This window comes from Drosophila guanche, unplaced genomic scaffold (genome assembly GCF_900245975.1).
Source record: "Drosophila guanche unplaced genomic scaffold, DGUA_6, whole genome shotgun sequence".
In the NCBI taxonomy this organism is placed as follows: domain Eukaryota; kingdom Metazoa; phylum Arthropoda; class Insecta; order Diptera; family Drosophilidae; genus Drosophila; species Drosophila guanche.
Genome location: NW_022995744.1, coordinates 9,445,929 through 9,578,736, shown reverse-complemented (window position 1 = coordinate 9,578,736; position 132,808 = coordinate 9,445,929). Strand labels below are relative to the sequence as shown.

Below are 132,808 nucleotides of genomic sequence, written 5' to 3'. Positions count from 1 at the left end.
GCACCTGAGGTGCCTGCTGCTGTTGCTGCTGTTGCTGTTGCTGTTGCTGCTGTTGCTGGGTGATCACGATGTGGTGCTGCTGCTGCTGCTGCTGTTGTTGTTGTTGCTGCTGTTGCTGCTGCTGTTGCAACTGTTGCTGCTGGCTGGCCAGCTGATTGGCATGCTGCAGCGCGGCAGTGGTTGCCTCCGTCACCACTGGCTGGAGCATGCTGGTGCCGTTCTCGCGCCGCACATGGCTGTTCAGCTCGGCCTTGACACGGCGCGCTATGTGGCTGCGTGTGTGCTTGCGCAGGTGATCCTTGCGATAGAAGCCCTTGCCGCACTCCTGGCACTGGTGCCGCTTCTCGCCCGAGTGGATGACAAAGTGCAGACTCAGTTGCTCCTTGCGCTTGAAGGCTTTCAGGCAGACGGTGCAGATGTAGGGCCGCTCTGGATTGTGCGATTGCTTGTGGCGCGTGAGGTGATCCTTGCGCTTCAGCGACGCCTGGCACACATCGCACACGTAACGCTTCTCCAGGTTGTGCCCCACCAGATGCACCTCGAGCAGCTCCGGCTCCGGATAGGCCACATGACACTCGGGACACATGTACAGCGGGCTGCCGTCCAGCGCTGTGCCAAGTCGTATCTCGCCCGGACGCAGCTTGGGCTTGCGGTCCTTGTTTCGCTTTTTGCGTTTCTTTTTCTTGGTGCCGCTGCTGGTGGTGGCAACGACGCCTGTCGCCGTCGAAGTGGAAGCCACTGCCGCCTGCGTTTGCGCCTGTGCCTGCACCTGCAACGTCGCCTGCTGCTGCTGCATCGTCAGCTGATCCTGCTGAGGTATGCTAATGGTTGTGGTGCCAATGGTATTGATGCCTATGGCTGGTCCCGTTTGCACCTGCAGCACCTACAGAAGAGCCAACGGATTATGGATGGATGTATTATGCCTAAGCTCATGTCCACTCACCACATTCTGCTGGTTCTCCTTCTTGATCGTCTCCGCGGAGTACTTGAGGAAGTGATGCAGCGACAGGGGCAGCGTGTTGGCCGGAAGATGAGAGAGGTAATCGGCGACGGTGGTGCCCGGCGTAAGCGTTTGCCAGGAGGTGTTTTGGAGCACTAAAATTGGAGATGATTTGCATTAGATTGGACACAAAGATTGCCTTCGAGACTCACCTTGCTGCTGCAGAATGGCATTGCACAGATCCTGTGTGAGTTCCTGCGGCGCCGCAACCTGTTGCTGCTGCATCTGCTGTTGTTGTTGCTGCTGCTGCTGTGCCTGGCTGGAGGTGCCTGCCTGCAGCGCATCGGCGGACCCACTCGTTGCCGTCGCACTGGCATACGCCACTGTGGCATACTGCGGCTGCTGCTGTTGCTGTTGCTGCTGCGCTGTGGACACCAGATGCCCATTGTACTTGTCGCCCTGCATGCCCTCCTCCTGTCCGCTGCGAAACTTGCTGCTGACCGCGCCTGCGCCGCCACTCTGCCCCGCCGACATGGACGGCTGGCTGAAGTGCGTCATGCCCACTGTGGTGGCGGACTGTTGCTGCTGGTAGCGTGTGCTCCCGCCGCCGGCATCCTGCTGCTGCTGTTGCTGCGGATTATTGGTGGCCGTCACCGTCACATCAGCCACGGCGGCGGTTAGTGAGGAGACGAGGGGCGCCGTGCTGGTTGTGAACTGCGGCAGACCGGGGATATTGCCGGGAAAGTTGTTCCCAAAGGGTGTGAAGTTCATATTTCACTCGTTGCTCAGCTCTCTGCTGATCGCTCAGGGGGGTATACGTGGGAGATTGGATGTTTATGTCTTGGAAAACCGGGAAACTGCAAAGAGAAATTTGTTAGTAAAGATTGTGGCGAAGCGTTACTAGATTAAGGTGTGATTTGGGTACATATTTATTGCATATAGCAAGGGATCGTATAGGTCTCTGTACAACATTGAATCAGTTGAGAGGATTGCAGCAGAGAGTATTCTGGCAGCTTCCGAAATTATTAGCGATATTATACTCCACTGAAAGCTCTAAGAAAAATATGCAAAGATTTACTAATTCGATGGATATAATGACTGAGAATTATAGATATGGTATAAACGATTGATCTCCCTCCCAATAGAATATAAGATATGAATATTAATTTATTTTCTAAAGCATTCGCTAATAATACTATTATTTATCTAATTCAAAGATTTTTACTCTGAACGAATTCTCCTTCTCTCCCGAAATGGCAAACGACAGGAGTACCATTTAAGCTTAGCTGAAAATTCGCATGAAAAGTGAAAACAGCGCTGTTCACACACCCCCCACTGCCACACACACAGAGACGTCTAAACATGTGGCAGGACCAAGACCGTGAGAAGCGTCGCGACGATACAAAAAAAAAGAGCGCCAATCCTGCGCGCTACATCGGAAAGAGAAAAATGAGAGGGCCACAACAATGGACAAGGGGAAGGAGTGGATGGGAAGGGAATATTGATAGTTGGTGGAGGCAGCGGGTCAGAGGGCAGAGGGTTTAGGCGGAGGCACAGCCACAGCCATGACGAGTTAGTGTGTCGCTACATGAAGATTAGGTTAGGGCTGATCCGTGTTTGTTAATGTTTAACGAATTTGTGAATCGACTCAGATTAGAGGATACCGCGGAGCTCCTTTGGCATCCGCCTGTAGGGGAATCCTTGAAGTCGAATGTGTGAGTCAGGCAGCAGTCAATGAAATGGCTCCCCCGTATCGATTTTCTCCAAGTACGCAAATTAGTGCCGTGTTTAATTGAGTAACGGTACCCACACGCACTTACATACCGACACAGCTCCGTGCCGGAGCACGCCGCCGAAGTCATGTTTAAATAATTTTTCGGTAAGTTATTTGTGCCCCACAGAGGACTTTCACTTGGTAACGCGGCATTTTTCCCGTTTTCCATCTCCGAGATGGAGAACGCACGCGAACGAACCCGTGACACAATAAAGAGAGGTCCGTCCGTCCACCGACACACGGACAAAGGAAGAGCCGCAGCTGCAACCGCAGCTGCATCCGCAGTCGATGCAAACGTCGACCGCAGCCGATCGGCTGTCTGGCTGCTACGGCACAGCGAAACTGCAGCCAATTGCAGTGTTCCGTTATGGCAGTGCGGTGTTTTTTGTTTTCGCAGCATGTCGCCCCGTTCGCCCACAAAAACACACGCCCCTCAAGGGAATCCATGATTCAGTGTGGCTACGGCAGTGTGGTGGGGAGGCGCGGCAAAAAATATGTATTGGAGGAGCCGGCTGGATGCCACTACTATACACGTACCTCGTCTATGTGGCGCACACATGCACAGCACATGCACCATGCACGGACATGGACTCCCACTCCGTCTCTGGCTGCCGCATCCACGACTGGCCACCTATCGGCGTGTGGCGCAAGTTCACTACTGATGACCCGACCCGACCCGACGACATGCCCAGCCATGCCATGCCATGCCGTTTGTACGCTTCAAGTTATACTGCCCGGCCGCCCCCAGGGTAAGCCCACAAAAGCGCTCCTCGTGCACAGCACGAGACAGAACCTTCGGCACTTGCCATATGATTGTGTTAGTTTGTCTAACTTTGTTGACGAGGCTGTGTGTGAAAGAGAAAGAGTGAGGAGTGGGGGTTGGTGGGTGGGTGAGTGACAGAAACGAGAAGAGACAGCGAGAATAGCGCCAGAGAGAAAAAGAAAACAACTAGCGCGCTCTTTCATAGTACGAATCCAAGCTTTGCACATGCAAGGTAAGGTACCGTTCTCTCACTCTCTTTTGGTTGTACGCCAGGCAGCTGTCGCGACGGCAGCACACACAAACACAAACTTATTGTGAGAAAGCTTTTTGCAAGTGCCTCACCTTACATTGGTACATCTAGCTAATAACCGTTTTATTTGCAATTTGTTCTACCTGCGTCGACTTGCATACAAAAATGGATATGCATGGACATGCACGATCAGAGTAAAGAGAAGAGGTTTATAATGTACAGCAATATAAGAAGTGGCGTTTGGAAAGTGGCTTCACATATTCTTCGATAATCTTCTGAATATGCTTATCTTTCCCATGCATTGATTCATGCATTGCTGTTATATCAGTTATGGTACGGTTAAATTGTTCCAAACAACGCGTTCCCCGCAGTGACACCATGCGCTTTCTCTGTCTATTTCTGGCTTCATGCCTCTGCAGCGTGGTTGCTGCTCAGAGGGGTAACTACTGTGACTCAAGCTCGGATACAGTGAATGCTTTATCCATTGTCTTACTTTTCCCAGATGACCAATACGATGTTGTGGGTGTCTCCTGCGGACGCGACGAAGTCGTCAGCTGCATGCTTGTCCAGTGCACAGCAGGCAGCTTCTGTCCGGCGGCACAGTACTGCTACGATCCGAAATGCGTTTGCCGTCGGGGCTATCGGCGGGTGCGCGGTGCTTGTCAGCCCAAGCACAAGACCCATCAGCTGGCTAGCGATACCCGCAACGCGGCCTTGCTGCAAACACATTTCCGAGAGAATTTTCACTTTTAATTAAAAAAGTTAAGATTATATCTTGAAATATTTCCATCACTCCACACATGTAGCGCCAAAAGCATGACTCCACCATTTCCCCCATTAGTCCATGAAATGTGTGTGCCCTCCATTCACAGGACTCGCACTCGTGTAAGTGGGGGAGTCTCTGTATGTGTGTCTGCCCCTCAGATTTGCATTTGCCGGAGTACTCGAGCAGAACATCTGCGGCCTGGGGTCGGTGCTGGAGCAGGGGGCGGAGGCAGTAAGCACAGCTGCAACCAAAACAAAGATGCTGCACCCCTGACACTGACACTGAAAGCCGCACCCAAGGCCAATCAACGAAACCAGGCCACGCACACGAATTCCGGCACGGGCACGGCGTTGCATGGGTTGACTGCAATGGGGAGGATGACGCAGCGATGACGATACTCCCGGCCAAAGGCCTACCCACTGCAGGAGGCTGGCCACCCCACCCACACACCCATCCAGCGGCAGTCCAAGCAGAGGTAACTGCACTCTGGCCGAGCAAACACACACACACACACCGACACTTGGTCGGGAGAGGTGACGGCGGCAGTGCACTGCAGCTTTCCCGACTCTCCTCTCCCATGCGCATGTGGTGGTGGCCGGGTGCCACCTTGCCGGCATTCAGCCATTGCATCATCGTCGTCGTCGTCGTCGTCGTCGTCGTGGTCGTGGTCGTGGTCGAAACGAACATGCAGCAGCAAGTCACCCGCGCCGCATTCTGCTGGTCAACCCGCCAACAATCTCACTGGCCCCCGCCGCATTCGAATGTGTTACAAGTGGTGGAGTGCACCATGGTCGAGAATGGCATTTTGAGGTGCAACATTTCTGTGGCTACAGTGACTTTTTCTAGCCAGGAATACCCATATTTTAGGGTTCTATTTAAGGGTCAAACTTATTTTTTTAATGCACTTTTCCACACTTCGAAACGCATTCCACTGTGCAGCAACGACGTCATTGTCATTGGCAGGTCGAGTGGGCCGTGTAGTGCCGAGCCTGGACTACCCCTTTTTGGGGGGCGCTTTGGCAAAGACGAACTGTGAGGCTGAGTGCAAGTCGCGCCCGCCGTTTGGCTCCTACCCGGGAGAGCCGCAGACTGTGTGTGCGCTGTGAAAGTGAAAGTCGGAGGCAATCGGAGGCGAGGCATCCATCGCCAAAATGCCATATTCGTGGCCGTGGCCGTGGTCGTGGTCGTGCCCGTGGCCGTGGCCATGACCCGTCTGTGCAGCGATTTTCGGGGCCGACGCACGCACGTACACAAGTTTCGGGATAAATTCGGAAACGCGGTCACAGGATGTCGATGACGTTGTCGGTGCTAAATCCACATTTCGATGCAAGTACATTAAAGGCTGATTTATTGCCTGACTGTTTACGCGCCTTGCCAGTCTCATTTAAAATGTGAGACAAGTTTACGAGTATTTGCAGTAACGTTGGGTCAGGCTCATGGCCAGCAAAGAGGTTTGATAAATAATCAAATAAATATCAATAAATATTCTAAATAATAGATAACTTGCTCTGTCAGTGGTTAATTTTCAATATAAGTATCTTTTATTGTGTGGAATTAACTAAGGAACTAAGGAACTAAAGACTAAAAGCAGAAGCATAAATACCAAAACCAAAACAAAAATTGAATACACAAGTTCAAGAAATGAGAGAAAACTTTAAATATAACTTCAGTTATTTGAATTCAGTTCAGGAAAACTCAGGGACAAGAAAGGTTTGTTTTTATGCAACGATTAATATGTAAACATTTACATTTACTAATATTTTTGCCAGAGACTATTCAACGACAAATTCTAACAATTTTCCCTTGCAATGAAAATTCAATGAATGATAATCCCCAAATGCTTTTTGGGGCGTCAAGCTTTGTACTTTGATTTTACTTCTGCTTCGTTCTATGCCTCGATTCAATTGCCAGCACCTTAAAGAGCTCACAAAACATACTCACAGGACTCTATTGCTGTGCACCACACCACTCCGTGCACATGTCAGGCCTCCATGGCTGGGCTAAAGAATCCGAAGACACGTTTCAGCTCGTAGAGAGCGTATTTTTCCGCGTGAAAGTAAAAACGCGACGCAATCTGAAGGCGGGCAGACAGGACCACAGATAAAGTGAACACAGACACACAAGTGCAGTGTGTGGATGCCGCACACGATTTGGTTTGGGTGGCCGATGCCGGACGGATGGGAAATTGTTCGACTCGATGACGTAGTGTTGCCGCTGACGCTGAAACGTAAACTGATTGAAAGTGCGTTCGTCTGTGTCGTCCAGAGCGGGAGCCGGTCTCCAGCCACAGCCTCTGTTGATGGCCCTGGCGCCTAAAACTGTGCAGAGTTTTCTGATGACTGTGGATGGTAGGGATGGGGCCGAAGCCCAATACGATACCTATACCGATGCCGATACAGAGCCCGATGTCTGCTAACAGTTTGGACAAACGTTTGCCGGCGGCAGACAATTATTTACTCTTTAAATTGCCGACAAAGCGGCATCCCCCTACAGACACACACACACACACACACACACACATAGAGGGATGCACGCACTATGGCGTCGAACTCCTCGCTTTCGCTTTTGTGTTTGTCCTCTCGCTGGCTTAGTGCTCCCTTCGGCTTACGGTTCGGCTCCACACACTCGGCCGGACTCTCTTGTGCTCTTTGTAGCCGGCGCTTGCTCTCCATTGCTATCGCTCTCTCTCTCTCTCTCACTCGCTCTCTCTAGATCTGCTTTGTGCCGTTAGTTAATTTGAGCGCGCGCCGGCAGGTATGCAACAGTTTTTTCAACAGCACTTTTACAAGCAATTTTTCCCTGCATCAAAACTAACGTAAATCATTAAAGTATATAAAAGCGCTCTATACACATGCATACATACATATGTATGTATTCTTTATGTACAGCCTATTCTCTATGTAAAACTTATTTGAACATTGCAGCGGCTATCTATTCGTGGACGTTGTGCGGAAACTCGCTTTTTATGTGCAATTTAATTTTGCATGCCTATTAAATTTGAAAATTCAATTAAGTTTGCTCAAAGTTCGAATTCCCTGACAAGGAAAACGGACTATAAAATGCAGGTTTGATGGCCTTCGAAATTTGCATAATAATTATGATCAGGCGGTGCCCTCAAAGGGAAATATTTATTCTGGCTTTTCTAGAAACATTAAATATGTAAAATTAATTATTTGAAGGCTTTGTTACTAACATTAAATATGCAGAAATACCTATACCATTTATTCTAGTGTATTTTAGAATATTTATTGGGCGTGTATTTATTTTTGCTTTGCTATTCCTTGCTCGAACTTCCCTTTATGGTGCAAATAATGCGCTGAAATATTGAAGAATAAACCGCTTAAAATCATTGAATATTTCTCTGTTAAGAAGCACTAAAAACTGCCGAAAGCTTGGGTTATTTTTTCCACGTTTGTTAATTCCCCAACACCCCAACTTAATGTTCTCTTACAGCCATTTAAATGCCTCCAAAATTGCACTTCTCCTTTGCTAACTTTAAGTTTGTTAGAGCGACAAAATGCACTTCAATTGGCAGCAGAAATCGATATTCGTGTGTAAAGAAAAAACAGAACACGAAACGTAACGAAACGAAACGAAAACTAGAAACCGTCTCTGGTCCTTTGCTCTGAGGGCATCCTTGCACATGTACACGATGGGGGTACACACATACAATGCGGATTTGTGCCAACTACAAAAATGGACCAACTGAAGTGCAACCCGATAGTAACTAAATCTAAACAACAACGACGAGCCCACAGCACTAGCTGTAGCTGTTGCCGTAGCTCTGTGGCAGTGGCAAGGTCACACCGAGGCACGGCAACGGCAACGGCAACGGCACCACACCTTCCCCTTGCCACTAAACATATGTATGGGGTACCGAAAAACTAACCAAAAACTAAAAGTGAAACGCAGTGGAGTGGGCGGCACACCAGCTACCATCTACCAGATAGAATCCTCCTGGCTGCTGGCAGGCAGAGGAGTGCTCTGCCGAGCGCCGAAATTCATTCATAAAATTTCTAAAACGCGCTAAAATCTAAAATTCTAAACAAACCACTCGGCACAGTCGCCACAGACCGGACGAGAGTCCGGAGAGGGCAGGCTTCTGAGGAGGATATGTCTGGTGGTTGGGGGGTTCCCTGTTTGTGTGTGTGTGTGTGTGTCACGCGAAAAAAGCACCCACAAATTGCGGTGTTGCCTGGCTGCATAGATGGATGGATAGATGCATAGATGGATGTGCCTGCGCCTGTGCCTGTGGCTGGTTGGGTGGAATGAACTTTACTTCTGAGTTTTAGGCTGGAGTGCAGCAGTGGTGCGAGTCCTGTGAAAGTGTGTTACTTGTGCAGCAGCAAAGTATGCTACACGAAACTACACAAAATGCAGACCTTTTGCACGCAACTGTACACGCAAACGGCTGCCATTTTGTTATTATTTTTAGCACAACGACAGGCAGGCGGGCGGGCAGGGCAAATCAAACTAAAAAAGCCTGCCACATAGGCTGAATAAAATATGTACATAACACAATTTATGTGCACAATTTATACATATTAAAAAAGCCCCTTACATAAGGCCACACACACACACACACACACAAACCTGCATAAATGTAAGCACATATGTAAATATGTATTTATGTATGTAATTATGTATGCGTATGTAGAAGTTTTGTAGTATCCTAAGGCCTATCGAACATCCATTGGGCTGTTCACCGCCTGCACACTCGAGTCTCTCTCTCTCTCACTCTCCCTGTCTCTCTGTCTCTGTGTGTGTGTGTGTGCTTGCAACACTGCAGCTGTGTGCTTGTGCAACAACACCTAACTCCAGGCTGAAGTGCAACAAACTCTACACAAAAAGGCCGCCCAACAAAATGCAATCAAATGGCAAAAATTTTGCCAGACTGCAGGCGACAACAACTACAACAAAATGTTGTTGCAACAACTGCAGCAGCTACAGCAGTCTGCCACAGTGCGGTGCAATGCATTGGGGCTGGCGCTGGGGCTGCCCTGATGGAATGATGATAGAGGGATGAAATCTGCTGGGGCAGGGGCCTGTCCAGACACAGCAAAAACAAAATGCATGTGAAACATTTTAGTTGCATTTTCTATAGATCTGTGTGTGTGTGTGTGTGTGGCATGCATGTGTGTGCATAATCCATGCATATACAAAATACAACCCTTAGCAGCTCTGACTAACAGCTCAAAAAAACATCCCATCCACATGTGTGTGCGTGTGTTTGGGTGTGCATAAAATAAATTTCATTTAAATTAAAATAAATAAAACTGGACACCCCCAGTCGTGCCACAAAAACAAGAACTTAGACAAAGCGCAGACACATCCATAATAGACGCCACAGAGCAGTCCAGTCCAGCAAAATCCTCTCGATCCAGACAGCAGTTCGCAACTGTCTGAACGTGTGGTCTGTGGATGGTTCTGTGGCTGTGCCACTGACAATGACAGAGAATGGGGGCAAGAAAAAGGCTTTCATTAGGCCCGACTGCAGTCTATGCATTTGAATTGATTGCCAGTCAGTCAGTCATCTTCGTTGCCTTTCATTTCGCCAGCACAAATTGCATTAATCTGCGGCTACATATGGCTAAATGTGCGACGCCCGTAATTTGATTCAATTGAATTCCGACTTCTTGTCGGAATTGATCAAATTTTACTAAGCAAATGGAGCGCTAGGTAGCTGCGCGTTGAGTTTGATTTATGTAATTGAATGCTTAACTATAAAATGCTAAAATTAATGAAATTATTTATAAATATAAATTATTTTTCCATTTTTTAGCTGCTTTATGCTCTCCCTGTTTGGAATCCTCATTTAATTTTCTCAATTTTACACTCTTAGGTTTTCGGTTTCTTCAACTAAATATTTCAAAGTATTTCCCTACCCATAGCTCTATATTTATTACCTATCCCAAGAGCAAATACAAATCCTTCTTCTGCCCCACTTTACATTGCTTAAGCATTCATTTCTCTTTCCTTTTGTTGAACTACAACTTCACATAATTAATTTACAATTCCTTTTAGATACACCCCCACAAATATGACTCCCTCACCTATGCATGGCCCAAAAGATAAGCCTGTCTATTTTAATCAGTCGCTGATACCAAATGGTGGGAACTGACGCATGCCACAAGCACAGGCTCGTAGCCCTGTGGCCACAAAGCCAGAGGCCCAATTGGGGTCCATGGCAGGGTGGGTGGGTGTGTTGTGTTGTGTTGTGTAGACGAAGACGGAGGCAGGCATTAACCAAACGGTGGCTAAATGGAATACGTCCTCGACCTAGTTCAATGTCAATGTCATTGTGCCACATTATCGCTGGCGACGTCGTCGTCCTTTGGGCTGGCTTGGCCTTGGCTGGAGGGAAACGAGCGCACGAGTCGAGGCCACGGCCACGGCCACGAACATGGCCAAAGTGGCACACGGCAGGCAGCACATCCTCTCACCAGTCGTCCGTGCCGCCACCCTGTGGCAAAAACGAGACACAACAGAAACAGCCACGATGCTGCAACGATGCACGGCCCCGGGAACATGAGTAGGAGCAGGAGAAGCAGAGCCAGAGCCAGTGCCAGAAACACCAGCAGGAACCAGCAAACAGCAACAGCAACAGGAGCTGGAGCTGGAGCTGGGGCAGGAGCAGGCGGTGGCGACAATATCCTTGCACTTGTGCAGGCCGCGAGGCCGACACAGGGGCTGAATCTCTGTGGCTGGCGTCTGGTCTGGGTGCATGGGTTGGAGGGACACTGTGGCACCCACAGTCACACCGCTAAGCCTGGCAACCAATCCGTCGCCAGCAAACGGCCCTGCCCCATCGCTGTTCCCTGCTGCAATTGTTGGGTGCAAGACCTCTCACCTCAACCCCTCGACACGCTACACCAGCTCACCATCTCTCTGCCGCGTGGGTTGCACTCGAAGCTGCAAGTACCGAACGTCCCCCCGCTCTCCACTATTCAAACTCCAGCTTCAACCCCAAGCTTTGCCCTCTGCTCTCTGTCGTATTTATATATTCTATACTCTCCTTCGTGTACAACTCTCTCTCAATATCTCCCTCTCTCTCTCTTTGTGTTTGAAAGCTCCCTCCTGTTCTCTTAGCTTTTAGCAGAGCTGCCAGATCGCTCAAAATTCACAGACAACTGTTAACTGCTTTGGTGATTTGAAAGGGAATCCAAGAGAAAATTGTAAACAGTCTTGAATGTTTAAACAATTGCTATGCATTGCGAATATTTCCATGCCTGTCCCACTTTTGGGTGATTTGGCTAAGATTCTACCACCCATGAAGTTCTCACGTTGCGACAGGCCCAGATCCGTCTGATGTTTGAGCTGTCTAAATATTGTCTAAGCACAGTCGCTGCCGCTGTTTATATCTCCACGCCAAGGCATAATGAAACAACAAAGTTATAGTTATAGAAATGGAATTTTCACCGTTACTCACATGCACGCATGTTTGCAGAGTAAATACAAATATTCAGGTAGTTGTTACTTCGATCATGGCACACGCTCATGTGGACAGAGGGACAACGGGGGACAGCAAATAATACCACTTTGGTATCGAGTTTGTTTGTCTGCTATGCCTGCTATGTGTATTTATAAAAGTCTAGACGATGGAGGAAGTAAGTTCCAATGAAGAGAAACTCCCACCTGGCTGTTTTTCGCTAAAGAGAGAATGTGAAGCTTGTAATTATTACAGCAAGTCTTTCTCTGTGCATATATTACATAGCTAAAAGAATGTCAAAGTAAACCGCAACTGGAGCACAGTAAAAATAAATATTAATAACTTGCGGGACTTCAACGGGCATGTTATAATGATTTGCCATGAAGCGCAGAACCGGCTTTAAACCGTTTACCTAATTCCGAACGTTGGCATCTGATGTCATTCGTCAAAGAAAACAAACAACGACTGCCCAAAAAGGCCACAGCATCTCCATAAGGTACATGCGACATGGATCTCCACGAATGAGGTCATTGGGTCACAATGCAAAGAACTCCTTAACTTAACTCTTAATACGTCTATGTGTACTTGAATGTATGTGTAATCCTAAACGCACCAGCAACAAAACACGTCTCCGCACTTGGGTCGCGTGCTTTGTACGGTTCCCAGACCTGTTCGATACCTCCGTCTTTTAACAGTACAAGTAAAGTGCTGTGGTGCCAGGTAAACGTACTCATTGCTTGAGGGTATATTGAGTCGGGAATATGTATGTTAAATATTTAACAATATTGCCTACACATCCACCGAAAATAAACAAACTCACCTGTCATATTAAGTACAATTATCTTTACGAGTATTTAAAGCACTTTTCTTCTCATTATTGGCGCGACGTTTGTATGCATTTCGTTTCGAGGGTATCTTTCAGTTGGTATGTCTGCTTCAGCATTCTTTTACTTCTTTTGCAGTTCCTGTTCGGCGACATTCGCCGCACACAAACAAAGAGCGCGCGCGTCAAGGGAGAGAGAGCAGCAGAGAGAGAGATTGCGATTGCGAGAGCTGGATCTATTGGCATGCATTTGCTGGCTTGGCTGGCAAAACAAGAAATGGGCTAAGAATCACAACAGACACAGCAGCCGTACGGGGATCGGACCGCATTCCAGAGCTGGAGCTAACTGCGCAGTCGAAGAGCAAAAGAGTGGAGCCCCAGCTGCGGTCGTGAGGCCTTTTCATTGTCAGTCCGCGTCGAGATCTTCAGCGGGCAAGTTGGAAAAAATTTTAGCAAGAGAGCCAAAATACACGAGTCAAAGCATCCCTGATCGCTCGCGTGTGTGTGTGTGAATGTGTTTGCGTGTGGGAATATTTTATAGTGAACTTTCTTCCGCTGCAGCCCCCAGCCGAAAACAAAAAATATGTAAATGAGAGAAAAGGGACCAGACAAAAACAACAACAAGTGGCCGAAAGAAAGTGCGAAAGCGGCTGCAAACCGGTTTTTGCTGTGTGGCAAACGTGGCAGTGGCCCAGCAGCTGAGCAGCAAAGGAGGAAGATATGAACAAACAAAACACAATTAACACGGATTATCTCACGTGTGGTAATCGACAGCGATAATTGTACGTGTAAAAAGGGAAAGTGACAGACAGACAGTTCGTACGCAAACCAGAGAGCGGTGCGGGATTCGTTCTCTCACGCCACGGAATAATATAAATACCAGCCATGTACAGCAACAACAACGGGGCCAGTGGCAACGTGCAGCAGCGCCGCAAGCCCACGACACGCTCCAGATCAAAGCAGCAGCTGCAGCAATGCACCAGCGAAAACGTAATCGAAAAAAATCAAACAAACGGAGCACAAAACGAAAGACTTCACTTTCGCGGAAGCAGCAAAGACGTGGCGCTGTCGACGCCGCTGCTGCCGCGCAGCCGTTCAACAACCTCAGCCATCAACACACCTTCCCCACTGTGCTGTAACGGTGGTTTGTCTATACTCAACTGCTGCCGCGACGTCAACTGCCACCTGAATGCACCTTTGCGCGGCAGCGTGGATTCGTCTCACAGTCGGCGCTCCGAGAGCCGGCAATCGTCGCTAGCAGCGACGCCGACGCCAACACCAAAACAAGCTTCACCTTCGCCTACTACCTCCGAGCGCTCTCGATCTTGTTCTCGGTCCCGCTCCCGTTCGTGCTCTTGCGACGGCCGTCTTGTAGATTGCCATAAACACAACGCTGCAGCAGCAACTGCAGCTGCATCCACACCGCAGTTTACCGTTAACCTGAGCATCGATCTCTTCAGTTGGGCTCTCTTTCTGCTGGCGTTCTGCACGCGTTTCTACAAACTGGCAACGCCACCCCACATTGTGTGAGTATGAAACAAGAGAGGAACCATGTGTGGAACTTTTCTAAGCTCTCTCTCCACAGATTCGATGAGTTGCATTATGGAAAGTACATCGCCCACTACATGCGCAACATTTTCTTCTTCGACCAGCACCCACCTCTTGGAAAACAGCTGATCGCTGGCCTTGCTAGCTTCGCCGGATACGATGGAAATTACACATTCACACGGATAGGGGCAGCGTACGCGCCGGACGTGCCCATCTTTTGGCTTCGCTTTATACCCGCGCTGTGTGGCAGTCTGCTGGCACCCGCCGTTTACCGACTACTGCTGGAGGCCAGACTCCATCGCTGGGCAGCCGCTCTGGGCGGCCTTCTCGTCGTGCTGGACAACTCCCTGCTGACCCAATCGCGTTTTGTGCTCATGGAATCGATGCTGCTGCTGGCCAGCACGCTCGGAATTGCCTGCCTGCTGCGCTTCCAGCGCTCTCGCTTGGGCAGCCTTCAGTGGCTGTGCAGTGGATCGGCGGCCGGTGTGCTGCTGGCTTGTGCGGGCTCCGTCAAGTATATTGGCTTCCTGGCCCTGGCTCTGGCCGGGTACCTGCTCTGTCGCCATCTGTGGCAACTGCTGTACGACGCGAGCCTGACGAGTGAGTAATCCCAGCCAGACACTGTCTGATTTTGTTTATAATGAAACGATTTCCTTCCCCCACAGATCGCCAACTCTGGATGCACGCTCTGAGTCGACTGCTGCTCTTCGCGGGCATTCCCTTGGCCGTTTATGTCGGAGTCTTCTATGTCCACTTCCGCACGCTGCACCGGGCAGGGCCTCATGATAGCATTATGACCAGCGCCTTTCAGGCATCGCTGGAGGGCGGCCTGGCCTCAATCACCAGTGGCCAGCCTCTGGCTGTGGTCCACGGTTCGCAGATAACGCTGCGGCACACCCACGGACGCACCTGTTGGCTGCACTCCCATGCGGCAGTCTACCCGGTGAGGTACAAGGACAAACGAGGCTCCTCGCACCAGCAGCAGGTCACTTGCTACTCCTTCAAGGACGTGAACAACTGGTGGATCGTGAAGCGACCGCAGCGGGATGACCTCGTGGTGGGTGATCAGCCAGACGTTATACAACACGGCGATGTCATCCAGCTGGTGCATGGAATCACCAGCCGCGCATTGAACTCGCACGACGTGGCTGCTCCAATGACGCCACAGTGCCAGGAGGTAAGCTGCTACATTGACTACGAGATCAAGATGGCCGGCGAGCTGCTGTGGCGCGTGGAGATACTCAATCGGCACTCCGAGGGTGACAGCTGGCATGCCATCAAATCGGAGATTCGTCTCGTACACGAATCCACGGGCGCTGCGTTAAAGTTCAGCGGCCGACAGCTGCCAGACTGGGGCTTCAATCAGCACGAGGTGGTGGCCGATCGGGATCAGGTGCACGAGGATTCCATTTGGAATGTGGAGGAGCATCGCTACACGAAGAGTGAGTGCAGGATTTTGTGATTAATGAACTGTGTTTTGAACCCCTTTTGTTTGCTCCTTCAGCTCAGGATCAGCGTGAACGAGAGCGACAGCTGCTCTCCGCCGAAATGATACCCACGAGGCGCACCAAGCTCTCGTTCTGGGCCAAACTTTGGGAGCTGCAAACGAAGATGTTCTGGCACGGCAAGCATGTGCAGGCGCACATGTACAGCTCGCTGCCGCACGAGTGGCCGCTGATGGACAAGGGCATTGCCTACTGGCTGGACGCGCAATCCAGCGCACAGATTTATCTCCTCGGCAACGTGCTCATTTGGTACACGGCCAGCGGCGGGATACTGGTCTATGCCGCCCTACTGGCCTTCTATGCGGTGCGTCGCAGGCGTCTCTGCTTTGATGTCTCGCAGTACGAGTGGCAGCGTTTTCTCACGGCTGGCGACACCTTCTTTGTGGGTTATCTCATGCACTACTTGCCTTACTTCTTTGTGGATCACACGCTCTTTCTGCACAACTATCTGCCGGCGTTTGTGTTCAAGCTGCTGCTGCTGTGCTTTGTCGTGGAGCATGTGGACTATCTGTTGCGGCGACACTGCACGGGTCGCGCGGTGCATCTCGTGCGCATCTATCGTTTGGCGCTGCTGCTCTGGCTGCTTGCCGTTTGCAGTGTCTTTGCCACATTCTTGCCGCTCAGCTACGGAGCGAGAAAGATGACCATAGAGGAGGTTCGGCGTCTGCGCTGGAAGGACACCTGGGACTTTATACTGCAAAAGAACTATGCGCTGAACTGACACGTGAAACAGAGACTGCAGTTGCAATAGGGAGAGGGAGAGCCCCCAACCCCCGGTTCCATGTACCATAAGAGACTTAAGGACGTAGCTAAAAGTTTAATTAGTGCTAAGTTAACTTCCAATTAAAAGCAATATTTATTTATTTAAAACCCAGATCAAAGTGTGCTCAATGTCAAATTGGAAGAATTAGTTTCAGAAATTTGAAGTTTTCGCAGGGAAACACACACACAGGCCAGACTATGGCAAACATTGGACACTTTGTAGACAGGAATGCGGATGTGCGTGCCGCAGGACTCGCCTCGTTTAGGGCTCCAGAACACATCGAAGACTGCTTTGTCTTCCGCCACCCAGAGGAGCAGGCCGAAGCGCTTATACGCGCGGAATGCCAGCGACTGCTGGTCAAGCCCAGTGGCCCACGTACCCCAAGTATACCCAGCACTAGCGTGGGAGATCTGCTCAGCACGGAGCTCCAGAAGTCACGCTTTATGGCCTTCAAGGAAAAGTTCTCCGAGGACATGTACTTTAAGAAAGCCAAACTAGGGAAGATAGCGCCCGCGCACTCCAAGCCGGACACGGTGACGAATGAGAGTCGCAGCTTTGGGCGCCCTTCCAGCAAGCCAGAGCCGCTGTACGAGATTGTAATGCCAGCAAAGCCAGCGGAGCAGGTGAATCGAGAGTTTGGGGAATTCCACGAGCAGCACATCATCAGCCACAATCATTACTGGCCCTCGGAGAAGATCAATCGCAAGTGGGTAACGATCTACACTCACCGAGAATAATCTCTAAATATTTCTGTTTTTTTCTAGATACGAAAAACCCTTTGATCCGCAGCACACCTTTGGCCAAAGGACCACCTTCGATGGCATTGGTTTTATGGTGCAACGTTGCTTGAAGCAAAACCAAGGCGACGATCATCATGTGGTGATTGTGCGCAAGCCACAAATGGACTTTATAGATCGCACCTACGGCCCATTGGGTTTGAAGTACAAAAAGTGAGCATCAGGTCGCTCTCGGAACTCCAAAACTAAACATAAATCCCCCTCTCCTTAGATACCCCTATGACGTGCCCGATATGATGCATGGCCTGCGGCGACAAACGCCCAAATGTGATGTCAAAATGCTGCTGGAGAACACCACGCCACACACGAGCAACGACAAGTTGGTGAATGCCTTCAGCCACCTCAACATCTTGCGGCAGGCGCTGCAGCGCCGGCCCAACTTTCACATGTTTGATTTGCTCTCATTGCTGGAGAAGAAGGACAAGGAGCGCACGGGCTATCTGCCGCTGGAGCAGATCATTGACATTATGCACAAGCTGCATATACGCGTGGACTCGCAGCAGCTACGCGTAGCCTTGGGGCACTTGCAACTGCTGCGCGACGAGGGCTGTGCCACGGAGCGGATTAGCTATGAGGAATTTTGTCGCCTCATCTCCATCCAGGTGCCATTGCCAGCAACGGGCAATGTTTCAGCGTTGCCCGAGAATAGCTACAATCAGGAGACGACCTATCGCCTGCTCTGTGCGGATCTGAAGAAGACGCCCAACACGGATCGCGTCGCACGCAAACACAACCTGACGCCCGAGCAGCAGGACGCCGTGAATACGCGTGTCCAGGAGCTCATATATCCCGATTTTTCCATGAAGTCGGGCCTGGGGCCCAGCGATTTTAAGCGTCTGCGAAGCAAGGAGCAGCTGGAGACGATATTCAAGGATATTGTGTCCAAGGAGGAGTTTGGACGCATTTGGGCGCAGCTGTTGGTCGATTATGCGGAGCAGCAGCAGATGTTCTCGGTTGTGCAGTTCAACACGCGAATTGTGATAGATGAGGAATCAGAAGATTAGATTCGAAATTAAATGCTGAATGAATATAATTATTAACGAGGTTTTAGTCAGGGCTTACACCTTTGCTTCTCTTTATTTATTAGCAGAAACTGTTCCCTTGGGCAAGCTTCCCAACAGCAACACAGCTGTTCTGAGAGCATTGAGAACCATTGCCTCTCCTTGTCTGCAGCTTGTAGCTTTGTAGCCTAAAGCTCTCTCTCAATTCACCTGTCTCCCTCTCTCTCTCTACCCAAGCAGCTTGCTGGTCTCTAACTACCGTTTCCTTTTTGATCTTCCTACGCTCGCTCTCTCAAACACTAGCACCAACACAGCTATGAGACAAAAGTGGACAATAACAAACGGTAAAGTGCAAAGAAGACAGCGCAAGTAATTTCGTAGTGAATAAACAAGAATAAACTGAAGCAATATTAGGATCGAGTCTCACTTTTATTTATCTAAATTCCAGATTCCTTTTTGCGTCCGAAAACTTTCCATGATCATTCCGATAAATCCAAATCGGCATTGAGCGGTAAGCGCGGGCTACAGCAATGGCAATGTGTAGCTCTATAGTAGGGTCCGCTATGCCGCTTAGAGGTTAATCCCACCGTACTAAAAGCCTCCAAGCTATTGCCCCGCACCTCATCCTTGGTCTTGGCCCATTCTTCGGCTATTTGATAAAGATATTCGTACTTTTGCTGTATGGTCAGAAGATTGCTCTTGCCGGGTCCCTCGTAGAATTGACTTGGCGTAAAGCTACTGAAGTCAATCAAAGCCAAAAGCTGGGCTACATATGCGCCCGTTATCTCCTGATCCACCAATGGGCACCCCGATTCGCTGCTCGCGTCGGAGCAGACAGCGTTGGAGGCAGCGATCCCCAAACCATTGTGCTTGAGATAAGTTTCAATGAGAATAAAACGATCCGACTCCAGCAGCTTGATGGCGATGGTTTTGATGTAATTCTTGAAAACTTCCGTATTGAAATCGAGCACCACGGACTGGTTGAAGGGTTCGCGCAGGAAGAGCTCCACTTTCGAGACCACGCGCTCCGTTATCGATTTATTGTTGAGTGTGTGGGCACACTGGAAGAGCAGCATTAGGTCGCCCATGCCCAAATGGCCCCTGCGATTTGTCATCTCGTTCACACAATCCTCCTTGATGGACTCCACCATAAACTTGTTGCCAAAGTCGCACAATTTGATGAGCGTGTCGGTGCCGTAGAGCTCCAGTTTCTTCGACTCGTAGCCGTACACATAGTCCCGAAACTTTTCAAATATATCCGGCTCCACGTCCTTCAGTGTGACCTCCCCCGTGCTGGACTCCTTAAAGTCCCCATAGAGCATACGATCGAAGACCTCCGAGGCGCAGCAAAAGATCAATTTGTGGCAGAGAAACACGCGGCACTCGGTGGGTGATTGGATAATGAAGCTGCAGTCTGTGTGGCGATTGGACAGGCCCAAAGCCTCGAGGGAGCGCCGCAACCTGCAGGGAGGGGCAATGCCGAACCTGACATTAATTCAGCTCAGTATTAGGCCCCAATGATGTCTGTCTTAAACCTCACTCACCACGAATTCATCTTCTCCATTATGCTAATTATTTTGTTTACTTCAAATTTGTTTTTTACTATTGCTTGGCCATGTGGCGACTGCTGCTGTTTGGTTTTTCTGTGGAATATTGAAAGGCTGAAGGGAAAATGAAAGCATTTATGATTGAGAAAAGTATAAGCTACTGGTTTGACAGTGTGGAAAGCGAATCCTGTCACGGAGAAGGCCTGGGCACATCCACGTGCAAAATTGCCAGGCGGCCCAAGTCAACCAGCGAAGGCGCGGCTCAAAGAGAGAGCCACAGAAGAGAGTCGCAGCTCAAAGAGAGAGCAGAGAAGGTGCCGCCGCTCGATCACAGGTGTCGCCACCTTGTCAGGGAAATGAGCAACAATCGCCTCAGCAATCTCTGCAAAAGTAATCAAAATTTCAATCCCACATTCTTCGTCCTGCCACCATGCAGTCGTCGTGGGGTCTACACTTTCTAGCGCTGCTGTGCATCATCTGTCTGTATGCCAGATTGGCGCACAGCCTGCACAATCCGCTGATGCGCGAAAGTAAGCTCTGGGACTGCAGCTCCTAGATTTCTATAGCCTGAACCTCTTCTATTTAAAGCTTGCGGATTGGGAGAGGAGCTCGTCTGCGATGTGCAGTTCATCATTTGCTGGGAGTACAAGTGCAAGTGCATTGAGAATCACGATTATCTCGGGCCAGGACTGGGCTGCCTGTTCGAGGAATTTTCATAGCCTTCAGCCTAAAGTCTGCTCCTCCTGCAGGCTGCAGGCTGCAGCTGTGGGTTGATTGAATATCGATGAATTAATAAACAAACGATCGACTGTTTACATGCTAAACACAGACTAATTTATTTACACACGCGCAGGCGGCAGATCCGGCCCGTTCCGGCAACTATTTAGAATTGTCCATAAAGTCCTTGGCCTCATTGATCTTGGCCGCCAGATACGGTGAGCCGCCACGATCCGGATGATTTAGCAGCATTATCTTTTTATGCGCATCCTTAATCTGCAAGTGGCAAGTGCATATATGAGAGAGATTCCTTGCCACAGCACGTGCGAGCCAGCCTTACCTTCAGCTTGGAGGCACTCGGATTGACGCCCAGTATGAGCGCCGCCTCGCGCTTGTTCATCTTGGGATCAAAGCCGCCCTTGTAGTACTTCGAAGCAGCCATGCTCTCCGCATCAAACTTGGGTAAGTTCTTCAGTGCCTCATTGAATGCGGTGGTCATTTGGGGCATGCGCCGCAGCATGTGCTTGCCCGCAAAGCCCACTGCAGCCACACCGAGTCCCGCCAGAATGATGGAGCTCGCCTTGACATCAGATTTGTGGGTAGTCATGGTGCGGACGAAAAGTTGTATGTTATTAATTGTTTTATTCGATTAAAATGATTTAATTTTTACCATTTTTATGTAATTTGAACAGCTGTGAGTATTAGTGTGACCGCATGTGCCGCAGAGTGGGCAGTCGATAGGAAAAGTGCATGTTTTGGCTGCGTTTGCACAAGGAAGTATCTGCAGAAGCTATTTAAGTACATGGTCAACTTTTGTTACAGCAAGTGGTGAATTTATAAACAAATACGGCAAAAATTGACAAACCGCGCGCTCATCGCACAAAGAAATTGCTGGTTGGTATCTACTGAATGTATGGTTTGCTTTTAGTATTTAACACAAGGGCTGCAGGTCAACCGTTGCGGAACAGTTGAGCCACCCGAACGCCTAACTCCCTGCAACTCCTACTTCGATTGCATTTAGAAAGTGTTTATTAATTGTTTTGCAAAAGCGTCACCTGGTTGGTGGCCAGGTAAACTGCGCAGCGTGTATCGAATACCTGCGCGAATAGGCGAACGCGGCTATCGATTGCTATCGTGCACCCCCCTCCCACCGTGACAGCTATCCGCTATCGGGCTCAACAAAGTGCACAAACAAGACGAAACGAAGAAGAAGCGAGAAAATTTCTGATGTGCAAAGTTTCAAAAAACGGAATCGTATATTGATTTACAAAAGGAAAAGTGTCAATTGGTCCGATCGGGCGATAGATATATAATCTGTTGGCGGTGGTGTGCGTGTCCGGTGTGTTCGCGTGCGTGTGTGTGTGAGGAGTGTGCGTGTGCGTCCAGCTGGGAAAACGACATAATTTGTGGCAAAGTCAGGAGCAGCAGCAGCAACCGTCAAGCTGGAGCGAATTCCGGAATATCTGCGCGACACGGTCGACTGGTTGATGGGGTGAGTAGTAGTAGTCACATTTGATAGCAGGGTGGGTGAATCGTCTCCCCTATACCTCCCTCCCACCTGCGTGCACCACCTGCCGATCCACCACCATCCGGATCGTTGCAGTGCCAGTGGGTGAGCTGCATCCACAGTCGGACGGGTTGGTGGAGAGGTTTGGTGCGCTACGGTTACGACGATGTCGCTACCATTCGCCGTCTCTTATGTCCTCTGCTCGCGTCGCGTCGCCTCACCAGTTGGCCCCTCGCCAATTGGCCTCGTTTCGCGTCTCTGCCGTCACATGAAATTTCTTTTTTCGTCGCTGCCTTTTGTGGCCGCTGGGCTGACTGCCTTTCGTTTCGGCCCAGGCAGGGTGCTGCCTCTGCCTTTGTCTCCAACTCCTGCAGGAGCTGCAGTTGTGTTTTTGTGCCAACAAAAGAAAAAAAAATCAATGTACAAGCATTATCGATTTCTCAACTGTGACCGAGTAATGTAATCGTTGTACACCTTGTGCCTATGCGTACCATGTGTATTTGTGTGTGTGTGTGTGTGATCAGTCTGCTCCTCTGTCTGCTCCACACACATACACATGAACAACCGCAAGCACAAGCACATCCGTGTCCGTGTCCGTGTCCGTGTCCGAGTCCCAGGCGCAAGGCCATCGCTGCGCTTTGATTGCGTTTATTTGTGTGTTCGTCTTCATCTTCTGCTTCGCTCAGCAAATACCCGCTATGCCATAAAGAACGGGGGTGTATTCGCACATGCGTGATTTATGTAACAGAAACAAAATAAAGGGCTCTAAAAATAATTATATGTAGGTAAAAATAATACAAAATAATAAAATCATAATAATAATTAATAGTTGCTTGTCTCGCCTCTGATTTACGTTTATTTCGACTGGATATTTGTTAGTTCCTCGCACCTACAGGGTATCTTTTAGTCGACCCCCTTGGATTTTTGTTCTTGTTACTTGTTGTTTATGCTTCTACGCAGAGAAAAACGAAATCAGAGTGGAGAGCAGAACGTTGCAGACGGAGCCTATAGATAAGGGCCAGGTTTAATGAACTAACTAATTTCATTGCCATACTCGGAAACGGTTCACATAAGCGTGCAAAATATATGCACGAATAATCGGTTGACAGAAGAAGTATATAAGAAATCCAAGCCGTTTGATATAGAAACAGAAAGTACATTTGTAATCGATTGGCGTATAAAAGCTGTCCAAGCTCCACCCATTTACTTGGTCTGTTTGTGCATTGTGGAAACATAGCAGTCCATCTAGTGTTAGTCAGAAGCTGTTCAAAAGAAGAGACACATGGAAAAGCTCTCCGAACAACAGACGCCCTTAAAAGAGATTCCCCATCAATTACCTGACATTAAAGGAAGCTTCCCATGTTTGCCCATAGAATTATGTCACAAATTCTTAAACCTTAAGTCATTTTGGTAACATTTCCCTGCCCTGCGGTCATTTGATTCACATTCAAAGCTAACTCTACAGCTCCCTGGCAACATTAGTAACCGGAATGTCTGATAGAACACAATTAAAGAGAACAGACACTCTACGAAAGGGTTGCCATGGGAACAGAATTCGATCCCCTGTACCTGCGGCATACAAAGAAGGAATTAGCTCGGCAAACTCCCAGCCCACTTTTGGTGGTAGCAACCACCCTTTAAGGGTAGATCTCCAGGTACACAAGGAAACTTATTCCAAGGAAACTCAAGGGCTAGTTTTGGGTTGGAAGATGGTTTCCAGCGAGCCAAACAAAGGCAATGTCTGGGCTAACAAATTGATTTAAATATAAAATAAATAGGATTTTAATGATATTTGGGGAAGTTTTAAGGGAAATTTCTATAAGACATAACTTTGGGATTAGTTGAGGGAATTAAATCAAGTTTAATCCCATTAAAGTTCCTCGAAGTAGCGTTCATCTGTATCTGAAATGTCTCTACGTATTCGGTAATTAGTGCAATTTGATGGATTTACACGGCTAAATACCCTTTAACCCGGATTACCAAAGGAAACAGCACCATGTTGGCTCATTTGGTGAGCCAGCAATGGGTGCCAAAACATCCAATTAAGCACAATTTAGTGATTAGACACAGACGGACAGAAAGTGAGCTTCGGTGTCGGAAAATGGCGGAAATCGAGTTGATTGGAAAAGCATTCAGGAGGATAGCGGCGACAAATTAAGTTCACACCAATCCACTGACAACTTGATAACGTGGGTTGTGTTCCTTCCGTTAGTTACATCTTTACATAGCAAATACATACGTATGTACATCTACATGGGGGCAGGGGAAACCTTTTGTGGATGCTCTGACAGCATCCAAATTGGCAAAGGAAACGGATGGGGCAGGGGAGCAGCTAAAGCAAACGATGTGTGCGAGAGGAGAGTAACAAAGAACAAACAAATTGTGTCACATGTCACACCCCACATACCAAAAAACAACAAAACTGGGATGGGGGGAAAAGCCACACATCCAGCAGAGGGTACAAATATCTACACGTTACACGATGGATGAGAGGTGGTTAGGATTGTACGAGTATGTCCGGAAGGAAGCGGTTTGAGTGGACGTCATCGCCCTCCAATGGAGCAGCACCAGCAGCCAGCAGCCAGCAGCCAGCAGCCAGCAGCAGGGTTTTTTCATTAGAGCACAGGAAAAACAATTAAAAATGTGGCAAAGAGTGTGGGTGAGAGCAGGAAAAGCCATCGATTTTTGTGCCGAGGAGAGCTCGAGATTTTGCCGGCTAGCAATTAAGAAAAATATGTGCCTAAAGAGCAGTTTTAATATTGATTTTGGTGGGAATTATAATTAATTTCTTAGTGGGAATTATTAAATATTAATTAGGTTTCCCTAAGGAATATTTTGATGCCTTTTTGAGCTCACAGAAATTAGTTTGCAAGGCGATAAATGATGGTTTAATCATTTTTATACTTGAACAAACTATTTTTTAGAGGTTTTGGACACCTTTTGAAGGAGCTTCTAAAGATGTGTTCAAATATTTTCGGACTTTTCTGGGTGCATTCCTTTCATAGCTTTGGCAAAGTCTACCCAAAGGGTATCAAAAGTTTGTCTTACATTTCTGTGTAGCAATATCTGCAGATATTCGCAATCACACCTACAGGTACATCATTAGCTACCCTCTGCAGTGGCCTGCCTGCCGGCATGTGCAGCGTCGTGGCAGCCTTGAGGCGCACTTAGCAGAACTCTAATTGAATTAGGCGGCAACGGGTGCAAGTGTAGGGGCAGTGGCTGAATGGGGCATAAATACAATAATGCGAGTGGCAGGGGGCAGCAACAGAAACAAAGTGACAGTTGGCCATTTTTTGTTGTGCTTCATTGATTGACAGACCCCGGCCTGGGGCCGAGTCGAGTCGCTGGCTAAGAACCCGCCGGGAGGAGGCGCAAATCACTAGACCAAATCAATTTTTGCAGAGCAAAAGGTCCAAAGGGGATTGTGTGTATATTTAGCTACGGACTGGTGCCATATGATGTGTGTGCCACATGCCCCGGGTCCGTGCACTCAGTTGCAGTCGAGCGCTGAGCGCGGCCAGTTCCCCAGTACCAGTTCCCAGTTCCCGCGGTCATGAACTGGGCCATCTCGAACCTAACGGGCGGCAACCGCGTCAGCCGTGCCATTCTCGTGCGCTACTCCTCGGTGCCGCTGGCAGATGCTGGCGATGGTTCCTCCACTGGGCCCCAAACTCCCACGGCCTCCACGCCGCGTGCATCCGCGTCGCACACCTCGCTGTCCTCCACGTTTGCCGCCACATTCCTGCACTCCTCGTCTCGCCATGTGCCCGGACGCGCTGTGCCGCGACACAATGCCAACGGCAACGGCGGCAAGGCGAATTCCAATGCTCCAGCAGGCGCTGCTGGCGCAGCTGGAGGAGCTGGTGGCGCTGGCCCTGCCACACAGCTGTCGCTGCCCATGGATGTCGAGGAGACGGTCACCTGTTTCTGTCGGTAAGATCAGACGTAAGAGGCGGTCGGATTTTTATTGAACAATTCCTGAAAAGGGGAAAGGGTTGGGGAAAAGGAAAAGTGGAAGTTCAATGAGGTTTTAATTCCGAACGTTATTGTCAAGGGGAAGCAAAATAATGAACCACAGAAATCCTTCTTACTCGAGAAAAGATCAACTCGAACCATCGAACGGTTTGCCATTCCGCTAAAAGCTTGAGTGATTCACAAAGAACAAAACAGATAAAAAAACAGTCATCATAACGGAAAAATGTAACAGATGTGTAATAAAATTAAATTTGTAAATATATCTGTTATTATTAAACAAATATTATGCCAATCGTGGAATGGTTAAGTGCCTAACAATCACGCACAAAAAACTAAGAGGTATTCGCTTAGTCGACCTTCAGCCTTCTGCTCACATTATTGGTTTTTGTCCAAAGCAAGCTTCAAAGAGGAACAGGGACAGGGACAAAGTAATTTGCAAAGTCAAACATGTGTGTGGTTGGGTTGCTTTTACTCTCACCCTCTCTCTTTCTCACTGTCTCTCTCGATTTCCTACGCTCCCTCTCTGGGCACATGTGTGCATGTGCGTGCGTGTGTGTGTTGTGTGTTTGGTCGCAGTTCAGAAAAACAGCTGATTTTCTCTGCCTATCATTGTTTTTGTTTTCGCTATTGGAAGTTTCCCCTCTCCCTCGGCAGACACTTCTTGTAAATTATTAAAATTCGCTTCTGCTGCGCAGTTTTTCTTTCGTTTTCTTTGCGTTTTGTAGGGTTTCCATGTGGCGAATAGACATGCATACATAAATAAACGGTGGTTGGATTGGGGGTCACTGCTGCTGATTCACGACTTTGTTTTGTTGTTGTTCCCCCTTCCTCATTTTGACACGCCCCCTGCAGGCGGCATGGCGACACATAAATCACACAGCGACTGCTCTGAGACGCATATGCATAAATCTGTATACGCACATACACACACACCTAAATGAGTGCTTGTGTGCATTTATGTGGCGCTACTTTTTGTTGTTTGTGTTTTTTGCGCACTTCCTAAATTCGACAGGCACCTCTGACGTCATCTGCAATGCGCATGACCCACAGCAGAGGTGGCAGCATAGCAGCGCGCAGTAAGCACAGTAACTGTAAGTAGTAATGACAGCAGCAGGAACAACAACAGCAACATCTTCATACGCTTGTTGGGTGTTGTGTGTGTGTGTGTGTGTGTGGAGATGGGGTGGCGTGACCGACTAAACGAAACTCCCGTCTGCTTTCCTCCTTCCACCAGCAAATAAAACTAGAAAAACGAATAAAAAGAGCAGCAGAAAAATAAAATAAACAGCAGCCGCTGCGGCAGCGACAGCATCAGCTACGGCAATAAAAACAAGAAAGAAAGGTTAAATGTGTGGGGGATAGAATATTTAGATACCCTTGTCGACAGATTGAAAGAAGAATACCCGATAGAGAGACGAAAAGAGGCGTTATCTCAATACTGTATGCATAATTGAAAGGGTTAAGCCTACCCCATTCTCTGTTTTGCAAAGCTCATATGAAAATCATGCCACTCTATTTGCTTAGGGTATAGCATCAACATAAACATCAGCTACGGCAATAAAAACAACTTAGAAAGAGAAAGGAAGGCGCGAACATAGAGGATAGAGAGTGAAGCCAAGAGAGCAATATCGCTGTACAGCATTTTCTTTGCATACTTCTGCCGTTTATTCCGTTTGATTGTTGTTTTTGTCTGCTACAACAGGAACAGATCGCGTTCTCTCGCTCTCTCTTTGTGCCTGTCTCTCGTTAGCAGCTCTTTCACTTTGTAATTAATTTGTGTGCGGTGATCGTTGGTGGGGTGGGGGGAGAAGGTGAGAAAATATGGAGTGCCAGTGGTAGAGGGAGGCAGCACGATAAGTAATCGTAAATCAAAGATAACAGAGATCGATAAACAACAATTACAATCAAAAGCTGCTTTCTGTGTGGGCCACCTGTGCTTGCTTTATCAAAACACCTGCATAAATCAAAACAGTAATAAAGAAATCGAGTAAAAATAGTAAACTTAAATGTGGTATTAACCGCCTGGACTATTTCCATACAATCTCAATCCACTAGGAAGGATAACTAAAGGTCACGGAATCAAATCATACAAACATGTTCCTTGCCAGAATAATCAATACATGTCCGTGGGTTCTGATATTTCTTTTTTTTGATTAGCTGTCAGCCCTGACAGTTGGCGCATCGAAAGGTTTCGGAGTGTAAGAAAGAACTAGAACAAGGATAAAGTCCTCGTTACTCTCAATTTTTTCAAAAGAACTTTCCAGCAACTGTGTATGAAAATGGCGCAGAATATGACCCACGATAGTCGTTTCAAAGAATACTCTAGATTTTATTTGTAGCCTCACTGGGGGACCATGTCCGTTGCCTTTTCCTTTCGTGTGTCCATCTTCGCACAAGCTCCTCCTCTCTGCTTGAGCATGGGGGGAGGGCAGAGGCTAGAGAACGTGTGCAACGCAGCTTTAACAGTCGTTGGTTGCTGCCACATGTAATGGGCTCAAAGCAATTCGAATAATTCCGCTAGAAAGCAGCCGAGCGTTGCGTTTGCTGCACAACCAGACGCAGGCTCCATCATGCAGCGCGTTCCATTAGCCGCTCTGTGTGTGTGTGTGTGTGTGTGTGTGTGACTGTGCTCTGTCGGTGGTGCTGCAACTGAACTTGCCGCACTGCGTCGCGGGCGGTCACAGGTGCTGTGCTGGCTGGCTGCCTCGACTTTATCTGCTTCTCACCTTACGCTCCTTCTTCTCTCTCTCTCTCCCTCTGCCACTGTCTCTTTCTGGCCGACAGCTGCGTTGTGGCCGTGTTCCTGTTTTCTTGAACCTTATTTGCTGTGAATGACGATGCGTTTACGCCATCAAATGATTCCTCGATTCCATGAAAATGCAGTTCCTGTGTTGTTCTTTCTGTTATTTTCTTCTCTCTCCTTTTTGATTTTTTACTCTGTTTGCTCCGCATGAATGGTGGAGAACCCAAAAGAGCGTGATAATTGTACCTCAGGGAGACGACAGGGAATGGGATGGGATGGAATATCATGCGGGTATTTGGGGTAAGCATCCCATTGATAAGAATTAAAGGTCTCACCTCTTGGGGGTTAATTAATTGCTGCTTATTTTCTGGCTCTAACCATTTTTCTAACTCTTTTCTTGCAGGTGAGTAAAATCATTTATTCTTCGGAAATCAATTAAAAGCCAAACAAACTAAAGGTAACTCCATTCCCATATTTATTAAAATTAAATCCCCCACTCCTTTTTCACTCCCCCCTGTCCTTTGGCTAAAAACGTAGTAGATTTCACTGCTATTTGCGCAGTGTGCTGCCCGCTCTTTGTCGTCTGGCAACGCTGTGCGCTGTCAGCTGCTGAGCATCACACACACAGCTGATTCAGCGTGAGAGAGAGAGAGAGCAGAAAACACTGCGAAAGAGCGGTAGCCACAGACACCGACAGAGAGAGAGCGAGAGAGAGACCTGTCAAACAAGTGGTCGTCAAACCATACGCACACAGAAACGTTCACACTTATTTGTATGCAAACACACACAAGTTGTGCTCTCTCTCTCTCTCTCTCGCTCCCTCTCACACCAACCATCATCGTCATCTCTGCTGTGTGCTCTGCTTTCGTTGCCAGCCAGCTTCTGTCTGGTGCTAGTGTGTGTGTGTGTGTGAGCCAGCAGCAGCAGAGCAGTGAAAGACAAACGGCGGACTCAGCGGGCCTCATTGGGGCCTGGCTCTCATTGTAAAAATTTCATTTGGCGTGGTCGGTTCGGTTCGATTCCGGTCAGTAAGAGCAGCAGCAGCAACAACGGGTCGTAGGTCGTCGTTCGTCGTCTCCTCGCGTCTTTTGACATTGCTTTGGAGGCGCCGCCGTCGCTCGATATTCGTGGCGCAGCAGCAGCATCGAGTCAATCCACTCTCTTGTTCTTTGTGAAATGCTATGCAAAAGTGCAAATACAATCAAACGCAAACGCAAAATCAAATGCAATTCAATTGCGCGAACGAATCCTGAAAAGAAGGCACAAAGTAAGCAAAAGGCGCTCGTGTAAGAGTTGTGGTGTGTGTGTGTGTGTGTACTGTGTGTGTGTGTGCCTCTCATGGCACTCGTATGAAACTGTGTCATTCCACTGCCAAACGGCATACAAGTTTTTCCTCGCCAAACACAAAGCGTTTTAGCCAGAGCTCTTCTGCAACTATTGCTGTGGTTGTTGTTGTATGTAGTTGCTGCTGCTGCTGCCACGGTTTGTTGCTTCACTGATTACGCGCAATGCAACAGCAGCAGCAGCAGCAGCAGTGGTGGCAGGCGGCAGCCCCCGAGTTCAGTTGCAAAACCGGCGAAGCGCGACTGTTGCCAATGCAGCGCCTAGAATTGGCACACCAACAACAGAGAGAGAAGCAGCTAGCAGCTAGTAACAACTGTTACGGTACATTCACGAGTGCTGCCAACGATCCAAACCGAACCGAACCACCACCACTAGGTTTTTTTTTTCCATATTGTTTTAACCACTTCCTTTGCCGCAGCGGCAGGAACTTCCTTCCTGAGAGGCTTCCTGTCTGGGCCATCCCCCAACCCGCCATCGGCCATTCCACTGCATTGTCAGGTGTCTGCCCCCTGCCCCCCTCTGCTGGTTACTGCAGTTGTCAACCCCGTTAACGCAGGGGGAACACACACACTCACACTTGACGAGTGCTTCGGTGGTGTTTGCCCGTCCGCCCGCATGCTATTTTTTTCACACATCCTACCTACCGCATTCCCCCACAGCTTATTCCGTTCGCGTTGGGGCATTTATCGATTTTTGTGTGGTTTGGTCATGCTAAAAGTTTTGCTTTTTGCAACTTACTTGGGAATTTCCAAAGGGCACAAAAATCTACGGGAAATATCCAGTTCTAGGGAAAAGTGTATGCGAAGTATTCCAATGGAAACGCCAATTTGGCTTGGCAACTTATTGATTTGGCTTACAACAGATTATGAAATAGTTTACAGCAGGCAGCAGGGAGAACTTCATTAGAGGTAATAGAAATCAAGCTTAAGTCGCATTGCAAAAGGTCTTGGGACCCTAAAGCGTCTTTTAAAATCAGTCTAAATATTGTATATTAATTAAATAAACACACTTTCCCATTCAAAATTTATGTGTGTTTGCCTGGCAATAAACAGTTTAATCAATGAGCATCTCTCTTCCACGTTTTCGTATGCCCCAAAAGGATATTCACAGTTATCTGAAAAGTGGGTTATCTTTGATTTAAACTGTGTAAGCTGTTGGGTTTCATCTCTCTCTCTCTTCGATTGATGAGCGCCCCGTTTGCCATGAACCGTTATATAGCTTATACACAGCCTCATGCATGTCTACATGTAGTGGCACTTATCTATGTATAGCATGTCACCTCGCGCATTGCATGTGCATCTTGCATCTTGCTCTCTCATGGTGCTGCTGCTGCTGCTGCTGCTGCTCTCCACGGCTCACGTCACCATCAGCGTCAGCGTTCAGCGTAAACCGGAGCGGAGGCAGAGGCAGAGGCAGCAACAGCCACCAAAGCAAGGTTTCCTGCTCTCAACAGCCGCAGTTGATGTTGTGAAACTCGTTTTACAGACATTGTTGTTGCTTCTCCTGCTCTCTGTCTCTCCCTCTTTATCTCTTTGATGCTCATAATTCTACAGCTTTTCTATGGCTGGGGGGGTGGGTGTCAGGTAGTGAGTGACTTTGCCCGTTTTCGGTTTCGGTTTCTTTTTCTACACTCTGCTTTTGCACTCTTTTGCAGCTTTTGCCAAATGCTCGTTTGACCTTTAACTGTGCTTTGGTTCCCCCTGCCGCAAGCCCTTGTAATATTTGGCAACAATTAAGCCCTAAGGCTGCTCCATTCAAAACGCGAGCAATGCCAATTCCAATACTCCGCCAAATGCAACACTCGGCGACGCGTTGCTAGCGTCACTTCATAAATTGTTTGCTTTAATTGGCCGCTCAGCCGCGTGTGTGTGTGTGTGTGAGAACAAGAACTGTGACGGCAACCGAAGATGGAAAAGGCAGAAATGGAGACAAAGAGAGAAGCCCATCGAATGGCTTCGGCTTCAATGCGAGTTGAAGGTTAAGTGGCGACACGGAAATCGAGTGGTTTTTATTATTATTTCGAAATAGAGTTGTAGTTTGTGGCTTACCATTGTTATTATTTATTATTTATATTATAGTTTGCCATAAATCGCACTCGTGACTCTCGCATTTTTGCCCAAACCAAACCAAAGCAAAGCAAAGCATTTTCCCTTTTCGATGATATTCATTCCCGTGTTTTATAAATAAACTTTGAACGATTTTGCTGCCGCACGAAAAGTGTCAATGTCAGCTGTTTTGTGTTGGGGAAAAAGCAAAAGGCAAACACACAAAATCGAAGACCTGTGCTAAATTTATTATACAGCTGTCGGCCATCCATGCCTTCACTTTCTGCTTTCTTCTGCTGCAAAAATGTATCCCAAAATAGATCCCATATTTTGTAGTCTACATCTGCAAAATGTTTTCCGTCAGCGCTGCCTCTTTGCACCTCTAATTGCACGCAGCAAGCAGTCGAGAAATAAAATGCTGCAAAGATCTAATCGTCGCACATGTTCGCAGGCTTCTGAAATAATTGTTTTTGGCTGTCACAGAAATACATGCACGGGGCACAGAGAGCCGAGCCTGTGGCTAAAGATTTATTCATGTTGCAATCTGCTGGTTTTTTCCATACACACTCGAGAGTTGATTGTTGCACGCGTAGGCATCACTCGAAATGTTGCTTTTGTTTTTATTTTTGCTCCCTCCCATCATTGATTTCCTTATGGCAACTACATTTTGTGCATTTTTGATTACTGAATGTACACATTTGATGGGTTTATCAGTCGTAAAATGTATGTAATGTATGCCGCCTCCCTGCTGATCTCTACCAGATTGCGTGTGCCTCCCCCAGCACCCTGCCTCTGCCTCTGCCTCTGCCTCTGCCTCTCGTAATTATGCGGTTGTGCCCCCGATGCGCTGCTCTTTGCGGCGGCATCTTCAACCAGCACCAACTAGAAGGCAGCAGAGGCCCCCCTGGTAACTGGTTAGTGAAAATTGCCTTGGTTTTTTTTCCTACATTTTTCCACAACTCCCACAGCAAGCAGCGTCCACTTTTCCTATAATTTTAGTGCTGCCAGCATCCATCTATCTCCGGGTTTTCCCTCGTGTTGTTTTTCATTTTCGTTCATCAAATTGACTTTGCGAAAATTACTATAATTTTGGTGGGAAATTTTATGGGTCAAAATGTTGACAATGCGCCTCAGGGGAGAAGTGGAGTGGAGAAGTGAAGAAGTGGAGAAGTGGGCTAAACAGGCAGACGAGACGCCGCTGACCGCAGCGCATATTGTTTATAATTTTTTTGTTGCTCTTTTTTACTAATTTGCTTAATTAACGCGCCAGTAGCAGAGACTCTGTGTGTGTTTTTTACACGATTTAATTGGGTCTACGAGTATTTTATTTTATTGTTTCTCTTCTCTTCCCTTTTTTTTTTTTTTTTTTTTTTTTTTTTTTTTTTTTTTTTTTTTTTTTTTTTTTTTTTTTTTTTTTTTTTTTTTTTTTTTTTTTTTTTTTTTTTGGTAATTTCTGGCCGCGAGTGTCTTCTTTACTTTTATTTGATTTCATTTCATTTGTTGTCTTTTTTGCCTTTCTTATTTCTCTCACGTTTTGGGCTCTACATAAGTTTATGGCGGACGGGGGCCTGAGAGCTGAGCGCCGTCGTGAATGGAGTTGAGTCGAGGGAATGGATTGGAGTAGTGAGAGAGAGAGACAAGTACACCGTGGAGTATAGAGAGGTGGAGGCAGATTGGATTGGAGTGGAGCAATAGCCAGACGAACGGACAGACAAACGGACAGACAGACATTCCCATTAATGCTGGAAACGTGATGTGCGGCGTTTTGTGTAACTCGCCGTGAGAACATCGCGAGCTCTGCAATCGCTCAGGTTTCGCTTCGGTTTAGATGACAGCCACACAGCCCCACAGCCCCACAGTGGATGGTGGATTGAAATGTTCAAGAGCTCACACAGCACGTAGATCTGCTCCCCACAGATCGATCCATGGATTGGCTTTCCGCTTTGTTGTCGTTTTCTGTTGTCTCTCTTTTGGATGCAACTCCCCATTTGCATATTGTACTCGATTCCATTTCAGTCAATTGTGCGCGGCCTTCGGAGTGTGAAAATTGCTGCAATCGAAACGTTTTACATAGGCTCCAGCCGATCTATCATCTGGTCGGGTTCAAGCCCTTGGCAACACACGCACACGGGAGGCTTGGCTAATTGCTAGAGCAAGAGCCAGAGCAGACAGCTGTAGATTTGTAGTCAATCATGGGCTCTGATTTAATAACCAAAAGGGGGAACTATCGAGTCACCTTCAAATGTGTTAATTTAAAGCGCACATTTAACATTAGCTACAGCCAAAAAGTAGATCATTTGGGAATCAATTTCATGTGGAAATAAGTTTCAGTAATGGATAATCGCAGAACTGTGAAGGAGAAGAGTTCCGCCAAATCAATTTCCATTTCTACTCGCCACTCGTCGTACTCCAACGAGTCTCTCTCTCTCTCCCCCCTGAGTATTGTGGAAACCGCAAAGAGCTAATTGCTTATGCACAACGCATAACCTTGCCCACTCCATGACACTTCTGGCTCTGGCTCTGGCTCTTCTCTTCCCTTTCTAGTCGCAGAGAAGAAGCGTTCAAGCGTCGAAAGGGGTTTGGGGATAGGGCAGAGCTGGAGAAAGCTTTCAAGTGAGAATTAATTGAAAATTCACAGTAACGACAGCTGCTCTGCGGATAAACACGGAAAAGTCAGCCAGCCAGCAGCTGGCTGGAAGCAAAGGAAGAGAAAAAGAAAACAAAACATTCAAATAAATATAATTATTTTTGCTTTATTTTTCTGTTGTTTCCTTTTCTTGTGCTTTTGGGCTAGACTGCTGCGGCGGCTTTGCTTTTATTTTTCTTATATTTCAGATTTCCGCATGCTTTGTCAACCGTGGCAGCGGCACGAACTTTCATTTTACACACAAAAAATATTCTCAAAGCGTGTGGCGGGCGGGCGGCAACCAATTTCATCCAACATCCAACATTGCAGCCAGAGGTGGCTTTAGTTCTGCGAAGTGTTCTTCATGGTTGCCAGAGTGACTTAATTCTGTAATGCGCAAATTAAGCCGAGTCTTGGTTAGAAAGTTTTTACCCCCCGTTGGAAGTGTTTTATGATCTCAGCACACTTTCAATTTTGCCAGCCAGCCCACTCCCACCTCAAACCCACTCTGTTGTGAAAGTTACAAAATGTCAGAAAATCTGGGATTTTTTCTTTTACTTTTTCCGCAGTGTCAGAGATTGCTTTCAGCCTGGAACTGGCCACTGAATCATTGAATCACAACATCAGGCTCGGGCACGTTGTGTTGAGGAACAGATAAGCTTCATGCTTGGCGTAATATGGCTTATGGCATGTGCCGGGAAAATTCTGTTGCATATGCAAAAGCCAAAACCCATGTGTCATCTCTTTGCCCCAGAGATATTGTAATCTCTCTTCTCTGTGTGGCTTACGCAGTGGCTTACTGGGACGTTTGGACATTCAAAACAGAAGCTTCCGGCCGTGGCCTTTTATCAGGCTTTATGCTGGAATTTTGCGCTAGATTTTGCTTTAAGGAATGTTTAAATACTCAGCTGTGATTTGGCTTGATCTTTGCTTTACTTTCCTCAACTTTCCCATCATTTCTGATGGGATTTTCTTTTGATATTGGAAATTTGTTTCCATTTATTTGGTGCTCTTCCGTTTCCCTTCACTTGTAAAACCAATCCATTACAGGCCACACTATCGTGGGCACTACTCTGGTTTGTGTTTTGTGGGTATTTGGGTGAAGGTTATGCCTCTTCCCTCCTGGCTGCACTCCTCCCTCCTCATCGCAGCATCATCTTCTTGGACTCTGTCTCCCCGCCCGCCTTCTTCTTGTCCCTTCCCCTTAATGATGTGTTTTAATTTTGCTTTGTCGTGTCGTTTCGCTGGTTTTTTTTTCTGCCTGTGCTTGGAGATTGCGTAAGCATTTGAGTGACGCCGCCTTTTACTTTCTTTTACTTTGTAGCTTTTATTTTTGTAGCAAGCAAAGGAACGGCAGAGCATAGCATTTCTTGTGTGCCGCCCTTAACTTGGCCTTAACGTGGCCAACAAAAAGCAAATCACAAATCTCTGCAAAAAGTGCAAACACAAATAGAGATGAGGAAACTTTTAATTAATTTCTGTGTAGTAAATCTAATTAACATATAAGCGGATTTGGCCATAGGCTTTGCACCCATCCCCCCACCCCATAGCACGCGCCTACTCACTCATCTCTCTCCCGCTCCCGCTCTCCCTCTCTCGCACTTTGCATTTTGTTTTTGCTGCTCACGCGATCATTTGCCAGCAGCAGCAAAAAGCACATTTCGTATGTAAAATATATATAAAACGTAAATAATAAATACGAGGCAGCAAAAGGCACATGGCACCAGCCACTGGCCTGCACTGTGGTACACATTTACGACTGAGATTAGTAATGGGATTCAGCAGAACGATTACCAACAGAATTTATTACAAAACTTGTTCAGCAACATACGGATGGTGGACTGTGCGGCGGGGGGTGGAGATTACTCTGCGGATTAGCGCTTTCGTCAAACTTGTGGGCGCATCTTTTGGTAGAACCAATCTGTTATTTATAGCCAGAGATTTCGTTGGTTTATGACACAGTTTTGTGTGATGGAAATTACATGTTCCATTTGAACAGATTTTCAAAGCAGTTTTCGATATTATTTGAGCAATTTTGAGTAGTTTGAATTGTGTTTGTGAAGGTTTTTGCATTTTTAAATGCCTTTCTCTTATGGGAAACTCTTAGAACAATTAATAAATCTTGCATAAATCTGTTGGAAGCTATTTAAAATAAGGTAAAAACAGGCCTAAAAGTTGTTAATAAAATTCCTTACAGAAATTCGCATTAAATTTTAAATTATTTTTTAGTTTTTCTAATAAATTTGTTGCTCAATGTGCAAAAACTGCTATGAATGTAAATCTATGAATTAATTTATGAATATATGAATGAAAATCCATGAATTCTTCATTTAATTTTCATGTTTGCATTGCAAATTCCTTCCAAACTCTGCCGCCAAAATGCCTCTCCTTTCATCTGCAATTCTCTCGCTTTTTTCAAAACCCGCCCCACTGTGCCATTCTTTGGGTGTTTCTTTTTTGCTCGTTTTTGTCGCTGGGCGCAATTTTGAAGCCAATGAATGACACACACACACACACGCGAAACAACAAGAAAAGCTAAAAACGAAAGACCCCGCAAAAGGGAATTCGCAGAAACAAAGTTGAAAGTTCGCTAAATGCCCAAAATTCACAATGTTTTATTTTAGTTTAGAAGAAAGTTTTTCGAGCTTGAATAAAATTTAAATGTGCGCAAAACTAAGTTGAACGCAGCAACAAAAACAACAAAAAGCAGCAGCAGCAAAAGAAGAAGAGACAAAAATCAAAGCAAAGTGGGAAAAGTGACAGTGAACGAATGATGTTGAGAGCGCCCACACAGCACATCGTGGAACTCGGCTTCGGAACGAAAACACCAACAACAACAGAGAGAGGAACAGCAGCAGCAGCAGCAGCCAGCGGAAAGCAGCAGCAGCAGCAGCATCGCAGCAAGACTTCATTGTTGCAAAAGCTGCGACAGCAGCAGCAAAAGCTTCAGCGGCAGCTGACAACGGCACACGGAGAGGCGGAAGCAGAGGTCGAGGCAGAATATTATTTCCAGCAGCAGCAGCGGCAGCGGCAACAACAACAAGCGCCATCGCCACATTCGAGCGACAAGTGTCTTTTGTTGCTGGCAGCGAGCATTGCTGGCGGTGAGGCGGAGACGACATTGCCACTCAAGACCAAGAAGAAAAAGGAGTCCTGCAGCTATAATCTAGCAGCGGCACTGAGGCGCCACAAGAAGCCAAAGACAGCGACAGCAACAATAGTGGCAACAACAACAACAACAACAGCAGTCGGAGCAGCAGCAGCAGCTTCAGCGGCCAACTCCACAGACGACGACGACAGTTGTCGCAGCATTAGCAGTGGCAGCAGCCTCTCAAATAGTTGCATTAACCATCACAACAGCACGCCTTCTAGAGACACAACCGGCAATAACAACAACTACCTAAGTAATTATAATTGCAAAATCAACGAACAACAGCAGCAGCAGCAGCAGCTGCTAATTAACAGCAGCAGCAGCAGCAGCAGTGGCCCCACAACGATCATGTCACCCACATCGCAGGCGCCCACCCGAACCTCCTCCCTCTTCGACTCCTGTCATCGCAAGATACGGCTCATAGGCGGCGGCCCAGTGGCCTTTCTCGGCGGTCTCGTTGCGTAAGTTTTGAATCGAAAAAAAAATACGCACTAAATAATATAAGTATGAAGAGGCAGTTTTTGGTGGTTTTTAGTGCCTCAAGAGCTATTACTGTGATTTTGTGGCAAATTTCAAACCTTAACAGCTGCTGAACTGCTGCCAAATTGCTGCTAAACTTGGAAAAAGGTTCCAAAAATGCTCAGAAGCAGTGAAATTGCAAGTCAAAAGTTGACTTCTTCCCAGCTCTTAAAGAAGTCTCCTAACAAGAATAATTTCTAGTTGGAATTGTGAGTTTACTTCGAGGAGTTGGAATGATGCATAAATCTTAAGATAATCATTAACTTTTTGTACTGATAAATCCCACAATTGCAATCTTTATATTCTCATTTAAGTCACAAAGAAATTCCCCTACCTTCGGCAATCAAAAAGCGTTTCAAAAGTGCACAAAGGAACTCAAATTTGAAGCTAAAGTTAAACCCAAACTCAACCTATAAAGAACAATTCTGAGTTTACTTTCATTATCCGTAACTCTGTGCCCCCTTTATCATCACAACTAATGTTATTTACACTTGAAAAAACAACAAAATCTATTAGCAAACAGCTTAGCTGAGCCATTTACTTGTGGGTTTTCGTTTCTTTGCCAACAAAGAACTTGTTTGTAGCTCTCCAGATCAGACCTTGGTAGCTGTTAAACAGCTGAAGAAAATTAAACAATTACAAAGCACTGAGGAACAGAAGTTGTTCCTATGATCTTTTAAAGAACTATTTAGCTTTATTTGTAGTGCCAGCCATTAGGCAGTCAAGAGTAAGCCCAAACTGAGATCAAATTCTAGAATTGCACAAAAGTCTAATAATAATAATAATGAGTCTGTCTGTCACAGTCAAAGGTCAAAGCGAAAGACTTTAAAAAATAAAAGAAAGAATGTTTGGCATTAATTCACTCACTTGGGTTGGGTGGAGGGTGTCGTGGAGGAGGCTTTTGTTTTTAGTTTTTTGACCAACAAAAATCACTTCTGTGGCAGCGAATTCAAGGTTTGTGCGGCAATTAAAATATCACAAAAGAAACACACAAGATGGTCGAGAAAGAAAAGGCAACAGAAACCGAAAAACTGAAACAAAGGCAAAGGCAAAGGCACAAAGTGTGTAAATTGATGCATAACTCAGGCCTAAATGCGTTTTGGAGGTCACACCTCGGCGATAACAGCGGACAGATCAGATCAGACAGGCAGGCAGTGTCAGAGCAGCAGGAGGAGAACTTCCTTATTTGCTTGTGGTCCAAATTTAACCTCAATTCATCAGCATTCCCGTAGCTCAGCTATATTTATATTATGATTTGGCTGCAGAGTTAAATGAACTCTCGAATTAGTGGCAGAAGCAAGCGTTTGACACTCAGCCCGAGTCACAGAGTGCGCTGAACTGATAATTAGTTAGGAAACCAAATATTGACTTGCATGAACATGCATAAACACCAGACGAAGATGAAGGCAAGCCCAGGGGAGAGTACAGACAGAGAATAGTAAGTAAAGAGCGTGGCTAAAGGCTGTGCTCTGCCCTTACGACAACTGGGATACCCCTTTGTGGCTTAAAGTTTGGCAATTGCAGTGCCTAAATGCAGCTGGCAATACTGGCTGCAACGGGAAGCGATATCTAAAGTGATTGTTGCGATTTGTAGTGCATATTTTGGTAGCTAAATAAGTCATAAATCAGCTAATATCGCTGATAGATTGCCAGCTGACGAGTACCTGCCATGGCAATCGGCTGCGGGGTACAGCCCACAGGCACGTCTCCAAGTGCTGCTGCCTGTGAGTAACACACAACTTGTTCTGTTCTGTGCTGTGCTGTTTGGGGGTCGCCTTTGTGCGGGGTGCCAGTGCCACTCGAAGCAATGACTAACAGTACGAAGCGAAGTAGAGGAAACCCAACCGCCACGCAAGAGGCATTTGTTATGCAGAAGGAAGAGTCTCAGCCACAGCAGCGAGCATTATAAAATGTTGAAGAAGATAAACCTGTCGGGCAAACACATACAAACACACACCCAATGAGTGTCAATGGCACACCAAGAAGCTATCCAAAAGCTACCCAAAACTCCAATAAAAAAACTCAGCCACACGTTGTGGGAAATTTGCATAATAATGTTGAAAAGTTTTTTGGTATTGTCTGCATTTGTTTTGGTTTGTAAACAAATCACAAAAATGAACAAAAGTAAAACCCCATCAGGAGGTGGAGAGATCTTCTTTATAAATGAAGTAATATTGTGTGGGGAATTGGAAACTTTTTGTGTGGTGCCAACTGTACCTTTTGGGGAGAGCTAATTGAACGCCCTCAGCCATGACAGACGCACACAAAGAGCTCCTCTCAATTGGCATCGTTAACACGTTAACGAATTGGCAACACATCGAAAGTTTGGCTAAAGGTGTAAGCGATATGCTAATCATTGGTCAGCCAGTCAACATAACGGAGTTTGGGCACACTGAAACGAGAATTTAATCGATATTTCGCTTACTGGAAACCTTTTTATGGGCATATTGTTTTATTTCGTTGAGCAAATTATGTTGGGCTGTCCAGCCACTCCTTAAACCACCCTGTGGACCTCACTGTTGCAGCTTATAGCTGGGTACAGTTGTGCTCAGTACAGTGTAACACATGTTACTTGCACTTTTTGTCTGCCTCCATTGTTAATCTTTGCTGCTGCCGCCGCCTTCCTTCAGCTTCAGCTGTTGCGTTGCCCTTTTTTTGTGTGTCCATCCATCCACGCTGCCTCGTTGGGTTTCTCGCTCCACATGTTCGACTTTGGGCCTTATCATATGGGGTCTCCAGTGTGTACATCGTTACCGTTTTCTGTTTCTGTTTCTGTTTCTGCTTCAGCTGGTAGCTAACGTTTTAATTTCCTGTTCCAATTTTGTTTTTGCCGGACTTTTATGGATCTCCATTTCTCTCTCTCTCTCTCTCTCTACCACTTTTTCCTGCTGCTGCGGCTGCTGCTGGCTTACGAGGCAGTCAATTTTTAGCCAGAGATTTTGCTCTGATTCATGTTAGATATGGCAACGCCATAAAAATATATTCCATGCCCATCCATTAAGCATTTTGAGGTCTAATCATCTGGCCAATAACCTGCAGCGCCAGCTGTCACAGCTGTTTCGGTGGTGATGGAGGAGCCTTGGGCGCTCTCATATTCAAAATGGGAACAGGTGCGCTCAGGCGACCCCTGGCCCATGGCCCATGGCCCATGGCCCATGGCCCCAGCGTTCATTGACACTCCAACTCCAACTCCAATTCCACTCCAGTGTCTGCACGCACTGGACCACTTAATGACTGAAGAACAGCTGTTCGAGGTACAATACACCACACAAAGCGTTTCCAGATTACGCTCAAATTAGTGAAGCCAGAAGGCGTATCAAGGGTATTCCATTCCATTCCATTCCATTCCCCCCGCGAGAGAGTTCATTACGCTTCCTTTGCCCGCTGACTGATGGCCAGCAGAGTCAGCGATGGAGAACCGAGTAATTAGCCAAGAATGAGACCTCAAGAATAAGAATTAGCTAAGTACCCCCTCTGATTATCTTGCTGGAAAAGCAAACAGAAATGCAAGAAGAAATTATGGCATAGCTAAGGGGAAACAAAAGGGAACAAAAGTGAAGGCATGTTAGAGATCAGGGAAAAGTGGGTTCTATCTTTTATTTTGATTCCTGGAATAGGAAATTCCCTTCTCAGACTTACATTGAGCTAGCAAATATTTTATAGCTCTTCTATCTTTAGTGTTCTATAGTTCTGAAACGCACTGTACTCACACCTACTGCAGTGGAAGCTACACACACACACACACACACACTCCTTCCTGTCTGCTTGTGTTTCCCACCATCTAACGGGACTTGCGAATTGAGAGCAAAGCCTCAGAGAGAGAGAGCGAGAGCGAGCTTTAAAGATCTTCAAACGGCAGCAATTAAATATGGAAAAAAAAAGAGAGAAACAATTGCCGGTGCCCAATTGGCTTCTTGAGGCGACGACCCACGAACTCCCTCCCCCCGGTCAGGTCACCAGACCTGAATTGTGCAACGGTTAGTGGAACGTTAGATGTTGCTTATGTTGTGGCTCGTAATTATTTGTCCATTAGGCCAGACGCTCTTAAGATTTGGAACACGACTCCCCTTAGCGCTTGGCAATGCCAAAAAACAGCAGAGGTCAGCGGAAAATTTCTATTCCAAGAACCTCAAGTGATGTCAAAAATAGACACAAAAAAAGTTGACAATGGGCGAAGATGACTTGAAACGATTTCCCGACCATAATTCCCCCCCCCCCCCCCCCCCCCCCCCCCCCCCAATCCCCTCGAAGCCCACACACACCAACCGCCCAAACACAAAAAGGAGAGACAACACCCCACACCCAACAAACAAAAAACAAAAGAAGAATAATGTTTTACCTTGAGTTGTGGTCTAAAGTTCCGGCTGCGACTCATTTGCGGAGCTTTCATCGGAGCTCGCTCGCGCTCCCTCTCCCCACTCTCTTTCTCTGTCATCGTCTGCCCGCTTTTTAATCCATTTAGCTGCATGTTATGGCCCATCATCATCCGCCATCTATCTACCTGTCTTTCAGTATCTCTTTCTCCCTCCTTTAAATACTTTCCATTATTATTATTATTTCTGGCTCTTTTTGTTTGTGTTACCTTCTCATCAGCGAAACATTAATGTCAGTTGTCGTCACCCGGCAATGACTCACCCCCCACTCACACTCGCTCACACAAGCAGACCCGAACCAGCTGCTGTCGTCAGCTGTGAGACAGACTGGGAGAGAGAGAGCAACCCAAGCTCTCTCGCTCTCGCAGCGGGCGATGTGATTCTCGTTTTTGTATGCTGCCCGTGTGCCCGCCCCACCACCAAATGGGCCAAACGGTACTTTGCAATTTATGGCCAAAGCTTTGTCTTGGCTCAGCGGCAGAGTCAGAGTCAGAGTCAGAGAGAGGGACAGCGACAATATTGGGAACTGTTCACATTTTGGGCAAGAAGCTGATTCATATCGCGGGGCTTTTTGGCCATTCTCTCAAGTCCCCAATAAGCTACATCCTCCTCAGCCAAGCAGCTGTCCATCCATCCAGCCAGCCAGCCAGCCATCCATCCAACCATTCATTCACATCCGCCATTGACAACAACAACAACAACAACAACAGAAAAGTTAATTAAAATGTATATTTTCTAAGCCATGCTAAGCTGTGGCCAACAGCGCTGAAAGCGGCCCGAGCTCTTAAGACACGACCACAACGGCAACCGCAAAGTTTAAGAATCTCATTTTGGATTAAGGAAACTGAGTTTTCCCTCTCTCTCTCTCTTTCTCTGCAGATGAATTCGAATAAGTGAAAAATGTCTAAAAGCGGATAATATTTCAATTAAAAAGTATACAAGTTTTGAGGGGAACATTTTTGATAAATCTTTGCCAGAAAAATTACTTTCTAAGTGAAAAAAAGCTACAATCTATCACTGTTTTGAGTTGTTCCTATCAGTTCCTAAAATATTATAATCTCTAATAGAGTTCTTTATCTTTCGTGCTTTTCGTGCCTTTGTAACCTGTCCGAGCACGCACGAAATGAAGTTTTGCAGTGCCCCCATCTCTAGTCGCTTGATGTGTCAGTAGGTTTTTGTCTTTGTGACTTGATTAATGCGTAATTTTGTATTGTTAATTGTGACACACATTTACATACTCACGATGGATGCCCGCTAGGGAGCCGCTCCCACAGCCTGCTGCTCCCCTCTCGCTCTCTCTCTCTCTCTCTCTCTGTCTCTCTGCGTAAATGGAGCGTGGCTTTGATAGATTATTGCGTTTGCCATGAGTTGTTCTGCTCCCATTGTCCCCCCATTTCCTATCAGCAGCCCCTCCTTCAATGCAAAAATCAATAAAGTGCCGCAGTTAAACAATTTTTTCTAGAGATAATTATGTACTTGGCACAGGCTCAGCACAGCTCGAAAACGGTTTTTTTTATTGTGAAAAAAACAATTGAAAGCGACTGACTTCCTGCTGCTAAATGTATTTATTATATTTCCTGTTTTTATTTTTTAATGGATACCCAAAGAAGAAAGACAAAGAAATGTTGAAAAGATTCTTGTATAAAATATTTCTGCTAAAGAAAGAATATTAATCAGGATTTAAATTGAAGAATTTGATCTGGCACTGGCAATTATTCAGTTCCTTACATTATAAACCCCAAGATCATAACGTGGTACAGTCGCCGCTGCCCTTGTTTGGATTTTTCAAAGCGTCTAAATTTGGTTTTCTGTTTGTCCGATTAATTGAATAAATTTCGAGTCATTTGCCGTTTTGTGATTGTTTTTATTAATTTATGGCTGCAAAATTTCTGACACCTTCATCAAGATGCCGCATGTGGCACGTAAAAGCATGTGCGCACGCGAGAGGGAGAGAAAGAGAAAGAGAAAGAGAGAGATGGACCTCAACATCATGACGATGATGATGATCAGCGAGCGAGCGAGGCTAATTGAAGGCAGAGCAGCAACAACTGAACATAACAGCACAGAACAGAAACAACAGGCAGAAAACAACACGGAACAAAATGAATATTAATTGTTTTAAATAATTTTGAACTTGGCAAAGGCAAAAGGCAAACCGTAAGCAGCACAATCCCCCTGACAAACAGACAATTTGACGAACGCTTTTGTCCCCGTGCGCTGCGCTGCTCCTCCCCTGCAGGCAGATGCCTCTCTGGTCCATCTTGAATATTTCAGTATTTGCCCAGCCGACGCAGCTGTTTATTGTCGCACACACTGCTTTTTGTATGATTTGAAAGGGTATGCAATTTAGTGAGGGAAAAAAGTACACCCACAAGACATCCCTGCAAAGGCAGCTTTATTGAAATTCGAACACAACTTTCTTGCTTCATTGCTAAAATCGATCTAAAGGGTATTCTCTAGTCGCCTTCGTTCTCCTTCCGTCTGCATAAGGTCTTTCGCTGTGGCCTGTCTCTGCAGCCCATCCATCGACAGCAGTTGGACATTTGTCTGCGTCATTCGGCTTTCGTGGCGGCAGGAAGAGCAGCAGAGAACCCGACAGAAAGCCTCGGCAGAGAAGCGACCGACCGACGCGACGCGTGTTTGCATAACAGAATTTATGGCAAGGAGGGAAGCAGCGGAGCGCCGGCAGAAGCTTCATATTTGCGCAATGCACATGAAAGCTCAAATGCAAACTGCCGTTACCGATTTCATTTCATTTCACTTCATTCAGAGTGCAATGCAGTGCGGGATAAACGTAGAGAGCTAGAGGGAGCCAGGTAGCTAGGGTAGAAGAGAGCGAGCTTGGGGGCACACACAGCTGATTTTGCTCGGGTGGCTGGCTGGCTTGTTGTTCTCTCGCCTTCTAGCACACACATACACACAAGCGCACGCTCGCTAGCTCCCTCACTCGCACACACTGCCAGCCAGGCCCCAAAGCCCGCTGCGCTGCGGCAAAGGTGCGCGTGCGGTCGCGACAGACAGACAGTCTTCCGATTCTGCTGCCGACGGCGGGCCGCGTACGCACGCAAAAAAAAAATAAAGAAAACAAGAGAAACAAAACGGAGATTAATGAAAACAACAAAATATTCACAATAAAAGAAACGCATAAAATAAATAACGGTACGGCTACGCGCGCTCGACTCGTTTCTGGTGTGCGAAAATTGAACGAAATAAATGAAAATCAATTGAAAAGAAACAACAAAACAACAAGAAATGAATTCCAAACTGAACCGAACTGCCTAACTCACCCCCCCGCCAAGTGACCACCAAAAATGACACAACAACAACAACAAAAACAACGGGTGCCCCACTGTCATCAGCATCGACAACGGCAATCAGCGCCAGCGTCAGCATCTCCGCAGCGAGCGAGCGAGTGTCAGCGTTGAGCGTTTCAATGGACTTGAAAAACGCGTTCGACACTCGATTAACCGGCCGATGCCCGCCCCCTCGTAACCTTCAAAAGTTTGTCATGCAACTCGGACAGGCCCCCCCTCTCGCGCCCTCAAGGCATCTGTGCATTGATTTTCGTGTAACAGTTCCTTTTGTGAGCTTTTTGTGGGGATCGCTTACAAAGGGTGAATGCAGTCTAAAAGCTCTTTCCAGTATCAAATAATCGAAGCTCCCATTATTTCGATGATTGATAATGGCAAAAGCCAATTTGTTTGCCTCTTTTCATGCTTTTGCTTTCCAGCACGCTGATAAGGCAGAGCCTTCCCTCTCTCTCTCTCTCTTTCTCTCTCTGTGTTGCTCTTCGCTGATTGCTATCACGTTCTGTGTTTTCTGTGGAACTTACAATGATTTCCCAACCTTTGATTTCTTTGCCATGTTTGTTGCACTTGTGCCTTGGGTTGACTCACGAATTGACATCGATCAAAAGAGGGCAGCGACTGGCTGTTTCGATGCGTTAGTTTTTCGTGCCCGTAATTGCCATTAATTAAGCGAGCTTTCTGGCGTTCGTTCGTTTGATTTGCCATGATAATTTATACGCACTGGGGAGCACGCGTAGAATAAGGGAAATTACTCAACTTTTACGCGTCTGTCTGGCCTGTCTGCCCTGTCTGCCTGTTTAAATAATCATCCAAGAGTGCGGATTGCGAAATTGCGGTGCGAATGTCAAACCAGCTGGATAAATGCATCGACATGACGTAATTCACCCTCACCCCTCAGTTGAGTGGCCTCCAGCCGCCTTCGCGCTAGCATTTATGATCGAAACCGGTTCACCGTTCGGGTGGGGGTTATATATCAAAACCCTTCCCCCAGTTTTCCCCAGTGTTCCCCCAGTTATTGATACTGATGTTTCCTCCCACACAAAAGTGTGTATCCTAAGCGGAAATAAATGAAATCTAAGCCATCAGAGGATGGCTGTGGTCGAGATATTTTATGCTGAAAGATAAATCAAAGCGAATCCAAGACATTCAATAAACTAGTTGCTCAAAGTAGTCCTTATATGGCCATGGCTTATGCCAGTTCTAGACTTCAGACCTAAACACATCTGCCACAACTTCGGGCTGCAGCTTCTTGGCTCACTTTGGTCCACGCTTTTGGCCTGATTTTAGCTCATTTGCTGCCATCACACAGAGCTCTTTGCTGTGGCCATTATGCTGTTAGCATTATGCTGTCACGCTTTCAATGAGTCAATGCTTGGCTTGGCTTGGCTTGGCTTGGCTTGGCCCTTCATCTGACACACAAAGAGCTCGCTGGCCATTACATCATCCAAAACAGCAGCCCATCAACATTAATTCTGTGCTGTGTTGTGGCCTGATCAGGTTCTCGCTTTGGTTCCAGCCTATATCTTATCGTACCTGTGCTCTTTTATGGCTATTCACTTATCATTGTAATGCTCTCTCCCGCTCTCCCTCTATGGCAATTTCCACACCTTTGGACACTTACAACGTGCGTCGCAGTTTAGTTTCAACAGCAATTACCCGCCCACATGCACACACACACACCAGCAGACACATAAATAGACGCCCAGAGACGACTGATAGCGTTTATGGGAAAAGGGGGTCCAGGGGGAGGGAGGGACAGCATTTTCCATTGTCTTGTGCCTCTTGTTTCTTCTTCTGGGCGTAGTTTAGTCATTTTCGGTTCGGTTTTCCTGCTGAATTTCATCATCCAAAACAGACCCCAAGCTTTAGTACTACTCATTCCAGTCATAAATCGAAATATCAGCATTTATGCCAGATGTCATTGTGCAGAGTTTTATGCCCAAACGTTGTCCGAGATCAGGCACATCAAAAGCCTTTTAATTGATAGATCAATATCGCGCTGATTGGTTTTTTTGTTTGGTGCGGAAGTAAAGGGCTGCTTGCACTTATCTGAAGTGATATGCCCATGGGCATGGGCATGGGGGAAGCGACATGTGTGCTCATGGCCATGTCCCAGCCCAACCGTAGGTGTCTCGAGCCGTTGCATATGCCCCCTGTGTGTCTGCCATATGTTCCGTTTCATTTCCATTTACTTTGCTGCCATAATAAATGTATCATTGAGACAGGTCCCACCCCCCTCCTGCTGACCATTTATTGGATTATTGGAAATACTTTCTTGGACTCTTTTTTTTCCATAAGCCTAATTGATTCCCAGAGCAATTCTCTCTCCTCCTGGCACGCTCCTGTCCGGGCCAATGATGTGTTCAAGTTTCCAATTTATTTTATATGCACGGCCCAGGGGGTGCAAATATTTCTGCCTTCGATTCGGGTTTGCGCTTTTAGCGGAATTTAGTTTTAGTTTTAGTTTCAGTTTTGGGTCTTCGCTTGAAGCGTCGCGACGTTTGGCGACCTGAAATGCGAACCAAGAACCTGACGTGCAAATATATTTGCGGACTGCTCTGTGACCACAAAACGAGGTGCGTGGCGCGGGTTGGACAATAATCAAATTACTTTATGTGACTGTCCGTGTGACTGTCCGTGTGTGTGTGTGTGTTTTTGTGGTGAAATTCTCTTATCGTGCGGGGTAATGGTAAATGGCAGCCACGATCGATGAGGAGAGGCGCTCATAAAAATGTCACTCGATGAGTGCCCCGAGCCAGAGCCTGTCGCACGTGTTGCCTGGAGCTTTTTCTTCAGCGGAGACGCACGACTACTGCTAATTTCCTTATCGAATCGATAAAACACACTGACAGAAAACACACTCTAAAAGTTCAACGGAAGGCCTTAGCTTTGGCATGCACTTTCTAGAGGCTTCCCTTGCGATCTTCCAGTATTTCCCTGCGAGCCAACCTTCAAGCTAAGCTTTCCCCATGCACATCTGGCAACCTCGCAGCCAATCTTGGTGTGGCATCCTTAACTCTGTGGCACTTATTGGGTAACCTATTGCCCCCAAGTGGCGCCACCATCAGGTGTCCGTGGAGTATTCAAATTCCAAACCTAAATGACAATGCGGGGCACCAAGCATTTTCATTATCTACAGACAGATAGGGAGTGGTAGAGGGGGGGTAGTTGGCAGGGTGGAGGTTGGATAAGCTGCGACGGCAACTGGGAAGTTGCCTGCTCGTTGGTGGGTGTGGGGGTGCCCATGCCTGGCTGCCTCACAGCTGGAAAATTGGAAAAACAAATGCGCAGAAATGCCATAGCCATTACACACAGCCAGGGGCACAAAAATAGTGACTGGCAGAGCAATAATAAAGGAGAAACAAAGTCAAAAGCAGGAAAAATCAAACTTCTAGCGCTTACAAATGTTCGAATCTACCTGCCCAAAGTCTCGTAATTATTTTGTCCTATTTGGTTGACCTCTGCTGTACATGGATATGTGCTTTGCTCAGCATTTTGTAGCTTTATCAGCACGCTCCGCTGGCTCGCCGCGCTTTTTGTGCTTGGTCTGTGAGGAAGGGCGGACGCTCGCCGGTGGGGGGGTTTGTGTCGTAGGCATAATTATAATCACAAGTGGGTTTATTTTTTAAGTGCCCAAAAACCAACTCCACTCTGCTGATAAACAAATGTGTGTTCTGGCTCTCCGCCATTCATGGCACCGCGCTACGCACTTTTCTTTTTGGTTCTTTCCCTTTTGTATAAACAAATGAAAAAGTAGAACAGAAATTGTTGATTCCTTTTTGATAGGATTTACGAGCACATAAATTTGTTTGTTGGCAGTTTTTTTGGAACTTAAAATTCAGATCAAATGAGCTTCGAGGCATTTGGAATAGTTTAAGTTAATTTTTAACTCAGAATTGCTGCAGTCTTCCCTTTGATATATTTGCTATTCCCCTCAAATAATAAATAATATTATTTTTCTTTTAATATTTGCACAAAAAATCATGAACGAAGTGGCAAGCGACTGATCCTCAGTCGTTGCCTCGCTCCACTTTATTTATTTATTAATGAATTCATTTACAAACTTTAACAAATTTAACAAACTCCAAAAATAACTTAACTAAAACAAATTCAAAATCATTGTCCGTGCACAGTCAGGGGTTGGATCATGTGAGAAGATCGGTTCAGGATCAGTGTCAGGATCGTCTCTGGCTCTTACATCTGCCAGCTGGGCTGTCCGCACACGCACTGGCGAATCCTGCGCTCCAGGTTGCGCACATTGTTGATCAGCTCCTGGCAGAGATTCTCCCTTTCGGGGCATCCCTTGCAGGCTGGACCACCCGGACCGCAGGAGCCGCATGAAGGCTTCTTGGTGGTGGTGGTGGGCCTGGTGGTGGTCCTTCTGGTGGTCCTTCTGGTGGTTCTGCGAGTTGTCCTCTTGGTGGTTGTTGTTGTTGGCTTGCAAGTGGTTGTTGTTGTTGTTGTCGTGCAAGGTGTTGTGGTTGTTGTTGTTGGCCTGCAAGTGGTTGTTGTCGTGCATGGTGTTGTTGTCGTTGTTGTTGGCCTGCAAGTGGTTGTTGTTGGCCTGCAAGTGGTTGTTGTTGGCCTGCAAGTGGTTGTTGTTGTACCTGGGCATCCACACGCCGATCCTGTGGCCAGATCAGCCAAGCTGATGAGCAGGATGCTCGCTGTAAAGTGCAACGAAAATTGATTTAAATTCAAAGTCCAGCTCCGACACTACCCACCAATGGCGCATGCAATGGTGGTCTTCATGTTGGTTTCTGTCTCGTAACTGGGATTAACTTCTGCTCAAACTGTGAAGCCACAAACTGATGCCTTTCTTGGGGCAGCCTTGGGCTTTTATAGGCCACCCATCCGCCGACCAGCCTGGCTACACGTATTATTTCAGTGTCGTTTACACAGCAACTTGATAAAAATGGATCAAAAACCATTTGTCTGTAGAGCAAATAAACCCGAACTGCGGCCTGATCGAGGGCTAAGAATAGCGAAACGTGCCAACATTGGGGCACTGCGTGGGACGCGTGTGCGCCCAAGTTCAAGGTTGCTTCGGGGCCATGCAATAGTGGCAGCCTTCCTTTACTAGGCACAGCTGCAGGCTGGCAACGCTGGGGAGTGCTGCCAGTGTGCGGAAAGTGCAGGGAGGGCTGCCACATTGGCAATCTTCACTCACAATTGTTCTCGATCCTCGAACTACTTTAAATGCTGCGGCAAAAATCATAGAACTAAAATGTGTACACAATTCTGCAGCATGATTCATTGCCTTGGGTCTCTGCTTAGTAGCTAATTTTCAAGGCACATTTGAATCTGCTCTGAGGTCCATTTCGAGACATGTTTATCGCCTCTAAGAACGACCGAACTTGCCCCTGCGATTGCTCTGCCGCTTGCCAGCGACAAACACAACTCTCTCGCGAGAGACATTTGAAACGCGTCACTTGGGGCACACGATCGGTGCGGTTTGGTTGGGTTGGGAGTCGTGGAAACTTTTGCTTAGTGTTTTCCCCCCTGTGCAGGAGGCAGGATGATGACCAAAGCAATGTAACCAAACCAAAAAATGAAAGAAACTTTAAGCTCAAAGGTGCCAACAACACAACGAAAAGCGGGTGTAACATTCGAGTCCATAACGGAAACAAAATCAAAGCTAAAAAGTGGTGCTGCCAGTGCCAGTGCCAGTGGCAGTGCAGCAGCAACGGTCCCACCGCCACCGCCCTCATCCTATGTGATTAAATGTTTATTGAAAACGGCGCGTTTTATGTGGCAAGTGACGACAATACCCGCTAAAATTGGTGATACAATAGGCACACTGTATCGCTATGCACAGGACTCTGTTGATACATTTCTATGCGTAGCTGGGTGAGAATTCGGCCCCCAAAAATATATGATAATAATTCTCCCAGCAAAAGTGTGGCCCAAAACTAATTGAAATTCTCGTCTTTTTTGCGTCTTTGCAGCAAGGCTCGTCGCAAGGAACGCGATGGCGATCAAAATTCAACAGACACCAAATTGTATTTGGAGGAGAGTGTCCTAGAACGTAAATTACCTGAAGCTGATCTCAAAGCCTTGGTGGATCTGCCCGCCGGCTTGGACTACAACGAATGGTTGGCGTCACACAGTAAGTAGCAGTCCAAACAGCCCCCCCTGTTTCAAGTATTCATCATTCATTATTCATCATTCGCGTTGTTCTCTGGCCCGAAGTTTGCGCTTTTTACTCACGTGATTTTTACACTAACAAAGGGGCTAAACTCTGAGCAGCTAAGACACGGTTTAGGCTTTGTTTTAAGTGTTAAATTATAGCTCCAAAATTCAAATTTTAAATGCATTAAAGAAAGGCTTAAACAAGGCATTTTTTAGCTCATTTTGCTCACTTTATCTTGCCCCCAAAAAGAGCATTTCGAAATCGTTTCAAGCTTGCAATCTTTTGTGGTTCTCTGTTTGTTTTTGTTTACGAATTGCCTTTGATTTATTCACGTCTACCAAGGCAGCTATTGTTGCGCCCCAGCTTTATCGTGTGATTTATAAATGAGTTTTAACGAGTCCCACAGGCAGCGGCAGAGTCCCACAGCTGCGTCAGCTGATTTTGCTAGCCTAATCGCAATTTCGCAGCGGCCTTGGCCGCGGCAGTGAGCAGCGTTAGAACCCGAACGTCTAACGATCGATGCGCTGTGGATTAGCCAAGCCAATGAACCCGCCGAGCAGTCTGAACGATAGCGGAGATCTGGATGAGATATAGAAAAGATTTAGGTCTCTGTTTTCCATGGTTAAACATGCTTTTGGTGCTCCCTCAGCTGTGGTTCCCTTTCGAGACAGTTTCCCATCACAGCACCACGCACCAAAAGCTGCCCTAGACCCTACTGAAACCCTCTTTATCTTTCTTTATGCATACATAATGAAGTATCATCATCTAATCTGTTATCCCCCTGGCCGTCCTGCTGTGAGTCACATATTAATTAACTCGCCCAGACCGCCGCCCGCCGCCCGCCGCCCGCTGCTTTATTTGTGTTTGCATTTGCCTCTTGCCATTGAACGGGGCGAGAATCGATATCTGAGAAATTACATCATCCTGTAAGTAATCTTCTGCCGCTGCTGCTATACAAATTACACGGCTCTTTGTTGCCAGCAAAGTGAGGCGACTAATTGGCTATGTGTCAGCAGAATTGTAGCTGCCATAAAGCAACCCAAAGGCGGCAGCAACACCCACACTCAGCCATCGATTGCTGCCATTGCTGCCCGGAGTCGATGCTCGATTCATTCATATAATGAATACTCGCTGAAGCCTCTTGCTGCTCTTGCGGCCAAAACCATTTCTAATCCCACAAATCTCTAATCCAATGGCCACACTCTCCATCTCCTTGCAGCTCTGGCTCTCTTTGAGCATGTGAATTTGGTTTATGGAACTATCAGTGAATTTTGTACACAATCCGGTTGCGCAGACATGACTGGACCAGGCAACAGGTAAGCTCTGACACACTCCTTTAATGGCCAAACGAATTGTAATAAATCTTCCTTGCAGAACGTACTTATGGTTCGATGAGAAGGGCAAGAAGACGCGCGTGGCGGCGCCTCAGTACATCGACTATGTGATGACATTCACACAGAAGACGGTCAGCGATGAGTCGATATTCCCAACCAAATATGCGAACGAGTTCCCTGGGTCGTTCGAGTCGATAGCGCGGAAGATCCTACGCTTGCAATTCCATGTGATAGCGCATCTGTATGCGGCGCATTTCCGAGAAATTGCGCTGCTCGGCTTGCACACCCATCTAAATTTGACGTTTGCGCACCTCACCGCCCTGCATCGGCGCTTCAACTTGATCGACGAGAAGGAGACGGATGTGCTGCGCGACCTGGAGGTGGCCCTACGCCTCACCGACGACAGCGGCGGCCAGGATACGTCGTCATCGTCGGTGCACGAGCACTCCTCCTCCTCGTCCTCGCCGCCGGTCGTTGCTGCCGCAGCCAGCGCAGGCTGCGATCAGCCGCAGCACAACAATAGCAGCAGCACCAGCAACAGCACCTCGTCCGCGGAGGCGCTGCATGTCAATTCACAAAGCAACAGCAACAGCAACAGCCACACCACAAACGCCTCGGCGTCAGCCTCTCTCATCGATGGGGATGCGGCGGCGCCGCCCATTTGCACCCAGCCGGAGGCCGGTGCGGGCTGCAAGCCAGCCGGCAGCAGTGGCCTACTCGGCGGCATACTGGGCGACCTGACCAGCGGCGAATTTGGTGATACAACGCGGTACTGCACCTCGGCGGTTCCTCAGGCAGCGACGTCAGAGGACGGTGCCGTCTCCTCAGCGGCCCTGAACAATGGCGCGGGCGCATTACATTTAAACTTTAGCAACAATAATAACAATAACCACAATCTGAACCATCACCTACACCACCATCACCACCACCAGCATCATCACCAGCATCATCACGGCCATCACGGCCATGGGCATCATCAGGCGCCGGCATCCGGCCTCATACAGTGCAATGCGGTGGGTGCCGGTGGTGGCAATGTGGCGGCGGCGGTGGCGGCGGCTAGTGGCGGGCAAGGAGCTGCAACGTCTGCAGCATCCTCAACGGCATGAAAGGAGCAGCCACAAAACAACAACAACAAAAAACATTAGAAATATTAGAGTTACGCAAAAATGTTATTTAATGTTACTTCTATGATCCTAAAGTTGAAAATATTGTAAAAATAATAAACAAACAAAAAAAACAGAAAACAAACGAAAACGAAAAGCAAAAGCAAAGGCATAGAAAGAGCCACAAAATAAGCAAAGAAAGAGCCACAAAAATATGCTAAAGAGAGAGAGAGATAAATATTGTGAGACATTATTTAGTAGTTGCATAAGTTTCTCGGGTAGCACGTTGAACTAGATTATGTACCAAACCATAAATGTATAGAGTGCTGCAAGCAAAAGCAAAAGCAAAAGCAAATTAGTGTTTAGACAGTTTGTCGCTTCTGCTTACTGGATAGTACTTTTAGAACCGTCAGCCAAACCACATCGTGTCACAAACAAAAACAAGAGTAAAACAGCCACAAAAAGTTCTATGAAAAATGTATACAAAAGCCAGCTGGAAGAGCAAGGATTTTACCAGGATAAGGGGACAAGCGTGTGTATTGAAATTTTAACATAGTCCACGTCCCCACAGCAATTTAAGCCAATGTTTTAGAATGTGTTGGAATTTGTTCTTGTTTGTGCAATCTGTGCATTGTGTGATAGAGTATTCTCGGCATTGCTCTAACTGTGCGGCTGTTTGGGAGCGGGCATAAAATATACAAAAATAAGCACGTACCTCTCGTAACTCTAAACATGCATTCCGAGCCGCAGAGTATGCACCAAAGTTGACACCTTCACCGACTGCGGCGCGGCCGCCTAAAAGTATGCACGAAATATTTTAACCAAAGAACAGCAAAGAGCTGTGTCGATTCCCAAACCCATTAAGAACGAAAAACGATTACGATTAGCATTTTTAGCAGCCAAAAAGAAAACAAAACAAATGTTAGGCGTGGTACACCTCTCCCCATGTAGATAACAAATTCCACAAACAAAAATCTCAAACAACTGTCCACTAAAATGAACACAAGAGAACACAAGAGAACACACCAAGCACTCGCAGTTGAGCAAAATGATCTGCAGGAGTGTTGAGCTATCAATAGTGCACCGAAAGGTGCAAGCAGCAGCTGCAACAAAGACAAAAAACAAACGAATGCAAAAGCTATGAGAAGCATTGAAGAGAGATAATAAAATATGTAAACTGTTATGTTCAATTTAGGCGAATTGTTTTATTGCTAAAACAAATACTTTCCGATACCCTGGAAGATTCATTCATCGTTCTATAACTGAAGTCAAGCAATAGTCCATGGACTGAAGATCGACTCTTTCGTTTGCAATCGAATTTTCTCCAATGAAAAACAAATTATGAAATATTTTGCAACAGTATGAAATGATTGGAAGGCGGCGACCAAAGTCCGCATTCCGCACGGGTTTAATATCGTTAAAAAGTCAATTAAAAACAACAGGAATGGATGAAGGTATAACAATTGTGGGACAGAAGCGTAGTCCAAGTTGAGCAACGCAGGCATCGATCACAACAGGGAGTTGGCTGAAGGATGATTTACTTCCTGCGCTCAATGTTGTGTTGATCAACACAGGGACTCTTGGTTGTGGGCTTCTTGGTGGTTCAAAATCGTGGTCCAGTTCGAGCAGTCAGAGTTCGCATAATCACAACAGGGTTTCGGAGGCTGAAAGTTGATCCACTTTACATCAACCAATCCTTTTGTCCGCACACGCACTGGCGAATCCTGCGCTCCAGGTTGCGCACATTGTTGATCAGCTCCTGGCAGAGATTCTCCCTTTCGGGGCATCCCTTGCAGGCTGGACCACCCGGACCGCATATGCTGCATGTAGGCTTCTTGGTGGTGGTGGTGGGCCTGGTGGTGGTCCTTCTGGTGGTCCTTCTGGTGGTTCTGCGAGTTGTCCTCTTGGTGGTTGTTGTTGTTGGCTTGCAAGTGGTTGTCGTCGTTGTTGTCGTGCAGGGTGTTGTGGTTGTTGTTGTTGGCCTGCAAGTGGTTGTTGTCCTGCGAGTGGTTCTTCTTGTTGTTGTCCGGCAGGTGGTTGTTGTCGGACAGGTGGTTGTTGTCCGGCAGGTGGTTGTTGTTGTACCTGGGCATCCACAATCCGATCCAGTGGCCAAATCGGCCAAGCTGATGAGCAGGATGCTCGCTGCAAATGTTGAAATGTGAAGAGGATAAAGAATAAAGGATACAAATGGATTATTAACCGATCCTTTGTCGGGTCTCTGCGCTACTTACCGATGATGGCAATGGTCAGCTTCATGTTTTTACGTGTTAATTGACTCGTTCAGGTGAGGAGATGCCACAGACTGATGCCTTTCTTGGTGCAGGCTTCCCTTTTTATGGGCCCATTTAGGGCTAGACATGGATCCATGTGCCAAAAATGGACGAAACATTTGTCGAAATGCAAATATAAACTTGAACGATAATTATAGAAAAATATGTTACAGCTCCACAAAGTTCTGGAACAGCAGAAGGCCGAAAGTAACTGAAAGTCAATAATTTATTAATAAATGTGGATGTGAATGTCCATGGTAAATGGTAACTGGTGTATGGTACATGGTCCATGGCATAACAGATCAAATATTCATGTCCTGCCATCTTCACAGCTTTCATCGAATCGCCTTTGCCCCAACTAAGCTTGGATATTTAGTATAAAGATGGAGCTGATTCATAGGAATTATATTTATGGGTATGTACATTTTTCATTTATTTGTATCTTGACTCAATTCATTCCATTCGCGGGCCTCTAATTTGATTTACAAGTGCTAAGGGTCTAAGGGCTAGCTGCTAGTTGCTAGGGTTGCGTCTCTGTCCGCTGTCCGCTGTCCGCTGTCCGCTCCCGCCGGCCTGTGCTTGTGTGCCGCCAGTTGTGCCCGCGAGAGGACGCTGCAGTTGCAGCTGATACAATGGTAGTGGGTGTGCCGCAGCGCATAGCTGCAAGCCGGCGCGTTGCATGCCTCATTGCTGGTGAACTTGCGAAAGCCCGCAGAGCGCACATAGTCCAGCCGCTGATGCAGTCGTCGATGGGCCACCACCTTGTTGGAGTCCGTGCAGACGTACTCGCACTTGCGGCAGTGAAAGTGGGAAGTTTTCCTCAAGGCTGCGGCCCCCGGGGATGCTGCAAGTGGGTTAAGGGGGGGTGGTTTAGTGGGGCATCAGTTAGGGAACGCGTTGGACTCTAACCTCTGCGCTGCTCTTCGGAGTAGCCTGCGGCATAGCTGCAACTGGCCACGCCGCATCGCATATTGGCTCGAAATTGCTGAAAATCATCGCCCATCAGCGTGTCCATGCGGTCGTGCCGCGCCGTGTGCTGCACGAAGCGTGTCTTGTCGCAGAAACTGTAGTGGCAGTCCCGTCGGTTGCAGTGGAAGTGCGACTGGTGGTTCCTATAGCCACACCGCTCGAAGCCGCAATCCTCGTTGAAGCGAAACTTCAGGTAGCCGCTGGGTATGTCGTGATCCCGCGTGCGTTTTGTGGCTGGACGAGGCGGCGTTACGGTTACCGTTACTGGTGGCGCCTCCGCTGTGGCACTGACTGCCGCTGCTGCACTCGCAGCCGCCGCATTGATCAGCATCAGCTTTTGTTGTGCGGCATTCTCCAGCAGCAGGCGCATGTCCAGCGCTGGCAACGGCTGACTGGCAGCGGCCAAAAAGCTGGGCAGCAGCACCTGCCGTTGGTAAAGGTCAATCAGCTGCTTGAACTGCAGCAGATTCAAGTTCAAACCCGCAGCTGCAGCCGCAGCCGCAGCCGCTGCCGGCTGCACGTGGCGCATGCTCAGATCTTCGGGCTGGTCCAGCTCCAAGTCGGGCTCCCGCCGGCTGCTCCTCTCCGCCGCTTCGGGCTGGTGTGCGGCGCAGGCATTCTCCGGATAGAAAGTGCCTGCCGCGCGAACAACTGGAAGGAGCGAGGGGCACAACAATTAGCTGGGCTTTGTGCCAAGCCACTGACGAGTTTGACTCACCCGAGACCCGGTACGGGTTGGATGTTGCTGTCTCTAGGGAGTGTGCAAGTGGCTGCAAGGATAACGCAAAAAATATCGCTTAGGGACCATGGAAACTATCGATAAATCTATCAATATCCTACCTGTGCTGTAGCTTCCTGGGGGCCGAGTGCTTGAACCTGAGCGTGACTTCGTGTGCTCGTCTCCTCGTGTTGTGTGCTGGCCCAGACGCGACTCCGCTTGCGGCTACGACTGGGGCTGAGATCTGTGGCTGCGCTCTCTGCCATTGAGGCGCCACTCGGCGCGGCAGTTGGAGCAGCCGCGTGCTCGCTTCTCTCCAACTTGAAGCTGGTAAAGATGGCCTGTGGGCAATGCTGCGCCTGTTGAACGCAAAAGCAAACCTCTAAAGGGTTGTCCAATCAGCAAATTCCCCAGCCCATAAATGTGGCATTATTCCCCTCATATTTTTCGGTGTTTTCCGTTCTGTGATTTTGGATTTATGACAAACCGCGCAGCCAGTTTATTGTTTCCGAAATTACTGTTAATGTTTGTCGCTGGCCCAAAATGTCACTATTTGAATTTTGTTCACGCATCAAATCAATAATAAAGCGAAACAGAGATAGAAGCAAAGCAAAAGGCAACAACCAGGGAACACAGAAAACGAACTATGGGATACCCTACCCTACCAGTTTGATAGATAACCGAGAGAGCCTGAGCAAAAAGCCTGAGCCTTCAAAGCGCTACAGAAATGTTGCGAAAGTGCTGATTGGGAAGCAAGATTGAGGTATTCCCCGCAGCTGGAAGTGATGATTGCAGGAGAAGAGTGGAATATGTCTATAGATTGTATATGGGAACTTCCAGCAGAACTCTTTCGTGTGTATAGAGTGCATGGGCTGTGTGTGTGTTGGCTCGCCACAATAATTACACCGAAAAAACCATTGAGAGACAATGAAACGAGTTTGCCACCAGGCCGAGGTATACGCACACCTTATTCGTTTTGTGTGTGGGGAATTATTATTATTACAATTATGATTATTATGGAGATTGAACGGACTGGGCTCAAGTGTTCCGTCTAGGCCCTTGCACATGCACAGATTCCCCCCCACATTCCGAATGCACCGATTTGGGTCAGGCACTATGATACGTGGATACGCGGCAGACGGGGTTTTATTTCCCCAAAAGAATGCCGCAAATGGCAATGGACAAAAAATACTTATTCAAATGTGATTGTTTATCCACACCGAGCACAGAGCACCGAGCACAGAGCACAGAGAGACAACCAATGAATGTGTGTGTGTGTGTGTGTGTACCTGGGAGGGTATGGGACTGTGGACGCGTGGGCTGTGGTGCGTGTGTGCCTCGGCCCAGCGATCGACAACAGCAACAGCAGCAAAAATGTAGAAATTATAAAAATGACAGTTAAAAGCACAAAACGTTCGACGTTCGACGCTTAAATGCGGAAACACTCGTTGTCAATATTAATATGACGAATATGGCAAAAAGCAAATGCCGCATTAGGGCTCCGCGGGGAGGCCAACTAAATTCCAAGCTGCAGCTTGAACCAGACACACCAAAAAGGAGTCTCAAGTGGGTCAAAATCCCTGCCCAAATGCCCGCCCAAATCTACTTACGCTCTTGTAGACCTCCACAAAACGATTCTTGGGCGGACGTCCGCGTTTGCGATTGAAGAAGCCATCGATGGAGGTAATTTGTGTGGCCTGATTGGGCTGTGGCTGTGGCTGTGGCTGTGGCTGAGACTGGGCGCTGGCGGCATCCACATCCCCTCCAGCTGCTGCTGCTCCGGACTCCATGGGCAGCTGGCAGAAATGATACAAAAAGTAGATTTTGCATTTATGAAACGTTTACGAGGGTGAATCAGTGAATCATTCAGCCACACTCAGCAGAAATCAAAGAAATGGCAATGGGTAAGGGGCCTTTGAACCCGATCGCAGGTCAGGTTTCGGCGCCAGGCCCCTCGCGGCGGAGATCGAGTGACCAGCGACTGACGTTTCCCGGAACACTTTGCATATGGATCGATATTTATTATGCGGCAAGCCAAATTCCACAACAGAGAGAGAGAGAGAGATCTGTGGCAGCGGATTAATGGCGAAAAATCCTGCTGCAATGCCAATGATGGGTGGTCCCCACCAATTAGGCAGCGATTGTCTGTTGTCTGTTGTCTGTTGTCGATTGGCTGCTTGCCGCTCCCTGTGTGCCACAGATAGACATCTACAATGGGGCCACACGGGGTAAGCGATTCCTTGCCTCCATATCCATATGGATTCCCATTCAATGGCACTCATTAGTCGCGGCACAAGAATGCCCTTGCAGATTCTTGCAGATTAAATGACAGTTTGAAGGCAAACAGCAACTTTATCTCGATCAAACATAAACACAAACACACAGATAGCGGACCCAGAGGGGACACACACACACAGTTCAGGCAGCTCTTTGATCTCCAACACCCACCAATTATTTGCGCACTCGGCCCGCCCTCTGCTGGGGTGTCCTGACAAATCAGTTCTATGGGCGACACGCAAACGCAGCGGCAAAGGGCAACTCCAACGAAGCGAAATTGAACCAGAATCAAAGCTAACCGAAGCCGAACCGAACCGAACCGAACCGAAGCGCAGCCGAAGACGCGTCTATCGTCGCCAAGAAACGCTGAACGAGTGGCGGCCAAGCCAAGCCAGAGCCGAGCTCAAGGCGGCAACGAAGGCGCCCGCCGCTTCAATGAGTCACGAGAGCCGAACTCGAAATGAAGAACGATTCGCAGTTGCACAGAGGAGCGCTTCGTATTAGATGCGACCAAAAGTGGCGGCCAAAGATGCAGGCAAACATTGCAAATATTGATTGAAATTTTAATAAGTTTTCTCGAGCAACTCCAAGGTATACCCTTGCCAGCTATTAAACTCTGTTTATTTCTGCTAAAAACTATTAAAACATTTGCATTAAAATGTTGAACAAATAATTGCTAAAAGAACATCAATAGGAGATATCTTCCTTTACAGCTGTAAAAACTGTTGAACGTTTTGGTACTTGGGAGCTTCGAATTTTAAGCTGAATTTTGGCTGGAAATGATAAAGGGGAACCCTTTTTCGTTCAAGTTAATATTTGCATTTCGACAAATGGTACGTCCATTTTTAGCACATGGATCCATGTCTGGCCCTAAATGGGCCCATAAAAAGGGAAGCCTGCACCAAGAAAGGCATCAGTCTGTGGCATCTCCTCACCTGAACGAGTCAATTAACACGAGAACATGAAGCTGACCATTGCCATCATCGGTAAGTAGCGCAGAGACCCGACAAAGGATCGGTTAATAATCCATTTGTATCCTTTATTCTTTATCCTCTTCACATTTCTACATTTGCAGCGAGCATCCTGCTCATCAGCTTGGCCGATTTGGCCACTGGTTCGGATTGTGGATGCCCAGGTACAACAACAACCACCTGCCGGACAACAACCACCTGTCCGACAACAACAACCACTTGCAGGCCAACAACAACCACATGCAGGCCAACAACAACCACATGCAGGCCAACAACAACAACAACCACTTGCAGGCCAACAACAACAACCACAACACCTTGCACGACAACAACAACAACAACCACTTGCAAGCCAACAACAAGAAGCACCACTAGGCCCACCAGGCCCACCAGGCCCACCAGGCCCACTAGGCCCACCAGGCCCACTAGGCCCACTAGGCCCACCAGGCCCACCAGGCCCACAAGGCCCACCAGGCCCACCAGGCCCACCAGGCCCACCAGGCCCACCACCACCACCAAGAAGCCTACATGCAGCGTATGCGGTCCGGGTGGTTCTGCCTGCAATGGATGCCCCGAAAGGGAGCATCTCTGCCAGGAGCTGATCAACAATGTGCGCAACATTGAGCGCAGGATTCGCCAGTGCGTGTGCGGAGAAAAGAATTGGATGCTGTAAGCTGGAAATTCCTTCAACCCACTCCCACTCCTACTACCCGTTGTGATCCGATCCCTGCCTGCTCGTCCTGGACAACGATTTTGACCCACTTAGAAGCACACCAAGCGTCCCTCAGGCTAGCGCCCTGTTGTGATCGATCCCTGCGTTGCTCACCGTGGACTATGCTTCTGACCCACAATTGTTATACCTTCATCCATTCCTGTTGTTTTAATTGACTTTTTATAGATAATAAACCCGTGCGGAATGCTGACTTTGGTCGCCTTCCAATCATTTCATACTGTTGCAAAATATTTGATAATATTTCCATTCCTAATTGAACGAATTCCTGACGCATCGGTAGTCGGAATTTGGAATATAATCGTAGATGTAGTCTCCTCCACTCATTCCCTCTGTGTTCTAGTGTTAACTCACGTCTAAAATTGTCATTTGTCACTCGATATTTATAGGTAGAAACATGGGAAAGTAAGTAAGTATATGCTGATGGGGCTAAAAATACAATTATTAAAGCCTCGGAAACTGTTTCAACTTGCAGATCCTAAGTTATGGTTATCTTCAAAGTCCAGGCGTAGTCCAAGCCCCGCTTATCCAAGTGGTTCTTGGGCGGAAACTTCACGTGCAGCTTGTTGCGGTTCGAGCTCCACTGCGAATGGAAATGATGATTATTGGAAGAAAACTCTCGGGAGAGATCAGCCTCAGTCATACCTGAACTTCAGTGTTGTCCATGCCCAGCATTGAGACTTTCGTCGTCTGTTTGGTCAGCACCTCGCCGTCGGTGCCAAAGTCGAGGCCAGTCAAGTGCACATTGCGGCTGATGGTGACCTCCTTGCCCAGCGGGTGGATGTCCAGCTCGTTGGTGTCATACGGATAGTCCAGCACAAAGGCGTAGATGGTGATGCTGCCACTGGACTCCTCAGGCTGTCCACGTGTGTACCACACATTTGGCGTCTCGGTGTCATTCTGATAGAGCCAGGGCACGCTGCCATAGACACCCTCGCCATTGAGCTTCAGCCAGCGGCCCAAGTCGTGCAGGCGCTCCTCAAAGATGGGCTGAATGGTGCCATACTTGGTGGGACCCACGTTGATCAGAACATTGCCGTTGCAGCTCACAGTGGTGACGATTTCTGAAACAATAGAAACATCAGCTACGATCAGGTATGATCAGCTTTTACGTACCCTTTATGAGCTCCTTGGAGCTCATGAAATTGGACAAACTAACATCGAAGCGTTGCCCCCAGCTGCTGCGCTCCAGCGTGAAGGCATTCTCCCACTTGTGCGACTGCAACACGCCCGGATTGAAGCGATCCGCGCAGTTGTAAAAGTCGCCGTGCGAGCAGGCTGTGCCCATGCCCCAGCGATCGTTGGTCACGACCGTGTCCCGCACGGGACTGTCGTTGTAGAGCCAGGCAATAAACTCCTCGGATTTCCAGTACTTGGCGGGTGCCTCCCAGTCCCCGTCCGACCAAATGATCTCCGGCAGATACTCCTGCACCAGCTCCAGCTGCTCCGGACGCACCTTCTGATCCACGTAGCTGTGCTGCATGAGAAGATGCAACTTGTCGTCGATCCACAGGCGATTGAACCACTCAAAGAGGGAGTAGTAAAGGCCAAACTTAAGATCGGAAACGCTGCGAACGGCTGCGGCAAGTTCCTCTGGAAGGGTACAAAGAGAACTTAGGCCGTGCCTCCAGCGCTGTGCCATGAATCAGATTACTCACTGACTATATCCCGCTTGGGTCCCACATCCATGGAGTTCCAGCTGAAGCTGTGCTTGGAGGGCCACAAGGCGAAGCCATCGTGATGCTTGCTGGTGAGTACAACATATCTGAGGGGAGGGGAAACTTGAACAGTCTGCTGGGCATCGATGAGCCACCTACCTGGCTCCACTATCTCTGAACAGCAACGCCCATTGTGTGGCATTGAAAAGCTCCGCTGTAAAGTCATCCGCAAATTCCTGATAAGTAAAGTCCGGCTTGTAGTTCCGCTGCATGAATTGTACGTACTCCGGTGTGCGCAAATCTGAAATAAACACTCAGCGAATCCAGCACTTGCCAGCTGTGTGTGTGTGTTTGTGTTTACTCACTCTTCCAATTATGCCAGAACCATTCGGAGCCAAAGCTCGGCACTGAGTATACGCCGTAGTGTAGAAATATGCCCACCTTCGCCTCATCGTACCAACGGGGCAGCGGCCTCTTGTCCAGACTGGCCCAATTCGGCTCGTAGCGGGTGCGCGGTGCCATGCCCTGTGCCATCAGCCCTAGGCCCGCGAGCAGCAGCCATAAGGGAAATCGAAATCCACATCCCATTTCTTCAATTAAGTCACTGGATACGGTACGGTTCTGGCTGTGCTTTGCCTCTGCCCCTGCCTCTGCCTTTGCTCTCCTCTGCTGTGCTCTGATTTTCTCTGCTTTGCTTTGCCTTTGCTCTGCTCTGATCTTCTCTGCTTTGCTTTGCTCTGCTCTGGCTCGCTGCACGCTCGCAGCACAACTGTGCCGAGCGCCGCTCGTATGCGCCGCTTATAGCGGAGCTCGAAGCCGAAGCTGCTAGCAGAGGCCGAAGCTGAAGCCCGGCTTCCAGTGTGAGAGGCTGGAATGCAATTGCCGGCGCTTCTCGTGCATGTCTGTGCGTGCATGACTTTGACTCTGCCTGCGTGTGTGTTCGTGTGTGTGTGTTTGTGTGCGTGGCCTGTGTAAACACAGCCGTAGATTTCCGGAGCACAGCCAAAATGTTGATAAGAGATTTCTGGCCGGACTGGGTACTCGTTTCATTTATCAGCTTTTCTAATGTGTAAACAGGTTTGGCAGTCTTCCGACGCCTGCTAATTATACACTGCCAGATTAGGGTTTAGTCGAATTGTTGGGTTGTTTGTGAAGCACAAAAGAATTCCTCATCCAATGTGCCAACATTGTACTGTTATACACTTATAACTGTTATATCCATTTTGTTGTTTACATTTACTTAATGCCACCAGCTGTTCCAGTACTTGTGGAATGGTAACATATTTTTCTATAATTACAACAACCTAAAATATCGTACAAAGTGGAGTTCAAGTTAATGTAAAGGCACTAGGACTTAGCTATAAAAAGGGTAAGCCTGCACCAAGAAAGACATCAGTCTGTGGCATCTCCACACCTGAACGAGTCAATTGCAGGAAAACATGAAGCTGACCATTGCCATCATCGGTAAGTAGCGCAAATACCCGGTTCTCCATCTCCATCTCCATCTCCACGCATCCTTCATCCTTTATCCTTTCCACATACCCACAATCGCAGCGAGCATCCTGCTCATCAGCTTGGCCGATTTGGCCACTGGATCGGCTTGTGGATGCACAGATCCAACAACAACAACCACCTGCCCGACAACAACCCCATGTCCGACCACAACCCCCTGTTCGACAACAACACCAAGAACCACTTGCAGGACAACAACCACTTGCCCGACCACAACCACATGCTCGACAACGACCCCATGCCCGACCACAACCACATGCTCGACCACAACCCCATGCCCGACAACAACAACGACAGCCCCATGCTCAACAACAACACCAAAACCTTGCACGTCAACAACCACTTGCCAGCCAATAACAACAACAACAACAACCACTCGCTCGACAACAACCAAAGCACCCACCACCTGCAGTACAACCAAAAAGCCCTGCAATACCACCAAGAAGCCTCCATGCAATACCACCAAAAAGCCCACTAAGCAAACCACCAAGAAGCCTCCTTGCAATACAACCAAAAAGCCCTGCAATACCACCAAGAAGCCGAAAACCACCAAGAAGCCAATAACCACCAAGAAGCCTCGTTGCAATACTACCAAAAAGCCCACTACCAGAACCACCAAAAGGCCCTCTTGCAATACTACCAAAAAGCCCACTACCAGAACCACCAAAAGGCCCTCTTGCAATACTACCAAAAAGCCCACTACCAGAACCACCAAAAGGCCCTCTTGCAATACTACCAAAAAGACCACTACCAGAACCACCAAAAGGCCCTCTCGCAAAACCACCAAAAGGCCCTCTCGCAAAACCACCAAGAAGCCGACCACTAAGAAGCCCACGACCAAGAGTCGCTGCGTGTGCGGTTAACCAACACTGTGGGCTCGGTTAATCAACACTGTGGGCAGCAATGAGCGCACGATCTGTGCGTGTGGAGAAAAGGATTGCCTGTTGCAAGATAGAGCATCTTTTGGCTTCTCAATCCCTGACATTATTGGAGCTCTGCCTGCTCACCCTGGACCATGATTTCGATCCAATTGTTATGTTTTTATTTATTCATAATAAACCCGTGCGGAATGCTGACTTTGGTCGTCTTCCAATCATTCCATTCTGTTTGCAAAAATGTTCGCAGTTGTAATCTACAAAGAAACATTACCTATAGTTAGATCAGTTTCTAAGAAAGAAATAATGGAAAAGTGGATCTTTATATGAAATCTAGGAGTGTTGAGAAGTGATGCAAATATTATTCCTATAATACCCAGAGGACGAAATCGTGTGCCCAACCAATATGCAAACAGAATTACAGAATTTTTTGTCACATTTAAAAAATTTATTTATTTTTTTATTGATTTTTTGATGTTTTTTATTCAACTTTTACACAGAGAAAAAATTAGATTTGCAATTTTTGCATTTGTTTTTTGTTTTGTTTTGTTTTGTTTAATTTGATTAATTAAAATTTGTTAAGTTGCTAGAATTTGTTAAGCGCTACTAAAATTTAAATTTGTTTGTTTGTTTTGTTTTTTTTTTTGTATCATCATTACATACATTCATAGTCATATAGGTAGTATATGGTATATATAATATATATCAATATTGTTTTGTCCATGGACCTGCCTGCCTGCCTACACACACTCGTATCATAATGGAAACGGTTAAACGATTACTTAGTCACATAGCTAAAAGGGTGTACAACATAGACTGGCATTAACTGGGACGCTAAACAACACTCTTCCTTTCTTCTATTTTGCAGGGCAGCATACCAATATTCCAATCCAAAAACGAGACGATACCAATAAATGAAACTGAAATCTCCGCTCAGATTACACATGGTGGGATAATCGTTTGAGTAGAACTTCCTATCGAGAGGCGCGGATGCAATTGGAATGCAATTTTAAAATATAAATTTATGTGGTATGTATTTTATTTGTTGTTTGTTTTTTATATGCAGATCTGTCTGATGGTCGGGAGTGTGTGGATGCGGAAGCGCGTCGCTTAATTGATTTGTAATTTGATTCTTGAATTCTTTAATTGGTTCCCTTGAACAACACACATACAGATACGCACATTGATAATATACATACAATAGTAATGGTAATCGTAATATTTGTTTGCTTAGTCGCTAACTCTGTAGTCCGTAATAGAATATGTAAAAATTCTACAATATATAGCCATAAATCTATTGTATATAGAATATTTACTTTCTCTTGCTTATGCGCTTGATACTTGTCACGATTTCGCCTTTCTGTTTACTTTTTGTTTCAATGCATCTCTTGTTATCTTTCTTCGTTCAGTTATCATTATTGTTTACAAAATACTTTGAGGAGCACTGGACGTGTCTAAGATTCTTCCTGCCATCTGCCTTACACTTTATCCATGAGAACGAAACGAAAACCATCTCTCCATCTACGTTAAAAATCCAAGAGGGAAACCCTAGCTGGTTCCCTAATTCCGTAACAACATCAAAAGCGTACTACAAAGCCAACTCAAAGAAGGTTTCAGGTATGTCATATATATGTACTTCGGGAGCTCTACACTACAACTTAAAGGTGTGTCCTACAATATCTCTGCGTGTGGGGGGGGGGGGGCTCTAATACTCGTGATCGAAAAAAAGAACAATTGAATAATATTTTGCATATTTCGTGTAGCTTTTGCTTTTTGTTTTGTTTCTGTTTGTAAGTTACATTTATTTAAGTTTACTTGTTATTATTTAATAGATCACATTCATGGTTCTATTTCTTCACTTGCTCTATTTATGTTCACATTTAATTCGTAATACAGTACATATATCGATTGGTTTTCTCTCTTTTTTTGTTTTGTTTTGTTTATCATTTACTTGTTATTGCTGCTACGGTGGCCCTATTTACATAACACTAGACATATATCTACTTTTGTGTACGAGTGTGTGTGTCTGTCTGTCTCTGATGCTCGAAGGGGAATTATTGATTGGGTTTGGATACTTGAGTCTGAGATGGCTAAAACACATGTTAGCATTTGTAAAGCAACGATTTGTAATACCTAAATGTTACGTATGAGTTCTACACCGCTTGTTATCGAGATCTTTGTGGGATTGATTGATTTGATTGATTGATAATTATTGATGGATTTGATGATTTACTTTTAAGCTACTCGTAAATTCTTTTTGTTTTTTTTGTTTACCTTGCGTGCGTGTGTTTTTGTGGGGGTATGAGTAAAAACTACAATTTAATTTGTCGAATACTTGGGAATCTGCTTAGATTTCGTGCAACCACTTCCCGATGTTCTCTTGTTCAGATATTATCGATTACCAATTACAGTTGGATTCTGTTCCGATTTTTTTCACTTTGTTTTCTTCGTTATTCTACGCTAAAAATTATTTTAAAATTTATTAACACAGATGACTTTATATTTTTCCGAAAGTTTGCCTCTTCCTTTTCCACTTTAGTTACCCATTTTTTTTGTCAATCATTTTTTTAGTTTTTTCTTTAATTTTTTATAAATAATTTCACTGCTCTCCGATCATTTGTAATCCAAAAAACAATTCGTTTTGCCAACTATCTAGCCGAAAGTTATCCACACATGTATATAGGTTAATATCTGGGTTGTTTTGGAACCGATATTGATCGCCTCATTGTTGTGTTGCGTTGCAATTGGTTTTTATTAACTAAACTCCGGATAAACACACAGCTACGCACATTGAATGAATTTTTCTGCTGGATTTTCGACATTGCTTGTTTTTAATATTAAAATCTTAAAAACTAGAAACACATCGAATATTAGAAATATTTTATCTTCCATATATATATATATATATATATATATATAGATATATGCAGCTACCCTCTATGGGGCTGCTGCGATCTCTGTAGCAAAGTTTGAAACTTTGCGCGCAAACATAATTATTTATAGTATTGATTAAAATAATAATACAAAGATTAATCGTAATTGGTGGAAATATTGTTTGAGAATTCCAGTTGGTTCTATTGTTGGTTTGGATTTTACTCTCTCTATCCATCCAGCAGCTGGTTTTGCTTTTGGGCGTCACCAATGGGATGGATATTTCTTTTACTCTTTTTTTAATACTCTCCAAACTATGATTTTCCGAATCTCTAGTTGGTTTTTCTTTCTGTGGGTGTACGTGTTTGGGTCTATGTTTTTTTTAATGTTCGTGTGTTTTGTATGCGTTTTCTTTTTCAATATTCATAATTATTATATAATATCACATCAACTTTGTTTTTTTTTTTCATTTGTTATTATGCATGACCTCCTTGCGGCCCCTCGCCGTGGAGCTCTACTGCTTATTGTTTTCCTCTCATGCCGGTTTATAAAGATCTTTTGTTTGCCAGTGTCTGCGATGATGATGGTATGCACATCCGTACACTAATAAATACTCTATGATCCCGTCTGCGTGTGGGGTTACATTTTGCCCTTCTGCTCACAACGGGTCCCCGACAACCGCTCACTGAGTGAAGTTATTTTACTCTCTGACAGTTTACATCTCTTTTTTACAATATTTTGAATATTATTCTTATGGTTTTTTGTGTGCCGCCCGTCCGTCCATGCGGCCGTTCCTCCTCTTTTTATAATTTTTCGATTTATATTTTCCAAAAAGTACCTTTTTTTTAAGCCAAAAGTCAGTCCAATAAGAGTTTTGAGTTGCCTGCAACTGCAGTTGATTTGTTTTTGTTTGTTTGTTGGGTTTTCTTCCTCTAGAGGAGGTTTTTTCAAAATAATTGTTGGTTAGAGTTGAGTTTTGTTTTTGTTTTGTTGATTTGTTGCTTGCAGGATTGGTTGATTGGTTGATAGTTGTGGTCCAAAGTTGTTGCCTCTACGGTTAAACGTTTCCTGACTAATCAGGATGAAGATCTTTGATGGAACGCCTTCCATGCGCGTTCCTGTGCACCCCAAGCAAACAGGGACGTGGACGCGAGTGTGGACGGGGGTCAGTGCTGCTGCTACTTCGGCTTTTCGGCTTTTCGGCTGCTGTTACTGTTTTTCGGAGGGATTGAGTATTGAGTAGCGCCTCTGTGTCCACACATCCACACCCACGTCCCCGCCCATGTGCCTGCGGCTGCCTCACTCCGATGAGTATAGCTTGTTCTTGGTCAGTGTGAAATCGGGACTGATGTTGATGGTGTTGCTACGTGTGAGATTTCTGCGGAACAAGAAAATGTCACAGATTAACAGGGTTTCTCCCTTGGTGGTTACTTGACTCTACTTACTTGAGAAACTGTGGCAGCTTCGAGGTCCAGCCGCTATTGTCCTGCTTCAGTGTCAAGTACAGCTCGAAGATTGACACAGTGTCTGGGTCCACTTTGAACGAGGCAATGCGCCTGTGTGGGTAGAAGAGAATCATTAGCAAAGCTTCAAAGGGGTTAAGCCATCTCTCCACACTCACCTGACTTTGTTCGGCTCGCTCTCAAACTCAATGAAGAGCGTGCAGGCGCGCTCGCCACATGGCTCCCGGTCCGACATGCGAATAATCTCGGCGGCAATGCGCTCCGTGAGATCAGCGGGCAGGTTCACCTCGGTGCAGGCCAGGTGGCGCTGCTTGGCGTCACGCAGCTGGAACTGCAGCTCCTGCGACAGGTCCCGCACGGCGCTGGCGCTCACGTCGTCCATGTTGTCGGCGGCCCCAAAGCGAGCCCCTGCCGTCGATTGCAGTGGCGAAGCCGGCATGGGGCTGGGCCCAGGTCCGTGGCCATGTCCCGGATGGTGGGCGGTGCTGGCCAGCACGTTGGTCATGTAGGCGTGGTGGTAGGCAGCAGAGCTGCCATTGACCACGTCGAAGCTGGCGGCCACCGCGGACTGCTTCCCAGAGCCGGCCACTGGGGGTGCCATCGGCACCGTCGGCCGCGTGTTGAGTGCCTGCTGCTGTCGCATGTGCAGCACGGAAGCGGGATGCCCGTCCACAACGTCTGCGTCCAGTGCGGCGTCGACGTCTGCCGCGTGCTCCTCCTCCTCCAGCTGATGCGACGCGGTGGATGCAACGCCCGAACTCGGCCAGTCTGCAACGGAAAGGGGAGAAGAGAGAGCGGGGTTCAGATTACTGATTCGTTGTTCATCGACCGGCGAAAGGGCAAGAGAAAATGCAAAAAGGAGAATTTACAAAGAGGAAGAAGAGGAGAATACAAAAAAAAATCAGCTGATGTCTTGAGGTTCGAGACCCACACGGATTTTCACTCGTATTTCCACTCAAGGCACTGCGCAGACTCCACTCGAATTACTTCCACGGAGCGCTGGAGCGCGGGGCAGCACGAAATCACCTGGCAACAACAGCTGGAAATCAGCCGTTTGCTGTGCACTCTCTGTCGCTTATGCTGCCTTCGCTGCTTCTTCCGCCTGCTTCTCTGCGTTTCCAGCTGACGACTGTCCCCCTTTTCGCCTCTCTCGCAGTCAGCAGATTTTGCCATTCCGCTTTCTGCTTTCCTCATCTCCCCCTTGAACATTATATGACGTCTTCCTCATTTTGCCTTTACTTTACTGCACAGTATTTTTTGTTATTTCTTATGCTTTGTTTTATTACACCACCAGTGACAGAGTACAGTGGGACAAACAAGCGAGAGACACGCACTTTGAAATTTGCTTATGTATTACTGTTTCTTCGGATAATGGTAGAGCACCGTCACTTATGCCGAATTCCCGTTTCATCCCATTGTCTTTCGTTTAATGTGTGTACTTATGTATGCGTGTATAAAAAGCAGTTACATTGCCTCTCCACATTGTTTGTGTTCGTAGGTGTGTGCAAGTACAAATTAACTGCTTTGCCTCGACGTCTCGTCGAGCGTCTTGTAATTAGCGCGGAAACTCTTTAAAGAGCCACGCCGTGCCACCCCCCGCCGACATAAACCATTGTACACAATCATTGCAGCGTCGCTGCTGTTGAATGGACAATTTGCTCTCTCGTTAGCTTCGTATCTCTCTCACCCCATCCACGCTCAGGTTCTCTCCCCACTGTCTGTCTCTATCACACTGCACACTGCATGGCATGGCAGAGCAGAGCATACATAAATACCACATACACCCGCGTAATTAAGAAATTAACGGCACATGTTTGCGGCTCTCCATGTGTCCACATGTGTGCGACGTTCCCATTCTCTCTCTCTCTCTCTCTCTCTGTCTTGCTGTTCCTCATTCACAGCACAGCGTGTGTTATTGGATTTTGTCAATTGAGCGCTGTCTCCTCCGTCCCTGTCGTCGCACAAGAGAGAGAGGGGAAAAGGGTTATTTTCGTGCAAAGTCAGGAAAGCGAAAGCCAAAAGGAACGGGAATGAAACAGAGACAAGCGACCACCAATACACATTTAATTGCAAAGTACTCATCCGAGACCAAGCCGCATATTTAGTTGGCACCTCTCTCTCTCTCACTCTCTCCAAAGCTAGACATACATTCGGTGTTTGTGACTGTGGGGTGGGAGAGTGCGATCTGGAAGAGAATCACCTTTGATTGCCAGAGCCGGTAAATGGAAAAGAGAGTGAGTGCGAAAGCGACAGGTACAGCTACTTAGCGTCATCTTACGCTCAGTTCGCGTCTCCCGTCGAAGAAAAGTGTTGCTTTTTGCTTTCGCTGATCGTTAATATCGTTTACGGGTACAGAAAACACGCTAATCGGTGATTTAATTGGTGGCATATGAACATATCCGCTGACCCCACATCTTTACGCGTTTGTGTACATGTTAGTTTGTGAATCAATAAACGAGTTTATAAATTATTCATTAAAACCAATTTTGGAAGTCATTCGCCCCTGATTGGAATCTTGGCAAGGGCTACGAATCAATGTTCCACACAAACAACACACCCAAATAGCAAAACGTACGTACACTAGCAAAAACAGATATTCGTACGTACATTAGTGTGCGTGCATGTAAAATAGTGGATGGTGGAGAACATTTTAAATCAAATTCGGTAATTAAACTCTGTTTCTCTTTGCAGATTCAACAATTGGAGTGCAAATATTGATATTATGGGTATGCAAATACATATTTAAATTGATTTTATTTTATTTAAATACCTGGGAATATTCGTTGCTATCGAGGGTGTACGAATAATTATGGCACCCACTGTACACACACAACCTTTTTCGAGTGCCCCAAAATCCCTCACACAGAGAGGCAGAGAATGGCCATATCGGTGGTGGGCATAACTAATGTTTATTCAAAGAAATTAAGTAATTAATTAAACAACATTATTGCCACACACACACACACACACGCACGTACAGATGATGGAGTCTTCTCCCCAGAGCCATCCATGGTGCTCCACCATTTGACTAGGACATGAATATGCATGGCCATGGCGGTGGCACAAGTGTGAGAGATCTGGCTCTGACTCTCGGATGTCCTTCGAAATAAAATTGCATGCGCTCAGTCAGTCATGAAATTAAATTGACTGCAAATACAGCGGGCGGGAGGCAGGAAGGGGATTCCAGCCGGAGGGAGCGAGAGAGTCAGCCAGCCAGCCAGCCAGCCAGCATGCACATACACATAACTGTGAATGCTCTGCTGTGTGTGAGTGTGTGTGACATGTTGTTGCATATCGTCGTTGACGTTGCCACAGAGAGTTCTTGTGCTCGCCTTTGGCTGATTTTACATTTTCCACACAGACAGACAGGAGGGACGGGGTGGACCGCACCGTCTAATTTGCACAACTCTTTTCTTTTGCCGCTTGCCTTGGCAAAGTTTAAAGTGACAGGATTAACAGGATGTTGCATAATCCGACCGTCAGACACATGAACAGGATATGCCTGCATGGCCCAGACAGGAACAGGAACATGACAGGACGGAGCACGGCGTTCTTTCACGACACACACACAAAAAATGCATAATGCAAATTACACTTTGGCAACCCTCCGAAAAAAGCTTTCACAGGATTTACATACGAACATGGGAAAATATGTACATACACGGGTTGTCCAAAAAGTGCTTAAACCGCCGGAAAATATTCATTCTGTTCGGCGTTTTTTTCAACAGCGGTAAAATAATATTCCGTCACAATGTGAAATGAAATACTTTTTGAAACTGTGATGACAATCTTTGCTAAGAGCAGATAAAGTTTAAAAAATAAGAGAAAACTGCCAAATTGATTGAAAAATCATTCGATTCAAATAATTTGAAAAGCAAGTCTAAATTTGTAGATTCTTCTCCCAAATGCGGAACACTGGAATCAAGAGCCACTTCAGTTTATATTTTTTACATTTTACTACCCAATCACAGGGTCAGAGAACTACCTCGGCGAATGGACCTAATCAAATCAGAATATCACTCGAAGAAGCATTCCAATGCGAAGCACAAGGCAAATCCATCAAAATTTTCCATTTGTTGAGAAAAACACTTCACTTGAATAAATGTATCTTATAATCCCTGGAAAATTTGCTGCAAAAACATCAAATGAAATGTTTCCTTCCCGTACAGCCGTAAAATTAATTGAATCAAAAAATGGCCCATAAACATGAAAAATAAAAACGTTCGTGGCCCATTAAAAAAGTATCCGAAATGGGGCCTACTTCTTTTTATTCTCTAAAGAAACTGGCCCCGCCGAATGTATGGATACAGCGGCGGCTCACAAAGTCGTATACACTGACCTCAAGTTGCCCAGTTAATGCTTTTCGAATATTTAAATTAACCAAGTTTTTTTGCTTGCTTTTTTTTTTGATTAAGCAAACATCACATTTTTTATTGTAATTGATTTTTTTGTTGTTGCCTGATTAGACTCTGGCCACCGATTAACTTAATAGCGGAATAATAGAAATTATTTTCTCTGGCAACTATTTTTAACCGCATCGCATACAAATGCCTTTCAGCCCAAAACTGTGTTTTAACAAACGCTCGGCTGCTGCTGCTGCTGTTGCTGTTCCCAACGTTTGTTTGTTCAAGCCCCAACAATGGGAATAAATTATCAGTTTGTCGACAGTTTCTACGCGATTTAGTCGCTCATTTAAAAAGTTACTAGAATGAAACCTGCCATTTATTTTCCCTTAGAATTATTTGAATTATAGCCGTTGGTATTTTCTTTGTGGGATCTACACAAGCAATTGAAACACATTCGAACACACAAAACGAACAGAACTTAAATTTAAAAAAACTTGTCGAAAAAACAACCAAGAATGTGCGCTTTTCTTTAGCTAAATTTTTGTAACACTTTTCACTTTGTCTTGGTTACTCACCTTTGATTTTGTTAACACCGAATTTTCCCTGAATGTGATTTTGTACTGAGAGCACTTCCATCTTCATAGAATCGCCGTTTGGTCTGCTGCAACCGCGCTTAACCGTTGCCGCTCTTGCTGCTCGAGTGCCTGGTGTGTGCTCTTGTTGTGTGGCTGTGTGTGTACACACTACTGTGGGTTGTGTGTGGCTTGTGTGTGTTCTTCTAGAAATGCACTTTAATCACAAAAAACTTTGATTTGATTTGAAGTCCTCCGCAAAAGAGGAATTTCACGGTGCCACGGGCTATATGCGGATTATACGAATTCGGAATCGGATTTTCACTTGACTGCCCGGCGTCTCGTTTGTCGCGCCGCTCAACAAACAATTGGAAAAAGTATCAACAACTAAATTTGTTATTCTAGTTAAACGTTTAAATTTAATACATTCTAAAAGTCAACGGAAATTGCCGCCCCGTCCCGCTGCCTCTCTCTCTCTCTCTCTCTCACACTCTCGCTCTGTCTCTGCCTTCGTCGTTCTTTTTCATTCACGCACAGCACATGGTTCGTTCTGTTCTTTTTCTGATTCTTGTCGGAGTTGTAGTTGTTGCTCGGTTAGGTGCTACATATGGCTTGTGTGTGTGGGGGTGCTGCATCCGTGTGCTTGCCCGTTGGATGTGGTGCGTGTGGCGGCCGTTGGAGCTCTGTTTTTAGCTTTTGCCGTTTCTCTGCCTTTTGCTGCTTCTTTCTGTGCTTGTGCCTGTTCTGTTCTGTTTCTCTGCTGCCTGCCTGCTGCTCGCTACAGGGAGAGACTTTCCGGCTAGCTGTGCTCTGTGCTGCTGCTGCTCCACTCAAAACGCGCGGCGGTTCTCTCACGGCTCAGCTGTGTGTGCTGTGATTCTGCTGCCGCTGAGGAGAGCTTGGGACAACGACGGCGACGACGGGCAACTTCTGTGGCGTGGCGTGGCGTGGCGGAGCGGAGCAGTTTTCCAATTTTCCAAAGCTACTCCGGCCGGCGGTGTGTGCTCTGGCTTTTATAGGAATTTTCCGCGTCTGGCAGCGCAGTTGGCGTCGCTGTCGCGTCGTGCGACTGAGTGGCTTTTTCCCTTGACAGTGAACCAGTCCGGCAGCTCTTGAGCATTTATTTCTCTCCAGCTGTGAGCAAACATATGTTGGTGTCAGCTGTTGTGGCTCAGCACGGCAGAGGAAGAGAAAGAGAGAGAGCGCAAGCGAGTCAAACTCAAACTACTCTTGAGTGTGCGAGAAGTACTCAAGAGCGCATTTAAGAGAGTCATAAATGAAGGCGCTCAAGAGAAATTTCACTTGTGACTCTTGAGTGTTTTTTTTTTACAGCAACTGAGTTTGAGTGGCCATTCGGAGTGCAATGCATTTCACTCGGGGCAGAGAGAATTTTGTTCAACCACATCTAGGGATCTGTTATTTTTGTTAGAATTTTGCATATGCTGTTTTTTTTTGGCTAACAAAATAATCAGCATTAGGTTTATATCTGTTAAAAGATCTGCCCGCCACGATTGACACAACCATTGTATTGATTTACGATCCAAATCAAAACCCGTTCACCCGCGTGGGTGTGGGGCCAGAAAACGGAAGAAAACGAATGAAAATGTTTTGCCGACACAGAACCCTGTCACTGTTTTAACAATTCATCTTAATAGAAATAAAAAATGGCGCCGCTAGCGTTGGACAGAGTCCGACACTGGGCACCCCAACCCCAAGCACGACTCCCCTGCCGAGACACTGCTCCCCAGCCTAACCACTTCTCCCCTGCCTTCCGTTCTTCTAGCTTCTGCCTATTTGTCACTGGTTCGTTTTGTGACGTTGCTGCCGCTGCTGCTGCAGTCGGCGTCGTCGCCAGCGGATCAGCATCAGCAGCACCGAAGCTTTCTCTTCGTATTTCCTTGCTTAGAAGTTCGGAGTCGTTGGGTATATTGGGTGCTGTGGAATCTGCAATTTTAGAGCAAAAATTAATACGAATTCCCGTTTAAGGGGTATCCAATAGTCGCTATGCGTAGACTTTTCTCGCAAGTTTCTGTTTGCTTTTTCTTTTGCCGGTCAGCGTTGTGTGTGTGGGCGGGGGGGACTTACACATGTCAGTTAATGCTGAAAAAATGTTTACACAACACAATTGCCCTACTGGGGGGGATGGAGGCTGGTCATGGGACTAGGGCTGGACTAGGGCTGGACTGGGCGTGTGCCCAGCAGGGGTGTGCAGCAGCGATGCCAAAAACTTTTAAAGGCCAGTTTTCCATCAACTTCAGTGGAGTTTTTTGTGCAGTCCGTCGCCGTTGTCGAACAGGATAAAAGTCAGTGGCGTACAATTAATCAAATGCATGATTTATATTCCTTCCAGCCATTCAAGTCTAACCTAAATACGTCCCGCTGGGGCCGGATCCTGTCAAATGAGATGTTTTGGGTTGGAGAACTTGCTAGGAACTGCGCAAAAGTTACAGTTAGGCCGCGGGAAGTGCCAGAAGTGGGGAGAGAGAACACCAAAATAGTGTAGTATGTTGTCGAATATTTTAGGAAGCTTTGAAATGTTTTAAAGAAAAAATAAAATAATTTCCGCGCTTAGGCACAACCGGGTGTGCCCCTCCCCTATTGGGAGTATAATTATTGCCATATGCCCACGGTCACACTGGTCGGCATTTGCAGTTGTCAAAAACCAGCTGTTCGGCTGTCAAAGTGGAGAAAAAACAGCTGTTCGGCTGCCAAAGTGAAAGAAAAGGTGAGCAGTGAACAAATTGTGAGCAATAAGCACCATAAAAACCTCGAAAAAAGAGTACCAAGTGCAACATTACAAACATGCAACGAAAGATGCCTCAAGTGAGTAGAAAATAATCATAAAAGGAAACCAAAACTTCACCCAAAAGTTCTTGCGGCAGAACCCGATACATCAGAGGAAAGGAATAATTCCGATCAGGGTGTTCGCCAGCGATTCCTCATCTTCAGCCAGCGATGCGGACAGCAGCTCGGGTGGTTCCCGCTCAGGTAAGTCAGAAATGGAAGTTGTACGTGAGCCGCTTGCTTATGATAACTTTTCAATTTTAGGCTCAAGCTCTGATGAGGATGAATCGCCCAATGAGGAGGCAATAGTGTAAGGAATTGTGCAGACACTTTTGGGCATTTGTCAGAGAATTTATTTGCACTCTTTCTTTAGCATTGAAGACTCCTCGGAGGGGTCATCGGAGGTGTCATCGGAGATGTCCTCGGAGATGTCATCGCCCGTTTATGAGTACAACAGCGGACCATTGCCCTCGATGCCGCTGTACGATGAGGAAACAAATGAGTTTAAACCTCCCACTGATCAGCACATCAGAGAGATGTCCGAGACGATTGCAGAAACTGATTTTAAGCAACCGAAGTGCAGCGTTAAGTACGAGGAACCTGAACCCGTCACTGACTACGATGAGGATTCGGATGGCTTTTCCTCGGGCGACGACTCCGAGATCAGCGATGAGGCGGAAAGTGCGCAAATGATTCATCCTTTAAGCAAGCGAAAGGCTGCCTGGTTGAAGTTCACATTGGGCACGGGTGAGGTGCCCTTTCGTTATGTCAAAGAATCGCCGGGCAGTTTCTGTGATTACTCCGTTGAGGCAGAGGCGACGGCGGCCACAGGCAGCGAGTTCTACGAGGATGGTGTCAGCGATGGGCAGGATCCCAAGGAGACGCACATTTTCCAGGTGATCAATCAGGCGGAGATCTTCGAGCAGTACGAGCAAACCTTTCGCGCTGTCCTCTCCATGGTTGAGGAGAGTTGCAGCCACTTCAGGTTCGACCTGCATCAGCTGCTGTATCCCTTGTTGACGCTGACCTATCTGCAAATGGTCGCCAGCGACAATGCGAATGGTGGCTGGAGCTTCTTGAGACACTGCTGCCGATGCTTGGACGATGCCTCGTACAAGTCGCGGCTGGAAACGCTCGCAAAAATCCTGCGACCAGAGGATGTGCCAGCCAAGGCGCGCTTGCTGCTAAATGGACACGAGAAGGTGAAGATATTTATGTCACGCGGCGCCTACAGGCAGTGTGTGCTGCAGCTGGCACGGCTGCCTTATTGGCAGCAGGATAAAGTCCTCGGACACTTCATCATTCGTAGCTACGACGAGGCAAAGCTGCCGCTGCAACGTTTGCGCTTGGGAAATCCCCCGCTGAAGGCCATGGTGTGGACTGCGCCTGGCATGCACGAAGAACGCGCTGCTGCCGCCGGTCGTCACCGCAAGCGAGACTTCGCTGGGCACTTCAGTGTGCCCTTCAGGCAGCAGTTGTACACTCCACCACCCAGTCTGAAGGATGAGATTAAGCGCAGGACACACGATCAGCAGCGTGAGACGCTGGATCGTGAGCGCCTGCCCTCGGTCTATCTGTACACGGCCACGGCCGGCGAGGAGCGCATTCTCTGCGCCGATTTCTCGGTCAACTACGAGATGCTGGCCCTGGGCACAAGCACCTCGCTGTTGCAAGTCTTCTCGGTGGATAACTCGAAGCTGCTGGAGGACATGACACTCAGCACGGGCAGCACGGGCAGCACGGACAAGCGGCACAAGCGCACCTTGTGTGGCCATCGGAAAGCTGTCTACGGCTGCTCCTTCGGCCCGGACGATCGCTATTTGCTGAGCTGCTCGCTGGACTCGGATGTGCGCCTGTGGTGCCTGCGCTCGTGGCGCTGCCTGGTCATCTACACGTGCCACCTGGCTGCCGTCCATTGTGTGGTGTTTGACCCGCTGGGCTTCTACTTTGCCACCGCCTCGGCGGATGGCACGGCTCGTGTTTGGGCGCAGAGTGTCAAGAAGCCCGCACGCCTCTTCTCCGGCCACTTGGCCAGCGTGGAGGTGTGCCAGTTCCATCCAAACAGATACTATTTGGCCACAGGATCGGCGGACTGCACCGTGCGCATCTGGGAGATTGTGAGCGGCCGTCAGGTGCGTCTGCTGAGCGGCCACAAGGCGCGCGTCCAGTCGCTGGCCTTCTCCAAGTGCGGCCGCTTCCTGGCCTCTGGCGGCGCCGACAATTTGCTCATTCTGTGGGACATGCCACGCGAGCGCATGATGCGCTGCCTGCGCCACCACACGGCCGTCATTGACTCCTGTGACTTTGATATGAACAACAATCTGCTGGTGGTGTCCAGCCGCGATGGTCGGCTGTCCGTCTGGGACTTTGATCGTCTCCTGCAGGACTCTGCCGGCCGTGGCAGTGCTCTGCCACAGCTGCCGCTGAAGTCGTACGACAACCATGAGGGAGCCATCTGCAAGGTGTCCTTTACCAATGCCAATCTCCTGATGGGCGTGCGCCTGGCACACAAGTCGCACAGGAAGTGCCAATATTAGTCATGGAATATTGCCAAATAAATGATGCACAGATTTACTATAGCAAATCCATTTGCCTGCACGAGGACTCTCTGTGGACACGTCTGCCGCACACAAATGCACTTCGGGGGGGTCCCTTCTTTGGGGGAAAATCAAAATTCTGGGCAGGCCACTCTGGCACCTGGGAGAGGGTTTCAGGATTCAAAGTGAATGCCTATGCCCGCATCCACACCGGCGACTGGACCGGACCACTTAGGACGCAGGAACTGAAGGGTTTCCCACTTTTAATGCCCAGCACGTTTCTCCAATAAAATAGCAACAGCAACAGCTACATTGGCAACAATCCTTTAAGTTCTTCGACACATCGCAGTGGGCAGGAAGGCGCTGTAGAGGCGAAACCTGGTCTACCGTTTATGCTGGGACAGGGTGCCGCGGGGCATGATGAAATTACTGGACTAGGAGGAATACTAACACTTGGATGTGACAGCTGAGCGTGTAAATGAATAGATAAATATTTGATTTAAACATAAATAATTTACAAATATTTTAATAATATTTAATATATTTTTTTATTGAATTTGAATGCATTTTAGGACGAAAATATTTTATTTAATTATAATTCACATTAAAAATATTTATAATAATATTTCTTATATTCAAATTCGTTACTTTTTAATGCATTTAACATTTACTACATTTATTTTTTATATTTATTTTTTTTTATATATTTAAATATATTTTTTGATTGAACTTTAATGCATTTTTCTTATGTTTTATTTACGTTAAAGTGTTTACTGCTTACTCTTTAAGCAAAAGCGTATTTTATTTTCAAGATTTAATATTTGAGAGTCACGCATTAGGACGAACATTTTTTATTTAATTGTAATTCACATTAAAAATATTTATAATAATATTTCTTATATTCAAATTCGTTACTTTTATATGGAATTTTAATGCATTTAACATTTACTACATTTATTTTTTATATTTTTTTTTTATATATTTTAATATTTTTTTAAATATTTTTTAGTTTTTTTTTCGACATCTTTTGCGTAAAAATAGTTAATATTCGACTTGTATTCTCTTCTTTATTCTCTTATTTATATAGAGATATACATATAAAAATCAGCAAAAGCGTTTTCTACCGAAAACTACTACAGGATATCCTCAAGTCGCTACATAAAATTCATCCGCCAGTTCCCTCTCTTGCCACCACTCCATGCCAGAAGCCCAACTGCGATGAACATCGATTTTCGTGTGATTTGTGTAGACGTGTTTGGGTTTCTATTGATTTTCACTTGATTCTCTCCATATGCTTAAATATACTTAAGCCAGTACGTGCACATCCATTCCATTCCATTCGTCCCTCAGCCAGTCAACCCAAGACCAAGCCCATTCCGGGCCCTAGCGAGGCAAGCAAGCGGCTCTAATGTCAGGATCATGCGAGGTTATCAACATAATTTCCAAAAAAAAAAAAAAGCCTCCTGCTGCTGCTTCCAGCCACAACATGATTCTAGTTTATGATGTAGTAGAGAGGTCTCTGTTTCCTCTCCTTCATCATGGTTGGGAGCTGAAGCTGAAGCTGCCTGTCGAAGATGGGCGCGTGTGCGGCCTGATAAGACGCAAACTGCTGCTCCTCCGCCAAGGATTCGGCTCAATTTGGTTTTGGCTTCCATTGAGGCTTTGCCCTGGGGGAATACTTATTTTTTGACAGCCTAGTTGGAAGTCAGGGCATCAGGTTGAGCAGAGAAAATGTCTTTCTAGTTTGTTTGAAACAGCAAAAACGCTGCTGCAAAATGTATCGTTTAACAAAGCTGCAAAAAGGGAATACAAATGGCAACCGAAAGTTGAGGCAAAACGCATTAAAGACTTCAGTGTCCCAGCTTCACTGTCCTGTCTTTGTTGGCATGGCATTCGGTAGTATAAGTTGTGCCACATTGCCGATGCTTGATGGTTGGCCCATCAGTTTTGGTGGGCAATCAAAGTGCCTGGGCCAGCAGTTTGCGCGCTCGTTACTCATTTCGTTTCTCTCCGGGGTATGTCTGACATTTGACATGATTATGTACATTTGTCCCCCGATGGCACTGCCAGCGCGAAAAGCTGACGTAATTTGCAAAGAAACACTGAAAGCCTCAGTGGCCCAAAGCCAAAGCCCTGCCAGACGGGTGGCTGGTTGGCTGGTTGGCTGTTTGGTGTTGGTGACCCCGACGAGCTCTAATCTATCAGCGGTTACCTCGAAATTCTTGCACTTTTCGCGAGAGACTCCTGCTCCTGCTTCTGCTCCTGCTCCCATTCACACTTCCTTTTTGCTTTATTGTTTGGCCCGTGTTTCGGGGCCAGGCACAAGTGTCCTCGCAGCACTTTTTCCTTCTTTTTTTTTTGTTACTTTGTAACGCAAATTCTGAAGTAAGCATGAATAATGCATGCATTGTGTGTAATTCTTGAAGTACTTTTGCTTCAAGACCGACGACAGGCACACATCAGCAGGGGCTGCCAGTTGCCCCAGCAGTCCCATTTCTGTGTCCCTTCTAGACCAGACCACAACCTATTTATATTGCTGCTGTATCCAGCGGGATTCCGCCTTGGTGTCGCAATTTATTGCGCGCTCTTTGAATTACAAATGTATTTAAATTACATTTTCTTTTGGGGACCTAATGGGGACCGGTCCGACTTCATTGCTATGCTGATGTGGCAAGGAACGGCAAGGAGTCTCCTCCATATCGATCTCTTGCTTTGGAATCGATATGCGAAAAGCACAAACAGAGCTAATGACAACCCAGCGAATCGACGTACAAGACGCCCACTTAATGGAGCTGTTTTAGCTGAATAATGTAGAAAACAAACGACAGTAGCATTCTGGCTGGTTCCCACCAACTGTTTGTGGCAAATTACAGATTTTACATGTCATAACTGCAACACAAATCAAGGGGCTCAGTGACAAGTTAATAATATGCAATGGAAATTGGACTACAAATCTGCTCTGAAGTGTATTATTTTCTGCTTAACGGGGAGTGCCTTTTGCCTGCAATATTTACCAGAAAAGATGAAAACTTTCCCTGAATTTATTTCCATCATTCTGTAGCCAAATCAACGCTAAGATTGCCTCAAGCCTAAAGTGAAATGTGCACCAGAAATGCCTCTGTTATGTTCAGCCTAAAAGGTTCTTCCTATAGCTACTTTATATCCCCTCAAAAAGTGATTGAAACTGCCTCCAAATCGAAGTGGAAACCCCCCGGTTCAAAGTGATGAAAATGCGTTGTAAATTATACAGCAAACTTTACATTAGATGGTGCAGCCTTTTAATGCTATTAGGCAGACCCGTGAACCCATGACCCGACGCGTAGGCCTACCGTTGGAAATTCACTTTGTCATTTACACAGCCATTAGAGAAAAGCCCGAGGAGCTCGGCAGGAGCCAGGGAGTGGACAGGAGAGCTGAGAGAGCCTGCCTTTGCCATTGCTGTTATTGACCAAATGAGCACCGCCCAAGTCCGTCCTGAAGGTACAACCTTACAGCGAACGCAGGGATTCAAACTTTTAAAAGTTTTCAGCTTTTCGCTTTTTTTTTCTTTTCAATTTAGGCGAGGAAGCTGCTGGCTGGATGGCTCGCTCTGGCTACTGGCTACTGGCTACTGCTGTATCGAAAGTAGGAGCCTTTGGGCAGGGGTCCATGGAGCGTCGTTAATGGATTTTGCGAAACTTATGAAACAAACTATGTCCGTCCAGAGTCAGAGTCAGGACACAAGTACGAGGGTACGAGTACGAGTAAGAGTTTGGTGTGAAACCCAACGAAAGAGGGTTGCTAGAGGAGTTGCGCTGTGGGTTTGAGCTGCAGATTGGAGATGGGAAAGTGAAGTTTTGAACCAAGAGTGAGTTTTAAGAGTGTGAAATTGATGTGCAAAAAGGATTAATTGGTTCCCAAATGGTTATACAATTTTGGTGCTTTTTGTGCTCTTTAAGCTCTTCTTTGTCTCGCAATCCCTTGTAGCAACCCTCGCATCACTCAACACACACACAAATTGCAACTGCCCCGTGTAATGTCACGTACTTTCACTTTTCTACTCACGCCTCAGCCCCCACCCCACAGCCAGCGAAGGGTCCATCAAAGGGCAGCCCTGTGGCAGCTCTGGCGTCAATGCGTCGTCCTTCGAAAAGCGAAACCCATTCAAAGCCTTCGTGCGTTTGAATTCTATTAGCTGCAGAAAGGATTTCTTTCTCTCTCTCTCTCTCTCTCTCTCCGGGACAGGCTGCTGTCATAAGCACTTTTTCAGTGTTGCCGGCAGTCCGTGTCCGTGTCCGGGTTCTGCTCCGTTTGGTCTCCCCCCCCCCCCCCCTTCCTCCGTTACCTTTACCCCGGTGGGTGGGGGGCGGGGACTGGGGGGTTTTTGTCTCTTTTTCAGTTCTCTTTCTGCCCTCTCTTTNCTGTGGCTGCTGCTACGTGGCTCCTTGGTTCCTGCTTCTGCTCCGTGCTCCATGCACATCCAATTGACATTTCAGCTTAAGTCACATTCTATGGCGTCATCGGGAGCGGGGGCAGGAGGCAACACAAAGGCAACGGACGAAACGGAAAGCAAAAGCAAAAGCAAAAGCGGGGACAAGTAGCTGTAGCTGAAGCTGAAGCTGTCCGCCATTCAAACACCCAACGAAGCAATGGACTTCCCTCTCCCTCTTCTCTCCAACCCCTTTTGGTGCATTTATTCTGCTCGCTGTGCGCAAAACAAAAGCGCCAGGAAGGAAGTGAAGGAAGTAAAGTGCAAAAGCTGCAACGGCAACAAAGGCGCACACAATTACCAAGCACTGTATGCTCCCCCTCCCTCTCCCTATCGCGCTCTCGTGTTTACACAAAAACATTTAGACTGCAGCAAGCCAGAGATGGGCCAGGGACCGGGAGGAGTCTTTGAATGTGGGTTAATGGATGCAGGCAGGGAGCAGGGGGCACCGCCAAAAGGATTGACATGAACAAAGCCAATGATGAGTAGCAAAAGTTCCCCCAATGCCAGGCAGTGGGCAGGGACCTATTTGCCGTCTTTCCAATTAGTTCACAGCTGCTCCACCAGCCTAAAACTGCCCAAATCTTTCATAGAGAAAAAAGCGATTTCTGATGCCGCTGTCCCTTGTCCCTTGTCGCCCCTGACAACGCAGCAGCGGCAGGAGCAAAATGAAGGCAATATCTCAAATGGGGAACCACATAAACGAAATAATAAATATCAAATGATTCCATAATGAATGCCAGGCAGGCATTTGCCATTGCCTAGAGACGGGTGGGACCTGACTGACTGACTTGCCAAGCAGCCAGAGTGCTGGCTCCACCCCTCCTGCCTGGCTGCCTGGCATTTCTTTCATTACAGAAATTGCAAAGAGAAAATATAAAACATTTCTTAATTTCGTTTCGTTTCATCATTGGGAAAGGAGCAGCAGCAGCAGCAGCAGGGGGACAGTGGGGACAGCGGGGACAGTGGCAGCGACAAGATTTACAACATACTGCGAGAGCATAAAATAAAAATCTTATTTTCCGTACAACTGCGAAAAGCAGGGGGAGGAATGGCGGGGAAAGGCGGCGAAATAAATAAAATAAAATAGAATATAAAGAAGAGAAAGACGAGGAATAGAATGAATAAAAATACTCGAACGTACAAAAGGCAGCGCCCGGCACATCACCCCCACACCAGGCCCATTGTCTACTCCATCCCTGCCCCCACCCTCTTGGGTATCTTTGCGTTGACAACCTTAATAGTTCTCGAGGATATGGCAATGTGCTCAACGCATAGCCAGCACTTCCCCCTCCACCAATTCAGTGCAATAAAACGCACATGTGCCAGTCTGCCTTCCCCCCTGCCCTCAGCCGTCTCATAATTTCTGTGCGTTTGGCAAATAAATTTGATTTTGAGCGTATTGCCTGCAGATTGACTCTCCCTGTGGATGGAAGGAAGTTAACTTGCGTTGGCTGCCAACTGACATGATTCAGGGTGAATTCTTACAAGGTGACGTCTTCAGCACAGTGCAATCTCTTTCTATCTCCATTCCTTTCTAGCGCTTGTTTCTGTGAGCGTGCTGACTAAGTTATTGGTGCTCTCCAGAGCGGACGACGCCACCTTGTAAATACATTCAGTTTGCCCGCACCCACCCCCACACACAATGCACGCACGCTGCAGTAAGCGTTCTTCGCTTTACGCTCTCCGCTCTCCGCTTGACGCACCCCGCTGTCCTCTCTCCGCTTTACGCTCTACGCTTTGCGCTCTCATCGCTTTTTGCGCTGAGCTCGGCTCGATTTAGCACTCCCCCGCCTCGGCTCGCCGTCAAGCTGTTCGCTGACCTTCTCAGCATTGAAGCGTAGACTCAGCGACAAGCAGCAAAGCGACACACAGACACATAAAAAGGAAATTGAAACCGCATTGCCGTTATAATTTACATATATGTACATATGTACCTACAGATATTCCTGTAACATTTTGGCTGAGGACTGAGGAAATGTAACGAAATTGTTGCTGGTTAGTTTCTGGCAGTTTCCATGACAACTTTTCGGCACCAATTAACGCTGAGGAGAGACTAGGAAAAAATGCCCAAGAAAGTTCTGTGATTGCGCTTCTCCTTCTTCCCTCTGTTGAGCATTATATATGAAAATTTCAAGAAAAATCTAAATTATTTGCCCAAAATTCGCTGTAAAGTCCACAAAAGATTTGTGTTAACGTTTCATGCCGCACGTTTCAGACTGATTTCCGCTTATTATTGATACAGTTTGGTAGCAGAAGTTCGCTCAGCAGCGGCGTTAGACTGCCCGAAACGTTCATTTGACAGATGCTCAACACTCGCCCCAAGACGCCCCAGGGGGGAAGGCAGAGAGCGATAGCCAAAGCGCAGAAGGAGGAGGCGGGAGGCAGTAACAGGAACTGCTATAGAGATATAGATGGGGGGGGAATGGCAGAAGGCAGCAGAATAATTCAATGCAAAAAGGAAACAGCGCCGCACAAGCACGCGCTGATAAATAGAGTGGGAGGAGGAGGGAAGGAATGGGAAATGAAACGGGGAATGGGGATGGAACTGCTGCTAAGGAAGCTGCTGCTGATGGAGGTCACAGGAAGCGCGTGGAAACGGAAACGCAAAGGACAAACACGCCACGGGGACAGAGGGCAGAGGACAGAGGACAAAGGTCACAGGCAGCAGGGCCGGGGGACCCTGAGGACTGAGGTGTTGCGGCACAGGAAAAGCTTCAATCAGCGAAAAGAAAAAATAACACGAACTACACACACATTTAGTGTTTATTTCGCATTTATTGAGAGTCAGGGAGGGAATCAGCAAAGACCGGGAATGGAATCAGCAAGAAATAAATGTCCCTGTCCCCCACCCTCGTACACAATATATAAATTGTTTCCAAATCATTGGATGCGGCCCAGGCCACAGCCAGAGCAAAATACGAAAATTAAATTAAGCCCAACGAGGGGGAGGGGACAGGGAGAAGTGCTGCTGCGGTAGTCGCACTTGGGGCTAACCCTCAAGGCTGCTCCAAGTCAAACTTGTGGCTCAAAATATCTTCGAACTAAGCTGCCACGCAAAATCATATGCTGCTGATTTTAGATGAGGGAATCAGCGTCACAGTCAATGAATGTTTGCTTCAATGGCTGGTCCTTGCACGGGTTTGATGTAGGACTTTGTAGCTTTGATTTATATTTGATGTTGCAGCAGGTCGGGCAAACAAAAGGATTAGGCAGGACCTCGAGGCAGTGCACATTTTGGTTGCCTTTTTCTGGGCGATTATCTTGTCGGTTTGGACATCTTCTCAATCAAAGATTCTTTACATCCCTTTCCCTTTCCCTTTCCCTAAATACACATTTATTTATGCCTTCGCTGACTGCTTTGCCATTTGTATTAAGTGTTTGCACTTAATAAACCCATTCTGCTAAGCTCTCTGCTTCCTGCCACCCCCCACCCCAAGGCCACCCACATTTAACTGTTATTTCAGGCATTAAGAGTTCCCATTGAGTGGCAAGAGGAAGTGAAAACAATTATCTACCGGAAAGGTGAAACATAAATCCTCCAATTCCTCGAAAGTAAATTGCAAATTTTCGTTTATTGCTTTCTGTGTCCCTGCCTCAGCCTCAGCCTCAGCCTCTGCCTCAGGGAGATTTGCGGTTAAATCGAATCGATATTCTGTGTTATCATATTTATTATGCAAACACACTCCTGCGACTGCCTCGAACACAAACGCAATGCCAATTGGTGTTGAGTTGCCAACAAAAAAAAGTGACACACGCGCCCAGCTAAATCCTCCTCCCCACCCACCCACACACACACACACACACAGGGGAGGGAAATGCAAATGGAAATACGCAAAGAGAAAGCCATAGAAACCGCATTGGGGGGTGGGGTGGGGGAGGCTCAGCGCTGAGGATTGGCATCGTGAAATGTATTTTGATTTCGGCCTGGCCCTCAAGTGTGATTGGTATTCGAATTGAACATTCGAGTGGCCTCAGCAAACACATTTTGCACACACATCTGCACACACTCTTACAGGTATCATGGCATAAATATCAAAAATTGTTATTAAAAAAGAAATAAATTTAAAAGTTTTTTAATAGGCTTCCATATCTCATTAAAATATAAAAACACACCAAAAGAAATCTGATTTATTGCAATTACCGAAAATATATTTATTGCGACCATGAAAATATTTCATTTATGGATGAAAATATTTAATTTACACAAAAAAAGTGTTTATTATCATATATTTAGCATATTTTTAATTTATTATTATCATTATCTTTGGGTATCCGAACTACTTTTAGTATTATTAATTAGTTGCGCGATTTATTTCATCATTTTTATTTTGCCTCTGCGTCTGGAGCGGCTTAATTAATGTCTGAAATAATTTTAAATTTCATTTGATAAATATTTAAATGAATTATTAAATATTTACCCACAATTTCAACATTTCCACACGCATAAAATATTTCCATATTAAAATCTTGCTAAATTAACTTACCTATTTAATTTTTTAATATAATTTTTTAATTTAATTTTTTAATTTAATTTTTAAATTTAATTTTTAAATTTAATTTTTAATATTTAATTTTTAATATTTAATTTTTAATATTTAATTTTTTAATTTAATTTTTTAATTTAATATTTAATATTAAATTTTCATTTGATTATTTCTAATTTCAGTTGGTGGCTGAGGGAGGATTAACACATTAAAGGCAACAAAATAGACACAAAAATAATATTATTGGCCGCTTTTATTGTGCAATAAAAAAAAGAGCCAAGCCTAAATTTTCGTGTACAAATAAATGGCGACGATCAGGCCGTAGAGCCCCAAGACCTCGGCAAAGATCAGAATCAGAATCATGCCCACAAAGAGTCGCGGCTGCTGGCCGGTGCACCGAACACCAGCGTCGCCAGCAATGCCAATGGCGAATCCTGCCGCGAGTCCTGGCAAACCCACGGACAATCCCGCGCCGAGATGCACGAAGGCATCGTGAATGCTGTAGGCCTCGTTGATGGAGCCGGCGATCAGCACGGAGACAACCAGCCCGTAGATGGCAATAATGCCGGCCATGACCACGGGTATGAGTGACTTCATGAGCATCTCGGGCTTGGCCACGGCCATCTGGGCAATGCCCATGCCGGACATGGCCGTGCCATAGGAGGCGCCCAGGGCGGGGAATATAATGGCACAGGCGGCGCCAAAGCTGCCCAGAAAAATGGCATACGGCGGACTGGTCTCCTGCAGTCCAGCGTCGTACATGGTGGGATATCCGTTTTGGTTTCAATTATAGATACGGACAGATTGGAGAACTGCCTGAAACTTCCTCCGTCGGTTGCTGTTTACTTCCTGCCTGCTGCGATCAAAGTTTGAACTCTGCCCATTTGTGGTGCCCGAAATATGTTTACAAATGCCACAAAACCATTTTGCTATATTGAAAGTCGATGCTGCGGTTTCTTGTGTGCGCTTTGGGTGGGGTTTGCCTCTTTCCCCAAGCCACTTGTTTCAATTAAGCAAATTGGAAAATATGAACCGCCCACTTTTCAGTGCTTCAGCAGGGAATGCCAGGCGGCAGGGTAAATTGTTTGATTCAAGCTCTGTTCTTGGTATTTATTTTGGTCTGTACAAATGCAACGTGTAAGCTTGAACCAAAGTTCTACTTGGTGTACAAATAAATGGCCACAATCAGGCCATACAGCCCCAGGACCTCGGCAAAGATCAGAATCAGAATCATGCCCACAAAGAGGCGTGGCTGCTGCGCGGTGCCCCGAACGCCAGCGTCGCCGACAATGCCAATGGCAAAGCCCGCCGCCAGGCCTGAGAAGCCAACGGACAGGCCAGCAGCCAAGTGAATGTAACCCTTGCGTATGGTGTACATGGGCGAGAGGGAGCCAGCAATGAGCACGGAGACGACCAGCCCGTAGATGGCAATGATGCCGGCCATAACCACCGGAATGATGGACTTCATGATCAGTTCGGGACGCATAACGGCCATGGCAGCGATGCCAGTGCCGGATTTTGCTGTGCCGTAAGCGGCGCCCAGAGCCGAGAAGATGATGGCTGAAGCGGCGCCCATGCCGCCAAAGAAAAATGCATACGGAGGCCGGTCGGCCTCAGTTATGACGGGCTCTTCGGACATCTTCTGGAGAGTAAATGGGGATTAAAATGGTGCAAAAATACGAGTTTTGCTCTTACAATTATTTCAGTCTCTGTCGATTTTAGGTCGAACTACTGAAAGCGAGGAATGACTTTTGACACAATTCTTATTTGAAATGAAAGGCCTAGCCTGCTGGGATCCAACACTATGTTATTTAACAGTCTGTTCGCTTAACAGCATAGAGTTTGCTCCAGCGGCATGTTAAACGAGCAGCGCGCTAACAGCGAACGAAAACGAAAGTGAAATGCGGCACTGACCTACATTAACATTGTGATCTGCACAGCTATGCTTGGCGGCACACTTTCGCTTTCGTTTGCTCCAGAGGCATGTTAAATTAGCAGCAGGCTAACAGCGAATGCAAACGAGAGTGAGATCTGCATGCATACAAACACACATATGTATATATGCTATTGCTCGGTAGCCACACACTTTTGCTTTTGTTCTTTGCTTTACCAGAGGGAGCGGGAGACGCAAAGCTTGAGCGAATCTCTGCTGCACCGCTCTCACCAAACACTTGCACACATAAGCTCGCTCACTCAGTTTTGCGTTCGTTCTTTTGCAGGTAGACCCACGCTGTTGTTGTTGTTGTCACAGCTTGCAATGAGTTTGGGAGAGCAAAGACGAGCATGAACGAAGGCCGATCCGATGTCTGATTTGGGCTTTGGGCTGCATGCGCATGCACTGAAATCACAGCGCTTTCAATACCCCCCGCGCCCCTCATGTAAAACGGTCAATTAAATTGTGTGCTTACATACATTTACATATATACGAAAAGTTTCAAGTTTGTGGGTTGCAGCACCATGGAAAGCTGTGCCATTCCGTTAGACTTTATTTTTTTTGCATTGTTTTGTTCTTTTTTTTCTGTGAAAGTGGGAGAGTAAGAGTAAACAAACTAATAAGCAAAACATACAAACCAGCAATCGAAGAACGAATAATTATGGTAGCCGGTGAGTCATTATGTTTATAATTATAACTATTTTTTTCTGTTTTCTTTAAGTTTGTTCTATATTTAAATCTTTTTGCATGGAAAAACGAAACGAAATTCAACTTTTGGTAGTCAAAAGATTCCTTTCGCCACTTCTCTAATAAGACATAAAGTCTGTAAGTCCTATGTCTGTCCTTTCACAGTTGTTACGCGACTCCGAGATGTTTTCTATTAAAGATTTATGTCGCGCTGAGGGGCTTGGGCTCCTTTCGGCTTATGTCCATTGTTGGTGTTGCTTTTGCTTGGATTTGTGCTGCTGCTACTTCGTTTCGTTAGTTATTGTTCGGCTCGTTCTGTACCGTTTCGGGCCACTATAAATCGTTGATGTATTTTGTTGAGTGCGAGGATTTATCGCCCGAGCTGAATATGCGAAGAGAATCACACAAATACAAATAAATCAAAAGCATTTCGAATGGCAATCCTCGAGACTGCTCTGGGACTCCGACTGAGAGCGAGAGGGGAATAGTAGTGTTGCTGTCGTGGTTGTTGCTAGCCAGGCTAGACTGTGCTCTGTGCTTTGTGCTCTGTGCGAAAAATTGATGTCTTTGCTCATAAAAATAAGGCATCAATGGGGAGAGAGGCGGCAACATTGTAAATTTTATGACTTTTTTATGCGCTGAAATCTATAAATTATGTAAACTGACACTGACAGCTGTCAACCGAAGGCTCAGTCGTTCCTGCGACAGCGGAACGAACGGAACGAGCGCTGAACGGTTGCAAGTGACACATGTGTCAAATGGTCGATGGGGGGAAACGCGCAGCGAGATCCCACTCCACTCCACTCCACCATCCAAAAGGGAGCTCGAGCTGATGACTCGAGATGATTAAATGATTGCGAGCGGCAATAAAAAATTGATGTTTCGAATTATTGCTAATATATATATTCGCTTCACTCTCCCGAGTGCCAGCCCGTTATATGATGTTTGTTTTGTTTGTTGCTTTTTACAGCTTTCAATTTTCAAGAGAATTTCAGCCAGTCTGGGAACTGCGTCGCTCCATTGTGGGGAATGTGGAACGTGGAACGTGGAACGTGGAATCTAAAATGTGTAAATCCCGTCGCTGTCTTGGCATCTGCCAGCGAAAATATCGATCGAGCGAGTAAACATTTTATAAGCATTTATTCTTGGGGCTATTTCCATGACCTGGCTCACCCTGTCGTATACCGTGGCACAGCAATTAGCAGCAAACCCCCACCCCGGCAGGGCTCCCTTTATTAAAGTAAATCACAAAAGTTCCTGCCAATGTGCAATAAATGAGAGTAGCAGTAACTAACGAAAGAAATTAACCAAAAATAAATTAACTGGAAAGAGCCCAAGCCCCAGCCAGCCACACAAAAGGGTTTCCCCCAGCTCCTGCTCCCTCGCTGGGTGTCGCTCCAAGGGCCCCACTGCGTTGGAGACGACTGCCGCCAAACTGCTGCTGACTTCTGTAGCCACCAAATGTGTTTTCAACATGCAATTTTTATTATTGACTGTCGACTCTGTCCTCTGTCGACTCTGTCCTCTGTCCTCTGTCGAGTGTCGTGCCAGCTCGCAGCTTTTCAGTGTTTTCCGCCCAGCGAATCGTGAAAATGTCATTACTGTCAATCAAGAGACCGGGCCAAAGGTTGCCCCAAACCCAAACCCAAACCGAGAGCATTAAAGCCGTTCCGTTCTGACCCAGCGAAGTGACAAATTGAAAACTTCATTCAAAATTGTAGCAATTTTTGGGCAGAGGGAAGGAAATGGGACTGTCTCTCGTGTCTTAATTTGTGTCAGTTGAAGTGGATTTTTTTCTCCCTATTTCGTTGTGGGTTTTTGCCTCTTTGATTTTGGATATTAGAAGGAGGCGCTGAGGCCTCTGGACAGTGGCTGATATATATTTTATTATGTAGTTTTGTGTCATCGTTAAAATCGTTGGCCATTACTTGATTGTCCTTCATGAGAGGCCATAAAGCCGTCGGCACTTGGTCGGGGCAGAGGCAGTGGCAGTGGCAGAGGCCCATTGTAAAATGATTTACTCGCCTGTGCTCCCCCCGTTGAGGCCGCACCCTGTTGGTCGCTACGCCCACTGCTCCATCGACTATTCACTCATTTTTACGGTCCTTTACAGTTTAACGACACACAAACTGGAGCTGGCAGCGAGCAGTGGGGAGTTGGGAGCTGGAACTAGAAAATTGGGCACGAGTTTTCCTTTTTCCTATAGCCAAATAATGTTTTTTTTATGGCCATTTATGTTTTGCTGCTTTCGATGGGAAAAGCATACGGGAAACATTAGTGGAAAAAACTTTCACTTAAAATGAGAGCAAAAATGAGAGCCCTCGATCGCTGACATCTGCTGGCGATCCTTTGATCTGTTCCCATCGAAAACGAGCCAATAACTTAGCGGCTTTATGAGCTGGAGGATAAGGACCTTGCACAGGTGGCAGGCAGGCAACCAGCAGGAGTCTCAGGGCCAAAGTGGAAGCGTGAAGCCGTTGACATTGATTAGGGTAAGCCAAGGAGCCGTCGGGGTGAGCGTGATGAAAGTGAGACTGCAGTCCACTCGGTGGGGGGAGGGCTCTGCAGCACAATTTTCCAGCAAGGGTTTGCCTTTTGGCCAGTCATGCTGCCCGACGTCTCACGGCTGACTGGCCACGTCTACACATTAGATAAATTAGCCGTAATTTTGTTTGGTTGTCTTAGAGACAATCAAACTTACAGATAGCCAAGAAAAGAGAAGAGAAGAGAAGAAAATGTCTTATCATTGTTAGGCGGGTGGTGGCTGAAGTGGAACAAATGAATTTCGTTTCATTTTAATTATTTGTCTTCTTTTGTGTGGCCAGCCTATAATTTGAGAGCTATTAACTTGGCCCTGGCTGTCGGCCAAACGTTGAGGTCGAAGGTGTAACGCTCTTCTCTCTTTCTCTGCCCCACGCCTCCACCCACTCCAAGTTCTAGTTTCTCCTACCGCAGATGCAAAATATTTCGAAAATCGCGCGATAAGCATTTGGATTACACAAAATGTTGTTACGCAGCCCCTTCCGGATGCTCCCTGCACCACCCCCCTCAACCGACGGGATCGCGTGCAACGAAATTTCACACCCATCGTGCGCTCTTTCGGCTGGAGAGTTTCTCAGTTCTTGGACGGGGGGAGTGGCGGGGGAACGTATGTATGTTTTTTTTTCGGTTGGGAATATCACATGGGCACGCAATGTTTCCGCTGACTGCAGCGCCGGGTCTAAAGTGTCCAATCAAGTTTTTGAAACGAAACCTAAATAACATGTCATAATAAATAACCTTCAAGCGACCCGGGGGCCCACAGGGAAGAAATCCAAAATCCTGTAATTACAACGTAAATCCAAAATGTCTCAGCGCCACACAGCCGTTGCACAGGGCACTGGCCAGCCGTAAGGAAACTTAATTCATATATCAAAAAGTTTTTGCCCGAGCGAGCGATGGACGAGAGTAGCAATTTGCGGGAAGAGCCAAGAGCCAAGAGCCTCCTCCTTCTGCTCTCCTCCTGTCCCACACTTTCGTGGGTGCCTACGAGGAGCCTCTCTTTTTCTTTTTTTGGGCCGCATGCCGTGCGGGTGGTCAGCCAGCAACGGCAGCGGAAACAGTAACAGAGAAAGAGAGAGAGAGAGCAATGGGCAGGGGGAACGGCGCAAAGTGTAACTGGCAAAAAGGAGAACGGGCAACTGGCAACTGTTTCTCCCCCCAAAAGTGTAGCCTGTTGTTGTCCGCCTGTCGTGTCGAATGAGAAACACAGCAATTATGCAATTTGATAATACTTCATTCTCGGGTAATAAATATTAATTATTTCGTTTCTTCTTTTTTTTGCGGTTTGCGAATGTGATTCGAGTTGCGTGTCCCCCCCCCCCCAACCTACAGCCTGCTCACTGAGCGTTAGTTTACGGAGATTTATGGCTGCCTGAGACAGAGAACTCTCCCACAGACGGCTCTCATCTCCTTTCCTAGGTCACCAAGATGCGGGCCATGTTCGAGCCCGAACATGCTTGGAGGTCTCTTTGGTGGCTGCTTCTCTCTGTGGTTGCAGCTACGAGGAAAGTTTCGGGGCCAACAAATTGGTTCGATGTTTGATGTTGGGTCAGCTGGACAGACAGCCAAAGACAAGCCAAAACATATTCCTAGTGATTCAATCAAACTCTGAGGAATTTTGCATGCCACTCTTCTGCTTTTCTGCTCAATCAATTGTGGGTGCAGAGATATTTCTCCTTGGCGCTGCGCTCCTTATCCCACTGTACCTGTGCACTGGCCTGATCCCGCTTAGCCTTTATCACGGGCTTCGTCTGTGCTGGGGCTGCTTGACTTCCAGTTGGTTTGGCTTCCATTTCGTTCCCTGATTCGCCTCTCGTGCATAGGAAACATTTAAATTTTGTGAGCTACTGAAAATTGAGCCGCAACAGCGCCACACACATATATGAGGACCTGCAATAAATAAATAAATAAAAAATAACAGAGCTCTGCCGCTCTCCCTCCCACTCTCCGCAAAGAAATGAAAAAAGTTAAATTGAATTGTGTGTCGCTCGGAGAATATTTACTTCGTGTTTCCCCCCTCTATCCCGTTTCGTGGCACTCGAAGTTGACGCAACTTTTTCGGTTAGTTTTTTGGAAGGGGGGGGGGGGGGGGGGGGGGTGGCTTCTGTTTTTGTAGGTGCCCGCCAGCAACTGTCAAAGTTTTCTGAATGTTTCCATGCCACGGGAAATGGCCGGAAGAGGTGGACAATGGCTGGTAGAAATGGTTGGGCATTTTAGTTAACTATTATTATTATTATTTTTATTTGATTTAAATAAGCCAGTTGAAGCGGCTAGAAGGATTTAATGCGAGTATTTCTTTAATTAGGGAACTCTTTATGGCAGCAGATGTTTCGCCTCTAATTGAAATGAATCCCTAGCAGAGAGTCCTGCAGCAGCTCATCCATCTTCTACACAGTGTAGTGTGTGGAGTATCCTTTTTCGTGGCCAAACCTAATAATTTCCTACGCAGAGAGAGAGAGAGAGAGAGAGAGAGAGCCAACGGGAATGGCCAACTTGTCGCCAGTAAATGGGCTGCTGTCACGTCATTTTGGGTGCTTAAGGACGGTCTTCACTTCATGGGGGGTGGGAAAGGGACGGAACATGAGTCCACAGTGTGAACTCTGACTCTGACTTGTGCCTGGTCCTGCAGTAATCAATTTTAATATACTTCAAAGGGGGAGAGGGTGTGTGTGTGTGTGCCCCTTGTTCATGGTTTGGTTTATGAGTTCATGTTTGATATTTGGTGGCCACATTAAGCCGTACGTCGCCACAACACAACACAACAGAACAGAGAACAGAGAACAGAATGGATACCGACACGTTACGTTAGACAGTCAGTCGCGGTTGTGGTACTTCCATCATCTATGGTCTTGTGGTCTCTGCCCTCCACTGACGAACTGTCAGCTTACTGTCAATATGTCCTCAGCCATCCCATCCCATTCCCCCCCCTGCCATTTGTCAATGTAATATTCGTACAGCGTTTGTGGATGTTGATTTTTGTCATCGTCGTTGTCAAGTGTGCATAATTTTATTCTTTATTCTTTGCGTTTTGTGTTTGACTTTGATGGAGAGACACACACAAACACACACACACACACACACCACCCACTTGTTTACCGCAACCGCGCTTCACGCTCTCTTCCCTTCAAACTCTCCGCTTCACACACTCTACACTTCACGCTCACCGCTCCGCTCCAAACTCTCCGCCTCTTCTAGCACTCTCCGCTTCAAGCTTCCCTCTCTCTCTTGTGCATGTGTGTGTGCTTGCGGTAATAGTTTCGAGTTGAAAGGCAACGTAATGAGCTCGAAGTGTGACACATAAAACATCTCGCATGAGCCACTGGAGCACAAGGAGCTTCCATAACTTCCAGGCCACTGAATGCGAGAGTCTATGGTTTGGCTAGCTTTAGGAATGAGCTGCAGCAGTTCCTCTCTCTGCCAAAGCAATTTCCCCACCTCGGGCTCGGGCATGTGAATAGAATTTTGGAGCACAGAAACCCCTGGGTTAGGGGCTGCTCGAGTGCAAATCAAATTATTTTAATGATACACAAATTGATACTTTGAAACAAAAATAACAAACCAAATGAAAAGGTTTCCAAACGGAACGGAACGGAATGGAATGGAACGAGATGGGTCATGGAGAGCTCTTCCTGGTTGGGTCTGGAATTAAGTGAAAATTGGATTATTTACATTTTGCTTTGTCGTTGTCCTTTGGGGTCCTTTCGGGTTGCAGCCTGAAGCGTGTGCAATTGCTATTATTATGCAAATTTTTGCATGCGTGTTCCTTGCCCGCTCCCTGCTCTGCCCATGGCTTTCTCTTGCTCTCTTTTTGGTTCGCTGCTTTGCCATAATGAGGGACAATTGGAATGTCAATAGCCTGCAATTGTGTGCCAGGTAGCCATCACTCTGCCACAAAACTGAAGCTGCCACAAACACTTTGCTGCCAGAGATGATCAGCTCCAAAAGCCACAGAAAAACAACTAAAAATGAACTCAGTTCGCGCCGACTTTTCACTCAGTTTGAGGTGGGACTTTGGGCCCACAATCCCGCAACTACCCGTAAAAGCACATCGAAATCATTCAGCAAACAAAATTCCCAACGAAACAATTCGAAATCCTTCGGCAATGAACATTTACGCGCTGTCCTTGGCGGCAGCCCTGAGCCTCTTTCTGGGCTACGGCCCGTCGCAGTGTCCGGGCACAGGCGGCGGCCATCGCCATGTGATCCACCTGGACGAGGGCTGCTGGGAGCAGCTGCTGCAGGACGAGTGGATGGTGGGCTTCTGCATGCCCATGGTGGAGAACTGCAGCAGGTTCGAGCGGGTGTGGAGCAGCTTTGCCACGGCCATGCAATGGCAGCAGCCAGGCCTGGCTGTGGCCCGCATGCAGATGGAGTATTCCGGCACGCTTGTGGCACGCTTCTCGCTGCAGCGTCTGCCCAGCATTCTGCACGTGCGCAACGGCACCTTCCGGCCACTGCCCGTGGCATACACCCTCGACGAGTTGCTGCAACTGGCCCAGGGCGAGTGGCGCCAGGCGCAGCCACTGCCCATTTGGCGTCATCCCAATGGCCGGGTCGTAGGCGCCAAAGTGCTCTACCTGCGAGCGGTCAATGGGGTCTACGGCACAAAGTACTTGGGCGGCGACTACAAGCGGGCCACGTTCCTCGTGGGCCTGGGCAGCTTTCTGCTCTTCTCCACAAGCCTCACGGTGGCCAGCAGTCTGTACGCTCTGGCCAGGGACAAGTTGATGGCAAAATAAATGGCAATCGATTGGAAATTCATTTTATTTGTCACACGGCTGGCTGCCGGTCCGCGTTCGCGGCAGCCAGCTTCGTTTTCTGGTAGCCATAAACGGCCATGGAGAATATTACGAACAGCGCTGCGAGGCGGCGGCACACACTTATTGTGAGCCTCAAATAATATTCAGAAATACTTACCCAGTGGCAGGATCAGCCAGTGTATGACGAGTGTGCTCAGGCCACAGACAACTATCGAAGAGCAAAGCAAACAGCGCGAAGTCTGTGGCGAGGCAATCAGAATGCCGGCGAGCAGCATGAGGCCGGAGAGCGTGAAACCCGCGCCGGAGAGGCAGCCGATTATCTTGATTGTCGCTGCCAGTTGTTGTGCCCTAACCAGGCCCAAGACTTGATCTGAAAAGGATCAGACTCGAGTTTAGGAGCTCCAAGTGGTCGTTCTTCAAGTTTCGTGTACCAATCAGAAGCAGTCCGAAAATGATGTTCCAGCAAGCCCACAAGAGGCAGACTCTGAGCGTTGAGCACTTGCAGAGGGGCAACAAAAGGCACATTATTATTATTGTAGTAGGAAAAGTGCTGACATGAGAGGGAACGAACACATTTTGACAAGGATTTGATGTGGAATTTGTCATTTGTTGCTGTAACTTCTCAGTGGCCAAACATCGCCTTGATGGTGCAGTAGAATATATTGCCCGGCGTCAGCAGGGCCATGCAGATGACTTGATAGAACGCTCTCTTCACGCACTCGGGCTCATTGCCAAAGACGATCAGCACAGCGTTGGGCACCAGCTCCTTGACGGCGTTGATCAGGTCCGCCAGTTGTGGCACCAACTTCGCGAGGCAGTCGGGATACGGAAAGAAGCCAAAGGGCGTGTCGCAGGCGTTCACGGCCTTGGTTCGCTTGATGACATTCCACATGACCTGCTTGGCCAGCTTGTGTTTGCCTCTCTTTAAATTGATCGAGCGTTTTGTGGTCGTGCTCCTTCTCGAGCTTGTCTTGTTTTTGCCCTTCTCCTCTGAATTCTCCTCTGAATCCTCGCAGCTGATGAGTGACTCGAGGAAATTGTGGCAATCGCGTCGCAGGTTGGCCACAATGTTCATGAAGCAGCCGTAGGAGGGCTCACTGCAAAGATCCTTCGCAATCCTCTCCATGTCCTCGTCGCTCACATCCGAAACATTCACGGGATCCGGCTCCGTGGGCTGGCTGGTGAACGGTGGATACGAGCTGCTGTCCTCTTCCCTAAATTTGGGTTTATTCTGGCTTTAGCTTTGCTGTGTGTTTCGAGGGTTTGTGTTGTGGCTTACGTTGTGCCCTGCGTTGTGGTCTTGAACCTTCTTCTTTTGACATATCTTTTGGCTTTTCTCGTCTGCAAGTGGCAGCTGGGCAGCACTGCCAGCAGCACCAGGAGCGGCAGTAGTTTCATTTCCGGAGTGTCGCGCCACTCTGCTGCGGCTTGGGCACTGCCAGAAATCATTCTGCAATGCCAATTGTGGCATTTGTTCTGCTAATTATTCATGGTGTTCGTTATGCATTTTCAGGGTCAAGTTCAGCGCTGGAAATGCCATCAGAAACAAGCAATATTTGAGTCATAATCCGCAGCCAAATTGCCACAAAAATGTCTACCAAATATGAGTATTTCTCAGCCTAAAACCCAAGAAATTGAAATGCAGAAACTAAAACTACAAGCAGGATTCCTGCGCCGAAGGGGAGGCTGGAGGTGGCATTAATTGCGCATACGACACGTGGCACCACTCGGCCAGCTCTTGGCAGGCACACAATGTTCCGGGCTGTCCTCCAATTCCCCTTCATTTATGACGATAAATGAGTTTGACTTTGCCCCACTTGAATATTTATGAATTATTTTTGGGGCTGATTTTTGAACAAATTAATTTTTGGCGTTGAATTTTCGTGCTATTTGCATAATCCAAAGCCCGGAGCTGGAGCCGAAGCTGCAGCAGGAAGAGGGGAAGGCGGGCATCTGCGGGTAATATTTCAAATTGTCGCAGCAGCAAAAACCCTTTTGGCCTCCCTTTTTTATAGATATGCCCACGGGCATGTCCCTTAATTTATGAGCAAGCGCAGGTAATTTTTATCTTCTTGGCACACGCTGCGCATACGTGATAAATGGGAGACAATTTTCATTATTTTCACTTTGCATTGCCCGGAAAAAGCGACTTCAATTGACAGCTCCACAGCGGCCATTTCACTTTTCAACAAACAAAACACGCAAGAAAAGGGTCCAGATGGAGCCCGAAAACCTCCGCAAAGAAAAAGTATTTTATGGCCAAAAAGAAGAGCAGCAAAAAGCAGTTCGAAGCGCTCAAAGCACCGGCGGCCTGAGGATGTCCGCAACATGATCAAAGCCCCGCTTGGTGCACTTGTGGCTGGCCAAGCGACTGGCAAAGTCCACGGCCACGGCCAGGGGTCGCTCCCTCACATAAATGGCATAGATAAAGGCCGCCGTGAAGGTGTCGCCCGCGCCCAGAGCATCCACCACTTTGCGTGGCCTGTGCGCCGCCGAGAGAGTGTACTTGCCCGACTGCTCCAGGATGCCAGCGCCCTGGTCGCCCCAAGCAAAAATGACAGTGGGACGCTTGAGGTGGAGGCCGCGGCGCGTGCGCAGCTGCTCGTCCACCTGGGCGCAGGCAAACTGCAGCGTGGGCCAGTGCTGCTCCAGTGCGAGTGTCCTGGAGCAGATGACATAATCGCAGAGGTCAAGCAGCGGCCACATCAGCTCCAGGTCGCGGCTTGGCGCCAGCGAGAGAATGATCTTGTCTTCACGTGCCACATTGAAGGCCGCCACTTGCTGCATCATGGCCCGCGTGGTCTCAACGCAACTGCCGTCCATGTGCAGCCAGCCATAGAGCTTGAGATCCAGCTGCCGAAAGTCCTCAATGGCAGCGTGGGGGAACTGCCTGCTGCAGCTGAGGAGGGTCCGCGTCCGCGTGGACTTGGCCAGGATCACGGAGGAGAAGGGCGGCGCCTGCGCGCAGCTGGGACAATGCTCAATGTGGATGCCACGCGAGCGCATATCCTCCGCGATCAGGCGATACATCTGCAGGCTGCTCAACATGCCAAAGAACTCGCAGGGAACGCCCAGCTGCCGCAGCACCGTGCAGTTGTTGGAGGCAGCGCCAGAGCCCTGCCAGTAGCCAGCGGAGCAGTGCGCCTGCTGCTCGGGAAACTCCTGCACGATGGACACGTAGTCCATGGCTGCGATGCCGCTGCACAGCACCAGCTTCTTGCCCGCTGCCCAGCTGTGCTTGTGGCCTCTCTTTGGGGCAGACATTTCGCTACAAATTTGGAGCCAAAAAGTGGGGAAATTTTGTGACTTGCTCGCTTGATCCTTGGCTGTCAAAATGTACACGAAAATTGCTTAGAAAACTGATCGAAAAATTGCTAGAAAATTCCCAAAATGAGCCACCCTAGCGCCCTCAGCCTGCAGCAGTGCGTGCTCTGTGTGGGCTGCACGGAGATCGCCTACGTCTCCAGTGTCGCGCAGTTCCCGGCGCGTGGTGCCCGTCTGCGCTGCCAGAGCGCCTTCATGCAGCGCACTGGCAGGACCTCCAATGTCTGCACCGCCCTGCGGCTGCTCGGCGCACGCGTGGAGCTCTTCGGTGTGCTCAGCCGCTCAGGAGCTTCCTTCCGCTTCCTTGTGGATGATCTGCGGCGCAGGGACATTGACTTCAGTCACTGCCCCTGGACGGACGAGAGTCCGAGCTGCTCCAGCATCATACGAGAGCGCGAGACAGGCACGAGCACGGTGCTGCGTTGTGGCAAACTCTTTCCCTATGTGACGGCGAAGCAGTTTGCTCAGTTGGATCTCTTCCTCTATGGCTGGGTGCACTTCGAGGCGCGGCATGCCCGCGAGACGGTGCTGATGATGCGCCGCGTGCTCGATCACAACAATGGCCGCGCGGAGCAGGACCGCATTGTGGTGTCGCTGCTGGTCTACGATTCCCTCGAGGACCACTTGGATCTGCTCAGCCTCTGCGACTTTGTGGTCTTCGGACGACTCTTGGCCCTGCAGCTGGGCTGGAGCTCGGCCCACAACGCCTGCGAGCAGCTGAACAGCGCTCTGAGGACTCCCCGCAGCATCCACACGCGTCGCCCGTGCATCATTTGCCCCTGGGGCAGCCAGGGAGCTGTGTGCATGGATGCGCGGGGCAAGCTCTACGAGCTGCCCGCGTACAGGCCCCGGAAAATTGTGGATCGCCTGGGCGATGGCGAATGCTTCACCGCGGGCTTCATTTATGCGACTTTTGTGCGTCGCCGACACCTGCCCGATGCCGTGGACTTTGCCAACCTCGTGGCCAGTCACAAGATCGCCAGCGTGGGCTTTGACGACATTGCCCAGCTGCGTGTCAGTCCGCGGAAGCTGCTGCCTGTGCCTCTGCCCGACAGCGAGGTGTCCTCGGAGGACGAGCAACTCTCGCACGAGCAGCGACTCTGCAGAAAGTATCTGAATCGACCGATACAGCTGCAGGAGTCGCCTGGAATTGGGACTGGAACTGGAACTGGGACTGGGACAGAGCCTGAGCCAGCATCGAAGCCCATGTCGGAGCAGGCGGTGGAGGCGGCCTGGGAACGTTTGAGTCGAACGGCGTATTGAGAGATACTTTTGCTCTTTCACGGATTAAATTTGCAATTGCAACTGGCAATTAGTTCCCGTTTGTGGCTGCAGCAATCAGCAATCAGCTGATCTGTGTTCAGTGTTGCAAAACTTCATGCGAAATTGCTCAAATCTGGTCACTTCTCGCAGCCAAAGACTGCCCAGACTTTAAGGACTCTTTCTGTAAATATTTAAGGCCAAAAAGACTCGGAGAATGTCTGCATTTATGTGCGGGGGGAAAGCACTGGCCACAGCATAATTGCCACGTGATTAATTCTGAAGTCAGGGCAAGATAAATGCTAATAGATGTACAGCAGGAACGCTGGGCAGGAGGCGCTTCCTTGGGTCATTTATCATTTCGGACAACAGGCAAAGGCAGCGGCAGGGCAGTGACAATTTTCCATACATTTCCATTTCCATTTCCATTTGGCCACACGGCGGATGAGCGATGATGAAACATTGTTGGGGTCGAGCTTTAAGCGAAGATTATCAGCGGCAAAACGATAAGGGGATAAGCCACATAAAGCAGTCGGAGACAGGGCAGAGCTGCAGCTTCCACACACTCGAGCGACCGGCATGGCATTTATGTAAATTACAAATTATTTCGGCTCTAAAAATGCAAAAAGGGAAATTGTTTTTGGCAGAGGCAAAGGCAGAACCCACAGGGAGACAGCCACACAAAAACAAGGCGGACACAGCGCGGGTCCTGGCACTGTTAAGCGGATCTCTAGCAGATAGTTATTGTTATTGCAACGAGCGGCGAGTAACGAGCAGCGAGCAACGAGCAGCGAGTCCAGCCAAGCAGCAACCGGAAATGGAACAGCAGGAAGCAATGAAGAAGGAGCTGTAAGGGTTGCACCCTGCCAGTTGGATACAGAGCTTAAAGTTGAAGCCGCCTTCGATTATGCAGTTGGGCTTCGGTTTGTGATTGGCAAATCCAAGTAAGGGGCAGAGAGGCAAATGCAGCCTGTGCCTGGCTGCCACTTTATGCCACTTGCACGCAAATTTCGCTTGGCTTCGCATGGTACATGACGCAGACACAAGATGGCGTCGCGCCCATTTCCGGTTGATGGGGCAATGGCGCGATTATCGTCAGACGGCCGGGGGGGGGCAGCGAAGGGCATCGACAGAGGCGAAGGCTGGCGAAACTGCTGCCGCAGCAGCAAGCTGCAAAATAAGCCAAAAATATGCGTTATCAAGCTGAGCCAATAAAAAAAAGGGACGGACACACACTCGCGGACGGACACGGACACGGACACGAACACGAAGCGAGCGCACAGCTGGAACTGCACCGTGGTTGCAGTCTTGGAGCTTGGAAATGGGAACACAATCTCTGTACACATTTTATAGAGATTTTCCATTGCTTTTTCGCAACTTCTGCGCCACTGTGCGCCGTTGGTTGCATTACTTTGCATAAGCAAAGAGGGAGCTGGAGCGGGTCTGCGCACTCCAGCTGTGTGTGTGTGTCAGGGGTTTGGAGTTGGTGCCTCTACTTAACCATAAACTGTTCTTCCATGGTCATGGCACATTATTCTCATTTATGTGGCGGAGGCAGAAGGATCCACCAGCAGCCAGCAGGGTTAACCTTTGCATAAATAGCGGCGGGAAACTCACTTAAAGTACAGCCCAAAGGAATCGCTCTCTGAGCTGAAACAACAATCGGCAGAGCTTCGATTTTGCTTTGATTTTCCGGTAAATGAAAGCCACAAGAGTGCGCCTGAGGGGACTCACTCGATTGGGTTTGAAATCTTCGCTGATTATTACGCTCATTAAATGGCAAAACATTCCACATTACTGCCTCTCGCTTCGTTCCAGGATTTGTTATTATTTTTGTGCTTCGCTGAGTTTTCGCAGTTGAAGTTCCCTTGCGGAAAGCGTGGACTAGAAGTCATTGGTTGTCCGTTTACCCTTTGAAATTCATTTGTTATTTTGTCCCAGTGGGACCCAGGATCCTGCTGCTGTGAAATGATTGATGAAGCTATCGATTTTCCAGGCTTTCATTTGAGGCTGGCTCTGGCCGCTAACAAGGACATCAATCATGGCAGTGGCACAGTACCTGAAGTGTCGTTCCTAGAACTTAATTTCGCTCATGGACTTTTTATGCGGCACTTTTAATGAGCTCGTAAAGCGACGAGCCACGCCCCAACCTGTTGGCTCTCCGCTGGCCTTGCCTCCTGCTCGTTTTTATGGCTAGTTGGATGCTGTATTAGCATAATTTATGTATGAACACGAAACTACTAAGCACACAGTTTGCCAAGTGGCACTCCGCCCTGCTGCCAGGTAATAAAGCAATCGCATCTCCCATTTAATTGCCGCCACTCAAACGGTGTGTGGGTGTCCCCTAGCTGCCTGTCAGTGGGTGTTGGCCAGTTTTTGGACCAGAGTTCATTCATTTTTCCGTCTTTTAATTGATTTTGATGGGGCAACTCTTCAGCGACAGGAGGCAGAGTGCCCAACACACACCACAAAGCAGCTACAAAATGTGTTGCCACCCCGCAGCGTTGCCACCAAGTGGGCCTACAGTGGGCCAAAACGAAGACTCCACTGCAGCTGCACAGTGGTGGGGAGATTTTAATTCGAAGTCCAAAATATGAGCAAAGGCAGGGAACATTTTAATGCATAAATGCATTTGATTTATATGTAGAAAAATATTCGATTTTTGAGGTTTCTTGGAGTGAAAGGCAGTAAATATTGGGTTTAAAATGAATATTTTAATGTAAATTCTGGCATTAAGTCTGCAGGTTTTTGCCCCAAAAAAGCCTTCGATTATCCTCCGTTGCATGGCAAACGATTTTCAGCGCGAGCACAAGGATTCAAAGTGATTTTTAATACGAAAATATTCGGCCTAAACTTAATATTAATTCATGGAAAAATGTATCCACGTTCGGGAATATTTTCTGGAACTGATTTCTGATACTCCCCTTAGCACCCGTTCCATGGCAAAAGATTTTCTGCGCGAGTAAAAGGAGTAAAAAGGAGTTTTATGTTAAAATTCTCGTATTTCTACCACAGTTTTCTGCCCAAGAGTTTCCTCGGCTATGTTCCGTTCCATTCCACTGTGCCGCTGGGTTGGTGCTTGGCTTTTTGGTGGTGACCCTGCAGCTATTTTTATGCACAAACCCGTTAAAATTTTAGCGCACACTCCAAGCCATGACCACTCGAAGCACACACACAGAGGATAAACACACACACACACACACAGCCACACACAGCCACAGTCATAATCGTAAACTAGTGATGGCAGCCTCGAAATTTAATGTGTGGAGCCAGACCTGTGCCAGGGAGAGCTGTGCCTGCGCCCGTTCCATGTTCCAATTTCCGCGTTCCTGGCTGGGCATAAATTAAAGCACCGTTAAGCATAAGCTCGCCCAATTACCAAAGTATCCTTGGCCATTATATTTACGGATTTATTATAGTGTTGACTGCCATTCCGAGTCGCTGCAACACCCAATGGGCTGGCATGGCCTGGCACGGCATGTCATGGCTGGCAGCCTTTATCGGCTGCTCTGTCGTTTGTCATGTTAATTTAATGATTTTTTTCTGGCACCCGGAGCCCATCAGCGTTTCGGTTTTTATGCTCCAACGACTCGTCACAGAATGCACGGCCAGCGGCCAATAAGTATGCTATATAAATGATGTGTGCGTGTACTTCCTGTTTGTACTGTACACGCGGGGCCCCAAAGTTGTCACACATTGACGTGCCAAAAGATACTTATCGTGGGCAGCGTGTAGACAAAAAAAAAAGGGGGAAAAACAAACTAATGACCAGAGCAGACCAGACCTTCGTTGGGCGTTGATTTATATGTTATGCAAGTGGGCGTAGCCCCCAAATCCCCTTTGTCACAGTAGCGCCTGTGCCTGAAGATGGTTACCCTTTGATTGTGGCAGACCCAAAAGCTGCCTCTTTTGTTGCTCAAAATGGTATTCGGGTAGCATTGATTTGAAGCAAATAAATAGAGTACTTTATGGCAGTTCTTTGCTGCCTTATTCCAGCTGCTAAGTGGAACAGCTTCAGCTTCAGCTCCTTCTCCCTCTCCCTCTCTCTCTCTCTCTCTCTGGCGTTACTGTCTCTGTGTCTGCGTAGGTTGGATTGTAACTAATTTCGATTCAAGAGAGATTCCTCAACGTCTTTCGTGTTACGTGTGTTGCCTGTCTGCCGTGCCGTGAGCTCGTTTAATTAATGCGAAATCTAATTGAAGAACTGATACGCGGGACAGCGCTGCTGCTGCTGCTGCTGCTGCTGCTGCTGCTGCTGCTCCTCTTGGCTGCGTGTACGTCGGGCTGCCGGAGTAGCTACGGTGTTAATTGAAATTTAATCTAGCCAACACGAAGACAGCGCCTGAGAGACAGAGAGGGAGACTGCGACAGCGACAGCGACTGGGGCTGGAGACTGGAGACTGGAGACTTTCGACAGGCAGACGGCCGACTGCGATGTGCTGAGAATGGGAATGGCAAATGGCAAATGGCAAATGGGGAATGCGGGCACGGGAATGGGAATGGGAATAGGCACTGGCACAGTGGCTCAGTATTTATCGGTTAGCGGCACAGATTAGAAACATTTTGTGCGACTAAATAGCAAGGGGGGGGCCGCTACATGTCTGTGTCTCATGGATACGGATGCACGGCAGGCAGTCAGGCAGTTAGCTTTCCCTTCTCTGACAGCAGTTTCCCAGCACAAGAACACTTCAGTATCAGTGCAAAAAAAAAAAGGCTGCACAGATTGTCTGATAGCTGCGGCGCTCTCTCTGCCTCTCTCTCCCTCTGCTGCTGGTCTACTTGGAGTTGCTTTGGCCTGGCCTGGTCAGTTGTGTGTCTCTTGTGCTGTGCCTTACATCAATTGCTTGGCCGTGCCATTCATTTCTCAATGCAAGTATCTATCTCTCTCTCTCTCTCTCTCTTCCGCTGTGCCCGTGCTTTCGGTGCTTTCATGGCGTTTCATGTTGTCGCCGTTTGCCGTTTGCCGTTGCCATTTGCCGTCGACGTCCTGTTCGACTCTTTAATTTATTTTGTCTCCTCATGCAACTTGCGACAAAGCCAAATGGCAGAGCCCAGCAGCGTCGCGGGCTTGTTGCATTTTCTTTAATTTATCTGGGCGCCTGCAGTTGCCATATCGGGTGCCACCACTGTAACGGAGCAATCGATCAGACGGCGGCCAAAAGGCACTCTAACCCCATTTCGCAGCAGCTTCAAGCGGCAAAAGTTACTTGCCAATTAAACGTTTTTTTTTTTCGGTGAAGAATGCTTTGAGCTAATTGGCGTTAGTTGATCCTCTTTGGGTCAGTCTTTGAAAGCACCTTGAAAACTATTCTTTAAAATGTATTATTATGTATTTATTTATCTCTATTTATCTGTTTATTTTTTACAGTTTGTGCACTTTATATTTTGCCTTTTGGTTGCGTGCATAAGTTACTCCCACGCTGAACTCTGAATCTCCACATTCTACGCTCTCTACGCTTCCCTCTCCCCACTCCACTCTCTGCACTGCACTCCTCGCTCCAAACAACGCTCCTCACACACCGCTCTCTCCTGACTCAATTCTGCGCTCTCTACACTACGCTCTCTCCCACTCTCCAACTCTCCACCTCCTTGAATGAAGCTGCTGCTGTGTCAGCACAATGACATCGTTCGCTTTTCCATTTGTGCTTGACTTCGATGGCTGCCCACCAATTTATTTCATTCGTTTCAAATCATTGTTCGCCCACTCTCCCACTCTCTCTCTCTCTCTCTCACAGCTTCTTCTCCTTTTCATCTGTGCTCCTGCTGCTGCTCTTTCTCTGCTGCTCCTCCGCCGCTTGTTTGGCTTTTGTTATTTATAGCGTTCAATGGTGTAAGGGGGACGGTGGAAATCGTGTGATTCTTTATGCTGACTGACCCAATGCCCAATGCTCTATGCGATGCATGGGCCACTTTCCGCTGAGCTGCAGTTTCTTTTCTCTCTGTAGCTGCAAAGGAGCTGCTGTAGCTGTTAGCTGCTGCTGCTGCTGCTGCTGCTGTCGCAATCATAATAATAATTCTGCGAGCGGCTTTCCGGCAGCTGCTGAATGGATATGCTTGTGTGCCTGTGTGTGTGTGTGTGTGTGTGCCTGTGTCATTCCATTATTATTATTATTCCGCTTCAACTCTCTGCTTTTCTCTCTTATGCTTTTCTTTGATTTCATTTCGCTTGGCTTTTTTGTTGGTTTATTGCCATAAATGGTTCGTAAAATTTTATATGCTCCATCCATAAAGGAAACCGTTTGCTCCACTTTCCGCTCCAGACCCGACATCCAATTCCAAGTCCAGCTAAATAGATGCAGCATCTAGCCATGTAAGTCCCAAATGCGAGGGATCCATCTACCCCCCATCCCCCGCAGTTGTCTGCATAATTTCCTCTTTGCCAGCCGGAAATCGTAGCGGGCACAATGGGCAACAGCAACCATTTCCGAGTGCATAAAGCATTAAGTAAAGTTCTCTGCAAAGTAGTTTCAGACTTGAATTTGATGTTGATTGTGGTTGAATCCTGAATCCTTTCTTCTAATTGGGGAAACTCGTACGCTATCTTCCGCATTTGCCTCTGGCTTATGCAACTCTGCAGCAAAACAAGAAACGCAGCCCCAGCCCCAGTCTGATCGCGAATCGCTTACGTGAGCAAGCGGCCGATTAAATCCTAGCAACAAAAAATAGCAAACCAAAAAGTCGCTGTATCTTGTGTCGAAGTTGCAGTGGGTTCGCTGGCTGGGTTCGTTCATGAACTCCAAAAAGCAAAAGCCGAGGCCTGCAACTGAGTGTCCCAGTAGCCCCAGCACCCCAGCACTCGCAATCCGTGGCTTGTGTGTTGAAAGACCAAATAGCCGACTCAAAGTTACACTTGCTAAGCCAAGCCAAGCTGCATATTCCCCCATTTGTACACTCATAAATATTCCTCGGCATGGCACCTCCCCCAGCAACATCACACGCGACGGGCCCAAAAGTTTTACACGCCAATTGGCAAGCAGCAACAAGAAATGCCAACAAAAAATGCTGCTCTGATAAATGGGTGCAGTGTTTTTGGTTTATTTATTTATGATTGTACGCAGTGCAAGTGGAACGAGCTGCTTTGGGTCTGATTTTGTTAACAAATTCTTCGATCGAAGATGCAAAGAGGATTGCCAGAAAGTTGCCATGGGGCATGGCCTGCATGGGTTCATGCATCGAAAGCGCTTGCTCATCATTATCAGGCCTCAGCAATCAGCTGATTTGGCGCAACAAACACGACCATTACCATTACGCTGGCGATTAACAGAGGCAGAGGCAGAGGCAGAGTCAGGTCTCTGTACAAGCAGCTGGAAGATCATGCGATCATGATTACCAAACCAAACCAAGCCAAGCCAAGCCAGCAGAGCGGCTAGACAAGAGACAAAGCTGCCAGACAGACGGAGAGCCATTTGGGCGCTTGGCAACAAACACAGTCGGGCGAGATTCGTGTAATAACGACAAAAAATGAGAGCTAAACGAAGAGCAAATGCCCTGCCCAGAGGGGAGCTCTCCCAGCTACTCGTAACTCCGCGCTAAAGCAACCCAAAGTCGAGATTATTTTTGTTGAGGTTCGTCTACATCCAGTTAGGGGGAGCGCGTCGTAACGGTTTCATGAAAATCAAGTTGGGCGACTTGCAAAAGTGTCTTCATAAATCAGCTGTCAGGCGAAGATCGCTCTCTGCGGTTCCGTTCAGCGAGCGGTAATTATGCCCTCTCTCTGGCTACATGTGTGTCATTATGCGGGCACTCTCGACATGACAGGCCACAAGCCCAGAGCGAAAAGAGTTTGTTGGCCCTCGCAGAGCTGAGGTTTGAGCTCTGGCTGGGTCTTTGCCATATCATTTTGACAGCCACGGGGCCCCGAAGTTGGTCTCTTGGCTTTTGGCTTCTTTGGTCTGTGATCGTTTGAGTCAGTCGGGCGAGTCAGTCAGCTGCTGAGTCAGCTGTTATAATTGTTGGCTTGGCTGCTGTCTTTCTTTATTTTTGGCAACACTTGTGGAAAGTTTCCAACTCTTCATCGGAGCATGCGAAAGGTGGCAGATGGCAGTGCCGCCCTTGCCACAACCTGTATTTGTCTGCAGCCAAAGAATCTGCGAGCCATCTTTCTAGCTTCCAGAACCATCGATATTGCGACGGGTTTTATGCCTGGAAAAACTTGAAAGGCGCTTGGACTCAATGAAACTCGCTTCAGCCACAGATACACTGGGAGACACGGCAATTGGCTCCCACCAGTGTCTCCATCGCTAGGGTTCTTTCTAGTCTAGAAACTAGTCTAAAACTCCGTTTTAGTAGATACTTAATTAAGGTTAAGCCAGTCCTGATAGACATTTTTCTTTATTTTACGAACTATTTCGACAATTTTATTTAATCCGATTTGTTTTATTTTCAGGCAATTGGTGTGAGCGGATGATACGCACTTGTTCGATATTTTTCACACTTAACGCACTCAACTATCGGTAAGTCTTGCTGCCATTCGATATATTTATGCCATAAGTCGTGCCAATAATGTAATATTAATATTAACATGGATTCAATTTACATTGGCTCCTCAATGAGCTCCTCGTCCTTGTGGGTGAATGATAGAAATGCATCGAACCTTTTCCGATATTCCAGTCTTGGACGCGTCTATTTTTCCCCTTGAATCGTACTCCCAAAGCATTTAAGAGCCGGGGAAAAGAGTTTCAAAATGAATATTTATTTGAATATTTTGACATTTCTAATGTTTTCGACTTGCACCAACAATCACTATTTTCTGTTCAATTAAGTTTGCTTTTGTGTTTTTGTATCCTAGAAGCACCCAAACCGCGATGATCGTCAGTTTGGGCTTGCTAATGTTTACCGTTTTGTTGCTGCAAACTTCAACGCGAAGCGAACCCACAACAGGCAGAGAGAGTGAGAGAGAGAGAGAGAGAGAGGCAAAACTGGTTCGTCGGCTACCGGAGTTACACGCACTGTCCGCGGTCCGCGGTCCGCGGTCCACGCTGCTGCCTGCGTCTCTGCCAGACGGGGGGACCCTTGCTTCGCTGCGTTGTTTACGTTTAGCGTGGATTCCGGCATTCCACGCTGTTTGTTTTGGTGCCGAAAAGGTCCGGGGGCTTGGGCAACAACACAAAACTGGCTGCTTTGTGTTCGCTGCCCACTCCCCCCTCTCTGTCACTCCAACTCTATTGCTTACTCTATGCAGAAAAGGGTCGCTTATATTTTCGAGTTTTTATTTTGTTTATGAAACCCATTTGGCGGGGGGATATCTTTGATGGGCTGCTGATGTACACAAATACACACATAGTACATGGTACATAGTGTGTGCGTTCCTTTTGCTTCGGTGAATCATCCTGAAGTGGCTGCCAGAGCTGTGCCGGCGGCTCTCAAGATCCCCCAGGGGTTGCCTCTGTCTGTATTGTGTATTCCTCCCACGCTCCGTGCCTAACCGCCGTCGCGGGAGCACTGCAAACACACAAATAATAAACGCCAACAAGTGTCGTAAAAACAAATTAACAGCGTACAAGCCAAACACTTGCACTGCAGCGAGGGTTCTGCCCCCCCCCCCCCCCTCCCACCCTGCCGCTAAATGGGTAAACATTATTTTAATTTATAGCAGCAGCAGCAGCAGCAGCAGCAACGGCGGACAACTCCCCAAAGACAGTGGCAGACATGATGCACAGGGCTCTTGTTTTAGATTAGAATCATTTACATACATAAGTGCAAGGAAATACACAAATAAAAATGTACTGGAACTTAATTCCATTGATTTAATGTAAAACTATACCCCAACATTTCTAGATGATTTCCTGATGATCTCATTGATGTTTTACAGTGGAACAAACGCTCGTAAAAGGCCAAACCACTTGACAGTCGTTCCATTCCGAAACGTTCCATTAGCGGTGCTTTGGCATGGGCACAATGACCCAATTTAGTGGTGCAGCAACAACACAGAGTAGAACTTCCCCCATGCGATTGTTGGGGTTTGGGGATTGTTTTATCTGTGCAGCATAATTGCTTAATGCGTTCCACAATGTGGCGTTTTGCCACTAAATTGAAGTCAGAATGCGTCATTAAGAGTGCATCCTCCAATGACCTCGCCACATGTGCGGCATACAAGTGCTTGGGAGAGGGAAACCGAAAGCAGACACAGCGGCAGCTGCCACAGAAGTGAAAACATGTGGAGCACAGATCGCTGCAGCTGCGGGACTCATGCAGTTTTCCCTCCGCTCTAAATCGATCAATCTGCCAGTGAAAAAGTTATCAATAATTGGGAGCAACACGAGGGGCAGGCAGCAGGAGGGGCCTAGCCTGTGGGCTCAAATATTTGTTATCCATGCCCATGGCATGGATTTATTCCTCAGTGAATTTGAGTTCCGTTCCAGTGGAGTCCAGCTACGTGACAGGACATCTCCGCTGATTATAACTCACAGATTGGCGAAATAAATTCATTTTTATTTATGACATGACCAGCGCTTGATTTTGAGGATGCCCAAACGCTGCCAGGCAGAAGTCTAAATGCCCATTTTCGTGTGTCAGAAGATTGCCTCTGCCCGAAACCCAATATCCAATATGATTCGAAGCTCTGCACAGATGAGTGATGGGCCCAAAACAGGAGGCAGAGTCAGCCTTCAACTTTGCTTTAACTTTTCCCTCTCGGGGTGGAATTTGTCACGGAACAGAACACTCACTCAGTCGTTTCCAAAAATTGTCTCAAATTTATACAAAATTTCTTTGCAATGAACAATCTGAACAACGTTTGCAGCTCGCAGTCACGCGGCTTTGGGGCTGACGGGGAGGATCCAAGGACTCGCGGCATTCTGCCCAGCACGAGCTGCCGCAATTTCAGGCAGCGTCTGCGCTCTGACCGCAAAATGAACGTGTTTCAGGGCCTGGCCATTGCCACTGGGGGCGTGGCACTGCTGGGCGTGCTCATGCTCATTGGCATGGATGTGGCGGCGGGCGACACCAATCCGGGCGCCATCGATCGCATGAAGGGCATGTGGCAGTCGGCAGTGAACTTCCTCGGGCTGCCCGAGCTGCTCAGCCGTGCGGTGGAGCAGCGGGGACGCGGTGGACGCAGCGTGGACGATGCTGCGACGCAGCACTACTGCAATCAGCCGCTGGACACGCAGCGTCTCTTCCAGCTGATTGGCCAGCAGGTGCTCAACCAGGAGCAGGCCATGGCACGCATGGAGCGCACCATCAGCCGCCAGCGGCAGTTCCAGTCCCTCGTGCTGCTCGGTCCGCCCGGCGTGGGCAAGACGCTGACGGTCTCCGCGCTGAGCCACTACTTTCCCTGGCCGGGCAACATCCACTCCTTCTCGGGTGCTCCCTGCTTGCCGGGCGGAGAGCGGGACTGCGCCGCGCTGCGCCAAGTCCTCGCCGAGCTGTCCGACTGCGGCACGAATCTGCTGGTCATCGACGGCCTGGAGCCCTGCGATCACCACCTTGTGGCCAGCTACAACAAGTTCCTGCGCGATGGCCTGCAGCGCCAATCCCTGCTGGTCCTGTACGTCATCGATCTCGAGGTGGATCTCTATGGCCGACAGTTTGAGTTGATGCAGCGGGAACTGCCAGCGGACACGACCATCGTCAGCTTTCGGCTGTTCGGGCGAGAGGAGCTGCGGGACTGCCTGGAGCACGAACTGCAGCAGGAGAGCCGAGTGCTCGGACAGGACGAACAAGCGCGGATACTCGGCGAGGCACTGGCCAAGTCCTGCTGTGCCGGTTGCAAGCATCTCCGGAAGATTGTCTTGAAGCAGGGCCGCTCGGCGAATGCCGCGGAAGATGCCACTGCCATTAATCAATAGTCAAATATATCCAATCTCTGTGTTCAAGCTTGAATTTATAAGCCCTCGTCCTTCGTCCTTCGTCCCTCCTGCCTGCTGGCATTTCCTTTTCATTCTTCATTATGTTAATAAGCGGAAAGCCAAACGCGAATTCCCGTGTAATGAGCACTAGAGACCCCGGGACCCTCCTCTCTCTTCCCGGCCACTCGAAATCCTCTCGCAACATCCAAGTTTATTGGGTCAGCGACGACATTTTGCTGCAATGGCGCCATAAACTTTATTCGTGTACGCAAAAAAATACTCATTTTGTTTTAAGACTTGGACTGGGGATCTGCACAAAATGAATCTCGATGGACGGACCTGGCCCCTCGGGAAGCATTTTCAGTTGTCTCGAAATTGGAAGAGGTTTACATAAATTAAGGCAAGAGCGGGAAGGGTGTCTAAGGAGAGGGGAGAGCCAGGGGCAAATACTCACAGAAATTTCAGCTGCAAACTTGCTCATCTTTTGGCTTGACTTCACACTGAAAATGTGTGGAAAAAACTTGAGTCAGATTTCAAGTGATGCAAAATATTTGAAATTAATTTTGAAATGTCCAAAAACTAGACAAAATGCAAGAAATATTCATATAGAAATATATTTTTACCAATAAAAGAAAGCAATTTGAAAGCCTTTATTTGTGCCCAAATAAATGTATATGTAAATATGTAATTGCTTATGTAAATATGTAAACATATATTTTTATGTATTTTTCTTATGCAACCGCCTACTTAAGCCTACTTTCTGGTACATAAATATTTATGTAAATATGTAAAATGTATGTAATTATGTAAAATGTATGCATGCATAAATATTTACATACTTGCTACACAAATATATTTTTAGCAATAAAAGAAAGCAATTGAAAGCAATTGAACAGCTTTGGCAGCTTTAAAAATTTGTCAATAAATTCCAGGGAAGGAAAAATCTTTGAAATAAATCTGTGGCAGAGAAAGCAAAAGCAAAAGCAAAGGCAAAGCCAAAGGCAGATTACCTCATTAATTTCTATTAAAATTAAAATAGGTTCTGCCCAAAGTGCGCCAACGCAGGGACGGCACACAAATAAATAAATAAATAAAGGGAGGGACACTGCTGAAAGGGGGGGGGGGGGGGGGCAAGCCAAAAGCCGACAACACAATTTGCTACTTACAGCACATTTCATAAATATTTTAGAAGCCGTGGGACACAGCCACAACCAGCGAGCGAGCCACCCAACTGGGCAGGGACAAGGTTCTCTTTCTCTCTGTGTGCCCTGTGCCTGTTCCTTATTGTGCATTGCCGCAGCCTTTGTGCCTTCTAATGATGTCTCAGCGCTGTCCGGCAGTGTATGGAATTCCACGAACCCCACACTCCAGAGTAGTAATAACTGCACGTAAAATCAATGCAAATTTTGACTCTAATGTCCCATAAGTACACTCCAAGGAGTGTCTTCCCTTTGGGCAAAATAGTTAAAGGGAAAACGTAGCACTAGAAAAAAGAGTCTTGAGTACTGGGCGCCCAAGCAAGTTCCACGTGTGGAATTCAAAGACTCAAAGCAGCGCCCCGCGTCTCCCGCCCTAATGATGGCGATTAAAATGCAGAAGGGGTTGACTGGCAGGCTGGAGGGTTGCCTCTGTGGTTGGGCACGATACATGAAGAACTCATAAGGCCGTAGAGGAAACAATTACAAAGCTCTTTAGACAGCGAAACACACAGTGAAAACTCCATGAACGAACAGCCAGCTATTATTTAATTGAATTTTAATACCAGCAAAAGCAGACAGCAAAATGTCCACGAATCTGCAGAAACCCCTGTCCACGCCAGCGTGTGTGCACTGTACCCACAGCAGTAACAGGGAGAAGGCAGAAGGCAAGACCCGCTCCACGCATCAAGCAAAGTCTAGGGGGGGGGGGGGGGGGGGGGGGGGGGGGGGGGTTCTCCTCATTGCAGATGTTTTTGAGGGATTTCTGTTACAATTTCAGAGGGAAAAACAGTTTTTTTGTGTGTCGTCAGCGCTTGGCTTTAACAAGGACCTGCTGCCGTCTTCCGTATTTCCTTTTATGCTTTTTCTCTCTCTCTCTCTCTCGCTGTGAAGAGGGAAATTGTTTCCGCCGCACTTAGCGATGCCGTCAGTCCTTCAGTCCCTGCATCCTCCATCTTTTTTCCCCCATTTGATGGCAAACATTTCCGCAGCTCGTCGCATAATTTAATGCAAATACGCGCAGCCACGCCGCATGCCGCATGCCGCATGCCGCAGCAGTGTTCCCTGAGTATCGATTTTGGTGAGATTTGTTGTGCATTTTAAGCCCGGGGGCTGGGTGGCCTGTCCTTGGGCTGACCTTTGGGAGCTGCATCCTGCTGCAGTCAGCATCCGGGCGGGTCCTTGGGCGCTGCAGGACACAGACAGGCCAGTGCCAGTGTGTCCCTATTCCCGGCAATTAAATGCCCGTCGAATGCTTATTAAGCTGTCAGTTGCCATTTGCCGTTGCAGGCTGCAATTACGGCAATTTGAATTTTTAAAATCGGACAGCGACAGGGGCCCGCGCAGGTCATTCGATTACTTCTCAGGCAACGGCTTCGCACTTGCGAGTTTTCGCACGCAACCCTCCACAGCCACAAAGCCCCGCCCCGCGCAAAAATAAGCAAACGCCAAACGGCACGGAGATGGAATGATAAAAAGGTAAAACACAGAGAATATGCACGCACCCGCAGCTACATGTAAATAGACACATAGTGTGTGTGTGTGTGTGTGCGTGTTTTTGTGAGCAAAGAAATCGAATTTCAAATTTCAGAGACCGAAATTTAAACATGCACAAAACACAAAAAGCAAAAACAAATACAGCAAAAAAGAACTAAAGGGATAGCACAACTTTTGTGAAATATTTCCTCGTTTCTTTTTTTGCGCAAAGGGCTTATAGCGGATTTATTTGGCAACGCACGCGTCGTGTCCCCGCCCTGCCCCGTGTTACAATCACACAACCGAAAAACAAACACAAATGCACGCAATCCAAATATTAACGGGAGAACTCTCAGTCTCCAACAAAAAATATACAAATTTGCAAAGCACACAGAGAGAGAGAGAGACAGACAGAGAGAGAGAGACATCTTCATTGACAACGGAATAGAAGGAACATGGAGTGGGAGAGCGAGAGGGATTGGAGCATGGCGATGGAGCGGGACATATACAGTGGCAGAGGCAGCGACAGCGACAGCGGCAGCGTCACAAAGGGGAAACGGCTTAGGCCAAACATGGAACAAGGGACAACGGTACAATGGGACACACTGAAGCTGCCAGAAAAAACTTTGGCCCATGCTGATGATGAGGCCAATGGGATTTGATTTGGATTTGATGCCTTGATGTCGATAAGACTTTCAAATAGTTAACCCTAAAAACATTGACTGCCTGCAGAGGAGAAAAAAGATGTAAGATTTGGACAGTCAACTTGGTATAATATTTGCTAGAAGATTTTGCTATAATATTTATGGCAATTTATGCACGGAATAAGTAGCTTAAACAAACTACCGGGGCAGCGCTGATGGAAAATGTTTTCTGAGTGTTAAATTTATTCGATTTCTGTGCAGCATCTGGAATAGTCTCCCAAGCAGAACAGCTAGCCGTATTCTGATGCCATATGGCTGAAAGCCATAAAACATATGTATGTACATATGTATGTATTTATGTACATTGTACATAATTACACATGTAAATGGCTCTGCCCCTCACAAGTACGAGTAACCAGATCTTGGAGCTTGAGCTCTGAGACTAAGTTGCTGGGGGGAGATGCTGTGCTGGCTGCTGTGCTGTGCTGTGTGGCGGAGGGGTTTCTATGTATGTGGCAGTCACGCCTCACGCCCGTTTTTGGAGTCTACTTTGCCGCCAAATGCTTTTCGCTTAATGAGTTTTCTACTTGCGGTTTTCGTGGAAATTTTTGCGCCACTCCAGCACAGTGCACACTTCCACGGCTTTTACCTAAAACCCTAAACCCTGCCAGAGGCTGGGCAGGGGGGGGGTACGCTGTAAATGTTTTAGTGGTTACCGCGTTTAAGTCATTAGAGAAAATTCTTAGCTAAAGTGCGGCATAAAAAGGGGTGTAGCCAGAGCCCAGACCAACTCAAGGAGCAGAAGGCAACAACAGCAGCAGGAAGAGATGGGCAAAGTTTTTGCCGTCAGAACTGGGCTCGGCTTTGGCTTTGGCTTTGGCTTCTAGTATTGCCGGTGCCACAACCTCAGAGGTGGTGAAATACGAATGATGACTGACTGCTGTCTCTGCCTGCTGGCTGTGGCTCTTTTGTGGTGCGTCTTTACCATTCACAAAATTAATTCAAATGAATTTCACTTCAAAAAAGATGTTGAATATTATTATCTATCCGCCTGCCTGGCTGTTGTGTGAAACAAATTGAAAGGAACTCAATCAGTGCTGCGCCGCCAATAAGCAAAGGAAAATCTTTTATTTATTTTTTTCTTTAAACTCAAACCAACAACACGAAGACGGACAAACAATAGAAGTAGAACAAAGAGCGGCACTCTCTCTTGAGCGGCACTCAGAACTCGCTCTCACACTCCCGCACTCTCCCTCTCACACTCACTAACACTCCTTCTCTCTCCATCTCTCTTGCTCTGCCTACGCTCAAGAGAGTGCGTTTGGTACTGCTCTTTTGAGTGCGAGATTTTGAGCACTCAGCTCTCCCTCCGTGGTCCTATTTGTTGTCGCCAAAATCGAAGCAAAACAAAGCAAAAAATTAGCAGCTTCGATCTAGTAACTGCGTATCATAATTGTAAGTGCAAACAAGTCTGGATTGAGGCTAGACATCATGGATATTTATGTTTATATTTATTTTCGATTTCTGCAGACAACTTAAGTGGATTATCAAACAAAAGAGCGAAGGCAGAGCCCACTACTTAACACTAGACCACAAATTTCAACGGCAAATATGGCTACGAACAGACGGGCTATGCCAGAAAATTGTCAACTTTGAGTGTGCCATAAATATGGTGGGAGATTATGAAATAGTTCCAATGATGATAATACCCTCAGAATACTTGGGGAAACTATATGTTGTACCCCATTTACATATTTACATTCGTTGCCCCCACAAGTTCCTCAAAAACAAACATTTTGCAGCTGCAATTGATAAGCCAAATTGGCTGGCTGAATGTTGTCCATTGTCACTGTCGGATTTTATGAAAGGGCAAACCCAATCTGAAGCACAACCTCTGGCCCAGTCCCAGTCCGTCATCAAAGGGGCAACACCGCCAGACGCAATGTCTTTTGGTGTACTAGGGAACAACTCAATTCCCGGCACTTGGACTGCACCCAAGACATGGAAGCATGGCCCATTGTGGTGTATTTTGTTGTGTTCCGCGGCTGTTGGCTGATAAGCTGCGCGCGCACACACCAGTATTTGCCTTTGACATTTGTACTAATTGCTGGCTAAATATTTACACGGATTATACAGGCCAATGCATGGCTGGCTGGCTGGCTGGTGTAAAATCTACTCTGTAGATGGTGTGTGGGGGATAGTGTGTAAAAGTACATTTTAGATGTCGGGGAGTGCCACGCTTTCTGCAGAAATATTTCACTTTACAGTGGATGTTCCCCGTAGCCCAGTGGTAACTTTTATTGAACTGCAGAAAATAATTCTGCTGCCCATTGCCTTGCTCAACTTTGACGACTCTCTCTCTCTCTCTCTGCTGTGGCTTTGCGTTTTGCCTTTGCCTTTTGCCTTTACCGTTCCCTTTTGCTCACCCCTTTTCTCTGCACAGCATCGGTCTCTTATCGGTTGGCCCCGTAATTAACGTGTTCTATTTCTGGATGTTGTCTTGTCGCCGCTCCATCAATTGTATCATCAATTGAGTTTCAGCTCCACAATAAGATTATCAAAGCTGAAACGGACGGACGAGCCCAAGCTCTAGTCTGCTGGCTGATTTCTGCTGTTGCTGTTGCTGTTTGTTGATTTAATAAATTAAAACTCGTAAATTAACTGTGAAGGCAAAACGACGCGCGTCTGTGTGTGTGTGCATGCCCCGTTCCCATATGGCGTGCAAGAGCCACCAAGAGAGCCTGCAGAAGAGTCTCCAAAAAAAGTCTACAAAAGAACCGCAACAAGAGCCTGCGGTTGTGGAGAGCCTTTGGGCTGGCAGCGCTTAAACCTCAAATATTAAGGGGATAAAAACCCCAGAAATGAACACACGTGTGGCGCTTCCCTTGAGCAAATACATATGCCAACAATATCCACTATTCCAACACTCCATATCCCATGCCCCTGCCCCTGCCCCTGCCCCTTTGCTACCTTTGCTGGAGGTTGTCCCTTGCCCGCAGCCGACAGCTGTCTTATCAGTAGTTTGCCCATCTGCGTTAATGATGCAGCAGCAGGGGGGGGCAGCAGATAAGCGACAAAACCCCCCACCCCCCTCCTTTTCCTATCAGCTGTGATAAGAGCTTCGATATGGGATACACACCTCCAACCGCAGTCAATTGTTGAAGTCGTTAACCCCCCGTTCGGTTGGTGGGTGCATGCAACATGATTGATTTCCCGTTGCAGCAAACATCGAAGGGAAAATCTTGCACTTCAACATGCAAAAAGCCTAAGGCCTAAGGGTGGAATTCCTCCTGCAGCAGGGCTCTTTGCCTCCATTTGCAAGTCGCTGCAGCTCTTGTCCGCGTTCCGCTGCGTGTCCAAAAGGCTTTTCCAACCAATTAAAGCTCGCATTAGCCAACCTCCGTGGCAGTCACTCCCTCAGTAGCCCAATGGAGCTCGGCAACGGCTTTGTGCACGCGTACAAGACGCGCCTGTTGCTGCATCTTGTGGCAGCCACACATCTCGGCTGTGCCGTCCGCCACGACTACCTGTACGCGCGGCTGCCGCAGCTGGCGGTGGAGCTGCGGCTGGAGGCGCCCATGGGGGGCAAGCTCAAGTACTTGACCTTTCTGAGCGGCCTGCTGCAGTTCGCCTACTACCTCCTGGCGCTGGTCTACGATGTCCTGCGGGCACGGCGACTGCGGCTGTTGCGGGACTTTCTGCTGGCCAGCTACGTGGTGCCCTTGGGCCTGACGGTCAGCCTCACCTTTTGGACGCTGTGCGCCATCGGGCAGGAGTCCATTTATCCCGGATTACTCGACCTCATCTATCCCGCGTGGCTCAACCACGCGCTGCACTCGTTCGTCGTGCTCTACGCCCTCCTGGAGCTGTGCATCTCGCAGCATCGCTACCCTCCGCGCAGCAGGGGACTCGCTGGATTGGCACTGTTTATGGCTTCGTATCTGGCCTGGCTGCACTACATCTGGCTAAGGACTGGCATCTGGGTGTATCCCTTCTTGGGCGCTCTTTCTGCAACCGTGCGGCTGCTCTTCCTTGCGCTGATTGTGGCCCTGAGCTTTGCCTACTACTTGCTTGGGGAGCGAACGAACGCAGTTCTGTGGCCACGTAACTCTTGCGGCATGCGACGCTGGAGCAGCAGCGAGTAAAAGCAGCGAGCAAAAGCAGCGAGTGGGAGCTAACGTAATTGTTCCACGCTGATTAACAAACGAAAATCAATTGGCTGCACGTTGCACTCAATGGAAAGGAACAAACAGAACCCCAGCAGCACTTTCGGTGCCAGAAAAGTGAAACTCACTTCAAGCAAAATGCAAGTAAATATTTGAAGAATTCCGGGACAAGTGCCTGCCTGGCTTTGGCTCTGGTTTAGTCTTGATTTTGTGTCGGTTTCATCATTAATCATGCCCAATGCCGCACAGCTGGCTGGGGACGGGCAAAATGGCAATAATTCAGCTGCCAAAACAGCTGAAGGCTGCCCTCAATCCACACAATCCTTTCAGCACGAGTCGAGGTTCCAATTTCAGGCGAAACAGAGACACAGCAGACGGTCCTCCAGGCAGGCACTTGTGCTAAAAATATACATTTCAATATTGAATGCCGAAAACAGCTGAAATCCATGCAGGACCTGGCATTTTTCGGCTTGCTTATTGCTTGCCGGAACTGGGACGAGTGCGTTGAGGCCGGAAACGTGTTTCGTGTGCACGCGGGGAATGTCCTGTGTCCTGCACGCACGGTGGGCAGCAGTTTGAGGCCAATTTTCGAATGTTTTTGAATGGAGAATTGCTCGATGCAAGGCTGCCAATTTGCCCTCAAAGTTGCGACTTTTGTGGGTAACGGAAGTTGATTTTTGTAGCACAGAGAGCACGTCTCGCAGATTTCTTTCTCTCTTCTTAATGTTTGCATAAAGAGGAAGCTTCCGCACTGTGGCAACATGTGTTGCACAAATGGAGCACTCGTCAGAGTAAGATTCTGAAGAGGAGCCAAAATCTAGCCTGAATTATGATTGGATATCCATCCTGGTTCCTGTGGCCCCACTGCTGCTGCTGCTCTTCCCAATAAAAATGTCATGTTGCTGTCACTTCATGAGCAAAGATGCTGCTGCACGTGTGTGTTGTGCGTTGTGTGTGGCAGAGACATTTCCATTTGCCATTTGCCACTTTGTAAAACGCGCACACTGGGGAGGGGCTAAAAATCGCGCAAGGATGTCCCCTGGGAGGGCGACATGAAGGATGTTGTTGCTTAGAGCCAGAGCGCCAGAGAGCTCAGGGCTAAGGGTGTGGCAGCTGTGCTGCCCCCCTTGGCGCACACCTTTCGAAAGTAATTTCTTGCGGCAGACGCGCATTGTTGGCATTTTGGTGGTTAAGGTGACAGCCTCCCCGGCGGAATGCTTATAGGAAATTCTACTTCTGTGATTGTCGCACATAAATTATGTGCGAAAGTGTTTCCGACGGCACAGCTGTTCCAGCGAGCAGGCGACACTTTTAATTATTTTGACCCGTCATTACACTCCTTTCTGTCACACTCCTTGCTGCCATTTGTGCACATTTAGAGCCGAATATTTCCTCTCTTTTCCAGCCACGCAAAATGTAGTTCCAGTTCCTTGCTGCTGAACAACCTGCAAGTATTCCCTTCCCGTTCAGCCTCCAATCGGAACTTTGCTTTATTTTTCAGCCAAAGTTGTGGCATAGTTTTGTGGCGCAACTTTCCACAAAAGGAAGAAGGAGCAGAGTTATCTGTGTGGCTATTCCCCCCCAAGGAATGCTCAACTTAAATTATCAAAAAATTGTTTCATGTACACAAAAAAGAGCTCCAAGTTTCGGCTTGGGTTGTGCTTCAGAGAACGAGAACGAGAACGACTCTCGCTGGCCACAAAGTAATAGGTGCACGACGAGGGAATCTAAATGAAGTTACCAACTTTGCATATTAAGACCTTTTGGAAACCGGAACATGGAGTTCACCCAGAGACCCAAAGAGGCACACAAGTACACCCATCCGTTCGTTCGTTCGTCTGTCCGTTCGTCTGTCCGTTCGTGTGTCCGTCGCCACACATAAGCCACATGCAATGTTCAATGGATATGCGCAAAGAACACTCGAAGGGGCTCTGTCCATGAGTCGCAGGTGCCCAAAGGCTGGCATAGAACCATAGCACCCAAATATATCTCCCGTTTCCATCCTGCTCTTAGCAGTCATAAATGCCACAACAAGTTTGGTGTGGCCATTCATTGATTTCAGTTTCCAGTGGCTTTTACGACTTTGACAGTTCCCGACTGGAGCTGCAGATGGCCATTAAAACCGCACGGGCAGCACTTTAATGGTGCGAATGAGTCGTAGGTGTTCCACGGGGGAGGGGAGGCTGCCCATTGGCTGCCATTAGACACAAGTTCGAGTGTAGCCATAGCCATAATCAAAGGCAATCAACTGTTAACAATTTATGACACTTATAATGGCATCTTTATGCGTGGAGTTTCCTCGCCGGGAAAGTGCCTTTGCATGCGATTTGCCTTCTGCCTGGCAGCGAGAAAAATATCGACATAAATATTGTTCAATTGTGTGTCAAGAGAGCAAAGCAAAGCTTTCCTACAATTTATTTGTAGTTCTCACTATTAAGTCTAGCAAAACATAACACAATTAATGGCTTCAATAAAGAAAATTGCCACCGGGCAGAGCAGAATACTTTGCGCCACCCACAGGCAAATCATAAACAGTTTTGTCAACGTTATAGGTGCGAAAACGGCATCCTTCATCAGAAATATGCCCTGCGTAATGAACACCCAAACGGCCCTTACCATTTCGATAAAACAAAACAAACCTATGCCCGATTGGCAGCCGATTATTACTCTGGTCATGGCCATAATGATCTTCGCGATCCTTTTGGCGAATCCCTCCTGTATGATGCATCGCACAAATTCGATTCCTGCCTGCTTGGCTGGCCATACCAACTGCTTGGCGGAACGACCAATGCAGCGCCACATCGAAAAGCGGAACACTTTCCACAGCAGCTTAAACCAGAAGCCCGACGGTGCAGACCAGAAGCCGGACTTAACCACACAAAAAAACGCAACCAGCAGGAACACAACGAAAAGTTTCTTCAATGGAAAGTGGAAGCCTCGCTGCGGGAAGGCCATCGCTGGTGAAGAGAATTTTCCGTAATCTTTCGCTCTTCACTGCAGATCTTCTACTGTTGATCTGTTCATTATTCCAGCCGTCACATTTTAGCCATCAAATTCCATGAAGTGTGTCCAATTGTTGATCAATCGGTTACAGCTCCACACAGTTTATATTTGCCATTCGCTCCGCTGAGTTGAAAAATGTTTGCTCCAGTCTCCTGGCACATCGCGAGAGCAAGGCAAAGCTTCAACAATTTATTTGTAGTTCTCACTTTTAAGTCTAGCAAGACATAACACAATTAATGCCTTCAATAAAGAAAATTCCCAGCGGGCAGATCAGAATAGTGAGCGCCACCCACAGGCAAATCATAAGCATTTTTCCCACCGTTATAGGTGAGAAAATGGCATCCTTCAACAGCAATAGGCCCTGCCAAATGAGCACCCAAATGGCTAATAGGATGTTGATAAAACAATGCAAACTTAGGCCCGTTTTGCAGCCCTTTATTGCTGTGGACATGGCCTGAATGATCTTCGAGATCCTCTTGCCGGCTGCCTGCCTTATGATGCATCGCACAAATTCGATGGCTGCCTGCTTGGCTGGCCATGCCAACTGCTTGGCGGAACGACCAATGCAGCGCCACATCGAAAAGCGAAACACTTTAAACAGCAGATTTATCCAGAAGCCGCGCGGTGTAGACCAGAAGCCGGACTTAACCACACAAAAAAACGCAACCAGAAGGAACACAACGAAAACTTTCTTCAATGGAAAGTGGAAGCCTCGCTGCGGGAAGGCCATCACTTGTAAATTTTGACAGAATGGTAAGAGAATTTTCCGTAATCTTTCGCTCTTAACTGCAGATCTTCTACTGTTGATCTGTTCATTATTCCGTCACATTTTAGCCATCAAATTCCATGAAGTGTGTCCAATTGTTGATCAATCGGTTACAGCTCCACACAATGTTTGCTCCACTCTCCTGGCACATCGCCTTAGTTTTGGTACTGCCAAAAGTCACGTATGTATGCCCCCCCCCCCTCCCAGACCTTCTGTTGGTTGAGCAGCGTGGAGGGGTGGCCGCATGGCAACAACAGCTACACTGATGGCCCGGCTCTATGTTCTCTGCGATCTTCTTTGTCTCGCGATTGACGTGCGCTGCTCGCTGAGCCGTGAATTTCGATCAGTTCCGTGCTTGCGCCGTTTGCCAAGAAGGAAATGAATGTCAATTAGTGGACCCGCTCCCGCTCTCTCTCTCTCTCTCTCTCTCTCTCTCTGGCACACCATTAGCACACAATGGTGGGGGAGAATATTTGCGAAACGGTCAACAAACTTCGAGTCTCCAGTTTGCTCTGATATGGAGAATATTTAAACACACAAAGGGCAAGCTCTTCCACTGTGCGTGTTCCCCTTAGCCAGTTCTCACTGTGTCTGGGTTGTGCTTCAGTTGTCGCTGCTGCTCTTCAGTTGTCGTTTTGTGCATTTTATTGCCGCTGCGAATTTGCATTGCCCCCCCCCCCCCTCCCCCCCCCTTTCGATCTGACCACACACACATAGCCGCTTTGTAGAGATGTGTGTGTGTGTGTGTGTGTGTAGATGAGATTGTGGCTTTTGATTGATTGCCTCTGGGCTGTATGCTAATTAATTTGAGCATCGGTTGAGCATTATTCAGCTCCAATGCAAATTTGTGTGTCGTGCGGTTACATTGAACTCTGCCGTTGTCAAGGGTGAGTGTGTGTGCGGGGGGGGGGGGGGGATTGTAGTTCCGGCATTTTTGACTTTACTCATAGAAAGCAGATTATGCTTGGGTACTCTGTGGGATGGACACGTCAGCGTAATTAGGAGAACATCGTCAAGGCGGTTTTTAATGATTTTCCAGGTGCACGTGACTTTGTCGCCAAACTACGTTTGGGCGCCAGTGACGTCGTTACCTTCCCCCACCTCGACCTTTGAGCAAACGGACACACGTACGCTGCGCCGCAGTCGACGTCACATGTGACGCGGACGACATCCAAAAGAGATCCCGAAAGAGAGCCGCCTGGTGGTGGGCGCCGGGCAACGGTTCTTCCTCTCTCCGCTACCTGCCATCTGGCTACCTGCTGCTCGTACGTGATGTCTGGACAAACGTGCCGTTGTCTGCGGCCAGAGAGAGAGAGAGAGAGAGAGAGAGAGTAAGAGAGAGGGTCAAAGAGATTCGTAAAATGCTTTTTAATGCAAATTAATTTGCAATAAGCAATGGTCTGAGATTTGCACTCAAATTAAAATCCTTTGACTAACATTTGAGCTGCGATTTATGCCGCTTATGATTCAATTAATATTTGGTGTCTCTGACTCATACTTTTTGGATTGGAACTGTGCCAGCAATTGGCAAAAGTTCAGCCACAGGTCGGCGTCTGCTGTTATTACATGGATATTGAGCATTGTCCGCTGTCCGCTGTCTCTGTCTCCGTCTCTGCTGTTTCATTCCGTTTGGCATCGTCGCACGGTTGGGTGCATGAAACGCACCAAAGAGTGACAATGGCACAGCCAGAGACTAAGAGAGTGACAGAGAGAGAGAGAGAGAGAGAGAGGTGCCAGGGAAGCGTATCGCACCCAGAAGCTCCGTTTGAATTTCGGAAAATGCCAACAATGGGTGGGCCAGCCAACAGATTTCCCCGTTGGTAAAAAGTCGAACGCGCAGTGCCAAACACACATAATTTGCTCCATTGTTTCATATGCACTTTGTCTGTGTCTTCCATTTGCTAGCAGAACGAACAAACGAAGAGAATGTGTGTGTGTGTGTGTGTGTGTGTGTGTGTGTGTGTGTGTGGAGAGGAAATGCCACACAATGGCTTGGCAATCAGCGCTTCAGGTACCAGCACAGAGTTTCTCCGGCGCTGTGGCGAAAGTTTCATCATCAGATCTGCGCCGATTAACTGGGGCATTCGGAGTCACTTGGGATTGTGTTCTACAGAGTACAAGTGCCAGATCTTTCTCCAGTAGATTTTAGCACACAGTTTAGTACTGGACTTCCCTCTCTCATTACTGGCGCCCTCTGTGTGTGGTAACACGAGAGAACAAGTCCAAAAATTCTTGTGCTCTTGCTGTCAGGCTTACGGGCTGTCCTCTAGAGAGAGAGAGAGAGAGAGAGAGAGGGAGGAAGAGAGACACGTTGACAGACGTAACATGACACAAAAGTCAAGTGTGAAGGTTGTGTGGTGGGTGGGGGGGGGGGGGAGGTATACACTCTAAAGGCCCCGGGGTGAAGCCCCACAAAACGGCATGCCACAGTCGGGGCACAGTGGGGCACGAGCAAGACACCAGACACCCAGCGGGGGCGGATGGGAGCAGCAGCTATAACACTGCACGATACAAGCAATTAAACAATTGCAAACCAATTGATACACACGCTCATTAATTAAATTAAATGATGGAGGAACGAGCCGGCGAGCGAGCACCGCCCCGAAGAGGGTCTGGGCGAATGGCTGAGGCGGCAGCAGGCATGCGTGTGCCCAGAGCCCAAGAGGGGCCACGACGTACGTTGGGGCAATCAATCATGCCAATTAGTTTTAATGGCCCATTGCACAGTAGCAGCGTATGCAACGAACTGCCTGCCCCGGCACTAGAGTCCCGAGTCCCGAGTCCCGAGTCCCGAGTCCAGTTGCAGGCAGCTCCAGATCCAGAATCAGATGCCAAGTAGACCCAGCCGCACCTTGTCCACTGGTTGTAGTCGTTAAGCGTAAAACTGCGATTGGAGCCCCTTTTAATGGTGGCTGTTAAAGTGCTCGAAAAGGCACAAAAACATAGGGCCAGACGCAGGAAACTTTCAGCGATCTCAAAGCAGTAAAGGACCTTTCGATCATCCCGAGAAGAGCCATGAATCTCGAGGCACATCTGTCAGGCATTGCCATAATTGAAACAGTTTCTGCTGCCATTAAGATCACTTTTGAATGGAAACAAATTCCGTTTCTAAAGGCAAACAGCGTCAGCCCAGTCGACCGATAAGTGGCCAGAGAAGAGAGTTGAAACTTTATCAAGTACCAAAATAGTCCAAGTCGATAGGGGGGCTTGCTCCTCTGCTATCAATGGAGCGGCAAAACAATAGAAATTCATTTCGATAAGGAATATCGAAGTATTCTTGTGCCTGTTGCCTGCTGCCTGCTGCCTGCTGCCAATTGGGGCATTCAACTCGTGTTGACCTTGCCCAGCTGGGGGCAGTGCACTCCACAGAAGTGGAGAAGTCGCGAGCTGTTGACAGACACACACGAGCGCTGTGTCGGTCTCCTGGCCGAATTCCACTGGCTTCATGTATGATCAAATATTTTCACAGCTGTCCGCGTCTCATAATTGCATTTTAATAGACTGTCAACACGTGCCCGACTCCGTGCCGCCCAGGTGCGATCGAGGAACAACTGCTAGAAATCGTGGGGGTGAATGAACAGCAAATAATTATCATATCTCAGGATTATATTCCACAGCCGAAGAGGGTTTAAACGTTTAACGACTGATTACACGTTGACTGACTTTAAATACATTTATTTATATATTTTTCCAGCGTTAACTGATTCATTTTGGATTGGGAGGGTCTCTCAATTTAGCTTCTAGCAGATGTGCTTTGATCGTTTTGTTTTTTCTCTTTTTTCTTTCATTTTTTGTCTGTCTGTCACCAGATAATGCGGAATAACTGTGCTCTGCAAAGACAGAAAGAGAGCAGAAAGAGGGCTTGGAGGTTTATGTAAAAACGGTTAAAGTGAGGAAGTAAGTCAAGCCCCACAAACGATGGCTAACGGATGGTACTGGTCGAAACGTGCCACCTTCTACGGCTAAACACATTTCAGATCAGCTTACAAAATTAAATTTAAATACTTTAATCGATTTTCTGTGCTGTTTGAAAGCCATTCCTCGAGCATAACCCAAGTGAGTGACAGACGGATTTGTGTGTCAAACTCTTTTAACGATCCGCTTTGGATGCTTCGAAAATGCTTTTAAGGTCCCTCCTGATCAGATCAGCATGGAAATAAACACAAACAGGGGAGCAATAAAAGCCAACCGACAGGGCAACCAGATGAAATCGAAAGATTTCGCTCAAAGACTTAACAATTAGGTGGTAGCTTTCCATCGCCCATTAAGGATCAGTTCGGAAAGACTCCGCTGAACTAAGCTCTGCCAGATCTTTAAAGTCTTGACCTGGTACGTTTGAGTGTCTGATGCAATGGTCCGTTGTCCGTTGTCCGTTGTAGCTTTCCATGACTAACGATAGATCCAATAAAAACTGAATCTGTCTCCAAGCGGAATATACGCATAACGATGGCATCTTATCACACTTCCGATTCCGATTCGCATGACAAATGCCTTCGAAAACTTTCAGCACCGTGGGGCCTTGACAACAGCCGCTGGCCGCAGACGGCTGTGAGTCAGCGGAAGGGGCAAAGAGAGAACTTCCAGGGCAGGCGGCGGTACGACTAAATTAGATCAGTGCCAGCGTTTAGCCAACAGATCTGATGAAATAAAAGACACACAGAAGTGGGAAAACCCACGGCATAGTCTAACGGGCGCTCAGCAGCTGTGCCAATATTGCAGTGCAGTCCGGGGTGGCAAATTCAAGCGAGGAGCAGCACACATGCATGTGTATGCATGTATGCATGGTTGGGGCCTGGTACAAAGTTGTTCGCGTGACGAACCTCCGGTTTGCCCACTGACTGAGGTACTGCCATGAGAGGGGTTTAAGGTCATCCGTATGGGTGAATGTGAATGTGGGGCTGTTGTTGCCAGGCAGGACGGACGGAACGTGACGTGACTGTTGCCAGCTCGTCTGTTGCGCGCACA

The 132,808-nt window shown here is 47.4% G+C and overlaps 24 protein-coding genes across 32 annotated transcripts in view; 12 read left to right on the top strand and 12 right to left on the bottom strand.

Moving 5' to 3' along the window:
* The window catches only part of LOC117579115 (ras-interacting protein RIP3), a 2,096-nt gene extending 299 nt beyond the window's left edge, over positions 1-1,797 (bottom strand). The window contains exons 1-3 of the mRNA XM_034264844.1: positions 1,153-1,797; positions 944-1,095; positions 1-883 (exon numbers count right to left, since the gene is read on the bottom strand). The exon at positions 1-883 is cut by the window's left edge and continues 299 nt beyond it. Of these exons, the coding sequence (XP_034120735.1) occupies positions 1-883; positions 944-1,095; positions 1,153-1,711 (1,594 nt within the window). The 5' untranslated portion in view covers positions 1,712-1,797. The remainder of the gene's footprint in view (positions 884-943; positions 1,096-1,152) is intronic.
* Positions 1,798-4,032: 2,235 nt separating this feature from the next.
* LOC117580553 lies at positions 4,033-4,480 on the top strand. Its single transcript, XM_034267153.1, has 2 exons — positions 4,033-4,166; positions 4,230-4,480. Exons 1-2 carry the CDS (start codon positions 4,058-4,060, stop codon positions 4,478-4,480), a joined length of 360 nt encoding a protein of 119 aa, XP_034123044.1. The 5' UTR covers positions 4,033-4,057.
* Positions 4,481-12,999: 8,519 nt separating this feature from the next.
* Positions 13,000-16,672, top strand: LOC117579113 (protein O-mannosyltransferase 1). Its single transcript, XM_034264840.1, has 4 exons — positions 13,000-14,271; positions 14,331-14,893; positions 14,959-15,735; positions 15,798-16,672. Exons 1-4 carry the CDS (start codon positions 13,631-13,633, stop codon positions 16,517-16,519), a joined length of 2,703 nt encoding a protein of 900 aa, XP_034120731.1. The 5' UTR covers positions 13,000-13,630; the 3' UTR covers positions 16,520-16,672.
* A 20-nt stretch (positions 16,673-16,692) lies between these two features.
* On the top strand, positions 16,693-18,391 carry LOC117579116. Its single transcript, XM_034264845.1, has 3 exons — positions 16,693-17,267; positions 17,326-17,511; positions 17,570-18,391. Exons 1-3 carry the CDS (start codon positions 16,759-16,761, stop codon positions 18,360-18,362), a joined length of 1,488 nt encoding a protein of 495 aa, XP_034120736.1. The 5' UTR covers positions 16,693-16,758; the 3' UTR covers positions 18,363-18,391.
* Positions 18,392-18,769: 378 nt separating this feature from the next.
* LOC117579846 lies at positions 18,770-20,049 on the bottom strand. Of its 2 annotated transcripts, none has more exons than XM_034265945.1 (2): positions 19,904-20,049; positions 18,770-19,820 (listed from the first exon to the last, which is right to left on the bottom strand). In XM_034265945.1, the coding sequence occupies exons 1-2, from the start codon at positions 19,921-19,923 to the stop codon at positions 18,839-18,841; spliced, it is 1,002 nt and encodes a 333-aa protein (XP_034121836.1). In that variant the 5' UTR covers positions 19,924-20,049; the 3' UTR covers positions 18,770-18,838. The 2 variants fall into 2 exon arrangements, with proteins under 2 accessions (XP_034121836.1, XP_034121835.1); XM_034265944.1 differs by having other exon boundaries at positions 18,770-19,844; positions 19,904-20,036.
* Positions 20,050-20,074: 25 nt separating this feature from the next.
* On the top strand, positions 20,075-20,719 carry LOC117579849. The gene is made up of 2 exons (XM_034265947.1): positions 20,075-20,436; positions 20,495-20,719. Exons 1-2 carry the CDS (start codon positions 20,337-20,339, stop codon positions 20,623-20,625), a joined length of 231 nt encoding a protein of 76 aa, XP_034121838.1. The 5' UTR covers positions 20,075-20,336; the 3' UTR covers positions 20,626-20,719.
* LOC117579847 (mitochondrial import inner membrane translocase subunit TIM14) lies at positions 20,713-21,428 on the bottom strand. The gene is made up of 3 exons (XM_034265946.1): positions 21,294-21,428; positions 20,964-21,203; positions 20,713-20,899 (listed from the first exon to the last, which is right to left on the bottom strand). The coding sequence occupies exons 1-3, from the start codon at positions 21,294-21,296 to the stop codon at positions 20,786-20,788; spliced, it is 357 nt and encodes a 118-aa protein (XP_034121837.1). The 5' UTR covers positions 21,297-21,428; the 3' UTR covers positions 20,713-20,785.
* Positions 21,429-21,784: 356 nt separating this feature from the next.
* On the top strand, positions 21,785-54,933 carry LOC117580151 (MOB kinase activator-like 2). Of its 4 annotated transcripts, XM_034266463.1 has the most exons (5): positions 45,925-46,068; positions 51,728-52,067; positions 52,166-52,326; positions 53,570-53,666; positions 53,725-54,933. In XM_034266463.1, the coding sequence occupies exons 2-5, from the start codon at positions 51,769-51,771 to the stop codon at positions 54,788-54,790; spliced, it is 1,623 nt and encodes a 540-aa protein (XP_034122354.1). In that variant the 5' UTR covers positions 45,925-46,068; positions 51,728-51,768; the 3' UTR covers positions 54,791-54,933. The 4 variants fall into 4 exon arrangements, with proteins under 4 accessions (XP_034122356.1, XP_034122352.1, XP_034122354.1 ...); XM_034266465.1 differs by lacking the exons at positions 45,925-46,068; positions 51,728-52,067 and adding an exon at positions 21,785-22,115; XM_034266461.1 differs by lacking the exons at positions 45,925-46,068; positions 51,728-52,067 and adding an exon at positions 25,618-26,066.
* LOC117580155 (salivary glue protein Sgs-3) lies at positions 50,230-57,108 on the bottom strand. Of its 3 annotated transcripts, XM_034266473.1 has the most exons (3): positions 57,022-57,108; positions 56,591-56,932; positions 50,230-50,533 (listed from the first exon to the last, which is right to left on the bottom strand). In XM_034266473.1, exons 1-3 carry the CDS (start codon positions 57,044-57,046, stop codon positions 50,412-50,414), a joined length of 489 nt encoding a protein of 162 aa, XP_034122364.1. In that variant the 5' UTR covers positions 57,047-57,108; the 3' UTR covers positions 50,230-50,411. The 3 variants fall into 3 exon arrangements, with proteins under 3 accessions (XP_034122364.1, XP_034122362.1, XP_034122363.1); XM_034266471.1 differs by lacking the exons at positions 56,591-56,932; positions 57,022-57,108 and adding an exon at positions 50,942-51,039 and having other exon boundaries at positions 50,230-50,884; XM_034266472.1 differs by lacking the exon at positions 50,230-50,533 and having other exon boundaries at positions 56,137-56,932; positions 57,022-57,107.
* Positions 57,109-57,512: 404 nt separating this feature from the next.
* On the bottom strand, positions 57,513-61,400 carry LOC117580152. The gene is made up of 6 exons (XM_034266466.1): positions 61,196-61,400; positions 60,358-60,543; positions 58,870-59,106; positions 58,748-58,799; positions 57,970-58,680; positions 57,513-57,904 (listed from the first exon to the last, which is right to left on the bottom strand). The coding sequence occupies exons 2-6, from the start codon at positions 60,535-60,537 to the stop codon at positions 57,567-57,569; spliced, it is 1,518 nt and encodes a 505-aa protein (XP_034122357.1). The 5' UTR covers positions 60,538-60,543; positions 61,196-61,400; the 3' UTR covers positions 57,513-57,566.
* A 477-nt stretch (positions 61,401-61,877) lies between these two features.
* Positions 61,878-62,958, top strand: LOC117580552 (salivary glue protein Sgs-3-like). Its single transcript, XM_034267152.1, has 3 exons — positions 61,878-62,010; positions 62,100-62,253; positions 62,308-62,958. Exons 1-3 carry the CDS (start codon positions 61,986-61,988, stop codon positions 62,666-62,668), a joined length of 540 nt encoding a protein of 179 aa, XP_034123043.1. The 5' UTR covers positions 61,878-61,985; the 3' UTR covers positions 62,669-62,958.
* A 129-nt stretch (positions 62,959-63,087) lies between these two features.
* LOC117580153 (putative alpha-L-fucosidase) lies at positions 63,088-65,069 on the bottom strand. Its single transcript, XM_034266467.1, has 6 exons — positions 64,749-65,069; positions 64,543-64,684; positions 64,384-64,490; positions 63,842-64,318; positions 63,371-63,789; positions 63,088-63,308 (listed from the first exon to the last, which is right to left on the bottom strand). The coding sequence occupies exons 1-6, from the start codon at positions 64,969-64,971 to the stop codon at positions 63,204-63,206; spliced, it is 1,473 nt and encodes a 490-aa protein (XP_034122358.1). The 5' UTR covers positions 64,972-65,069; the 3' UTR covers positions 63,088-63,203.
* Positions 65,070-65,764: 695 nt separating this feature from the next.
* Positions 65,765-67,011, top strand: LOC117580157 (putative uncharacterized protein DDB_G0286901). Its single transcript, XM_034266474.1, has 2 exons — positions 65,765-65,847; positions 65,938-67,011. The coding sequence occupies exon 2, from the start codon at positions 65,990-65,992 to the stop codon at positions 66,371-66,373; it is 384 nt and encodes a 127-aa protein (XP_034122365.1). The 5' UTR covers positions 65,765-65,847; positions 65,938-65,989; the 3' UTR covers positions 66,374-67,011.
* A 3,196-nt stretch (positions 67,012-70,207) lies between these two features.
* Positions 70,208-76,175, bottom strand: LOC117580154 (protein charybde). 3 transcript variants are annotated; one of them, XM_034266469.1, is made up of 4 exons: positions 76,026-76,175; positions 71,263-71,872; positions 71,087-71,197; positions 70,208-71,019 (listed from the first exon to the last, which is right to left on the bottom strand). In XM_034266469.1, exons 1-4 carry the CDS (start codon positions 76,090-76,092, stop codon positions 70,941-70,943), a joined length of 867 nt encoding a protein of 288 aa, XP_034122360.1. In that variant the 5' UTR covers positions 76,093-76,175; the 3' UTR covers positions 70,208-70,940. The 3 variants fall into 3 exon arrangements, with proteins under 3 accessions (XP_034122360.1, XP_034122359.1, XP_034122361.1); XM_034266468.1 differs by having other exon boundaries at positions 71,263-71,875; positions 76,026-76,171; XM_034266470.1 differs by lacking the exon at positions 76,026-76,175 and adding an exon at positions 74,766-74,823.
* Positions 76,176-78,682: 2,507 nt separating this feature from the next.
* LOC117580150 (TAF5-like RNA polymerase II p300/CBP-associated factor-associated factor 65 kDa subunit 5L) lies at positions 78,683-81,809 on the top strand. The gene is made up of 4 exons (XM_034266460.1): positions 78,683-78,845; positions 78,905-79,010; positions 79,071-79,116; positions 79,180-81,809. Exons 1-4 carry the CDS (start codon positions 78,825-78,827, stop codon positions 81,341-81,343), a joined length of 2,337 nt encoding a protein of 778 aa, XP_034122351.1. The 5' UTR covers positions 78,683-78,824; the 3' UTR covers positions 81,344-81,809.
* An 8,724-nt stretch (positions 81,810-90,533) lies between these two features.
* Positions 90,534-91,097, bottom strand: LOC117579295 (V-type proton ATPase 16 kDa proteolipid subunit-like). The gene has a single exon (XM_034265100.1). It carries the CDS (start codon positions 91,058-91,060, stop codon positions 90,581-90,583), a length of 480 nt encoding a protein of 159 aa, XP_034120991.1. The 5' UTR covers positions 91,061-91,097; the 3' UTR covers positions 90,534-90,580.
* Positions 91,098-91,434: 337 nt separating this feature from the next.
* Positions 91,435-92,023, bottom strand: LOC117579316 (V-type proton ATPase 16 kDa proteolipid subunit-like). Its single transcript, XM_034265129.1, has 2 exons — positions 91,994-92,023; positions 91,435-91,940 (listed from the first exon to the last, which is right to left on the bottom strand). The coding sequence occupies exon 2, from the start codon at positions 91,935-91,937 to the stop codon at positions 91,455-91,457; it is 483 nt and encodes a 160-aa protein (XP_034121020.1). The 5' UTR covers positions 91,938-91,940; positions 91,994-92,023; the 3' UTR covers positions 91,435-91,454.
* A 7,539-nt stretch (positions 92,024-99,562) lies between these two features.
* Positions 99,563-100,198, top strand: LOC117580551 (thioredoxin-related transmembrane protein 1-like). Its single transcript, XM_034267151.1, has one exon. The coding sequence runs from the start codon at positions 99,563-99,565 to the stop codon at positions 100,196-100,198; it is 636 nt and encodes a 211-aa protein (XP_034123042.1).
* A 142-nt stretch (positions 100,199-100,340) lies between these two features.
* LOC117579700 lies at positions 100,341-100,834 on the bottom strand. Its single transcript, XM_034265691.1, has 2 exons — positions 100,651-100,834; positions 100,341-100,589 (listed from the first exon to the last, which is right to left on the bottom strand). Exons 1-2 carry the CDS (start codon positions 100,823-100,825, stop codon positions 100,363-100,365), a joined length of 402 nt encoding a protein of 133 aa, XP_034121582.1. The 5' UTR covers positions 100,826-100,834; the 3' UTR covers positions 100,341-100,362.
* On the bottom strand, positions 100,719-101,641 carry LOC117579699. The gene is made up of 2 exons (XM_034265690.1): positions 101,499-101,641; positions 100,719-101,433 (listed from the first exon to the last, which is right to left on the bottom strand). Exons 1-2 carry the CDS (start codon positions 101,615-101,617, stop codon positions 100,842-100,844), a joined length of 711 nt encoding a protein of 236 aa, XP_034121581.1. The 5' UTR covers positions 101,618-101,641; the 3' UTR covers positions 100,719-100,841.
* Positions 101,642-102,296: 655 nt separating this feature from the next.
* Positions 102,297-103,558, bottom strand: LOC117579697 (ketohexokinase). Its single transcript, XM_034265688.1, has one exon. The coding sequence runs from the start codon at positions 103,481-103,483 to the stop codon at positions 102,515-102,517; it is 969 nt and encodes a 322-aa protein (XP_034121579.1). The 5' UTR covers positions 103,484-103,558; the 3' UTR covers positions 102,297-102,514.
* A 28-nt stretch (positions 103,559-103,586) lies between these two features.
* LOC117579696 (ketohexokinase) lies at positions 103,587-104,855 on the top strand. Its single transcript, XM_034265686.1, has one exon. The coding sequence runs from the start codon at positions 103,610-103,612 to the stop codon at positions 104,804-104,806; it is 1,197 nt and encodes a 398-aa protein (XP_034121577.1). The 5' UTR covers positions 103,587-103,609; the 3' UTR covers positions 104,807-104,855.
* A 10,663-nt stretch (positions 104,856-115,518) lies between these two features.
* LOC117580545 lies at positions 115,519-116,592 on the top strand. Its single transcript, XM_034267142.1, has one exon. It carries the CDS (start codon positions 115,519-115,521, stop codon positions 116,590-116,592), a length of 1,074 nt encoding a protein of 357 aa, XP_034123033.1.
* Positions 116,593-123,321: 6,729 nt separating this feature from the next.
* LOC117579698 (androgen-induced gene 1 protein) lies at positions 123,322-124,280 on the top strand. Its single transcript, XM_034265689.1, has one exon. It carries the CDS (start codon positions 123,337-123,339, stop codon positions 124,051-124,053), a length of 717 nt encoding a protein of 238 aa, XP_034121580.1. The 5' UTR covers positions 123,322-123,336; the 3' UTR covers positions 124,054-124,280.
* The last annotated feature ends 8,528 nt before the right edge of the window (positions 124,281-132,808 follow it).

What these genes read in the sequence shown, in the direction of transcription:
- LOC117579698 (XM_034265689.1), top strand. Translation starts at nt 123,337, where the DNA reads ATGGAGCTCGGCAACGGCTTTGTGCACGCGTACAAGACGCGCCTGTTG.
- LOC117580151 (XM_034266461.1), top strand. Translation starts at nt 25,687, where the DNA reads ATGAACTGGGCCATCTCGAACCTAACGGGCGGCAACCGCGTCAGCCGT. An exon ending in ACGGTCACCTGTTTCTGTCG is followed by an intron (nt 26,067 to 52,165) that starts GTAAGATCAGAC and finishes GCGTCTTTGCAG; the next exon opens with CAAGGCTCGTCGCAAGGAAC. An exon ending in CGAATGGTTGGCGTCACACA is followed by an intron (nt 52,327 to 53,569) that starts GTAAGTAGCAGT and finishes ATCTCCTTGCAG; the next exon opens with CTCTGGCTCTCTTTGAGCAT.
- LOC117580551 (XM_034267151.1), top strand. Translation starts at nt 99,563, where the DNA reads ATGAACATTTACGCGCTGTCCTTGGCGGCAGCCCTGAGCCTCTTTCTG.
- LOC117580150 (XM_034266460.1), top strand. Translation starts at nt 78,825, where the DNA reads ATGCAACGAAAGATGCCTCAA. An exon ending in TGCAACGAAAGATGCCTCAA is followed by an intron (nt 78,846 to 78,904) that starts GTGAGTAGAAAA and finishes TTCTTGCGGCAG; the next exon opens with AACCCGATACATCAGAGGAA. An exon ending in CTCGGGTGGTTCCCGCTCAG is followed by an intron (nt 79,011 to 79,070) that starts GTAAGTCAGAAA and finishes TTTCAATTTTAG; the next exon opens with GCTCAAGCTCTGATGAGGAT.
- LOC117579295 (XM_034265100.1), bottom strand. Translation starts at nt 91,060, where the DNA reads ATGTACGACGCTGGACTGCAGGAGACCAGTCCGCCGTATGCCATTTTT.
- LOC117579113 (XM_034264840.1), top strand. Translation starts at nt 13,631, where the DNA reads ATGTACAGCAACAACAACGGGGCCAGTGGCAACGTGCAGCAGCGCCGC. An exon ending in GTACGACGCGAGCCTGACGA is followed by an intron (nt 14,894 to 14,958) that starts GTGAGTAATCCC and finishes CTTCCCCCACAG; the next exon opens with ATCGCCAACTCTGGATGCAC. An exon ending in GGAGCATCGCTACACGAAGA is followed by an intron (nt 15,736 to 15,797) that starts GTGAGTGCAGGA and finishes TTGCTCCTTCAG; the next exon opens with CTCAGGATCAGCGTGAACGA.
- LOC117579847 (XM_034265946.1), bottom strand. An exon ending in CGAGTGCCTCCAAGCTGAAG is followed by an intron (nt 20,900 to 20,963) that starts GTAAGGCTGGCT and finishes TGCCACTTGCAG; the next exon opens with ATTAAGGATGCGCATAAAAA.
- LOC117580154 (XM_034266468.1), bottom strand. Translation starts at nt 76,092, where the DNA reads ATGAAGATGGAAGTGCTCTCAGTACAAAATCACATTCAGGGAAAATTC. An exon ending in AGCGAGCCGAACAAAGTCAG is followed by an intron (nt 71,198 to 71,262) that starts GTGAGTGTGGAG and finishes CTACCCACACAG; the next exon opens with GCGCATTGCCTCGTTCAAAG. An exon ending in AAGCTGCCACAGTTTCTCAA is followed by an intron (nt 71,020 to 71,086) that starts GTAAGTAGAGTC and finishes CTTGTTCCGCAG; the next exon opens with AAATCTCACACGTAGCAACA.
- LOC117580157 (XM_034266474.1), top strand. Translation starts at nt 65,990, where the DNA reads ATGCACAGATCCAACAACAACAACCACCTGCCCGACAACAACCCCATG.
- LOC117579846 (XM_034265944.1), bottom strand. Translation starts at nt 19,923, where the DNA reads ATGGAGAAGATGAATTCGTG. An exon ending in ATGGAGAAGATGAATTCGTG is followed by an intron (nt 19,845 to 19,903) that starts GTGAGTGAGGTT and finishes AATTAATGTCAG; the next exon opens with GTTCGGCATTGCCCCTCCCT.
- LOC117580152 (XM_034266466.1), bottom strand. Translation starts at nt 60,537, where the DNA reads ATGGAGTCCGGAGCAGCAGCAGCTGGAGGGGATGTGGATGCCGCCAGC. An exon ending in CCCAGGAAGCTACAGCACAG is followed by an intron (nt 58,800 to 58,869) that starts GTAGGATATTGA and finishes TTATCCTTGCAG; the next exon opens with CCACTTGCACACTCCCTAGA. An exon ending in CAACCCGTACCGGGTCTCGG is followed by an intron (nt 58,681 to 58,747) that starts GTGAGTCAAACT and finishes CGCTCCTTCCAG; the next exon opens with TTGTTCGCGCGGCAGGCACT.
- LOC117579700 (XM_034265691.1), bottom strand. Translation starts at nt 100,825, where the DNA reads ATGACAAATTCCACATCAAATCCTTGTCAAAATGTGTTCGTTCCCTCT. An exon ending in TTTCGGACTGCTTCTGATTG is followed by an intron (nt 100,590 to 100,650) that starts GTACACGAAACT and finishes GATCCTTTTCAG; the next exon opens with ATCAAGTCTTGGGCCTGGTT.
- LOC117580545 (XM_034267142.1), top strand. Translation starts at nt 115,519, where the DNA reads ATGAACAATCTGAACAACGTTTGCAGCTCGCAGTCACGCGGCTTTGGG.
- LOC117580552 (XM_034267152.1), top strand. Translation starts at nt 61,986, where the DNA reads ATGAAGCTGACCATTGCCATCATCG. An exon ending in GCTGACCATTGCCATCATCG is followed by an intron (nt 62,011 to 62,099) that starts GTAAGTAGCGCA and finishes CTACATTTGCAG; the next exon opens with CGAGCATCCTGCTCATCAGC. An exon ending in ACATGCAGGCCAACAACAAC is followed by an intron (nt 62,254 to 62,307) that starts CACATGCAGGCC and finishes AACAACAACCAC; the next exon opens with AACACCTTGCACGACAACAA.
- LOC117580553 (XM_034267153.1), top strand. Translation starts at nt 4,058, where the DNA reads ATGGTACGGTTAAATTGTTCCAAACAACGCGTTCCCCGCAGTGACACC. An exon ending in CGTGGTTGCTGCTCAGAGGG is followed by an intron (nt 4,167 to 4,229) that starts GTAACTACTGTG and finishes TACTTTTCCCAG; the next exon opens with ATGACCAATACGATGTTGTG.
- LOC117579696 (XM_034265686.1), top strand. Translation starts at nt 103,610, where the DNA reads ATGAGCCACCCTAGCGCCCTCAGCCTGCAGCAGTGCGTGCTCTGTGTG.
- LOC117580153 (XM_034266467.1), bottom strand. Translation starts at nt 64,971, where the DNA reads ATGGGATGTGGATTTCGATTTCCCTTATGGCTGCTGCTCGCGGGCCTA. An exon ending in GTTCTGGCATAATTGGAAGA is followed by an intron (nt 64,685 to 64,748) that starts GTGAGTAAACAC and finishes TGTTTATTTCAG; the next exon opens with ATTTGCGCACACCGGAGTAC. An exon ending in TGGACAACACTGAAGTTCAG is followed by an intron (nt 63,309 to 63,370) that starts GTATGACTGAGG and finishes TTCCATTCGCAG; the next exon opens with TGGAGCTCGAACCGCAACAA.
- LOC117579316 (XM_034265129.1), bottom strand. Translation starts at nt 91,937, where the DNA reads ATGTCCGAAGAGCCCGTCATAACTGAGGCCGACCGGCCTCCGTATGCA.
- LOC117579116 (XM_034264845.1), top strand. Translation starts at nt 16,759, where the DNA reads ATGGCAAACATTGGACACTTTGTAGACAGGAATGCGGATGTGCGTGCC. An exon ending in TCGGAGAAGATCAATCGCAA is followed by an intron (nt 17,268 to 17,325) that starts GTGGGTAACGAT and finishes GTTTTTTTCTAG; the next exon opens with ATACGAAAAACCCTTTGATC. An exon ending in TTGGGTTTGAAGTACAAAAA is followed by an intron (nt 17,512 to 17,569) that starts GTGAGCATCAGG and finishes CCCTCTCCTTAG; the next exon opens with ATACCCCTATGACGTGCCCG.
- LOC117579699 (XM_034265690.1), bottom strand. Translation starts at nt 101,617, where the DNA reads ATGAAACTACTGCCGCTCCTGGTGCTGCTGGCAGTGCTGCCCAGCTGC. An exon ending in ACCACAACGCAGGGCACAAC is followed by an intron (nt 101,434 to 101,498) that starts GTAAGCCACAAC and finishes ACCCAAATTTAG; the next exon opens with GGAAGAGGACAGCAGCTCGT.
- LOC117579697 (XM_034265688.1), bottom strand. Translation starts at nt 103,483, where the DNA reads ATGTCTGCCCCAAAGAGAGGCCACAAGCACAGCTGGGCAGCGGGCAAG.
- LOC117580155 (XM_034266471.1), bottom strand. Translation starts at nt 50,969, where the DNA reads ATGAAGACCACCATTGCATGCGCCATTG. An exon ending in CACCATTGCATGCGCCATTG is followed by an intron (nt 50,885 to 50,941) that starts GTGGGTAGTGTC and finishes TGCACTTTACAG; the next exon opens with CGAGCATCCTGCTCATCAGC.
- LOC117579849 (XM_034265947.1), top strand. Translation starts at nt 20,337, where the DNA reads ATGCAGTCGTCGTGGGGTCTACACTTTCTAGCGCTGCTGTGCATCATC. An exon ending in CAATCCGCTGATGCGCGAAA is followed by an intron (nt 20,437 to 20,494) that starts GTAAGCTCTGGG and finishes TTCTATTTAAAG; the next exon opens with CTTGCGGATTGGGAGAGGAG.